Source organism: Ranitomeya variabilis, chromosome 3 (genome assembly GCF_051348905.1).
Source record: "Ranitomeya variabilis isolate aRanVar5 chromosome 3, aRanVar5.hap1, whole genome shotgun sequence".
NCBI lineage: Eukaryota > Metazoa > Chordata > Amphibia > Anura > Dendrobatidae > Ranitomeya > Ranitomeya variabilis.
In genome coordinates, this window is record NC_135234.1 from 744714670 (window position 1) to 744858848 (window position 144179).

Genomic DNA, 144179 nt, shown 5'->3' on the forward strand with positions numbered 1-144179 from the left:
ATCCCATAGTCCTACATAAAGTATGACGTGCCCCATACTCCTCGATATAGTATAATGCACATCCCATAGTCTTCAATATAGTATAATGAGTCCCATAGTCTCTCACATAGTATAATGTGCCCCATAGTCTTCCACATAGTATAATACACTTCCCATAGTCCTCAATATAGTATATTGCATACCCCATAGTCCTTCATATAGTGTAATGCACTTGCCATAGCCCTTCATATAGTGTAATGCACTCCCGATAGTACTACATATACTCAATATAGTATAATGCATCCCACAGTCATCCATACAGTATAATTCATTCCACATAGTCCTCCAGATAGTATAATGCACCCAATAGCCTTCCATACTTCCATATAGTATAGTGTCCACCCCATAGTCCTCCATATAGTGGAATGCACTACCCATAGTCCTCCATATAGTATAATACACTTCACATAGTCCTCCATATAGTGTAATACACTCCCCATAGTCCTCAATATAGTATAATGCATCTCATAGCCCTCCATATTGTGTAATGCACCCCCCATAGTCCTCCATATAGTTCAAGGCACTCCCCATTGGTTAATGCACCCAATAGTCCTTCATATGTTATAATTCATTCTCCATAGTCCTCCATACAGTATAATGCACCCAATAGCCTACCATATAGTATAATGCCCACACCATAGTCCTCCATATAGTGGAATTCACTACCCATAGTCCTCCATATAGTATAATATACTTCCTATAGTCCTCCATATTGTATAATACACCCCCATAGTCCTCCATATAGGATATTACACCCCATAGTCCTTCATATATAATTAATTCCTCATAGTCCTCCATACAGTATATTGCATTCTCTTAGTCCTCCATACAGTATAATGCATTGCTCATAGTCCTCCATACTGTATAATGCAAACCCCATAGAGCATAATGCAGCCCCATAAAGTATAACGCAGCCCCATAAAGTATAACGCAGCCCCATGGAGTATAATTCAGTCCCATAGAGCATAACGCAACCTCCATAGAGTATAACACCCCCCCATAGAGTATAACACACACCTTATAGAGTATTACATTGCCCCCTATAGAGTATAACGCAGCTCCCATAGAGTATAAAGTAGCATCATAGAGGATAATGCAGTCTCATATAGTATAATGCAGCCTTATATAGTGTAATGCAGCCCCCATAGAGTATAACGCAGCCCCTATAAGGTATAATGCAGCCTCATAGAGTATAATGCAGCCCCATATGGTATAATGCAGCCCCATAGAGTATAATGCAGCCCCCATAGTCCTCCAATAGTATGGCCACCACGTACTCACTACTCACTGATTTAAAAATACATACTCCCCTCTCATCGTTCCCCCACTGCTCCGGTCTCTGAAGTGCGTCTACTCAACAGCTCCACTGCTCAGCACAGTGTGGAGTGCAATGAAGTGACGTAATCATGCCCGCTGCATCAGAAGCAGAGGGGGAATGATGGGAGAGATAGCGTTACCTACAGTTGATTGAGCGATACCATGAAAAGGGCCGAAGCTGGCGCTAGGTCCCCCTGACTCACGGTCCCTAAAGCGGCCACTGGCTAGGGTGCCCAGAAGAAGTAGGGGCCCTAGGCAAATGCCTAGTTTTCCTACTCCTAACGCCAAACCTGCTCTTATGTATTGCACAAGCGATCAGACAATTTCATCCTCAAGTCTGACCAGTGTCAGTTTAAGAGGTAATAACTCTGGAATGCTTCAACGGATGCTAATGATTCTGAGATTCTGTTTTTTTTTCGTGACATATTGTAAGATTGTGGTAAAATTTCTTCGATATGACTTGTCTTTATTTGTGAAAAAAATGGAAATTTGGCAAAAATTTGGAAAATGTTGCAATTTTCAAACTTTTAATTTGTGTGCCCTTAAATCAGACAGTTATGTCACACAGAATAGTTAATAACAATAATTTTTTAAACATAATTTTTTTGTTAGGAAGTTATAAGGGTTGAAAGTTGACCAGCGATTTCTCATTTTTTCAACAAAATTTAAAAAAAACGTTTTTTTAGGGACCACCTCACATTTGAAGTGATTTTGAGGGGCCTATATGAGAGAAAATACCCAAATGTGACACCATTCTAAAAACTGCACCCCTCAAGGTGCTCAAAACCACTTTCAAGAAGTTTATTAACCCTTCATGTGCCTCACAGGAATTTTTAAAATGTGGAAGGAAAAAATTAACATTTTACTGTTTTTCACAAAAATTTTACTTTAGAATTTCATTTTAACCCCTTTCTGACCTCGGACGGGATGATACGTCCGAGGTCAGAACCCCCGCTTTGATGCAGGCTCCGGTGGTGAGCCCGCATCAAAGTCGGGACATGTCAGTTGTTTTGAACAGCTGACATGTGCCCGCAATAGCGACAGGTGAAATCGTGATTCACCCGCCGCTATTAACTAGTTAAATGCCGCTGTCAAACGCTGACAGCGGCATTTAACCTGCGCTTCCGGCCATCGGGCCGAAAATGAGTGCATCGCCGACCCCCGTCACATGATCGGGGGTCAGCGATGCATCTGCATAGTAACCATAGAGGTCCTTGAGACCTCTATGGTTGCTGATGCCAGATTGCTGTGAGCGCCCCCCTGTGGTCGGCCCTCATAGCAATGCAGGAATTCAGCTACATAGGAGCGATCTGATGATTGCTCCCATGTAGCTGAGCTGATCCAGTTGTGCCAACTTCTAGCCTCCCATGGAGGCTACTGAAGCATGGCAAAAGGAAAAAAAAAAAGTTTAAAAAAATGTGAAAAAATAAAAAAAATATAAAAGTTTAAATCACCCCCCTTTCGCCCCATTCAAAATAAAACAATTGAAAAAAAATCAAACCTACACATATTTGGTATAGCAGCGTTCAGAATCGCCCGATCTATCAATAAAAAAAAAGGATTAACCTGATCGCTAAACAGCGTAGCGAGAAAAAAAATTGAACCGCCAGAATTACGTTTTTTTAGTTGCCTCGACATTGCATTAAAATGCAATAACGGGCGATCAAAAGAACGTATCTGCACCAAAATGGTATTATTAAAAACGTCAGCTCGGCACACAAAAAATAAGCCATCACCCGAACCCAGATCACGAAAAATGGAGACACTACGGGTATCGGAAAATAGCACAATTTTTTTTTTTTTTACCAAAGTTTGGAATAGCTCAGAAATGAAGGAGTAATGTTTTGGAACCCAGACTTTGATAGAACTGTTATTAGTACTATTAGTCCATAGGGGAATAAATCGCCTGAAAAACACTCAACTGGGATTTATCAACTATATCCATACAGGTGCAATTGCCAAGGATAATGAGTGATATAGGCTAAAGAGTAATTTTTAAAAGAATTTTTATTACAAAAAGATCATGAATAAAAACCTAATTAATGAACAGGGCTGAAAAAACCTCCATAGGGAGGGACAATAGATACAGACACGGTAGTAAGTGTAAGGCCGGTTTCACACGTCAGTGGCTCCGGTACGTGAGGTGACAGTTTCCTCACATACCGGAGACACTGACACACGTAGACACATTAAAATCAATGCATCTGTGCAGATGTCATTGATTTTTTGCGGACCGTGTCTCCGTGTGCCAAACACGGAGACATGTCAGTGTTCGTGGGAGCGCACGTATTACACGGACCCATTAAAGTCAATGGGTCCGTGTAAAACACAGACCGCACACGGACGTTCTCCGTGTGCAGTCCGTGTGGCGTGCAGGAGACAGCGCTACGGTAAGCGCTGTCCCCCCACATGGTGCTGAAGCCGCGATTCATATCTTCTGTGCAGCAGCGTTTGCTGCATAGAAGATATGAATAATAGTGTTTAAAAGAAAGATCTATCTGTCCGCCGCCCTCCCACCCCCTGTGCGCCCCCCCGCTGTTCAGAAAATACTCACCTGCTTCCCTCGTTGGCCGCTCATTTACAGTCATGAATAGGCGGCTCCACCCCTATGGGAGGCGGAGCCGCCTATTCATGACTGTAAATGAGCGGCCCCACGTGACCGCATACAGTAGAAGGAGCGACAGCCAACGAGGGAAGCGGGTGAGTATTTTCTGAACAGCGAGGGGGGCGCACAAGGGGTGCGAGGGCGGCGGACAGATAGATCTTTCTTTTAAACACTATTATTCATATCTTCTATGCAGCAAACGCTGCTGCACAGAAGATATGAATCGCGGCTTCAGCACGATGCAGGGGACAGCGCTAAACTTTAGCGCTGTCTCCTGCACGCTCCGTGTGGTACCCACTCGGCACACGGGCGGCACACGTGTGCCGCACGTATGGCCTACGTGAGCTCACGGGCACACGGACACGGATAACTCCGGTACCGGAATTATCTAGACGTGTGAGACTGCCCTAAAGATGTATACACATGTTCTCATTCCTAATAATATATATAACCAAATAGTTACAAAAAATGGAAATATATAAATATACTAGCTGTACTACCCGGCTTCGCCCGGGTTAATGACTGCTGTTAGCAAAATAGAATGTGTTAACAAAAATTTATTCTGCACACAAAAACCACAAAACAAATAGATAGAAATGTAATTATTAAAAGGCAAAAACTAAGCAAATAGAAGCATTTCACAACATATATTAGCTTTGTTATACTGAGAATGTCTTTGTTGCCTATATTAACCAATCAGAGCTCAGGTTAATTAACTGTAGCAAAATAGAAGCTGAGCTGTGATTGGTTGCTATTGGCAGCCTGATAAATCCCCAGCCAACAGGAAGCCCTCCCCCCTGGCAGTATATATTAGCTCACACATACACATAATAGACAGGTCATGTGACTGACAGCTGCCGTATTTCCTATATGGTACATTTGTTGCTCTTGTAGTTTGCTTATTAATCAGATTTTTATTTTTGAAGGACAATACCAGACTTGTGTGTGTTTTAGTGCGAGTTTTATGTGTCAAGTTGTGTGTGTTGAGTTGCGTGTGGCGACATGCATGTAGCGACTTTTGTGAGATGAGTTTTGTGTGGCGACATGCGTGTAGCAACATTTTGTGTGTTGAGTTGCATGTGACAGGTTAGTGTAGCAAGTTGTGTGCAGCAAGATTTGTGCATGGCGAGTTTTGCGCGTGGCGAGTTTTATGTGTGGTGCATTTTGAGTATGTGCAAGTTTTGTGTGAGGCAACTTTTGCATGTGGTGCAACTTTTGTACATGTGGCAATTTTTCTGTGTGTGCAAGTTTTGCATGAGGTGAGTTTTCCATGAGGTGAGTTTTGCACGTGTGGCGAGTTTTGCGTGAGCCTAGTTTTGCATATGGCGAGTTTTGCATGTAGCGAGTTTTGAGTGGTGACTTTTGTGTTTCGACTTTTATGTGGCGAGGTTGGTGTGTGTGTGTGGTGAAATGTGTGCTGAGGGTGGTATATGTGTTCAAGCACGTGGTAGTGTGTGGCGCATTTTGTGTTTGTGTTCATATCCCCGTGTGTGGTGAGTATCCCATGTCGGGGCCCCACCTTAGCAACTGTACGGTATATACTCTTTGTCGCCATCGCTCTCATTCTTTAAGTCCTCATTGTTCACATCTGGCAGCTGTCAATTTTCCTCCAACACTTTTCCCTTCACTTTTTCCCCATTATGTAGATAGGAGCAAAATTGTTTGGTGAATTGGAACGCGCGGGGTTAAAATTTCACCTCACAACATAGCCTATGACGCTCTCGGGGTCCAGACGTGTGACTGTGCAAAATTTTGTGGCTGTAGCTGCGACGGTACAGATGCCAATCCCGGACATACACACATACATACATACACACATTCAGCTTTATATATTAGATATACCTGTATGTAATCTCCTGTATATAGTATATACCTGTGTGTCATCTCACCTATACAGTGCCTACAAGTAGTATTCAACCCCCTGCAGATTTAGCAGGTTTAATAAGATGCAAATAAGTTAGAGCCTTCAAACTTCAAACAAGAGCAGGATTTATTAACAGATGCATAAATCTTACAAACCAAAAAGTTTTGTTGCTCAGTTAAATTTTTATAAATTTTAAACATAAAAGTGTGGGTCAATTATTATTCAACCCCTAGGTTTAATATTTTGTGGAATAACCTTTGTTTGCAATTACAGCTAATAATCGTCTTTTCTAAGACCTGATCAGGCCGGCACAGGTCTCTGGAGTTATCTTGGCCCACTCCTCCATGCAGATCTTCTCCAAGTTATCTAGGTTCTTTGGGTGTCTCATGTGGACTTTAATCTTGAGCTCATTCCACAAGTTTTCAATTGGGTTAAGGTCAGGAGACTGACTAGGCCACTGCAACACCTTGATTTTTTGCCTCTTGAACCAGGCCTTGGTTTTCTTGGCTGTGTGCTTTGGGTCGTTGTCTTGTTGGAAGATTAAATGATGACCCATCTTAAGATCCTTGATGGAGGAGCGGAGGTTCTTGGCCAAAATCTCCAGGTAGGCCATGCTATCCATCTTCCCATGGATGCGGACCAGATGGCCAGGCCCCTTGGCTGAGAAACAGCCCCACAGCATGATGCTGCCACCACCATGCTTGACTGTAGGGATGGTATTCTTGGGGTCGTATGCAGTGCCATCCAGTCTCCAAACGTCACGTGTGTGGTTGGCACCAAAGATCTCGATCTTGGTCTCATCAGACCAGAGAACCTTGAACCAGTCAGTCTCAGAGTCCTCCAAGTGATCATGAGCAAACTGTAGACGAGCCTTGACATGACGCTTTGAAAGTAAAGGTACCTTACGGGCTCGTCTGGAACGGAGACCATTGCGGTGGAGTACGTTACTTATGGTATTGACTGAAACCAATGTCCCCACTGCCATGAGATCTTCCCGGAGCTCCTTCCTTGTTGTCCTTGGGTTAGCCTTGACTCTTCGGACAAGCCTGGCCTTGGCACGGGAGGAAACTTTCAAAGGCTGTCCAGGCCGTGGAAGGCTAACAGTAGTTCCATAAGCCTTCCACTTCCGGATTATGCTCCCAACAGTGGAGACAGGTAGGCCCAACTCCTTGGAAAGGGTTTTGTACCCCTTGCCAGCCTTGTGATCCTCCACGATCTTGTCTCTGATGGCCTTGGAATGCTCCTTTGTCTTTCCCATGTTGACCATGTTTGAGTGCTGTTCACAAGTTTGGGGAGGGTCTTAAATAGTCAGAAAAGGCTGGAAAAAGAGATAATTAATCCAAACATGTGAAGCTCATTGTTCTTTGTGCCTGAACTACTTCTTAATACTTTAGGGGAACCAAACAGAATTCTGGTGGGTTGAGGGGTTGAATAATAAATGAGCCTCTGAAAAGACTTTTCACAATTTAAAAAAAAAAATAAACAAAGAAATAACATTCTTTTTTTGCTGCAGTGCATTTCACACTTCCAGGCTGATCTACAGTCCAAATGTCACAATGCCAAGTTAATTCCAAATGTGTAAACCTGCTAAATCTGCAGGGGGTTGAATACTACTTGTAGGCACTGTATATAGTATATATCTGTGTGTCATCTCCTGTATATAGTATATACCTGTATGTCATCTCCTCCTATACATAGCATATACCTGTGTCATCTCCTCCTGTATATACTATATACCTGTAGGTAATCTGCTCCTGTATATAGTATATACCTGTGTGTCATCTCCTCCTGTATATAGTATATACCTGTATGTCATCTCCTCCTGTATGTAGTATGTACCTGTATGTCATCTCCTCCTCTATATAGTATATACCTGTGTGTCATCTCTCCTGTATATAGTATATATCTGTGTGTCATCTCCTCCTGTATATAGTATATACCTGTGTGTCATCTCCCCTGTAAATAGTATATACCTGTGTGTCATCTCCTGTATATAGTATATAGCTGTATGCCATCTCCTCCTGTATTAGCCCTCGTTCACACGTTATTTGGTCAGTATTTTTACCTCAGTATTTGTAAGCTAAAATGGCAGCCTGATAAATCCCCAGCCAACAGTAAGCCCACCCCCTGGCAGTATATATTAGCTCACACATACACATAATAGACTGGTCATGTGACTGACAGCTGCCGGATTCCTATATGGTACATTTGTTGCTCTTGTAGTTTGTCTGCTTATTAATCAGATTTTTATTTTTGAAGGATACCAGACTTGTGTGTGTTTTAGGGCGAGTTTCGTGTGTCAAGTTGTGTGTGTTGAGTTGCGTGTGGCGACATGCATGTAGGGACTTTTGTGAGATGAGTTTTGTGTGGCGACATGCGTGTAGCAACTTTTTGTGTGTCGAGTTGCATGTGACAGGTTAGTGTAGCAAGTTGTGTGCAGCAAGTTTTGCGCATGGCGAGTTTTGCGCGTGGCGAGTTTTATGTGTGGTGCCTTTTGAGTATGTGCAAGTTTTGTGTGAGGCAACTTTTGCATGTGTTGCAACTTTTGTGCATGTGGCAATTTTTCTGCGTGTGGCAATTTTTCTGCGTGTGCAAGTTTTGCGTGTGGCGAGTTTTGCACGTGTGGCGAGTTTTGCATGTGGAGAGTTTTGCGCGTGGCGAGTTTTGAGCGGCGACTTTTGTGTTTCTACTTTTATGTGGCGAGGTTGGTGTATGTGTGGTGAAATGTGCACTGAGGGTGGTATATGTGTTCGAGCACGTGGTAGTGTGTGGCGCATTTTGTGTGTGTGTTCATATCCCCGTGGTGGTGTGATTATCCCATGTTGGGGCCCCACCTTAGCAACTGTACAGTATATACTCTTTGGTGCCATCGCTGTCATTCTTTAAGTCCCCCTTGTTCACATCTGGCAGCTGTTAATTTGCCTCCAACACTTTTCCTTTCATTTTTTCCCCATTATGTAGATAGGGGCAAAATTGTTTGGTGACTTGGAAAGCGCGGGGTTAAAATTTCACCTCACAATATAGCTTTGACGCTCTCAGGGTCCAGACGTGTGACTGTGCAAAATTTTGTGCCTGTAGCTGCGACGCCTCCAACACTTTTCCTTTCACTTTTTCCCCATTATGTAGATAGGGGCAAAATTGTTTGGTGAATTGGAAAGCGCGGGGTTAAAATTTCACCTCACAACATAGCCTATGACGCTCTCGGGGTCCAGACGTGTGACTGTGCAAAATTTTGTGGCTGTAGCTGCTACGGTTCAGATGCCAATCCCGGACATACATACATACATACATACATACACACACACACACATTCAGCTTTATATATTAGATTGACAAGATCATTACCTCCCTGTGGATGCCCCCGGAAGAAGCGATCAGCGAAACGGTGCCCGTTGGGTGGGAGGGAGGACGTCAGACACAGTACACCTCTGTGGTAAGCTCTTACATCAATATAATATATTCCTATTTACTGGCACTAATAGTGTTATGATTCCTATCGCATAGCGAGCACCTTTTAATGGGAGACTGTTACTTTTTGCATTAGCCGACTTCGGTGGTATCTACATACCTAGTATTGTATTGGATTATAGCGGTCTTCTGTTATCAGCTTGTACAGCTACCCCGTTACCTATTAAGATAGGGCTTTTTAGTCTCTATATCTTCTTTGATATTATTACCTTGCTGTTATTAGTGCATTTTAGAGGTATTTTTACATCATCCTTGTGCCAGTTAATGATCTTGTCAATATACTTATATATTTCCATTATTTGTAACTATTTGGTTATATATATTATTAGGAATGAGCACATGTGTATACATCTTTACACTTACTACCGTGTCTGTATCTATTGTCCCTCCCTGTGGAGGTTTTTTCAGCCCTGTTCATTAATTAGGTTTTTATTCATGATCTTTTTGTAATAAAAATTCTTTTAAAAATTACTCTTTAGCCTATATCACTCATTATCCTTGGCAATTGCACCTGTATGGATATAGTTGATAAATTTGATAGAACTGTGCGCAGGTGTCGTGTCGAGTTTGCAGAGCCCCGGATGTGCCTAAACAGTTGAAAACACCCACAAGCGACCAGATTTTGGAAACTAGACCCCTCAATGAATTTATCTAGATTTGTGGTGAGCACCTTGAACCCCCAGGTGTTTCACAAAATTTTACAATGTTGCTCTGTGAAAATGAAAAAAAAAAATCCCACAAAACTGTTGTTTTAGCCCCAAATTTTTTCATTTTCACAAGGATAGCAGGAGAAAATGGACCCTAAAATTTATTGTATGACTTCTCTTGAGTACAACCATACCCCATATGTGGTTGAAAACTAATTTTGAAGCACAATGCAAAGTTCTAAAGGGTAGAAGCAACTGTCATGTTGCAGCACTGCAGGTAAATGCAAACTCCACTAGATGGCAGCAGAGTGGAAAGAGGGTTGAAAAACCTGCTCAGCGCAGACCAGCAGATCTGCAGCAGGGCTACCCACATGTCGAAGTAGAAAAGTCAGACAAGCCGAGTCGATGCCAGAGAGTAGCGTAGTATCAAGGGAAATCCCAAACACCGAGTCAGAGGAGCACCAAAAGGTCAGTAATGGTCTGTAGCAGAAGTACCAGAGGAAGGAGACAGAATCAGGTCAGAGCCAAAGCAGAGTCGAGTACCAGTGAATCTAAACACACAGGGACACAAAGAGTCGGGGTGGGAAGAGAGGAATGAACAAACATGGGCAAAGAAGCTAAACGCAGCTGGACAAATCAGGGTCTCACCACAGCCAGCTACACATGCCATAGGCAAGAAATACAACTGGCACTACCTGCAGGATGCAGCACAGAACGAGGCAGAAAAAGTTAACCCCTGACATGACAAGACTGGGAAAGGAGAGAAAAGACCCAAAACCCGGTCTGGATCATGACAGTAACATACTGGAGTTCAGATTTTGCTGGCATGGTTGGAGGGTGCTATGTCACATTGGCAGAGCCCCTGAGGTGCCAGAACAGAAGAACCCCTCCATATATGACTTAATTTTACAAACTACACTCGCCAATGAATTCATCTAAGTGTGCAGTGATCATATTGACACCACCTGTGTCTCACAGATTTTATACTATTTGGTGGTGAAGAAAGAATAATGACATTTTTACCACTAAAATGTTGTTTTAGCCCCAAGTTTTAATTTTTGTAAGGGCCAATTGGAAAAATGGACCTTTGTTGTAAAAATTTCACCTGAGTGCGCCAATACTCTATATGTAAATGGGAAATACTTTTCAGGCACAGTGCAAATCTCAGAAGGAAAGGAGCGCCATATTATAGTGACCCCATTTTACAAAATACACCTCTTGATGAATTAATCTAGCGGTGCAGTCATCGTATTGACATCAAAGGCGAGCATTGCAATGGATTATAACTGTCAGTACTGCACCGACACAAGCCCCAGAGATCGCGCTCTGCACATGGTCTGAGGGGCTTGCCGTAGCCTGATGATGGTCGGGTCTCCGATCCAAGGGCAAAGAAGCTTTCTTCCCTCCGCCTCCTCGCTACAGGGGGTTAACGTGCTAGGAGCGGTGACACCCAGTGGCAATCACCTCTGCCTCTGTGCGCGAAAAATCGCCTGGACGTACTCAGTACGTCTAAGGTCAATAAGTACCCACTGACCATGACGTACTGAGTACTTCCAAGGTCGGTAAGAGGTTAAATACAGTAAAAAGTAAAAAAAAAAATGTGAAAAAAACACAAACCAGCACACAGCCCTATACATTCAGACCTGCAAGCAGACCACAGCGTGTCATAATGTCAACATTCTGACAATACTATTTCCGTGAGCCAACTGAGGAAGTACATGGCACAGGGGAAACGCGTCGAGGTTGATTTTTAATTACAGAGGCTGCAGATAAGTGACTCTAATTCTGTTTGCCCTGCCATCTTTATGTCTTTTTGAGTTTATGCCTTTGTTTTGCATATGTATGGATAGCACATGTGATTATGTTTATCTTGTGATTCTGATAGTATCTACCTCCTGACCCCTTGTCCCACCTGACCTATTTATTGTCTGTGTCTTGAGGACTGGTACACATAGTATGGCTTGAACTATTATTATTGAAGGAAATAATGATTAAAAGTTACATTTTAACGGGTATTTTCACAGAGCCGTTTAACCACATCTAGTGTGCGTCGAGCCGTTTAGTCACATCTAGTGTGTACCAAGCCGTTTAGCCACATCTAGTGTGTACCGAGCCGTTTAGTCACATCTAGTGTGTACTGAGCTGTTTAGTCACATCTAGTGTGTACCGAGCCGTTTAGTCACATCTAGTGTGTACTGAGCCGTTTAGTCACATCTAGTGTGTACCAAGCCGTTTAGTCACATCTAGTGTGTACTGAGCCGTTTAGTTACATCTAGTGTGCACCGAGGCATTTAGCCACATCTAGTGTGCACAGAGCCATTTAGCCACATTTAGTGTGCACCGAGCCGTTTAGCCACATCTAGTGTGCACCGAGCTGTTTAACCAAATCTAGTGTGTACCAAGCCGTTTAGTCACATCTAGTGTGTACCGAGCCGTTTAGCCACATCTAGTGTGTACCGAGCCGTTTAGTCACATCTAGTGTGTACTGAGCTGTTTAGTCACATCTAGTGTGTACCGAGCCGTTTAGTCACATCTAGTGTGTACTGAGCCGTTTAGTCACATCTAGTGTGTACCAAGCCGTTTAGTCACATCTAGTGTGTACCGAGCCGTTTAGTCACATCTAGTGTGTACCGAGCCGTTTAGCCACATCTAGTGTCTACCGAGCCGTTTAGTCACATCTAGTGTGTACCGAGCTGTTTAGTCACATCTAGTGTGTACCGAGCCGTTTAGCCACATTTAGTGTGCACCGAGCCGTTTAGCCACATCTAGTGTGTACCGAGCCGTTTAGTCACATCTAGTGTGTACCGAGCCGTTTAGTCACATCTAGTGTGCACAGAGCCATTTAGCCACATTTAGTGTGCACCGAGCCGTTTAGTCACATCTAGTGTGTACTGAGCCGTTTAGTCACATCTAGTGTGCACAGAGCCATTTAGCCCCATCTAGTGTGCACAGAGCCATTTAGCCACATTTAGTGTGCACCGAGCTGTTTAGCCACATCTAGTGTGCACCGAGCTGTTTAACCAAATCTAGAAGGCTCTGAGCCGTTTAGCTGCATCTAGTGTGTACCGAGCCGTTTAGTCACATCTAGTGTGTACCAAGCCGTTTAGTCACATCTAGTGTGTACCGAGCCGTTTAGTCACATCTAGTGTGTACTGAGTCATTTAGTCACATCTAGTGTGTACTGAGCTGTTTAGTCACATCTAGTGTGCACCGAGGCATTTAGCCACATCTAGTGTGCACAGAGCCATTTAGCCACATTTAGTGCGCACCGAGCTGTTTAGCCACATCTAGTGTGCACCGAGCTGTTTAGCCACATCTAGTGTGCACCGAGCTGTTTAACCAAAACTAGAAGGCTCTGAGCCATTTAGCTGCATCTAGTGTGCACCGAGCCGTTCAGCCACATCTAGTGTGCACCGAGGCATTTAGCCACACCTAGTGTGCACAGAGCCATTTAGCCACATTTAGTGTGCACCGAGCTGTTTAGCCACATTTAGTGTGCACCGAGCTGTTTAGCCACATCTAGTGCGCGCCGAGCTGTTTAACCAAATCTAGAAGGCTCTGAGCCGTTTAGCTGCATCTAGTGTGCACCGATCTGTTTAGCCACATCTAGTGTGCACCGAGGCATTTAGCCACATCTAGTGTGCACAGAGCCATTTAGCCACATTTAGTGTGCACTGAGCTGTTTAGCCACATCTAGTGTGCACCGAGCTGTTTAGCCACATCTAGTGTGCACCGAGCCGTTTAGCCACATCTAGTGTGCACCGAGGCATTTAGCCACATCTAGTATGCACAGAGCCATTTAGCCACATTTAGTATGCACCGAGCTGTTTAGCCACATCTAGTGTGCACCGAGCTGTTTAGCCACATCTAGTGTGCACCGAGCTGTTTAACCAAATCTAGAAGGCTCAGCCGTTTAGCTGCATCTAGTGTGCACAGAGCCGTTTAGCAGCATCTAGTGTGCACGGAGCCGTGTAGCAACATCTAGTGTGCAACGAGCAACCCAATTAGCATATTTCATGAAAATTCAGTTTCCGCAGAACGGAGGCAATGATTACTCAGTTACGCTACTTTCACATTAGCGTCGTTATGTAGAAAAAACGCATCCTGCAAAGTTGCTCGCAGGATGCGTTTTTTCTCCATAGACTTTCATTAGCGGCGCATTGCGACGTATGGCCACACGTCGCCTCCGTCGTGCGACGGTTGCGTCGTGTTTTGGCGGACCGTCGGCACAAAAAAAGTTACATGTAACGTTTTTTTGCGCGTCGTGTCCGCCATTTTCTACCGCGCATGCGCGGCCGAAACTCCGCCCCCTCCTCCCCGGACCTTACAATGGGGCAGCGGAAGCGTTGTAAAACTGCTTCCGCTGCCCACATCGGACATTACTTTCACAACGCGCGTCGGCACGTCGGGCCGACGCAGAGCGACGGCCCCGTGCCAACGCTAGTGTGAAAGAAACCTAAGAGGCAATGTTTATAGGGCCGATATCCCCTACAAGGCTATTTACTTACTTTATACCGTCAGTTTGGGCTAACATGCCCATGGATGTAAAATACGATGTCATAAACGCTCCTGTGGTGCAATGTTTAGGTGTCCAAACACTCATGTCCATATTATGTACCGATATATTCAGAGTGCCAGCAAATATGTATAGACACTATGGGCGTCTACAGCGGACGTCACTACTCATCTATTTATTAAATCCTTGGTGAATCCACGCTCCACTAGTCACGCACTGTATTAGTGACTCGCACCCAGGACCTTATTTAGTCCCTGGAGTTATAACCATAGATGTCATCACCAGTTACATATTGCCGCTGAACAAGTCAGTTGACATTTTCTTACAAAGGATCAGAGGTAAATATGAAATATATTCACATACTGGGCCACTAATAGCCCTTAGGGGCCGCATAGGCACTGACGATAGGAGTATGGGTCGTGATACAACCCACAGTACACATATTATATTCCACGACATTGTGTCTATGAATGGTTGGACAAAATATGATGTCTGGGTAAGGATCGGCATGAGTCTCCATGAGATTGGCGAGTGGCCTCAATGTCTATGCAGGGGACAGCAAAAAACGCAACGTCTAAGGCCACGTTCCCACAATGAGCTTTAGTTGAGTTTTTGATGTTGCACAATTTCTGCACCTATTATTTAAATGATGTTTTTATTGCATTTTTTTGCAACATACGTTTTTATTGCATTTTTGACCCTGCGGTTGTTGTCTCTTGTTGGTGTGTCATGCTTTAAATAAAGCTGTTTTGTTTTTGAAAATTTTCAAAAATATAGGAGACAGGAATTTTGGCTATAATTTGTGATAATGTTGTATTGCAGTACATGGAACAAGCGATCAGACGCTTGTCGCCCCTATGGGGACTAGAAATTTTTTTTTTTTTTAAGAAGATAAAAAATAAAAAAAAATTTGAGTCACCCCTTAGATTCCCAATTTACAAATAAGAAATAAACAAAATAAAGATATTCGGCATCTCCCGCATCGGTTAGTGTCCCATCTATGACAAAATGAAATGAATTAACCTGAACAGTAAAAGCTTTAAGGAGAAAACAAAAATCTAAAAGTCAGAATTGCAGTTTTTTTATTGTCTCAAAAAGTCACAAAAAAGTGCAAAATAAAGCAATTAAATCGTTGTATTTGGTGATAAAAAAAAAGTCAGCTAGCTGTGCAAAAACCAGCCCCCCACAGCTCTGTCCACTGAAAAATGAATGCCCTACAGATCCCAAAAAAAGGGGGAGCACACTTATTTTATTTTTTTTACATTACATTTTTTTTTTCACCAATTAAATAATAAATAAAAAACTGTAGAAATTTGGAATCATCGTTATTATATTGATCTGTAAAATAAATAATGTTTCTAGGTCATTTTTAATATTTCCTTTTGGGGGGGGGGGTGTTTTTTTGGAGGCTGTTTTGTACATGGTGTGGCTTTTACCACTTCATTCAGTAGTCAAGTTTGGAGCATTTTTGTCCAAGCAGAAATCTTTAGACTTTGCTTTATTCTTCTTTAGATTTTCACAAATTAGTTTTCTGAAGTGGAAACTGCTCCAATTTGAGAGATTTCTTGGAGAAGTTTTTCTTTTCCTGAAGGGGTTTGTAAGAGTTTTTTTGCTGATGCAAAATTTGCACCTACACAGACCAATCAGAGGCCGGCAGCTCGGTGCTACACAGGCCAATCAGAGGATGGCAGCTTGGTGCTACACAGGCCAATCAGAGGCCGGCAGCAGACATCGGCTCGCCCATGAGGGGCAGTGTATGGTATTGACGTCGTACGCGCTTGTGGCGGGCACACCGGAGTCAGCTGCCAGCCTCTCTGTGCCAGCTATGGAAGAGGACACTACACGTTGTGGAAGTGGGTGAAGGTAGGAACCTTTTTTCTTTTAAATGTGTTGGTTAAAAGTGGAGGAAATTATTAGTGGAAGGGGCCCAAAATGGAGGATACTGTTATAGAATGGGGCAAAGGATTGGGGACATTACTAAATAAAGGGACCAGGGTGATGGACATTATTACTGGACGGGGTCCAGGATGGGGGGATGTTATACAAAGAAGGAGCTCAGAATGGAGGACATTGTTATAGGATGGAGAGATTAGTACTGGAAGGGGCCCAGGATGGGGGGACATTATACAGCACGGTGGCTCAGTGGATAGCACTGCAGCCTTGCAGCGCTGGAGTACTGGGTTCAAATCCCACCAAGGACAACATCTGCAAGGAGTTTGTATGTTCTCCCCACGTTTGCCTGGGTTTCCTCTGGGTTCTCCGGTTTCCTCCCACATTCCAAAGACATACTGATAGGGAATCTAGATTGTGAGCCCCATGGGGATAATGAGTGCAAACTGTAAAGCGCTGCGGAATATGTTAGCGCTATATAAAAATAAAGATTATTATTATTACAAGGAAGGGGCTCAGAATGGAGGACATTGTTATATGATGGGGAGATTATTACTGGAAGGGACCCAGGATGGGGGGACATTATACAAGGAAGGGGCTCAGAATGGAGGATATTGCTACAGGATGGGGAGATTATTAATTGAAGGGGCCCAGGATCGGGGACATTATAAAAGGAAGGGGCTCAGAATGGAAGACATGGTTAAAGGACGGGGCCCATGATATTGTAACAGAAAGGGGGGCATTATTATAGGAAGGAGCTCAGGATGGGGGACATTATTACACAAAGGGGGCAAGATGGGGAGATTATTACATGGAGGATGAACACACGTTTTTATAAGATCTAGAAGGCAACAAGGTCCCACACATCTGACCAGCATGCAGTTGGGGGCCCATCAGACTCTAGTTACGTCACTGGTCAGAGGTTTCCTTTAAGATCCGTTTTAAAGAAGTAGCATGCACTTTCTTTCTTCCCATCAGGCGTATTTCAACACCTTGTCAGGAAAAAAAGAAAGCTACAAAAAGTGATAAGGAAAGTAGGAGTTTTACAAAAATTTAGTTTTTTTTTTTAGGAGGATTTTGGATTTGCTGCACCCTGCTAGTGCATTTGTCATTTGACAAGGTTTTGGGGAGTCTGCTTTTTATGATGTGTTTTTTTGAGGATTTTGGATCTGCTCTAAAAAAAACCTCAAGTGAGAACAGAGCCTCGGAAAAAAAATGCACTATATGTATGCACTATAGCCATGTTTTCCAATTGAAAATGAATAAGAACCTTAAAGAATTTATGAAGTGTTTTTTAGCTCCTCGGGGGCGGGTTCAGGAGCTGAGCCCATCCCATTCCCAGTAGATGATGGTTGTATTATTCAGCCAGCATCTACCTCTAACAGATGCTCCGACCACTAGTCTATGGCTGTGATTTTTACTATATAGAGCAATACGGAAGTATGCAGTATATCACACATGCGATTGGATGATAGAACGTTCAAGTCCTCTAAAAGGGACGTAAAAATAATGTAAAAAGTTAAAAAAAGTTTTAAAGTGTTTTTTTTTTTATATATTTTTTTTATTTCTATAGAACCACTAATTCAATTAAAAAAAAATTGTATTAATCTGCTTTTTATCCCATTTAAAGGAAACCTGTCACCCCTTTTTTTTTCAATATGAGCTAAAAATAGCTTTAAATAGGGCCTGAGCTGTGCTTTATAACTGTGTCTTTATTGTCCCCTGATTCGCCACCTTTGCTGCCAAAATACCTTAGGAAAGTCGCCGTTTTCGCCTGTCAATCACGGCGTTCTGGTCAAATGGGCGTTGTGAATTCGCTGTTTCTCCCCCACCTCTTGCTTTTCACTAAGTAATTTCTTCCCGGCGTTTCCGTAGTGTTTCGCGCCTGCGCAGTTAAGTCTAATGTCGCGCCTGCGCATTATGCTTTGCCCAACTGTGGGCATAGCATACAGCTCATCTCTGCGCATGCGCGGCTCTTCTCTGAAACCCATGTGCCCCGGAAGTCTGGCTATGCAAATGGTGTTGTCTTGGATGCCGGTAAAATTTCCCCATCCAGAACTTCTTGCGTAAGTTTTGTAGATAAGCGATTTTCTTACAAAACTTACGCAAGAAGTTCTGGATGGGGAAATTTTACCGGCATCCAAGACAACAGGGCCGCTCCTTACTCCCCTGCCATCAGTGCCCGCTCCATACTCCCCTCCAGTCAGCGCTCACACAGCGTTAATGGCAGCATTAACGGACCGCATTATGCCGTGGTGTAACGCACTCCGTTAACGCTGCTATTAACCCTGTGTGACCAACTTTTTACTATTGATGCTGCCTATGCAGCATCAATAGTAAAAAGATCTAATGTTAAAAATAAAAAAAATAAAAAAAATCATTATATACTCACCTTCTGTCGGCCCTACGATCCAGCCCAGGCCTTTCCTGCTCCTCGCGACGGTCCGGTCCATGCATAGCGGTCTCGCGAGACTGCTACGTCATCATCTCGCGAGACCGCAATGCACTCTTGGGACCGGAGCGTCACAAGGAGCATGGGTAAACGCCTGGGCTGGATCCGGGGGCCGCCAGAAGGTGAGTATATAACTATTTTTTATTTTAATTCTTTTTTTAGCAGGGATATGGTGCCCACATTGCTATATACTACGAGGGCTGTGTTAGATACTGCGTGGGCTGTGTTATATACTACATCTCTGTGCTATATACTATGTGGGCTGTGCTATATACTACGTGGCTGTGGTATATATTACGTGGCTGGGCAATATACTACATAGCTGTGCTCTATACTATGTGGCCTGGGTTATATACTGCATCGGCTGTGTTATATACTACGTCTCTGTGCTATATACTATGTGGCTGTGCTATATACTACGTGGCTGTGCAATATATTACGTGGCTGTGCAATATACTACGTGGCTGTGCAATATATTACGTGGCTGGGCAATATACTATGTGTCTGTGCTCTATACTACGTGGCCTGGGTTATATACTGCATGGGCTGTGTTATACACTACGTCTCTGTGCTATATACTACGTGGCTGTGCTATATACTACGTGGCTGTGCAATATATTATGTGGCTGTGCAATATACTACGTGGCTGTGCAATATATTACGTGGCTGGGCAATATACTACATGTCTGTGCAATATATTACGTGGCTGGGCAATATACTACGTGTCTGTGCTATATACTACGTGGCTGGGCAATATACTACGTGGCTGGGCAATATACTACGTGGCTGGGCAATATACTACATGGCTGGGCAATATATTATGTGGCTGGGCAATATACTACGTGTCTGTGCTATATACTACGTGGCTGGGCAATATACTACATGGCTGGGCAATATATTATGTGGCTGGGCAATATACTACGTGTCTGTGCTATTTACTACGTGGGCTGTGCTATATACTACGTGGATGGGCAATATACTATGTGGCTGTTATATACTACGCGGGCTGTGTTATATAATATGTGGGCTGTGCTATATACTACGTGGCCTGTGTCATACGCTACGTGGGTTGTGCTATATTTCTCTGCTGTATCTGTGCATCCTGAATCGTGGAATGTGTTAAAGAGGGCGGCTCACTGAGACTCGCCCAGGGCCCTCAAAAACCTGGAGCAGGCCCTGGCTTCACTGATTGGTCACGCCTGGCCGCGAGCAATCAGCGATAGTGGCAGTCCACCTGCGAATTGGCGCGGAATTTGAACCACGCTTCGCTAATTGGTCGTGGCCGGCCGAATCCTTTGTATAAATTGCATTATTCCGAAATCTAAATAAAAAAACTACATACATATTCTAGAATACCTGATGCGTTAGAATCGGGCCATCATCTAGTCTACTATATAATTGTCTAAGGGTCACTTCCGTCTGTCTGTCTGTCACGGAAATCCCAAGTTGCTGATTGGTTGCGGCAAAACGGCCACGACCAATCAGCGACGGGCATAGTCCGTCGGCGAAATGGCCGCTCCCTACTCCCCTGCAGTCAGCGCTCACACATGGTTAATGGCAGCGTTAACTGACCGCGTTATGCCGCGGTGTAACGCACTCCGTTAATGCTGCTATTACCCCTGTGTGACCAACTTTTTACTATTCATGCTGCCTATGCAGCATCAATAATAAAAAGATCTAACGTTAAAAATAATAAAAAAAATTAAAAATCATTATATACTCACCCTCTGTCGGCCCCCGGATCCAGCCCAGGCCTTTCCCGCTCCTCGCAACGCTCCGGTGACCGGTCCATGCATTGCGGTCTCGTGAGACTGCTACGTCATCATCTCGAGAGACTGCAATGCATTCTTGGGACTGGAGCGTTGCGAGGAGCATCGTTAAACGCCTCGCCTGGATCTGGGGGCCGCCGGAAGGTGAGTATATAACTATTTTTTATTTTAATTCTTTTTTTTAACAGGGATATGGTGCCCACATTGCTATATACTACGTGGGCTGTGTTATATACTACGTGGCTGTGCAATATACTACGTGGGCTGTGTTATATACTACATCTCTGTGGTATATACTATGTGGGCTGTGCTATATACTACATCTCTGTGCTATATACTATGTGGGCTGTGCTATATACTATGTGGCTGTGGTATATATTAGGTGGCTGGGCAATATACTACATTGCTGTGCTTTATTTTACGTGGCCTGTGCTATATACTGCATGGGCTGTGTTATATTCTACGTCTCTGTGCTATATACTACGTGGCTGTGCTATATACTACGTGGCTGTGCAATTTATTATGTGGCTGTGCAATATACTACGTGGCTGTGCAATTTATTATCTGGCTGTGCAATATACTACGTGGCTGTGCAATATATTACGTGGCTGGGCAATATACTACATGTCTGTACTATATACTACATGTCTGTGCTATATACTACATGTCTGCTATATACTACGTGGCTGTGCAATATATTACGTGGCTGTGCAATATACTACGTGGCTGGGCAATATACTATGTGGCTGGGCAATATACTACGTGTCTGTGCTATATACTACGTGGCTGGGCAATATACTATGTGGCTGTGCTATATACTACATGTCTGTGCTATATACTACGTGGCTGGGCAATATACTACATGTCTGTGCTATATACTACATGTCTGTGCTATATACTATGTGGCTGGGCAATATACTACGTGTCTGTGCTATATACTACATGTCTGTGCTATATACTATGTGGCTGGGCAATATACTACGTGGCTGGGCAATATACTACGTGTCTGTGCTATATACTACGTGGCTGGGCAATATACTACGTTAAAAAATAAAAAAAATGCACATGAAACTCAGATCTCTCAAAATATAACAATTAACCTGATCGGTAAATCATAAAAAAAATGTTTGTTTTTTTCAGTCGCCACAAATTAGGAGCGACTGAAACACCGAAATCGCAGCAATAAAAAAAAAAAACAAGGCACAAGAAAAGCAACAGAAAAATAAAGGGAAGGGAAAAAAACAGAAGTGTAAAAAAAAAAAGGGAAAAATTGCTTGGACCTTAATATGTTAATGTGGATTTTGTAATAGAATCAACTTAAAAATCCACCAGAAAAAAAGTGTAGAAATAACTTGAAACCGCATGAAATCTCCTCTCCACTCCCCACATTGCCCCAGGCTGGTGATATCGCACGTGTGTGAACTGCCCCCGATCCGCGCACCGCCACCGTCACATCTGCAGGGATCTCTGTGCTGGGGGAGGTGGGCGTGGTCTCCGCCGCTCGTGCAGCCACGTCAGCCCTGACCGCTGCCTCCCCTAATAAAGTTTTTTCCGCTTTGAAGCCGTCGCTCAGTGCTGCCGGGAGTTGTAGTTTTGCGCTTCTCCGCTGTGGAGGTTCCTCTCCATGGGCTGCTTGTTGGGACCAGGCTGAGAGCAGGAGGTGAGAGCTCCGGGGCTGGGGGGCTTGGTGGGGTCGGCAGGGAGTTCCCGGCCGCGGGTTCTGCGTCAGTGCGGAGCCGGGGTCCGGACATTATTGCTGCAGAAGTTGTGCCGCTAGCGGATCGGGGCTGCAGAGCTTGCGATCTCTCTGATCGGACCTGGAGATCTCTGACGCATAGTTTTGGGGGAAAATAAAAAGTTTGTTTTTTATTTATTTTTTTTTAATTTATGTGCCCCACCCCTGTGACGTCACTGCCCTCTGACAACTCTGCTGACAACCAGATAAAGTTGGCTTTCTTTTAGGTCATGGATTAAATCTTATGATTATTGATAGATTTTTTTTTTATTTTTTTTTTAATTCTAAAAATTTCCAAAAGAGCAAATGGAGGGAGAAAACAAAAGAAGTAGTCGGCGACAACCAGTTTGTTCACCATTTCAGCTCCCGCAGCGGTTGTCAGCCGCAGGACTGATGAGTGACAACCAGTGTGGCCACGGCGGTTGTCACCCAGATTATATCAATCCAACCGCCCCTCGAAGATTTGCCACCAAGCATGACTGCCGAAAAACTCTCTGACAACCTCTCGTAGAAGGAAACGTGTCCATGCTGGTTGTCACAGCCATAAACTCCTCTAATACCACAATATGATCATTAATTAATTATTTATTATCGATATCCTGGACCCTAGGACAGATACAGCGTGGGACGCATGCCTCTAGTGAACTACAACTCCCAGCGTGTCCTGACAGTAAAACAACTTGTGTACTATTATTATTATTTAATATATATATATATATATATATATATATATATATATATATATATATATATATATATAGTAGTTATTATTATTATTATTTATTTTTGGCAACAAACTTATAAAAACCTAAAAACTATTTATCCAATAAGTTGAGGGGGATTTTAAATAAATGATGTATTTTACTTGCCGCAGTCCCCACTACCCCACAACATTTTTTTTTTTATTATTGCAAAAATTGCAAAATGTCTAATGTATATCAAAATGGTATCGATTAAAAACATAATCTCCCAACAACTCCATCAATGGAAGAATAAAAAAGTTAGGTCAACACAATTTAAAAAAAAAAAAAAAAAAATTATATATATATATATTTTTTTTATAATTTTACTGGAATTTTAGCAAAAAACGAAAAAAAAAAAAAGAAATTACAAGTTTGGTATCTCCCAAAGCGTACTGACCTAGAGAATCGTGTCGCTAAGTCACTTTTACCACCCAACTGACCCCCATAAAAAGAGAAACACCCCCAAAAAAAAAAATGGTATTTATTTATTTATTTATTTTTGTTTTATCCCACTTTTAATTTTTTTCCCCGTTTTTCAGCACATTACACGGTAAAGTGAATGGCGTCATATAAAACTACAGCTTGTCCTGAAAAAAACCCAAAACACACCAGCATAAAAAAGTGGGGGGAAAAAAACGCAAAAATAACTAAAAAAAAAATAAAAATAAGCCCAGTCGGTAAGAGGTTAAGGTGGAAGCATTCAGATGAGCTAAGGCTACTTTCACACTAGCGTCGGGCTCGGCCCGTCGCCGTGCGTCGGGCCGAGGTCCCCGACGCTAGCGTTGTCCCCGCCGCACAACGGGGGCAGCGGATGCATTTTTCCAGCGCATCCGCTGCCCCATTGTGAGGTGTGGGGAAGTGCGGGGAGGTGGGGGCGGAGTTCCGGCCGCGCATGCGCGGTCGGAAAAAGCGGACCGTCGGGAGCAAAAAACGTTACATGTAACGTTTTTTGCTCCCGATGGTCCGCCACAGCACGGCGCAACCGTCGCAGGACGGTTGCGACGTGTGTCATTGCGTCGCAAATGCGTCGCTAATGTTAGTCAATGCAGAAAAAACGCATCCTGCAAGCACTTTTGCAGGATGCGTTTTTTCGGCAAAACGACGCATTTTCGACGTAATGCAGTTAACGCTAGTGTGAAAGTAGCCTAAGGCTCGGTTTGTCTACGCAGCGGCATTCGTCACGTGACAAACGCAATGTGCACTGTGGTAAACTCATTAAATTATTGTGTTTTTTTTAAAATTTTATTTCTGTACTCTAAAATTCACTTTTATGCATTTGCGCTTTGCATGACCTTCTTTATTTTTTTTTTCTCTACAGCGACTTGTGGTTGTGCGGCCATTTTAGAGCTCTGATAAAAAATTTAAAAAATACAAACGAGTTGCACATTAAAAAAAAAATAAAAATTGGTTCCACATCTGCAAAAGAAATCCCAAAAAACCTTTGGGGTTTTTTTTTTTTTTTTGCACACTAAAAAAAAAAAAAAAAAATTAGAAATGTGTACAGGCCCACAGGCTATAATTGGTATGTGTAGCTGTTCTGTGGAAAACACGGTCGTCTACATAAGACCTAACTATGAGGGCTATGGTTGGCTAAGTCGTGCGACATTTGCCACCAGATTTGGTAGGTGTTTGTGGCATCTGACCAGAATCGCTGCTGAAGTCTACAGCTATTCAGGCCTCAAAGGCGCTATGCCCCATTTCTCTGCCTTAGTTGCCAATAGCAACCAATCAGAGCTCAGCTTTCGTGTGGTAAACCGCTGTGGTGAAATGAAAGCTGCGCTGTGATTGGTTGCTATGAGCAACAAAGACAGTGTTGATAAATTTTTCTCTAATGGTTTTTTCAAGCAAAATATGACATGGGTAGGATTACTTGGAAGCCATTTAGGAACTAATTTAGGGTCCCACATATGTCCTGTCCTAGAAAGGGCTTGTCGCTGTCGGTAGGGACAAATTTCATAACTGATGGTGGATGCAGAACTCGATACAATTCAATAATGGTGGCAAAATGTGGGTCTTGAAGTGGTTGCTGTGTGGTTATTATTAATATTTTTTTTATTAAATGCATTCATTTGGGTTAAATAAAAGCATTTTTACAATTGGGTTTTATTAAACATTGTGCACCGTTTGGCTTTTACAGGCTTTTTGAGATGAGCGAATAAATTTGAGTGGAAGTGAATTGTACTGAAATTTTACAAACATTTGCATGCTCTAAAATACGGGTTTTTGGTGGCAGCCATTTTTCCAAAATGTAAAGTGTTGGGTTAAAAAAAAACAAACAAAAAACCCTAGGGTATTGTGCAGCAGAGAAACCGCGTCGCCCGGCCTCACATGTACCTGTACCGTCACGTGGCGTACTAAGGCTTTGGTTCACAGTTTCTGAAGTAGGTTTGCTGAAAATGCAACTGTTCAGCAAAGCTGCGTTACAATCAAAACTTCAACTGCAGGGTGTGAACACAGCCGATTCCTACAAAGCCATTTCCTATAAACACAGCCTATAGGCCTGAATCATGAAGAGTTTTCACCAGTTTTCTGGCATAAAACTCCATGAATGGTTGCAAATTTTTTGCGCAACTCAAAGTTGTGTAAACATTTTGCAGCTCTTGTTGTTTTTACTCCAGTTCTGGCATGATTGTACAAATGGGTGGAGCTGGGATGGGGCGTGGTCAAACTGGCGCCAACAAAGTAAACGTAATTTACTCCAGAAAATGTGCAACCGAATCTGGCTGGTATAAGTGTCTAGTGGCGGCAGTGGAAAGATGCAGAAAATTAACTAAGGAGGCACATACCCCTTAATGAATTTAGTGCATCAAAATACTTACACTAAAACTGGTGCGAAATGCTCTTCTTAATGACTCAGCCCTGCCTAGAAAGCCACTCCCCTGGGGAACATGGCCCCTGGCTAGAAAGCCGCTCCCATGTGAACGCGGCCCCTGCCTATAAAGCCGCTCCCCTGTGAACCTGCCCCTGGCTAGAAAGCCACTCACCTGGGGAACATGGCCCCTGCCTAGGAAGCCACTCCCATGTGAACGCTGCCCCTGCCTAGAAAGCTGCACCTTTGAATGCGGCCCATGCCTAGAAAACCGCGCTCCTTCCTGTGAAGCCAACCTCTACCTAGAAAGCTGCGGCCCTTGCCTAGAAAGCTGCACTTCTTTGAATGTGGCCCCTGCCTAGAAAGCCACTCACCCTGGGAATGCGGCCCATGCCTAGAAAGCCGCGGCCCCTGCCTAGAAAGCCGCTCCCCCTGTAAATGTGGCCTCTGCCTAGAAAGCCACTCCCCCTGTAAATGTGGCCTCTGCCTAGAAAGCCGCTCCCCCTGTAAATGTGGCCTCCGGCTAGAAAGCTGCTCCCCTGTAAATGTGGCCTCTGCCTAGAAAGCCGCCCCCCTGTAAATGTGGCCTCTGCCTAGAAAGCCGCCCCCCTGTAAATGTGGCCTCTGCCTAGAAAGCCGCCCCCCTGTAAATGTGGCCCCTGCCTAGAAAGACGCCCCCTGTAAATGTGGCCCCTGCCTAGAAAGCCGCTCCCCCTGTAAATGTGGCCTCTGCCTAGAAAGCCGCCCCCCTGTAAATGTGGCCCCTGCCTAGAAAGACACCCCCTGTAAATGTGGCCCCTGCCTAGAAAGACGCCCCCCTGTAAATGTGGCCCCTGCCTAGAAAGACGCCCCCCTGTAAATGTGGCCCCTGCCTAGAAAGCCGCTCCCCCTGTAAATGTGGCCTCTGCCTAGAAAGCCGCCCCCCTGTAAATGTGGCCCCTGCCTAGAAAGACACCCCCTGTAAATGTGGCCCCTGCCTAGAAAGACGCCCCCCTGTAAATGTGGCCCCTGCCTAGAAAGACGCCCCCCTGTAAATGTGGCCCCTGCCTAGAAAGACGCCCCCCTGTAAATGTGGCCCCTGCCTAGAAAGCCGCTCCCCCTGTAAATGTGGCCCCTGCCTAGAAAGACACCCCCTGTAAATGTGGCCCCTGCCTAGAAAGACGCCCCCCTGTAAATGTGGCCCCTGCCTAGAAAGACGCCCCCCTGTAAATGTGGCCCCTGCCTAGAAAGACGCCCCCCTGTAAATGTGGCCTCTGCCTAGAAAGCCGCCCCCCTGCAAATGTGGCCCCTGCCTAGAAAGACACCCCCTGTAAATGTGGCCCCTGCCTAGAAAGCCGCCCCCTGTAAATGTGGCCCCTGCCTAGAAAGACACCCCCTGTAAATGTGGCCCCTGCCTAGAAAGCCGCTCCCTGTAAATGTGGCCCCTGCCTAGAAAGCCGCCCCCTGTAAATGTGGCCCCTGCCTAGAAAGCCGCTCCCCCTGTAAATGTGGCCTCTGCCTAGAAAGCCGCCCCCCTGTAAATGTGGCCTCTGCCTAGAAAGCCGCTCCCCTTTGAACACGGCCCCTGCCTAGGATGCTGCGCCCCTGCCTAGGAAGTCGCGCTCCTTTTGAAGGCGGCCTTTGTCTGCAAAGCCAATTCCTAGTTTTACCTGTTTTTGTTAAACTGTACAACAACTATCCAGCCATTATTATGGCTCCCACATGCCTTGTTGTTGTAACCTTCTAAAAACTATCTACCACTTTTGGTACACAACTCCTGTGCAGACCTATGTGTCTCCATGGTAATTAAAGCTAAACAAAAAAAAAAATCCCTGAATGGATCCAGTGCTGCAGTTGTGTTCCTCCTTCTGGCTATAGGAAGATAGATGGGTGCCTTAAGTTTTAAAGGGAACCTGTCACCCCCCCAGTCGTTTCAAACTAAAAGAGCCACCTTGTGCAGCAGTAATGCTGCATTCTGACAAGGTGGCTCTTTTAGTTCTGGGTGCTGTAACTTGAGAAACAATCAGTTTTATAATTTGTCAGAAATACCTGGTCTTCAGACCTGGAGACTGGCGTTTCCCCCCTGCTTCAGACAGCACACAGCCGTCACTCACATCTTCTTGGTGCTGGGCGCCTCCTCCTCACCGCTGTTTTCAAAAATAGCCGGCGCCTGCGCTCTTATCCCCTGCCTGGTGCAGGCGCAGTGAGCGCTGGCCGTCTTTCCTCATATGCAGTCCAGCTGACTGCGCCTGTGTGGCCGCCCTGCTTGTGATTCCCAGCCCCGCAGTGACTTATGATTTATTCTCACTGCGGGGCTGGGAATCACAAGCAGGGCGGCCGCGCAGGCGCAGTCAGCTAGACTGCATATGAGGACAGAGGACGGGCAGCGCTCACTGCACCTGCACCAGACGGGAAAAGAGCGCAGGCGCCGGCTACTTTTGAAAACAGCGGTGAGGAGGAGGCGGTGCCCGGCGCCAAGAAGATGTGAGTGACAGCTGTGTGCTGTCTGAAGCAGGGGGGAAACGCCGGCCTCCAGGACTGAAAACCAGGTATTTCTGACAAATTAAAAAACGGATTATTTCTCTAGTTACAGCACCCAGACCTAAAAGAGCCACCTTGTCAGAATGCAGCATTACTGCTGCACAAGGTGGCTCTTTTAGTTTGAAACGACTGGGGGGGTGACAGGTTCCCTTTAAGTCCTATTCTTTATTTCTAACCATGGAGATGCATAAACCAGCTTAAGAGCTGTAGACACAAAACGGTAGGAGGTTTTTAAACAGACTATTTGTAGTGTTGTTCCTTTTTTATATTAGATACATCATAGTAGCTCAAAATGTGAAAGTTTACACACCCTTTAAACTAAGCTGCTTGTTTAAGAAAATAAACCCGCCATCCATCTGCTGTCGCACGAAGCTTGTCTCCAGATTATAGGGATTCATTACCTATAATTGGTGAATTTACAGATTGAGATGATCGTTCCTGTTCTGGAGATAAATCACCGCTCTATTTTTATCTTTCTTGGACTCCTTTCTGAGTCAGCGGTGACGGCACATCAAGCTCCTCTACGGCTGGGTGGTGGGAAATGTCTTTTAAAGTGTAACATAGAGAGTTTTGTTCCACTGTGGTCGGGACTGGTTCCGCGGCTTTGTCCCTTTGTGGCCGGAAATGGTCCCGCGGCTTTTTCCCCTTGTGGCCGGGTCTGGTGCTGCAGCTTTGTCCCTTTGTGGCTGGGACTGGTGCCGCGGCTTTGTTCCATCATCGCAAGGAACTGGTGAAGTGGCTTTGTCCCTTTGTGGCCGGGACTGGTGCCGCGGTTTTGTCCCTTTGTGGCCAGGACTGGTGCTGCGGCTTTGTCCCATTGTGGCCGGTTATAGGGTCCCAATGAAGTGAATGGGGTGTAAACAGGAGCAGCACTTGTTGGTGTCAGACCAAGTCGATCCTAAGGATAAGGTCTTTGTTCTACCGATTGGATGTCCTAATCCCTAGGTCCTTGGAACTACACACATTACCAGACTTATTCATTCATCATCCCTTTATAGAAGAGGTGATAATGTTAAACCCCTTTAAGGCATTGGGGACAGTTAATTTCAAACTTTCTCCTCAATTTAAAGAACTCCTCCATAATTGTCCCAGATAAAATGTAAAAAACTTCTTTGTGTTAGCTATATCTGCGCTGTCTAACGTGACAACCACTGCAGCCAATCAGCGGCTGGGACAGACTGTGTGGTCACCGCCGGAAAGGCTGGAACAGCGATCGGGGTTTTTGTTTATCTAGACAATTAGTGGGCCACCCCTTTTACCTGGTGATCACACAACTTCGGAAGCTGCCTACAGCTTTTTCTCTTTGCACATACACATGCACTCTGATCATGCATGCGTTTGCAAAAAGGAAAGGGGAGTAAGCCGCTGTCGGATAACTCTCTTCTAACGGCTTATCTTCCCTGATGGCAAAGATTGTTGGAGTCAGAGGGTCAGCGCTGTCTCAGTAAGACCCAGCACGCCAGTTAATCAGCCGTTTTCAGCTGCAGTTGACTGTGCACTGTGTAGTTGCCGTTCTCAGTACTGCAGCTCCGCTTCTAATGAAGTCAATGTGAGCTGCAGTACCGAGGACGGCCACTATGCAGTGTATGGAGCTGTGTTTTCCATTGACTTCTATAATCAGATGGTATCTGCTGCTCCAGCAGTTACAGTATCTCCCATTTTAATGTAGTAAGTTAACCCCCGGCGCACACTTCACCGTCCCTTTCAGCACTTTGCCTGGGATCTGCAGTATCCGTCGTTGCATCTCTCCGGTTTGCTGAAGCAGGAAATGACTGTACAGTCTTTTCAATGTAATCTTGATATATTTTATTTTGTTTTCCTCCTTTTCTTTATTGTTTCTGGGCTGCAATCCCAGGGCTCGTAAAGCGATCTCTGCCTGCAAAAGTATCTCCCGTATCTACGGCTTATCACTTGAGCGCGAGCAGCAGCCATGCTGGACCATCAACTTCATTGAAACGCGCCAGAATTGAGCTATTGTATTTCACCGCGGCATCGGCCAGTTGGCATCAAATCTGCACATGTGGCCCAAAAACAAGAGGCTGGTGCTAGTTAATTATCAGAATGAATCATTACCAGCCGTGTCCTAATTGCTGGACGATGGCTGCATTTAGCCGGAACTGATTACTGATGAGGGGGAGAGGATATAGTGTTGAGGGGTAGCGTTGTGGTCACTGTACATTTTGAGCACATTGTTAAAGATGAAATACTCTTATGAAACAATTTAAAAAATATATTTATAAAGCAATTTTAAAAGTTGTGTGTTTTTTTTTTTTTTTTGTTTTGTTTTGTATGACACATTTTCCTTTATAATGTAACTTTACTGTATAGACTGGTGCAGAGTCATCTCATTATTATAAAATGGGAGTTTAGTGAACGCTCTGTGCTATAAGTAGAGATCAAAATAGTAATACTACACCCACACATAAGGCTCTGTACCAGGGCTGTTGAGTCGGTATAAAATAGACCGACTCTGACTCCTAAAATATATAATACTTTGGGTACAGTAGTACAAAGCAGGATGTGCTGAATATTTTCCTATCGCCACGACAGCACCCACAACGAGAGAGGGGATCCGCCCACCTTCCGGACAGGAACCTACAGGTTAAAAAAGGGCGGCCCCCCCTCGCCCTCCAGTTTGGGTTCCTGTCCGGACGGCGGGAGCCTACAGGTCAGCTTACCCAGGTCCGCCAAGCCTCTGTGCGGTGTCCGGGTGAGAACGGCAGAGTCGGGGGCCTGGAAGCAGCGTCGGGGGAGGTTCTGTGTTCAGCCTCCCCCCTCGTCTGGCAGGGACCGGCTCGGTGGAGAGAGCGGTCGTAGTGGCGTTCCCGGGGGAAGGCACGCCGCCCCGGGTCGACCACGCGCGCAGGACGCTGGAAAGATGTCGGCGCTTGTGACCCGGAAGTAGATGAACGACTTCCGGAGGAGGCCGGGAGGAAGAGCGCGGGACCTTTGAAAAGAAGGCAGCGCTTGGTGAGTAGTGTGCGGCAGCATGTCTTCTACAGGAGACGCCGAACACCGACCGTTAGGTGAGCAAAGGAGCAGCAGCAGATCTCACACAGGAGATGTGGCACGCGGGCAGCAGGACCCTGGCACGTCACGTCGCATCTCACCCCCTCAAAAACCGGTACTTTATTGTTTCATCAGCAGTGGTGAGTTTTTATATTGAACCATTGACTGATACAGATTGTCCCCTGTATTATGTTTTCTTATAGGGAAAAAAGACCTCAAAATCCAAACATAAGCAATGTGCGCTATGCACGGAGCCACTACCTGACACCTATCTAAAAAAGCTATGTCAGTTGTGTATATGCCGCACGTTAGAGGAAGAAGCTCCCCTCCGTGTATCAGATTTAAGGGAAGTAATTAGGGAGGAAATAAAATCATCCCTTAAAACCAAGCGGCATGAAAAAATTAGCATGGAGGTGATATCTGATTCCAGCCCTTCATTACAAGAGGGCGAGTGCTCGGACACCTCATCATCGGCCTCCTCGGACGAGGAAGGAAGACCTTGTTTCTCCACAGAAAATATGGACGCTTTAATTAAAGCAGTCCGTACAACGATGGGGGTGGCAGAGAGCAAAGAGCCAAGAACCACCCAGGAGATCATGTTTGCAGGACTAAACCAGAGGAATCGTAAAGCCTTCCCCGTGGTTGAGACCATTAAAGATTTAGTCAGACGGGAATGGGACAAACTGGATAAGGGGTTCTTACCTTCGGCTGCAAAAAGAAGGTATCCCTTTGAAGATGACACCTTGTCTCAGTGGGTAAAAATCCCGAAAGTGGATGCGGCAGTAGCCTCTACTTCAAAAACTGCCTCACTACCATTAGAAGATGTGGGACTCCTTAAGGATCCCTCAGATAGAAAGGCTGACATGCTTCTTAAAAAAGTGTGGGAAGCATCATCAGGAGCCTTTAAACCTGCAATCGCAGGCACCTGTACGGCAAGGTCAATCATGGTCTGGGTGACGCAGCTAGAAGAACAACTTAAATCAAAAACACCTAGGGATAAGTTGTTGAACTCCCTGTCTCAGGTCAGAGAAGGAGCGGCTTACCTTGCAGATGCCTCAATCGACTCCCTGAAATTAGCTGCGAGATCGGCGGGGCTCTCAAACGCAGCCCGAAGGGCGCTTTGGCTAAAGTCTTGGAAGGGTGATGCCCAGGCTAAAGCCAAGTTGTGCTCTATTCCGTGTAGGGGTGAGTACCTGTTCGGCTCGGTGCTGGATGACATACTTGCAAAGGCGGAAGATAGAAAGAAGGGATTTCCTAAAGCATTTAATCCCACTTTTAGGAACGCCTTCCGGAGACGCATGCCCTTCAGGAAGTTCCAGTCAGACCAGCAGGGATATAATCGTGACTGGGAGTCGTCGGATCAGAAAAAGAAAGGTGGATACTATAAAAACCCTTCATCTTTCTCAAGACGGAGACGCAGATAGAGCAGCCCTTCGTCAGGGAGAGTGGTCCCTAAACCACCACATATTCAATCAGATAGTCAATCTATGGGGATTACCGACAATAGATCTGTTTGCTACGAGGGAGAACAAGAAAACCAGGAGGTTCGCATCCTTACACAGGGCAGACCATCCTCTCATAGTAGACTCCCTTCGTGTCCGTTGGAACTTCCGACTAGCGTATGCATTCCCTCCTATGTGTCTAATTCCGATAGTTCTCAGGAAGATCCGGGAGGAAGGAGCCAGAGTAATCTTAATCGCCCCCTTCTGGCCCAGGAGGCCTTGGTTCTCTCTCCTCAAAACAATGTCTGTCACCGATCCCTGGGTATTACCAGTAGTTCCAGATCTCCTCTCTCAAGGTCCATTCCGTCATCCAGATTTGGAGACTCTTCACTTAACAGCGTGGAACTTGAGAGGGAGCTTCTGAGGGAGAGGGGGTTCTCCGAAGCTTTAGTAAATACCTTGTTAAAAAGCAGGAAGGAGGTTACAACAAAAATCTATTCAAAGATTTGGAAAAGATTCCTTATGTTCTACCAAAAACCATTGGGGAATAATGCTCCGATCTCAGCCATTTTAGAATTCCTTCAAAAGGGCTGGGAGTTGGGTCTAGCGGTCAACACTCTAAGAGTTCATGTATCGGCCCTAGGAGCTCTGTACAACAGTGACATAGCTGGTAATAGATGGGTGGCTAGATTTATTAAAGCATGTCAGCATTCTAACCCAATCCATATTGCCAGGGTACCTCCTTGGGACCTCAACTTGGTGCTTGAGGCATTGACTGAACCCCCCTTTGAGCCCTTAGAATCTATTTCGATTAAAAATCTAACTTTAAAAACAGCCCTGCTCTTAGCGTTAACATCTGCCAGAAGGGTCAGTGATATTCATGCCTTGTCAGTAGATCCTCCCTACTTGATAATTCTCCAAGATAAAATTGTCTTAAAACCTGATCCTGCGTACTTGCCAAAAGTGGCAACTAAATTCCATAGGAGTCAGGAAATTTATTTACCATCTTTCTATGAAAATCCGGGTTCAGATGAGGAGAAAAAATATCACACACTAGATGTTAAGAGGGTAATATTAGAATACCTGGATAGGACACAAAGCTGGAGGCAGAGTAGGGCTCTGTTTATTTCTTTCCAGAATCGGAAAAAAGGTTCTGGTGTCACGAAAAGCTCTATCGCCAGATGGATTAGAGAAGCAATATGTCTTGCCTACTCTGCCAAGGGAGTAACACCACCTGAAGGCATCAGGGCGCACTCCACTCGGGCCATGGCATCATCCTGGGCGGAGAAGGCAGATGTCCCCATTGAAATGATATGTAAGGCGGCAACTTGGTCATCACCTTCCACCTTTTATAAGCACTATCGCCTTGATCTATCTGCTAATTCCACCTTACAGTTTGGCCGCTCAGTGCTTAGTGCTGTGGTCCCTCCCAGTTAATAGTCTTTGAAAGTCTCTCGTTGTGGGTGCTGTCGTGGCGATAGGAAAACCGGTTTTTACGTACCGGTAATAGGATTTTACAGAGTCCACGACAGCACCCATACATTCCCCCCCCTGTAATTAGTTACTTATTCCTGCACTCTGTTGAGGGTGTGTTTTAGAGATCACTCTATAGAGGTGGTGGTATTTAGTAGTGTTTAAGATAATATTGTCATGTACTGATTCATTGGCGGTATCCCTTGTACTCTGGAACACAAACTGGAGGGCGAGGGGGGGCCGCCCTTTTTTAACCTGTAGGTTCCTGTCCGGAAGGTGGGCGGATCCCCTCTCTCGTTGTGGGTGCTGTCGTGGACTCTGTAAAATCCTATTACCGGTACGTAAAAACCGGTTTTTTCATAATAATTTGGGAAAGTTATGAATTGCCCTATAAACATCTGTTCTGCCCCTGATCTTAGGATATCGGCTTTTAGTGGAGATGAATCTGTGCTGCACTTCATGTACATGCTCAGTAGTGGGGCCGGGCTGTAGAGTCATAGATGAGATGAATCTGTGCTGCACTTTATGCACATGCTCAGTAGTGGGGGCAGGGCTGTGGAGTCGTAGTTGAGATTAATCTGTGCTGCACTTCATGTACATGCTCAGTAGTGGGGTCAGGGAAATTGAGGAGTCGGAGGTTTGGCTCACCGACTCCTCAGCCCTGCTCTGTACGCAGGTCTCTTGTAACTTCCATGACATTGACGACAAGGATCAAGAACTGGAAACGTCTTACTCCTGATGAAGTCCTCGAAACTCTTAGTCCGGATGAGTCGTTATGAAGCACTGGTAGATGACGTTGGTGCAGCAGAGCAATGCAGACGGAATAAAGGAAGTTGCGATGGCAGAATAGTAATGGGAAGAGCCAACTCAATCTGTTGAAGCAGAGTCGAGATTACAGCGTAACATAGTTGTAATCCGCAATGAGGAAGTAGTGGAGCAGAGCTGGGTTTGTCACAGAGTTCACAGCAGAGCTGTTAGTGGCAGAATTGACGCAGTGAGATAGCAGAGCTGAGTTTGTCGTAGAGTCCAAGGCTGAACTGACGCCAGTATCTGTAGCAGCTGGGTTTGTCTGGGACATCTAAGCAGGAAAGCAGTCCATGGTATCGGCGTCGTCTCCCAACTACCTACGTCTAATGGTACCGCCAGATGGTGCCATGGCAGCACGATTGAAGCCGTGCCCACGATGGCGGCTTTGTTCTCAGAAATGGCCATGGTAGTGGTGGGCAGAGTACAAGAAACGATCAGCACGTCGCACTCCATGGCCCTACCCTAAGGCTATGACATTTCTCTGGTAACCTCATTTATTGCAGCTGTCCCAAAGCACCCACGTCCCACTGCTCGGACTATCCAGGAAAAAAAAAAAGCGTCTACCTCCAATATGGCTGCCATCGGGGACGCCACAGACCTGGAATCTCGCAGTAGAAGAGAGGTGACGCTGATGATATCTTGTGTGTATTATGAGCATTGCGCTCTCCTTATAACGCCAGGTCTCGGCCCCGCAGTCACTCATACATCCCCATACACAGGCCCGGCTGCCCATCACCGCGCGGCGTGGGACCTGCGAGCTTCGGGGACATCGTAAGCCGTGAATGTTGGAACATCCTTGATCTCAAGCTGTAGTACGTTTTTTTTTTTTTTTTTAAATGCATACAATTATTAATACTTAAGCTATTGCAATGCCCAGCATATGGGGTAAGCGACATAGCTAATCAGAAGAACTATACTACATTTCTAATTGGACGTATTTGCTAATATTGTTATTTTTATTATTATTACACCTACTGCATATTGGGATAGGTTTTTGGAGAAGGGACTACCTCTTTAATCATAAACTTTTCCATTTCGATGACTTTTGACTTTTTTCCCTTTCTCTCTCCGCCACCCTCGTTTGGCCGTTCATTAAAGACGGATAATTACAGCAGGTCGTTTGCAGTTTGCTGATCCATGCATTTGTGACCATGTAAATTTTAATGGGATTTTCTCGTTATCATTTTATTAGAAATATATATGTCCTTTAATTAAAATGCTGCAGCGCGAGCGGCCGGACATGCGGAAAGTGTCCTGGCTGACGAGTTTCACGCTAATGGGAAGATCTCTGCCAAATTCTGGCTTGTACATGCTCCAATCTGAGATAAAGGGCTCTGCTATGTGACTTTAGCCTGGGACCCCCTAAATCACGCAGCGTAATTACCTGCACTCTAAATTACAATGTTTGCATCACTTGTTTAATATAAAGAAGCCAATCTGGTGGGCAAATTAATCTATTCGTTAGAGAGATCGCATGTGTGGTGCAGCCGAGCACAAGAACTTATTTGTATCAGTCGCAGTTGTAACTTGGACTAAATCTTGTATACAGTCGTGGCCGAAAGTGTTGGCAGCCATGAAATTGTTCCAGAAAATGAAGTATTTCTCCCTGAAAATTATTACAATTACACATGTTTTGTAATACACGTTTCTGTCCTATGTGTATATTGAACAACACAAAAAAAAAAAGAGCAAATCCGACATTTCACACAACACCCCCATAATGGGCCAGACAAAACTGTAGGTAAACAACTTTGTTTCAAGCATGTGATGATCGTTCAAACTCACCTGTGGCAAGTAACAGGTGTCTGCAATATGAAAATCGCACCTGAAACCATATAAAAAGGGGAGAAGTTGACTCAGTGGAGAACAGAAATAGGAGAAGAGAACTGTCTGAGGACTTGAGAATCAAAATTGCTAAAAAAAAAATATGAATAATCTCAAGATTACAAGGCCATCTCCAGAGATCTTGATGATCCTTTGTCAACGGTGCACAACATGATTAAGAAGCTGACAGCCCATGGCATATTTCTATGCTGCGGTCACGCTCGGGTCCGGAGATCTGCCGGCCAGTCTGTGGGCAGCGTTCTGATCGTGGTCTGATTTATACGGCCATCTGACCGCACCCTAACAGTGATTAATTTCCTCAATCTGCCGATCCAAGCGCTGGTACCGCCACTCCTTAGGAGGGTCACTTATTTAAACAGGAGAACCCCTTTAACTGATGGTAGAGGGATTTCTTTTGTAAGGCTTTTTTTTTTTATATATATTGCATATGCCATCTGTAGTTTTATGTTGTATACCAGTGTATATGAAAAATGTAACCACCATGATTTCCCACACAGCGAAAAAATAAAATATTCTTTCCATCCTTCGGGCCCCATATAGACTACATTTCACAGAGTTAAAGTCCCCAACGGAAACACTTGTGAAATGTTTGGAGAGTTCAGCTCTGAAGGATGATACTGGCTGTAATTCATAATCACTACCGGACCTTGTCATGTATTGTCCTCACCACCATGAGAATCCCTCAGAAATAACTTCAGATCCTCGGAGGTTCCTTCATGTGGACGCGACGTGATCCATTTGGTGATGGGCAATAACAACCCTATATATGGCTCCGATATTATCACAATATTGACTCTTCCAAGCCAGGAGTCGTATTAGAAGCAGTTTTGGGGTCCTGATGACCCCCCCCCAGTGTATGCGATGGAGAAGTTAGATTGTGGACCTCATTTCTCTCATGTGAAGTTATTAGGATAATTGCTAATTTTTGGTGTTGAGCTCGTTACTCGAGTTTGCTGAGGGTGGTCAGGTGTGCACCGAGTATCGTGGATGCTCGAGTGACATGTTCGAGCGCCCGTGTATGTGAGACAATACCCTCATATTTTGCGTCTAACAGCTGCGAAACATGCGGGTTCGGGGACTCCAACATGTCACTCGAGCACCCGTGATACTTGGCACGCACACGAGCAACCTAGGCAAACTGGAGTAACGAGCACTTGCGCTCATCACTACTAATCTTTGAAAAGTCAGCCATGCCGTCCCTCCTGGGATTATGTGGATAAAATGCAATTTCATCACAAACAAAAATGAAAAATTAGACCTCCATTTTCAAAAAGTATCTGTAATTAATATAAATCATGATGTTAGGCCAAATTCAGACGTTCGTGTCTGCCGATCTACGACTTTACCGTCTGTGCTCGAGACGCGTTTCACTCTACCATGACCGCTTCCTCAGGGGTGGTCCTCACCGCAGCTCCACCTACTTTATTTAAATGATGCATTCTAAAAAGTAGTGATTATCCCAGCCACACAACGTTTACCTGGTGACCAAAGTTGAGAGAATTTTAGAAGGAGCTGTCGAGATTGGATGACCCCTTTGATGAGCCAGATTGGTACTTATAATTAGGAAACGTGGGTCCTGCCTTATTGGGATTGGTAATGACTAACCTACTTTTCCTGAAAAAAAACTTGCATTTATTGGTGTTTTTCATGAAATTAAGAAGAATTTTCCTTTTTTTTTTTTCTCTAAACGTCCGTGCGACAAGACGCTCCACAACTGTAGGACCATGACCTCCATATGATGTAGACCCACCAAGTGACTGTCCGGACTTGCTTCTTTTACCCCCTTATTGTTGGAGGTTTTTTGGTTCATGTAGTACAGAATAGCTATGAGGGGTCCCTGCCCAGGGAAGGGAATAATGCCCGAATGCCTCATTACTGCAGAGCATATACATATATATATTGAGTGTCCTCTGACTGAATAATGAATCTGCTTCTGCTTTACAGGCTGCAATAAAGGTAATAGGGCCGTGCCCGGAGGATCAAGAAGTCGAAAACTTGAAGGTATGGTTACCATGATATTGGTAGAGAGGTAGTTTGTGCTTGTAAAGTAACTCTGCCCACTTCAACAGACCCGAACAACCTATCCACAGGATAGGGGATAACTTATTGATCTGTGGGGTCCTCACCCCTGGGACCCGCATCCGATCGGCAGAATGAAGCTTTTTTTTGTTTTTTTTATTCCCATTAGAATGCGATTAAAATCTGCCATTCTGCAGTGGTCGGACCTCTGCTAATCACCTCTCCGGTGGGTAGGTGATCACTTAGTTTTCACTGGACAAAACCGTGGGGAGATCAAAACCGTTGCCACTTGTGGCCTAGAAATGAAATTTGCTTTAAATTTTTAAAGATTTCTAAGAGTGAAAAAAAAACTAAGAGGAAAGGATAGGTTACTTCCAGAATGACAAAAAACTCTATTTAACCCCTCGTCAACCTAAGATAAGAGAGGTCTAAGTAAAAAAAAAAAAAAAAAATGTTATTATTTGGAAACCATCAACAAGCAGTCTAGCTGCTGTCAGACCGTTTTATGGCTTTTTATTTGCAATATGACTTGCACATGGTGGTTTTACTGTGTTGCAATGGTGGTAGAATTCTGACCTGTGACTTAAAGGGGTATTCTCATCTCCAAGATCCTACCCGGATGTGTAGGTACGTGTAATAATATTAGCAAATAACTTCAATTAGAAATGTGGTTCTTCTGATAAGCCATGTCACTTACCCCACGTGCAGGCCATTGCAGTAGCTTGGGTATCCATGGTTACGACCACTCATATAGTGACACTTATTTAGCTGTTACTGGTGGTAACTATGGATATCTAAGCTACTGCAATGCCCTGCATGCTTATCATGAGAACTATACTACATTTCTAATTGGAGGTATTTACTACTATTATTCTTATTACACCTACTACATGTTGAGATGGGAATACCCCTTTAAGGCCCATTTACACGCTTGCCCCCTACCACGGGCCATCTAAACATGCCACAATTGGCCGACAAGCAAGCAAAAGGCTGGTTTATTGGGTAATCTGATCGCTTCTACCTGGCATAAGTGATCATTGCCTGCGGCACATCGGCCTGTGTACACAGGGGCTGCGTTATTTCTGGTATGGTGGCTCCTTGCATCCCTTGTTCAGGATGAGCAGTTGCGATGCTTCACGGACAGTTGACATCGGCGGAGCTGGAAGATCCAGATGGAACATGGAAGCTGCCGAAGCAGAATGGAAAAAGAAAAAGCCGACGAGAAGCGCAGGATCTGAAGAAGCAGAGTTGAAAAATTGGCAAAGAGTGTGACCGGTCTGTAGAGCTGGTCAGAGGTCTAACAGAGTACCCAGCGATATAGCAGAGTTGGGTTTGTCCTTCTCAGAGGAGCCTCCCTGTCTTCAGCATTTCCTAAGAGTTGTGGTCGTGGGGGGGGGGGGGGGTCTCGCTGTCCTCCTCTAATCTGCTGGCTGCAAAAAACAAAATCAAGTAAAATCCATTCATTCAAGCAAAAGAGAATTTAACAAAGTGGAAACTGCTAAATATCAAACTTTCAATTGAAAGATTTTTTTTTTTTTTACCCCATGTTAACAATTTATTTTTTATTTACACCGCACATTTTTTCTTTATTTTGTAAGTGAAAATAATGATCTTTTTGCTTTTCTGTGCGGCTTGTAACCAGTGATTATCTGAGCTAATCAGGCCCGACTTTCACACCAGTCTGTTTCTAGTTGTGTGGGAATAGAAAGATTTAATGTGGATGAAAAGGAGAAAATAAGTGGTATGGTCGTGTGCGGAACAAAGCGTCGACACTTCCCATCTATTCTGCGCCGGTAACGTCTGATCCGTTCCATTTACTTGTTAATTGCCGGTACATAGCAGATGTTTATTCATGACGGAGCGGGGCGTCCTTCTACTTGGCTTTACTCCGGCATGTCTTACAGAAGTGCTCGACGGTATTTAACATGGAATGGTGTCAAATAATGATTTTTCTTTTTGTGGGTGTTTTTTTTTTTTTTTTTTTTTATTTATTTTTTATTAATGTATTCAATTTTTTTTTTTTTTTACATCAGTGGAAAAAGTAAAACAAAACCCCAAACTTTTCCCAATTGCCCATTTCCGGACTAGGTTCTGCAGCTTAGAAGAGTTTAAAAATAAATACACACTGAACAAAGCAAGAAGTAAATGTGAAAAACGGCATATTTGCCTCCTGGTGATGTTAAAAAAATCACGTGACCGCTGCAGACGATCAACCTTAGCCTTCTGTATTCCGTGAGAGCATAAGACCTTCCGCTGCAGCCTTCACTTTTTCGGCAGAAGCCTGTCCTACAGCTGACAAATGAGAGGTTATCGGCTTATAGTGACAGCTGTAGTGGTCAGTGTGAAAGCTGCGATATATAAGATTTATTTCACTTTTTTATGTGAATATAAAAAAAAAATAAAAAATAATAAAGTTGTCTTGGCCAACAGTATTCTCGGTATGATCCAGAAACACCATGGAGTAATCTCCTGCTATCCAATTCTATCTTGATCAGCTAAAGCTAAGGGATACTTTTATTTTGTTCTATTGCAGAAAGGGCAAAGGGGAGAGGCTCCTGCTGCAGCCAGTTGTCTTACAGCCACACACAGGACATTGAAGAGTGAGCTGTTTCTTCCTTGTAATAAAAAGCATTTTTGTTAGTTTTACTGTTTATTCCTTTACCATATAGATTTGGGCACATCACTTTTTAATTACTAATCATAATTACCGTAGCCTTTATGTTAATTACATTTTGTTCTTAAAGGGAGTATGGCAGCAGGCTTTTGCTATGTAATCTGAGGAAAGAATAAAGTAGAGGCCGAGACCCTGATTCCAACGATGTGTCACTTGCTGGGCTGCTTGCTGTCCTCTTGATACAATCACTTTTTTATCTGCTGCACCTCTGGCAGTGCTCTGAATGCTGAGCTCTGTATAACCCCACCCACACCACTGATTGGCAGCATGCTGTGAACACTATATCTGCCAATCAGTGGTGTGGGTGGGGTTTGCACAGAGCAGGAGGACTAGGAGGTGCGAGAGACTTAGTCTAGAAGTAATAATCTCCTGCTGATAAAACACTGATTTTATTGCAACAGCAGCATACAGCCTAATCAGTGACACATCGCTGGAATCAGGGTCTCTGTCCCTACATCATCCTGCTCTGATACATTTCAAAAACCTGCTGACAAATTCCCTTTAATATCTTTTTTTTTTTTTTTTTTAAGTTAATTTGAAAAGAAAGTGTAAGAGTTGTTTTTTTTCGTTTTCACCCTAGTTTGTATTCTAGCTGCGTTACGTTGATTCTTTGTTTAGAGAAAGTGAAGACGGCAGAAAAATAGAAAATTACCGGCAGAAAAATAGAAAATTACCGTGTGGCTTGCAGCATCTATGGGAAAGATCCCGGCCAGATAAACGCCGCTTGCTTGCAAATTGGAGGCTCTTACCGTCACATAAAAATCAATTGTTTCAGTGATAACTAAGCCATTTTCTGTCCGATCTCTGGTGTTCAGTGTTGTCACTCATCCACCGTGTGATGGCAGCTCTATCAGGCCGGAACGTCTCGGAAGCCCAGCGTATCGAGTGTGCACGACGCGAAAGACCCTGACGATGGTGATGTAACCTAGAGCGGTGTGGACGCTGCGCTTTGTGAGCCAAGGACAGGCAGGATGGAAATGTACAATGCTTCAAAATAACAGCGGCTGAAAAGTATTTTTTTTTTGCTTTGTTCTGTTTCGAGAGCAATGACTTATTCTAGTACTCTACTGGTGTTCACGTATCTGGACTGAACCGCCGTACAATAGCTCAAGGCCATTGTTGAAACCACAGACTGTTAATCCATAGCTGTGAAGATAATATGAGGCAGAAACAGGCGAGTCCCTGGTTGACAAAACAAGCGTCTGTGAAGTCTACAGTTTTGGGGGGGAAAACTGGACCTTCTTAAGGAGGCAAGTGGAGTATTTTGGCAATACTCTTTGAAAAAAAAAAAAAAAGTATGCTAAAGAATTCACTTCCGTAAAGAAGACTGTTTCGCTTGTCAAATATTGTGGAGCCGGCTACTGTCTCAGCGTATGCATCTTTAACGAGCCTTGGGATAGAAGACCAACTAAGCCAGATGCCCTCCTGTAGACCCTTTTGGAGAGCAGAAAGCTCTTTGACTACACTTCTAAAGGCCCTCATCAAATGGTCTCGTGTATTGGGTGGGGAGTAGATATGGATCCAACATCTCCTAGACTGGAGTGGTTGGTGGAGAGAGTGATCCTGTGTATGGGAGAGTCAGGCCGAATAGCTGCCGACTGGACCATCGTTTTCGCCGACAGCTATTTAAAGTGTATGGTGGGAGTTGAGCTTAAGCCTGTGTAGCTCAATAAGTCCAAAATTCCCTACTGATTTAATGTCTAAGTTCATCTTTATGGTGGTGTGGAGTTTTTTTTTTTCTGATGCAGATGATTTTGAGAATGTTGGAAGGAGTTGTCCCATCACAGACCAATCCTTTCACAATGTGGCCGTCGGGGTGGTCAGTTGATCGTTCTTGATCGCGCTCCCGGCACCACTGGTAAAGAATTGTTTTTCCCAGAGGAAGCTGTGTCTAGTTGGGCATTTACCCTTACCCCAGTGGTTAATGGCAGTCTTTGTAAGACCAGGATGTCCAAGTCTGCTGACATCGAATTCAGGATGGTAATCACTAGTAGTGACCACAGTGAGAGAGAATTTTATCATTTCGAGGGGTTGTTTAATGAGCACAATGCCTGTAATGAAATATGAAGGTCACAGAGGGGAGGTCACTGCACGGAATCCCCTTCCAGGAGCCAGAACGAAGAGCTGCTCTGTAAGACTTGAGACATCGATGAGATACATGGCTGACTTATCTGTAAATACATTTCCTCCTCACTCATGATCATTGTTGGGTGGGCTCCAAAGTGAAAAGCCCCTTTTTAACTATCTGACTATATAGGTGTCATAAACTGTGTACTTCGATACTCGTTACCCTAATGATGTGCCGCGGCAGCCCGAACTCCCACCGACCTGATACTGATGATCCCCACTAAGTACAAAGATGCGAGAATGCTGCGGTAAAAGTCATCTATTCCATCATGGGTTCGAAAAGTAAGGAGGCAATAGGTTGTGAATGTCCAATGCCGGTCATCAGTTACTTGTTGGCTGCGACACGTTGGCGTTGTGGATATCCTGTGTGGACACTACTCTACAGATCCATGATCTCCTTGGCTTTCCACCACTTCCTAGTCGATTGGATTGAGTCTGTACATAACTGGAAAGATATTCGACAGCTATTGTACGAGTCAACTTGTTGTGTTTCATGGTTTGCCGTCTGTACCAGGGATACTTTTTTTTGTTTTGTTGTTGCATAGATTCAACTCTACGTAAATGATTAGTTTAATCTCTCCATGCACAAACCAGGCCGCGTATACATTATTTATAGCCTAGATATGTAGGATTACAGCTCTGAATTTTTCATACAGCTCTGGGGAGATCTATTTGTGTGGATTTAGAGGAGGATTAAGGCCGCGGTTACAGGTAACTTTCATTCATTGTCAATAATAACATTTGACCCCTTGAATGCCGTCGCGGCAAGTCGAATATTGATGAGAAGTCTGAGCTACTTTACTCATGAAGCCAATCTAAAGGAATAGTAGAATTTGGTCCTTACACGGGTCCATGGCAGGACCCTGTAGCTTTCAATACAGCCAAGTGCATTGGTTGATGCTTTTGGTACAGGATGATTTCGACTAGGCCCTTGTGTAAAGAATACAAATATATAGGCTTTTATTGTAATGTATGTAAATTGTCTCTCCTCCGGAAGGAAGAAAAAATTGGATCTTTATTGCCACATAGATAATGTCTGACTTTTAGCAACATGACTGAAGATGTAACCCGTTCGGGGTTCCTTCCGCCGATTTTTAAGGCTTGTTAAAAGGTCGGAAGTTGACTTTAATAGTGTAGCTATCATCAGTAGGCTGACACTTGAGAAACCGTGCTCTTCCTTCTGAAGAGGAGCTAATTTTGTCTTGTTTTTAATTTCATCTCTGGTTCTCATTCACAAGCAATGCTAAATAGGGGAAAAAGTAAGCAAATCGGCTCTCCGCCAGAAGGAAGAAAGTGGCTGCCTGGTACCACTTTTACATGGTAACTCCATCTGTAGACCACTATTTTGGATTCCTTTCTCAGGTTTCAGAGGGTTTGAAATTGATTTTATAGATTAGTTACCATCAGCAGGTGGCACTTGTGAGTTTTGTGCCTTCTGGGGGAGAGCTAATCTGCATACTTTTTACCATTGTTTGTAAATCTGATTAATTAGAACTATATTCTAGTGCAAGATGACAATGTCTCCTGCATGGCTTGGATGTTTTTAGACAATGGAATAACGCTTATCAAAGCTCCCACATAGAGGGTTCTTTTCAGTTACAGCAGTATTATCTTAAAGGAAACTTTTTTTTCTTTTATGGGCAGTTCCTACAAAGCTAAGGTATGTACTAATGCTGAATTTGAGGTGCAAGTGTATTCATAAGTGGTTATAGAGGTTCACGTAGGTCTTTTTTAAAGAGGTATTCTCACACGTCTATCTCAATAACGGTCCCGTGCTTGAGATGGTGCAGTCATCACTTCCATCTCCAATCACCAGTGTGGACTGTGCTCTATCTAGGGAGTTGGAAAGAGAGGAGTATTTATTTTGGCAAAGCATGCCTAAAGAAATGAGATAGATATATATATATATATATATATATATTTTAAATGTCAGCCAAAATCTTTTAACTAATTCGACCTTCGTTAAAAACATGAAAGCCATCATTGGACGTTCCCAAGATCTTTGTGGGCCGTCATGTAGGCTTTTGTACCAATTGATTTTTCTTTTTCCTTGAGTACTAAACCAATTGGACAAAGAAATACGGTAAATACAGGCGGAACAGAGAGGATTGAGAAGGGTTGAGCGCACAGGAAATATTCCTTAAATCTCCAATGCCTTACACGTTCATTGACCGGGTGACCAAAGACAAGTTCCGGAAACCTCAAAAATGGCTTCATCTTCTCTCAATTTACACTAAAGCTTTTCTGGAGTCCGTTTTTTGGATTCATGTTTTACTTACGGCCTTATGTTAAGATACAATGAAAAGTTTTAAGTTGTACACTGCTCAGTAACATTGTAGCATATGGTAAGTCAGTACACCCATCTGCCTTCTGCTGCCTTTAGAAGTCATCATGTGGAAAAAAAAATTGTTAGATAGCATACAAAGCCTTGCATCATATGACAGTTTTTTCCTTTTGTGAAGCCCTCGGGCCCAGGATGACGCCGCCACCTTATTATCCGTGTTTATTTTACATGAACGGATTATTACATAGTTATTTGCAAATCTTATAAAAGACCCAGCAGGAGCAGCCGTGCGGTAGAGCCGGAGGAGACTCGCTCAGGATCATACATTATTCATGTGTCACACTGCCTTGTCTCCAAAAAAAAATAACCAACAACTTTTATGTAACATTTTTGTGACCCGTGCATTCCGTGGAGGAAAAATATACAACCGATCCCTTACCTTTTTTAAAAAACAGGTGCTACAGGGGAAATAATCCAATAATTTATTTCACCTCTATCCAAAAATGGAGACTGTTTCCTACAACCAAGGAGGTGAGGAAGTCTTTGTGCACAGACCTGGGTTTTATAATGTGCCGCACAACTTTATATATTTTTACTATCTTTTATATCTACATATCGTTACCAAAAAAGCACAAGACATGCAAAAAATGCTAGACATAGCGTCAATGGAAATAGCAACTTCCAACCGCATTGTCCCTCAGCAAGATGTACTTATGAAAAAAACAAAGGTTCTTGGCGCATAAATTGGCCAATTCATCTGTGCCCATCAACCACGGCAAGGTGACACTTTTCTGACGGGTCCTATCATAACCCTTCCCTATCCTACTGTACATGCCACTTTTGGGCTAAAAAGCCTACAATAATGGACAAACATGTCTATCCTGGGCTGCAAGCCTACAATTTGAATGGGCAAGTAGAATTGGTTGAGAACATCTACAGGTCAATGGAAAGAGTGCAGTGCCAGAGCAGAGAGAGCCATACCCTCCAAATTATCTATACAAAAAAAACCTGACCAAAACTTCAAGTGTGAATAGGTGTAAGCTATTATGATATGATCCATCGGAGAACTGTCACCTTGCTGTGGTTGATGGAGACACATGAATTGGCCAATTTATGCGCTAAGAACCTTCGCTTTTTTTTTTTTTAAGAACATCTTGCTGAGGGACAATGTGTTTGGAAGTTATTTCCATTGACACTGTATGTCTGGGCATTCACAGACTGCTGCTGTGCTTTTTTACACATATCTTTACAGACAAAATTATCATCACTGTCCCCATCAGGGCTCACAATCTAAATTCCCTATCACTATGTCTTTCGAGCGTGGTCATAAAGGGCAAATTAGACCATTCTTGAGGGATTAAAAGATAGGAAACTAAAATACAGTATAAGCTTTCATTACAATATGGTGTAGACCTGGCATCACCTTGGTCTATCTAGTGAGCCCCAAGAAGAAAAATGTTTCTGAAGCCACGTCCTAGAGAAACCCGGATGTCCACCCATGAGGGAGCAGTAATTGCGCCATTAATTATTGTTTTTTTTGTCACCTGGTTTCTCATAGAATAGATTTAACTTGACTGGGGAAGACCACTCAATGACCTACTTGTTCTTTGTTTGATTACTTGGGTTACTTTCTCACGGAAGAATTGATGATGTCCCACCACAATCCACCTGACGAGGTTGAGCCCATTTCTTTAGACAAGGTTGATTAGGTTTTCGCAATGATTGACTCTGAATATTGGGACAAGTGTTCATGTAGAACACCTTTTCTGTAAGACATCCTGGCAATGTGATGTTCCGTACCTTTCCTATCGTGAGGTCGAACGTGTCCTTGGTTCGGGTAGCTAATGGGAACGTTCTTATGCTCATCAGATGGTGAATACTTGACTTAATGACTACTCCATCCAAGATTTACATTGTACTTCTCACTTTCCAGATCACCAGCTCTTCTGCTGCGTTTTAAGACTCCTACACATCTAGTGCTGGTCTACTACGTGACATACTTGAGGACACCACCACCTCCACCTCCACCACAATGAGGCAACTAAAAGGAAAACCAAAGAAGGAGTCTAACAAAGATAAGAAGGAGCGGAAACAAGCCATGCAGGAGGCTCGTCAGCAGATCACCACCGTAGTGCTTCCCACAATCGCCATCGTGGTGGTACTCATCGTCGTGTTCGTCTACGTGGCCACACGTCCAAACACAATCGAGTAACACGTATTCCCTTGTGTATGGGTACAAGATGCTTTGTGCCAACAGAACCAAAAATTATTTTTTTTTTTACTCTACAGTGACAGTGTATACAGAGGATCCCCTCGATCAGCCTCAGTGTTTTTATCTGATTGATTTCGCCTCTGTCCTATTGAATGTAAAAAAATAAAAAAGTTGGGCAGGAACAAAAAAAAAAAAAAAGTGCCATAATTTATATGTAAAATAACAAACAAAACTTGTGCCTTTTATGGGGGAAAATAATTTTTTAAATATACCAGCTTAAAAAATAAAAATGTGGGATATTTAATGAATTGGGGGCATCACACTTCATTCAAATGTACAACACTGTTGCTATATTCTGTCTCGGTGGCCAAAGGACTCTACTTCGTGAAGACGTCAGTGTAATATATTGTACCCCACATCCCTGATATTTATTTTTGGAATAAAGGATGAAACATCTTTTACCTGGGTTTGTCTTCTTTAAATAAAAAATGTTCTTTACCAGCAACTTTTTTTTTTTTACATGTGCCAAGATGGCACCAGATGTCTTCTAGGTTTTTATTGCGATAAATACTTGGCAACAGATACGATTGCATTGTTATACACCAGACACTGGCAAATTACAGCCTCAATACGGCCCGTGCCATGGTCTGGGACCGACAAAGGCCTGGAAATCAAAAGTGCCCTAGATAGTAGTCCGGTGCTGGCAGCATCGACCACTGATCCTGACCGGTTGAGATCGGACCTGGTGATGCAGGTCATGTGCACACGCAACGTTGGAGAAAGGAAGGAAAGGCAGAGGCAACATGAGCGGGAAAGAAGAATGTGGGAACAAGGAGAAAGAAAGCAGGACTCAGGCAAGGCTTATTATATTTAGCTTGTTTTTTACAGAAGACCCCCTTCATCACCTATTCATAGGACAGATAACTTATTGATCAAGGAGGTCTAACCACCTGGAATAGAGATTTTATATTTTGCCAATGGAACACTTTAAGGGTATGTGTCCACGTTCAGGAAACGCTGCGTTTTTGACGCAGCGTTGAGCAGCATGCATAAAAAACGCAGCGTCCAGATGTTACAGCATAGTGGAGGGGATTTCATGAAATCCTGTCTTCCACTATGCAGTAAAAGACGCATGCGGCAGACCCGAGAAAAGTCACATGCGGCGCGTCTTTTAAGAACGCAGCATGTCCTTACATTGCAGAAAAAACTCAAGGACAACGCAGGTGACCTGCCAGTGACCTAAGGTGCAGATTTGGTCAGGATGTTACCTGCATAAAATCCTGACCAAATCCTGAAGCAATCCTGAACGTGGACACATACCCTTATACCCGTTACTAAGTGAAGTTGCTGATCGGATGGCCAACCACCGCTCCATCAGGCTAGGGTCACATTGCGTTATGTGACCGCGTTTAACGGACTACGTTACACCGCGGCATAACGCGGTGTTAACGTAGTCCGTTAACGCCGCCATAGCCTGTAATGGTGAGCGCATCGCTAGCGCACGCCCACATTGGGCGGGCGCTAGCGATGTCGCGTCATTTGCGTGACGGACCTCGGACGCTGCTTGCAGCGTCCGCGGCGCGCCCGAGGTCCGTTCCTCGCTAGTGCAGATCGGGGATCTGCGCTAGCGGGGACGCCGAACGCGGACCCTAGAGAAGCATTGCGTTAGCGCAATTCGCTAGAACTATGCGCTTAACGGATTGCCCTAACGCAATGTGAACCTAGCCTTAGTTTTCTATAGGGCTGCCGGAAAAAGCAGAGCACAGCCCATAGGGAATGAGGGGTGCGGCCCCTGAAAATGCAGTTTGCGATCCATTCTAAGGGTATGTGTCCACGTTCAGGATTGCATCAGGATTTGGTCAGGATTTTTCATCAGTATTTGTAAGCCAAAACCAGGAGTGGGTGATAAATGCAGAAGTGGTGCATATGTTTCTGTTATACTTTTCCTCTAATTGTTCCACTCCTGGTTTTGGCTTACAAATACTGATGAAAAATCCTGACCAAATCCTGATGCAATCCTGAACGTGGACACATACCCTAAGGGTACTGTCTCACAGTGGCATTTTGGTCGCTACGACGGCACGATCCGTGACGCTCCAGCGTCGCTCCAATATCGCTCCAGCGTCGTAGACTGCGGTCACACTTCGCAATGCACGGCGCTGGAGCGATAATTTCATGACGTATTTGCGATGTAGAAGCCGTTGGTTACTGTACGCACATCGTATACAACCTTTGTCACGATGCAATCATGCCGCCACAGCGGGACACTAGACGACGAAAGAAAGTTTCAAACGATCTGCTACGACGTACGATTCTCAGCGGGGTCCCTGATCGTAGTAGCGTGTCAGACACAGCGAGATCGTAAGTATATCGCTGGAACGTCACGGATCGTGCCGTTGTAGCGATCAAAATGCCACTGTGTGACGGTACCCTTAGAGTAGATAAAAGTCTCCTCATTGTGACAATCGGTGCAGGTCCCAGCAATTGGACACCCACCGAACATTAAGTCAACACCTGTCCTGTTCTGTGTGCCAAAAAACACCCCCAAAGCATAATGTTCCATGGAGGTAATAGTGTAATGAGACACTATGGGGGGGAACGAATTGTGAGGTGACATTAAGAAGGGAATAATGTGAGGGGACAGTAGGCCGGGAGAGAAAAGTGAGAGGAGGCACTATATAGAGACTGAGTAGTGGGAGGCACATTCTAGAGAGAAGGTAGGGGGACAATGTGAGGGCTCAAAAAGGAGATGACAGTATTCCAAGTGGGGGTTAGAAGAGGACAGTGTGAAGAAGGTTCATAGTATGGAAAGGGAGCAGAGCGGTGGGGGATATGGTGGTTGTAGCTAATCCGGGTCAATGGTGAGGGGGTTATAGCTAATAAACGCAGCCAGTGTGGCAGATATATCTGATAAGGGCAGAAAATGGTGGTTGTAGTTCATAAGGGCAGACAGTGTGGAGGAAATAAGTGTGCATGAAATGTACTATGAGATGGACAGTGTGAGGGTCATATTTTGTTTGAGAGCATAGCAAAGGGCATTATGTCGGGATGTGCTGTAGAAGACAGGAGAAGAAGCAAGTTTGCAGAGACGAGCTGTGGATGGGAAAAGTCATCATGGCATCTGTACAAGATGAAGAAGAGGGAAAAAAAAAAAAAAGAACTCCTCCTATAAGGTACCTGGATGTAAATATTTATTCGTGACACAAACTACATCTCATCAGTACTGTGGTTCCTGTACAGTCCACAGCTTGATGACTGGTAACAACAAAACCCAGTATCTCCTTACCATTGGTAAACACATACTGGGAGCTGCAGGTTCATGAGATACAATTGTACATAGGGCTGACCTGACACTGCAATTGTTCATTGTACTAAGCTTGGTGATGCATTCATGTACTGATGGGGGTTCTGGCAATGTATTCCTGCAGTGATGGGGGTGTTGGTGATGTTTTCCTGCACTGATGGGCGGTTCTGGGGTGGTATTTACAGTATATAGTGATGGGGGTTCTGGTGATGTATTCTTGCACTGATGGGAGGGGGGTTCTGGGAATGTATTCCTGTACTGTTATTGGTTCTGAACCTGTACACATGTAGCAATCCATAACTTGCGAGATAACGTGATACATACATTAGGAAAAGCAACTCGTCGGCACGGGACTGTAAGTGTGCAACTTGTATGTGAGCATTCCCATCGTGACTACATCCAGGCACATTGCGCAAAAATAAAGACGGCCTAAATTTGGCTGATCCTGCCTTCTTAGTCTCCCCAGATGTAGGAGGTTGGGGCAGATAAGGTTCAGGCAGTAGAAGTTGAACCATCTGATCCTATTTCTCTAAGTGACGTCTTTCTCTCCTTTCCACATTGAACACACGTTAACGCTCGGAAAAGCATTATTGGGGTTGCATCAGGGCAACTTCAGACTCTGTTCACACCTGTGCTATAACTTCTTTATTAACAGAAGCCTCAATGCTCTGCTGTATCTGTCACACGACTGATGAGGTCCGCTGTACTTTGTCGTACTGGACCCAATTCACACATAGTAGAAAAAAAAGACCGCGTGGAAATATGAGCATGCTCATTATGTTGTAGATGGTCACCAGTGGTGCAGAGAATGTGATCTGCTGCCATATTTGTACTAAAATCCAGCATTAAAGGTGATGTCCCAGGAACAAAAGTTAAATTTAATCAATAGCTCTTGGAATAAAAATAAGTTTCACAACTGGATGTGTTGAAAAAAAAATGTTCCTGTGCTGAGATAATGTCAGGAGTGTGTCACGTCCTCCAGGGAGAGCTGGGGTTAGAAGATCACTATGTATTGTGAATCACAGCCTGTGTGTTTGTGTCCCATATTAAATGGATTTGGTTTCCTTTAGTGCTGAAGAAGTTAACGACCCTTTCTATGCTGGTCAGAAACTTGCTATTCCATTTCAGCAGCTTCTTATCTGGTCATTACCTCTCCCTATAAAACCTGGCCAGACCTTCTCTGCCTTGAAAGTGAAAGTGCCGCTTCCTAGCTCCTTGGAGAGGCTGTGTTGAATTGGTGATCATTGTTGCTACTGTGGTTTGTTGCAGGATTTTTTGGGGTGTATGCTTTCCTCCCCATTTGGTTGGTACATTCCTATCCTCCCCCATATGCCTCTCTATCTTCGGTGAGCGTTTGCATGTTTGTTGATTTCTGTTATCCTTATTTTGTCTTTGTCTTGTTTACCTTATATTTCTGTCCCATGCTTCATGGGGTGGAGGAGGGGACAGATCAGGGTTTAACAGGAGCACATTAAGGTAGGAGACCCAGGCCTATCTACCTTCAAGAGTACCCCTGGGACAGGGATAGATAGGGACTCACTTCCACGGACAGTTTGAGGCCCCCCTTTCTTACCGAAGACCGCCATAGTGTGACAGAATCTTATAAATGTGCCCCTGCTGTGTACTGTAATGGCTGTGTCTGACGGCACAAGAACATGGTCCGATCATACCCCAGCTCCTGGGCAGGGGAGGAAGCAAAAGAGTATACAGACAGGACAGCTGGGGATCACAGCTGATTTTTTTCTGTGAGGTAAAACATATGTTGCTTGTTTTTAAACATGTGTTACCTCACAGACAGAATCAGCTGCGATCGCCTGCTGTCCTGTCTGTATACTCTCTTATGTTTCCTTCCCTGCCCAGGGGCCTGCCATGTACTGGAGCAGCCCTGCATGGTCAGACACAGCCATTACACAGTACACAGCAGGGACACATTTATAAGATTATCTCCGCACAGGAACACTTTTTTTTTTTTAAACACCTACAATTGTGGAAGTTATTATTATTCCTTGTGCGACAAACCCCTTTAATGCTCCATGTTTGGACTTAAATGCAGCTCTGTATGAGAATAGAGAATACGCGTTGTCTACACATGGCAAAAAAACAAAACACCATTATAAAATATGGAGAGGGTATACCTGTACATTGTATTTAATGTGGCATAGATTTACATTTTTTTTTAAAACACATATCCTAAAAAATATACGGATTATACAATGCTTACATAAAATTACCCCATGCCACCTACACATCGGTAGGAAATTAATGTCGCGTGCTGAACTTACAAGGCGGGAAACCCATAATGAAACGTTCTGGTGGTTCCAGTCATTGAGAAGCAGAAATCTTAATAATGGTGGGAAAAGTCAACATTTTTCTTTTACAGGCAAAGTTGAAAATGTTTTTTACAGGTGTAAAGTAACAGAAAATTGCAGATCATTTAGCAATTAATTCCTTACTTACATAAAATTAAAAAAACGTTATCACTGTGGGGCAGTAGATTGTTGTGTCCCTATACAGAATCATGTTTTCGGCAGCACATCTCCATGTGACATGTGTGGATGTGCTGCCGATTATGATAATTTTGATGCCGACATAAATTTTCCGATCACAGGCAAACTACTAGGGTTTATAACATCTCCGCTTGCTGTTATTCAATGGAAGCCTATAATCGTTTCCTTCCAGGGTATGCACAGATGGTGGCAGCGCCTTATCAGAGCCACGTCTTGTAACGAACGGTGCATCACATGATTCCTATCTCCAAGATCCTATCCCTATATGTAGTAGGTGGAATAATAGTATCAGCAAATACCTACAATCAGAAATGTAGTATAGTTCTTCTGATTAACTATGTCGCTTACCCCATGTGCAGGGTATTGCAGTAGCTTGGGTATCCATAGTTACGACCACTCATGTAGTAACAGTAAGTTGTTAGTGGTTGTAACATGGATACCTAAGCTACTCCAATGCCCTGCACATGAGGTAAGCGACATAGCTTATCAGAAGAACTATGCTACATTTCTAATTGAAGGTATTTGCTAATATTATTATTATAACCCCTACTAGATATTGGGCTGGGATCTTGGACCTTTTAAAATGGATTGGATTAAACGATGGTCTCTGTTTAATGACAAAAAGCAGAGATCTTTAATAAAAATACAACATGACTAATCGACCCAGAAGGTGCACAATATACAGAGACTAAGCGACACAAGGTTCTGCGTGAGTCCCGGACACAGGTGACCTCTGCAGATGTCTCCTCCGTCCCCGTCAGGACGATGCAGGGGGACAGTCGCCGTGGCCCCAAGATCTGCATCTCTTTACCGTGTGCTCAGAATGTCGCTGAAGTTCTTCAATCTGCGAGTTCAAGATGTCCTCAAAGTCCCGGGCTCGTCGGTTCTCCTCCTGTAGGAACCTCTCTGCGGCCGATACAAAGGATTGCTGAAATACAACAAGACGGAGCAGAACGGCTTATCATCGGGGTTTTATAGAATGAAACCTTGTAAAGGGAACTTCCAGGAATATACAGTCAGTATGGGACCGACCCTGTGACGCGGAGCTCCTGGGGCTTCTCTGTCCCATTTACACGTCTAGGTCCACCTTTGATCTGCTCATCATGGGCACCAAACAGCTCAGAAACAAGGAGAGGGTCAGGAAAAATGTGCTCTTGTTCAAAGAATGGGCAGAGCGCTCATGAATCGCTCAGTCTGATCATAGAGAGCACTGTGCAGCCATTCAGTTCATAGAGCGCTATTCCCTCTAAACTGAGCGGCCACGCAGCTCCGAAGCTACCCCCCCCTCCCAGGGAAAGAGAAGACTTCCTGATCTCTTGTTCAATGATTGGGCAGAGCGCTCATGAATCACTCAGACCAATCTTAGAGAGAACTGTGCAGCCATTCAGTTACATTCCTTCTAAACTGGCAAGTAATGGCACTGACCTCTGCAGTAGAGCCTCCTGACTGATCATAGACTGAGGGGGAGAAGTCGGTGAGATCCATCTCAGGAAAGTGCTGGTGATTCCTTAATTTCGGGAGGATGAAGTCCAGACATTCGTGGTCTGTCAGCAGACCGTCACCGGGGCGGTAGCTGCTGACATTATTATTTGTGTCATCATCAGCCATCTTTGGGGTCTCTTCATCTTCCTCACTTGATCTTAGATAAAAGGATAGAAAAGCTGGATGAGATCTATGGATTGGATGGGACTGAGAACATGAAGCTTAAGGGGGCGGTCCACCTGAGGGGAACATTCTTATGTAAATGCATGCATTTTGGGCGAAAATTAAATTTTACTATTGGGTTCTATATTCTCAGTGTCTGCTGCTGCAGGTTGCAGAATCAGTTAGCGGAGTCTCCATCAGAAAAGAGAGCTTGTATCCTTTATCATTTTTTTCTCAGCTCCTCTCAGCTTATTTGTGAATGTGCAGGGGAAGAAAAAAAAATCTAAAATGCCATTTTTTTTTTTTACTGAACCCCAAATGCATCAATGATTTTTAGCTCAAAGTTCATGCATTTAAGGGTAAAACAAAAAAGTTTTCTTTAAAAGGGTTGTTCCAAAAATGTAGGAGTCCAAAAGCCCCAGAGTAAATAGAGCGTTAGTTTGTATGTGGGACCACCACTCCTGCTCTATCCACAGGGGGCTTCTTATGACCAGTGACTGTGGGGGGGGGTGGAATAAGTAGGCAAACACACAGATATCAGACAATTACTTATCCTGTCTTTTTTAGTGGCCTGTCGAGTGTTGCGAATGGGACTGTGATGCCCATGGGGTCAACAGGCCCAAAAAACGTTCTAATGTCCCTTAGACGGCTGCCGGCCCTTCTTCTAAGGAGAGTAGTCTCCGATTTGTGGAAGTTTTTGCTGGAAAGCCGCGGTTAGAAGGCCACTGATGAGGAGTGTCACGGTTCTCCACTGACCATGAGCATAAGTGCAGACTTCAGAGCTTCGCTGACTATGAGCAGAAGTGCAGACTTCAGAGCTTCGCTGACTATGAGCAGAAGTGCAGACTTCAGAGCTTCGCTGACTATGAGCAGAAGCGCAGACTTCAGAGCTTCGCTGACTATGAGCAGAAGCGCTGACTTCAGAGCTTTGCTGACTATGAGCAGAAGCGCAGACTTCAGAGCTTCACTGACAATGAGCAAAAGTGCAGACTTCAGAGCTCTGCTGACTATGAGCAGAAGTGCAGACTTCAGAGCTCCAGTGACTACGAGCTGAAGTAGAGACTTCAGAGCTGCACATCATCCTGTACTTCTTTCCTTAGACTTACGGCAAAGCGGCAGAACAAAGCAAAAGTTCTATCAAACACAGTAAAAGGCAATTCACAGCGGGATCCTGCAGAGATCTGCATTATTCACCTCCTCAGTGCTCGGAATGAATAATGTGGAAGTAGGCGGCAGGGCTCGGACCACTCTGGGTGCAGCGGGAATTTCTCATTTTCCTAAAAGGCAGTTTCCCCCCTCCCCGCTCTTACTGCACATAATGTGATGTACTCGCATCCATATCTGTGTACGGACAGAACACGTCCCTGTGTAACCATGGTGAGAGCTCGCTGGAACCCCGCCGTCCAGCAGCGACCGGCCCCCTTTAATGCAGATGTTAGCAGGTAGTGCTGGAAGTGACATGATCGACCCTACAGTAAGACGTTTTACCCTATAGGGTACGCACTCATGGGTCATAAACGGAGCACAAAAAACAAACCTTGGTGCATAAGTTACACGTGAATGTTGCTGAAGATTTCACCCTGCGTGCTGCAGTACTAAGCACAATCTGCAGTGAACATCTGCAGTGAAAACGTGCACTGCAAATCTGCGGATTAATTAGACTCTGCGCTGAACCTACAAATTCGGCATCCATTTTTTTCTCATTACAGTGTCTGGATTTTGATAACTCCTGCTGCTTACTGTACACACTGGAATTTCCACCCCAAAATGTTTTTCACCGTGTCTGCCGCATATTTGAGGAATTTCCATCAGAGGTCAGTATATGGATATCCGTATAAGGCCTCATTCACACGTACAATTTTTCCACGTATGAGAAAAACAGTCCGATTATTGTGATCAAACTCAGAGTATGGGGTCGTCAATTTATCTTGTACCCCTAAGTGCGTCCTGCCTGTAGTAGGGGTCTCTCACTATTGGTTTCATAGGTTTTCCTGTTTTGGCTATATACTGTCATGATCCAGACTGGGTTTTGAGTCCTGTCTTCCCCTTTGTCTGGTCTGGTCATGCCAGGGGTTAACTTTCTCAGCCTCAGTCTGGTCTCAGGTTTGCTATTTATCTGAGCTGTGTCCTGCAGACCATGTCAGTTATAGTTTCTGCCTATGGCGTGTGTAGCTGACTCAGTTTGCCCTGATTTGTCCTGCTGCCTGCTTACTGATCCCATGTCTGTTTATCCCCTCTTCCCTTTCCAACTCTGTTTTCCCCTTTTGTGTATTGACTCACTGGTTTTGACTTGGCTTGGACACTGACCTGTTGTCTTTGGCATATCCGCTCCTGACTGGTACTGACCCATTTGGCTTGTTATTAACTCTGTTTGCGTATTCCTTTTGTACTGTGCTAGTGTCTTATATCAACCCGGCTTGTTTTGACTATTCTGCTGCCACCTGGTGGTGGCCTCGCTGCTGACTTGCAGGTCTGGTAATGCTGTGTGCAGTCCTCCCTCCTCTCTATTGCCACCTAGTGGAGCTGCATTGCAGCGCGTGACATATAGTATCTGGTATTCCTGGTATTCACACTAATGGCGGGGCACCATATCATTTGTACTAGGGTGCCAACCTCCGGGGACGAGAGTACGTCTAGGGGCAGATAGGCCCATGCCGCCTGTTTTGGATTGTCCATTTACAGGCAGTTTTTTCCTTCTTGGGCCCGGTCTCGGATCCTTATTTTATCATTACTGTCTCTTGAGTGTTTGTTTTAATACAGTCAATAAAATTCTATTGTTTTAGGAGTTTATTTTGCTTAGTTATTTTTTTTTCTAGAGTCTGATCCACAAAACAGAGGTGAATCGGACCTGCTCAGAGTCTCACGGACCCGTGTTGTGTGTATGGATAGATGAAACTCTAAGGGTCTGTGTGCAGCCCGAGAAAAAACATATCACATGGATCTGTCATTGTTGCCTCACCTGTAACCTATTGATTGAAATCCCTGTTCTTTCTGTGGCTAGGAGTCCAGTGGGCGGTCCTACTAATGGATTGGCGGTGTGTCCTGCAGGACTGTGCATACCAACAGTTACCAATCACTGAGCAGAACCGCCTACTGGACTTGTAACACCAGAGAGAGCAAAAGTTAGGAGTCCAGTAGGCGGTCTTACTGGCTGCCTTTCCTACATGACTGTGCATAAAACCAATCACTGAGTTTTTCTGAGGTTAAGAGTCCAATGGGCGGTCCTACTAGCTGATAGTCAGGCTTTCCTGCAGGACTATGAATACACAGATAACTGTCAATCACTGATTAGGACCGCCCATTGGACTCCTAACCCCAGAAAGAGTCCTGGACTCCTTTACTCTTTCTGATGTTAGGAGTGCAGTGGGCAGCGCTCTGCTTAGTGATTGGCAACTGCCTCAGCATGCACAGTCATGCAGAGAGGCTGTCAATCAGATCATAGGCCCGCCCACTTGACTCCATTAAGAGCAAGGATTTCAGTCAATCGGTAACAAGTTATCCCGTTTCCCACAAACCTATATATCGATCTGCTCAGCTCTTCATGCTCTGTAACATACTGACCTCTAATTGGGCGGCAAGTTCAAAGTGAAAGGTTCCTTTTAAGGTCTGTGCTATTTTATGATATTAATTTTTTAATTTTTGCTTTCAGAGTGACTGTTATTTTGCCTTTTATGCAATATGTATAGTCATATTTATATTGAAGGGCTTGTTTTTTCATTAGTACTATTTAAAGCCACATTTTGGGGTTCATATAATGTATTAGAAGCCTTTTTTTTTTGGGAAAAAGTTAATGGGAAATCACAGCAAGTCTGTCATTATTCTATTTCAGAAACTGATCCTCTTTACTGCAGCGCCCCCGCAGTGGAGGTTAAGCATTACACGTTCATCACGAAAAAGGGGTCACTCTTTTGTGCAGGGGGTCTGTCTAAAGTGTAAGTCTTGTGATACAGCGTTAAAATCGGGATGAACAGTTTTTAAGGGGGTTGTCCACTTTTCAGACAACCCCCTTCTTATATGATGTCAGCGACGGACCTCCCGCTGATCATGTGGCATTGCCTGTCGCCGACATAGCTGGTGTGGGACCAATGGGGGAGGCGAGTATCTGTTACTTTTATTTTAAATACAGTATTTAAAAAAAGGGGTTGTCTGAGTGGTGGACCACCCCTTCAAATTAAAGGGGTTGTCCATCCTCCCCAAAAAAAGTTTTTAAAAGACACACTGGCTCTAAACCTCTTGTCTTTCCAGCGTTGACCACTTTTGTGGTCTCCATTCGGACAGGAAGCCATGATGTCATGTCCGGTCTACAGTGGTCAGGTGGCTACAACAGGACGTCATCACCTCTTGTACCACTTTGTACCACTTTTAGCGGAGCTGTCTTGAGACCTCACAGGAGGATAGAGAGTTAAATGAAGAGAAGGCAGGTTCTTAAATGTCCTAAAAGTAAGAACTGTATGATGAGCTTGGATGGCCCGAGGACATTTTACCTCAGGTACAAGTCTTGATATTTAATTTCAAAGCTTGGTAAATATTAAATGTACCCGTCTTGTTGTCCTTGGCTCAGTTTCCCGGTAATCCCGCTCTGCCAGGAAAACGTTTTCATCATCTCCAGCTGAAGACCCTCCAGCTCTTGCCCATCGGAGCAGGACCCCAGAGGCGTCTCCATCTCCGGTTCTAGAGTCAGCTCATGTAAGTGACTGTGTCCATCCGATGAGATCAAGACCTTCAAGATTTCAGAAAATGGGACAAAAGTGAGAATGTCATAGTCAGGAATAAGAGATTTTAGGGACTTAAAAAAAAATAAAAATCAGTGATCCAAATCTAATATTGCACCCCTCTCCCATTAATGCTTTGTTTGGCCACATGGAGTTTGGGATTCCGTTTTGGGAAAGGAAATCGCAGACCTGGAGAGGGTTCAAAAGGGGGTGACAAGATTAAGTCTTGGGCTAATGTGAGGCGGGAAAAAAAACGCTTATAATGGCAGACCACACAGTCGCTGTGGAGACCCCCCTAGTTCTTGCATCTTCATTTCTATGATATTCGCTCCTCAGAATGCAGATATAGTTTAACATAATGGTGGCGGAGGAAGACATTCAGCTGGTGCTTCCAAGTGTCTACCCAATAGGCAAAATAATGTCAAAATGTCACGCTGGCTGTGTGGAGTCTCAGTGCACATACTGTACAGGGAGTAGCAGCGCATCGGGGAAAATGAGCAAGTCGTGTAGTTTTATTTTATCAGCCAGTACTTGGGGCCATCATACTATGTGGGGGGGCAGGACTGTGCAGTCTTGAGTCTGTATAAAATGGACTGACTGCTACAATATATAATACACTGTGGGGGACTGTGGGGTCATGACACTGTGCAGTGGCCATCATATGATATGTATGGGAAACTGGGAGCGCTGCATACTGTGGTTGGTGGGAGGACTGTGGGGACAACATACTGTATGTGGGGATGGGAGACCAAGGACAACATAATTTGTGGGGGAGGACTGTGGGGGTAACATAATATGTGTGGGGACAACATACCGTGTGGGGACAACGTACCGTGTGGGGACAACGTACCGTGTGGGGACAACGTACCGTGTGGGGACAACGTACCGTGTGGGGACAACGTACCGTGGTGTGAGGACAACATACCGTGCTGTGAGGACAACATACCGTGTGGGGAAAGAGCTGTGGAAACAACATAACGTGTATGGGGGACAAATACTGTGTTGGGAGAAGGTTGTGGAGACAATATATTGTGTGGGGAGAGGGCTGTGAGGACAACATACCGTGTGGGGACAACATACCTTGTGGGGACAACGTACCATGTGGGGACAACGTACCGTGTGGGGACAACGTACCGTGTGGGGACAACGTACCGTGTGAGGACAACATACCGTGTGAGGACAACATACCGTGCTGTGAGGACAACATACCGTGCTGTGAGGACAACATACCGTGTGGGGAAAGAGCTGTGGAAACAACATAACGTGTATGGGGGACAAATACTGTGTTGGGAGAAGGTTGTGGAGACAATATATTGTGTGGGGAGAGGGCTGTGAGGACAACATACTGTGTGGAGTGAGAGACTGTGGATACAACATACTGTGTGGTGAAACGGCTGAGGAGACAACCTACTGTGCAGGGAGAGGACAACATAATGTGTATGCGAGGACTGTGAGGACAACATACTCTGTGGGAAAAGGGCTGTGGGGACAACCTACTGTGAAAAGAGAGGACTGAGGGGACAACCTACTGTGAAGGGAGAGGAAGGTGGGGATAACATAAAGCATATGGGAGGAGGACTATGAGGACAACAATGTGTGGGGAAACTATGGGGACAACATACTGTGTGGGGAAAGGTCGACTGTGGGTACAACATACTGTATGTTAAGAGGACTGTGGGAACAACATACTGTCTGGGGAGAGGACTGTGGAAACAATATACTGTATGGGGGAGGACTGTGGGGACAACATACTGTTTGAGGGTACACAGCATAGTCTGTGTGGTAAGGGCTATGGGGACAATATATTGTATGGAGAGAGGACAACTGTGGGGACAACATACTGTTTGGGAAAAAAAACTGTGGGCACAGCATACTGCGTGGGGGCACTGTAAGGGTATCATACTGTGTTGGCGGCAGTCATGGCGTTACACTGGGTTGGGGGCACAGTGGGATAATCATACTGTCTCTAGAGGGGTGTTTTTGGGTCATCATACTCTATGATAAGACCATAAAAATGTTATTGTAGAGGCTGAGAACAGCAAGAGGCTCTAAAAGGGGCAAAATTACTTTATTTCTATTGCAATATATGTCCCTCTCTTTGTCTTAGTTCTGTGATTACGCCTATGCACTGAGATTCTGTCTACTCTACCAAATATATACCATGTATATTTTTTACAGTGGGAATGACTTTTGCTTTCACGTCCCTTAATTTCCATTTTAGAGGAGTTTGGGTCTCAGCGACTTATGTCCTCTATTCTCTTTTGGTTGAACGACCAAGACAAGGAGGAGTGAAATGGAGTGGCCACTCCATTCATCTTCATCTTCACCAATGACTGAGACTTTACATGGAGCGTCACCTGCTGCTTCTTTTATCTCCTCCTGGCTGTGGTCATCCGGCGAGCGGAGAACAAAGGACATAATTCCTCAGTTCTAGAGATTGGTAGAGGACTCCTACCAAGGGAATAGGCGACCATTCATAGACCGTTTAAGCGTAAGAACACGAGCATCTTCCTAACGAACTCTGCGGGCCAAACAAGTCTCACTTGTGTAGATGATCCTCGATGTAATAAGACGTATTCAAGACAAGTCAGCACTGTCCGTCCATTCTTCAGTGAAAATTTATTATCAGCAAAAAAATAGAAAATACTTTTGGAAACGCTTCACACAGAGATGAAAGTGTCCATCCCGGCACCTGCCAATGAGCGTCCTGAAGACGTCTCCATTCAGCCGAACAAGTGACACTCGGTCATTTATCACGGCTGTCGGTTTTTATGGCCTTATAGATAAAACTGGCACTTTGTAGGCTTTTCAGCAGTGCTGCGGATGGATGAATGTGGAATCACATTGGAGGCGAGAAAGCGCAGGGACGGCGAGGGGTGGTGGTGGGGAAACAAAGCTTCTCTGGATGTGGGATACGACTCTCCGGGCATCAAAGGTTTCCTCCTACGCACAAAGCACGATACACTATTGTTAGGCTTATGTTGGCGCGGCGGCTGCATGTAGCCCAATTACAGCCCTGTTTTCCCTCCGTAATTGACAGCTCTGTCTTCTTGCTCACGGCTTCAGAATGAGATCGGAGAAGCAGGACGGAGATGTAAACCTTTGACTGCAGAGTTTGTGTAAGACCGTATTCGATAAGTAAAGGGGGAATGGAGTGAAAACAAAAAAAATGTAAACTGTCAAGAAAAAGTAGAAAATATAAAAGTTCACTTTCTATCCCAAAACAGTATCTCTCTTTTCCATGGGCAGTGTCTGGTATTGCAACGGAGCCCGTTTGAATTGTAGTTAGACTGTTAAAGATTGGCGTGTTCCTAAAGTTCCAAATTGCACGTGATCCAGAAGTCCCCCTTTGCCACATGCTCTTCCCTTATTTAGGGAGAAATGTGACATTACGTAATCTCTGTTCCAAATTATGTAGCAGCCCTCACCACTGGTGGCAACCTTCACCACCGGCGCCTACTCTCACCACCGGCGGCTACCCTCACCACCGGTGGCAACCCTCACCACCGGTGGCAACCCTCACCACCGGTGGCAACCCTCACCACCGGCGGCAACCCTCACCACCGGCGCCAACCCTCACCACCGGCGCCAACCCTCACCACCGGTGCAACCCTCACCACCGGTGGCAACCCTCACCAACGGCGGCAACCCTCACCACCGGCGCCAACCCTCACCAACGGCGCCAACCCTCACCACCGGCGCCAACCCTCACCACCGGTGGCTACCCTCAACACTGGTGGCAACCCTCACCACCGGCGGCAACCCTCACCACCGGCGGCAACCCTCAACACTGGCAGCAACCCTCAACACCGGCAGCAACCCTCACCACCGGTGGCTACCCTCAACACTGGCGGCAACCCTCAACACCGGGGACAGCTCTCACCATCGGTGGCAACCCTCAACACCGGGGGCAGCCCTCACCACCGGTGGCAACCCTCAAAACCTTTCTAATGCACTATTTGTTTTAATCCCCCAACACTTAAGATCTCAGTTTGCTGTCAGAAAATAAAAACCATTATAAATCACAATGGGTCTTGCTCGGCACAGGTAAAATGCATAAAAAGCTGAGTCTGGCCTGTTTGGCTAACAGAGGATTGTCTAGACTGGAAGCAACAGCTGTTGCAAACTCCCAGCTGTGAGTAGTAGTGGACCCATACGGGTCTTCAGTGTCCGGATGTGCATAGATCTTCAAACTAGTGAGAAATTGAAATACAAAGTATATCAGAGTATATCAGAGAGCTGCAGAACTTGTCATTATATAATGACTAAAGGGGTTTTCTGGTACTTCAGTAATGATGACCCATTGTTGGAATCAATATCTAATTGGTGGGCGCTAGCAGGCCAGGGGGATACGATATGTCTATCAGGCTCTAGAGCTGAAATCATTTTCCCAGCTACAATCGGAACTTGGTATTAGGGCTTCTGGGGGATATCAATATGCACAGGTGAGACATGCGTTTAATGCCCAGAACAGGGGAGACTGTTTTAAAATTCAAGGCGATTTAGTGTTGGAGTATGTGTGTGGAGAGGGGGCAACGAGAGGGGTTATTTCCACCTTGTACAGAGACCTACTACATACTCCTTTACTAGGTTTCCCGATTGGCGCTAGAACTAAATAGGAAAGAGAATTGGGCCATTTAGAGGATGAAGCATGGATGTCTGTTAGAATGGATACCAAACCTGTCACTGAATGAACCATATAGACTGTCTCAGCTTTATATCCTACATAGAGTGTATAGATCTCCAGATGTTTTGTAGAAGGCCGGATTGCAGTCGGGAGTGTCCTAGATGTAGGAATGACAATGCTGGACTGCTTCACATGCTCTGGACGTGTCCGAGGTTGGCTGCTTTCTGGTTGGTGATTATCAGGCTGCTTATAGATGTGTGGTCCCAAGGGAACTGGTGGTGTGTTTGTTGGGATATGTAGATGAGAGAAGAGTAGATAACAATTTGAAGCTAGCAACTGCTAGACTATTGTACATGGCTCGGACGGTTATAGCAAGAAACTGGATAAAAGAGGATCCACCTTCGAGAGGAGAATACCTTCAATAGATGAAACATGTTATTACTCTAGAAAAGGGAGTTTACCAGAAAAGAGGGAAAGTGGAGTTTTATGATAAACTGTGGACGCCTTGGCTGGAATTGGGGTAGGGGAGGGATGAGGGAAGAACGTTCTGGGAAGTTTTTTCCTGCTGGAATGTTTGTTTATAAGGGGACAGTAGACATAAGGGGACATGAAATGTTTATTGTGATTTTATACTTAATAAAAATATATTTGAGTTAAAAAAAAAAATAATTGGTGGGTGCTGGACTCCCTGCACCACCCACCATTCAGTTGATCTTTCCCATTTTACAATGCAACATTCCTTCTGGACAATTTTTAAGAAAAGGAATGGAAAATCCCTTAAAGAGCAAAACTAGAATTGTTTATATGCATCCAGGAGGAATCTTCCCCCTCTAGTGATTGAGAACGTAAGACAAATGTGTTAAAAGGCCCAAAGCTTAAAGAAGACCTCGCACCGGGTCATAAGTGAGTAGTGCTTGCTTTTATTTTATTTATCCTCCCTGTCTCACAACCCTAAACAGCTTTTCAACACTTTCAATTTTCTACTCCGTCCCCCTGCACCTCCTCCCTCCCCTCTCATTTCTGCTGAAGACTTTGCCTCTTTCTTTAAACAGAAGATCGAAACGATCAGAGAAAGCTTTAAAGCTTTGGCCCACAGCGCCCAATGCCCCTCTTAGCTGCTCAATCCTGTTCCTCCAAAACCAGCTTCTCCATCATGACAGAAGATCATCTCTCCACCCTCCTGTCTAGATCACATCTCACCACTTGCACACATGACGCGCTCCGCTCCCACCTCATTCCTAACCTTGCCACGGTCTTCATCCCAACCCAAACACACCCCTTCAACCTCTCACTCACAACAGATGTCTTCCCCTCATCCTTCAAACATGCCAAGATCACACCCATCCTCAAAAGCCCTCCCTCAACCCATCCTCTATGTCTAGCTATCGCCCGATATCTCTTCTCCCTTATGCCTCAAAACTACTGGAACAACATGTCCATCTTGAAATGTCCTCGCACCTCTCCTCCTGCTCCCTCTTTGACCGGTTACAATCTGGCTTCCGACCCCATCACTCAACTGAAACTGCCCTAACTAAAGTCACCAATGACCTACTAACTGCCAAGAGCAAGCAACACTACTCTGTCCTCCTTCTCCTGGACCTGTCTTCTGCCTTTGACACTGTGGACCACTCCCTTCTGCTACAAATCCTCTCATCTCTTGGCATCACAGACTTGGTCCTATTCTGGATCTCGTCATATCTAACAGACCGAACTTTCAGTGTCTCCCTCCCCCACACCACCTCCTCACTTCGCCCCTTGTCTATCGGTGTTCCTTAAGGCTCTGTTCTAGGACCTCTACTCTTCTCAATCTACAGCTTCAGCCTGGGACAGCTCATAGAATCCCATGGTATGCAGTATCATCCCTACGCCGATGACACGCAGATCTACCTATCCGGACCTGACCTCACCTCCTTACTTACCAAAATCCCACACTGTCTGTCTGCTATCTCGGCCTTCTTTTCTGCTCGCTTTCTAAAACTGAACATGGACAAAACAGAATTCATCATCTTTCCCCCATCTCATTCTACCCCTCCACCAGACCTATCCATCAATGTCAATGGCTCCTCACGTTTCCCAGTCCCACACGCCCAGTGCCTCGGGGTTATCCTCGACTCTGCCCTCTCTTTCAAGCCACATATCCAAGCCCTTGCCTCCTCCTACCGTCTCAAAATATTTCCTGGATCCGCGCATTCCTTGACCACGACACCACAAAAACACTAGTGCACGCCCTTATCTCCCGCCTTGACTACTGCAACCTCCTACTCTCTGGCCTCCCCTCTAGCACTCTGGCACCACTCCAATCCATCCTACACTCTGCTGCCCGACTAAGCTACCTGTCTCCCCGCTATTCCCCAACCTCTCCCCTATGTCAAGCCCTTCACTGGCTTCCTATCGCCCAGAGACTCCAGTTCAAAACCCTCACAATGACATACAAAGCCATCCACAACCTTCACAATGACATACAAAGCCATCCACAACCTATCTCCTCCATACATCTGTAACATGGTCCCCCCTCTACCTACCTACACTCAACCTCCGATCCTCTCAAGATCTCCTTCTCTACTCCCCTCTCATATCTTCTTTCCACAACCGCATCCAAAACTTCTCCCGTGCTTCCCCCATACTCTGAAACTCTCTACCCCAGCACATCAGACTCTCGCCTACCATAGAAACCTTCAAAAAGAACCTGAAGACTCACCTATTCCGACAAGCCTACAGCCTGCAGTGATCCTCAACCTACTGAACCGCCGCACAACCAGCTCTACCCTCTCCCCGTGTATCCTCACCCATCCCCTGCAGACTGTAAGCACTCGTGGGCAGGGTCCTCACTCCTTCTGTACCTGTTAGTGCCTTGTTTTTTCTTTTGCTCATGTTTAATGTATTTGTCTATATTTGCCCCCTTTTTGCATGTAAAGCACCATGGAATAAATGGCGCTATAAAAATGTATAATAATAATAATAAATATTTCCACTCCTTCGCGAGTATTCAATTTTTTACTATTTCAAAATCCGACATACGGTTCCAGAGGTATGGAGCTTTTCAATTTATTGCTAATTTGCATGGTGTTACAAGGGGGCGTTACTCAAAGGATCCTCGGGGGCGTGTCCTTAGACCATAAAAATACGCACTAAACGAAAAAAAAAAAAATATTCAGTGGAGCAGTGGGAATGAAATAAAAGCTAAGTCTGGACACTTTTGACCTGGCTTGGTCTCAGGAAGGCCGGAAGCCTCCAGCAAAAACTCCAGTAAAAAAAAAAGCGCCCAAAATTGGCACAATTTTTGCGCAACTCCCAAGTTGCACAGAACGTTTGCAACATTTCAAACAGTGTTACACCAGATATCTGTCGCCAACTGGATGAATATTCACCTTTATGTCAGTATAATTAAATGCTTTCTTTGCACTCTGCTATTCCTCCTGGCAAAGCGCGAATACATTGACAACCATAAGTTACCATTCCCGCTGTTGACAGGATGAGTCTTCCTACCTGCCGCTGCACATTCCCATGCTCTTTCATGTCCAACTCTCGCTCCAGTCTGGAGACTTTTCGGCTTATGGTTGCTATGGTAACATCCTTCTGATGCAGGCGTTCAGTCAGGTCTGAGACGTCCGCCTGCAGCCGTTCAAGGCTGATGTCTCTGATCTCTTTTATGAAGAAATCTGTTTCAACCTTTAAAAAAAAAAAAAAAAAAAAGACAAAAAGTCATAAAAATCCCCAACAACTCAAAAAAGGAACCTGTCTGACCGGACAGGAGCATAAAGTACTGACGTTGATTCCATCCACAGGTCTCTCACTGGGTGGTGACACCGTATGAGTCATTGGACCAATTCATTATTGCACTCGGGACTCTTTTTTTTTTCTATTTTTTTGGTGTTTTTCTCCTTTTTTTGATTTGCACCTTATTCTTTTATTTATTTTTGTTTATTTTACGTGTTCACAGTTCAACTATTTTTTTCCCATCAGTTTGGAGTTTCCAATTGTTTCCTAATTCATCAACTGTGACTTTTTTTTAAAAATTGGCTAAATTTTTGCGCAAATGTGCTCCACTTCCCTGCAGTGATTATATGTACACTCACTGGCCACTTTATTAGGTACACCTGTCCAACTTCTTGTTAACACTTAATTTCTAATCAGCCAATCACATGGCGGCAACTCAGTGCATTTAGGCATGTAGACATGGTCAAGACAATCTCCTGCAGTTCAAACCGAGCATCAGTATGGGGAAGAAAGGTGATTTGAGTGCCTTTGAACGTGGAATGGTTGTTGGTGCCAGAAGGGCTGGTCTGAGTATTTCAGAAACTGCTGATCTACTGGGATTTTCACGCACAACCATCTCTAGGGTTTACAGAGAATGGTCCGAAAAAGAAAAAAAATCCAGTGAGCGGCAGTTCTGTGGGCGGAAATGCCTTGTTGATGCCAGAGGTCAGAGGAGAATGGGCAGACTGGTTCGAGCTGATAGAAAGGCAACAGTGACTCAAATCGCCACCCGTTACAACCAAGGTAGGCCTAAGAGCATCTCTGAACGCACAGTGCGTCGAACTTTGAGGCAGATGGGCTACAGCAGCAGAAGACCACACCGGGTACCACTCCTTTCAGCTAAGAACAGGAAACTGAGGCTACAATTTGCACAAGCTCATCGAAATTGGACAGTAGAAGATTGGAAAAACGTTGCTTGGTCTGATGAGTCTCGATTTCTGCTGCGACATTCGGATGGTAGGGTCAGAATTTGGCGTAAACAACATGAAAGCATGGATCCATCCTGCCTTGTATGGAGCATCTTTGGGATGTGCAGCCGACAAATCTGCGGCAACTGTGTGATGCCATCATGTCAACATGGACCAAAATCTCTGAGGAATGCTTCCAGCACCTTGTTGAATCTATGCCACGAAGAATTGAGGCAGTTCTGAAGGCAAAAGGGGGTCCAACCCGTTACTAGCATGGTGTACCTAATAAAGTGGCCGGTGAGTGCATACCATCTCTGCCTTCAGCGAGCAGGGGCAGACGAACTTGCATCTACATTTTTTTGTTTTTGTTTCTGGCTTTAGGCTTCATTAATCCGTGGTTGGCCAGACCCTCTTCTGATAAACTACTCTCACTTTTTTACCAATATATAACTTTTTGTGACTTTCTGCACAATTTGTGGATTTTTGGGTCCCTGACCACGAGTCAAAAAGGGAATCTGTCAGGAGGTATTTGCTATGTAATCTGAGAGCAGCATGATGTGGAGACAGAGACACGGATTCCAGTGATGTGTCACTTGCTGGTCTGCATGCTATAATTTTGAATCACAGTTTTCTCTGCTGCAGATCTGGCAGTGCTCAGAATGCAAAGCCCTGTATATTCCCGCCCACACTACTGCCAATCAGTGGTGGGGGCGTGGTTACACAGAGCAGTTGACTAGGAGGCACGAGACACTAGTCATTCAATGATAATCTCCTTCTGATAAAACACTGATTTTATTGAAACCTAGTAAGTGAATCGCTGGAATCAGATGCAGACAAGAAAGTGGACCCTCTGACAGGATGAAGAAATAAGCTGCTTCCTGCATAAATAGACTTTGAAAAGTCTCAAGAAGTACTGCTAAGGTTCACTAGTTAAAGGGCTTGTCCACAACTTAGAAATAGATGCCCTATTATAAGAAAAGGTAATTCAGGTCTACCTCATACCCAGCTCCCTGACCGATCAGCTGTTTATACATCCCACGCAGCCAGAAATAAATTACAGAAATGGGACCTTGCCTCTCCATATACTGTGAAGTGGACTTTTTTGGGCACTTCAGCACAGCTCCCATTGAAGTGGCTGCAGTATGCAAAAATGATTAGGCAATATACAGAATATGCAGAGGTGGTGTCCCAGGTCCTTACACTGTTTACTTATGGCCATGTAGGACCTACAAACAGCTGATCGATGGAGGTGCTGGACCTACAAACAGCTGATCGATGGAGGTGCTGGACCTACAAACAGCTGATCGATGGAGGTGCTGGACCTACAAACAGCTGATCGATGGAGGTGCTGGACCTACAAACAGCTGATCGATGGAGGTGCTGGACCTACAAACAGCTGACCGATGGAGGTTCTGGACCTACAAACAGCTGATCGATGGAGGTGCTGGACCTACAAACAGCTGATCAATGGAGGTGCTGGACCTACAAACAGCTGATCAATGGAGGTGCTGGACCTACAAGCAGCTGATCGATGGAGGTGCTGGACCTACAAGCAGCTGATCGATAGAGGTGCTGGACCTACAAACAGCTGATCGATAGAGGTGCTGGACCTACAAGCAGCTGATCGATAGAGGTGCTGGACCTACAAGCAGCTGATCGATGGAAGTGCTGGACCTACAAACAGCTGATCGATGGAGGTGCTGGATCTACAAACAGCTGATCGATGGAGGAGCTGGACCTACAAACAGCTCATTGATGGAGGTGCTGGACATACAAACAGCTCATTGATGGAGGTGCTGGACATACAAACAGCTGATTGATGGAGGTGCTTGTTGTCAGGTCTCCAGCCATCTGATATTGATGACCTATTGTAGAGGAGAGCTAGTCAATATCCAAGTTCTCGAAAACCTCTTTAATACTTAAAGGAACCAGGATTAATACTATGGACATCCTTTGATACAATGTGCATACTTCTCCAAGTAGTCATACTCAAAGATTCAGCTCACACTTTTCAGGAGCAAGACAATTTTCAGCCTTATTACGTAACGTGTTTGTTTCAGCGGGGATGTAAGATTTACTTTGATTGATTACAAAATGCACCTTTGACAAGTAGAAGGAAGCAGACGTATCAGCGGGGAATGCTAATGCTGCCAATGACATCAACATCCTAATGATTTATGACCATATAGAAGACCCTCGCCCCCTCTAAATTATGCCACGGATGAAACTCCCAGTATATCCAGAGCTGCTACACTTATTGCATTGAGCACCATTCTGCCCAGAGTAAATCTTTATTCACTGGACATCCAAATATATGATGCATGAGTCCATAAGACGGGACACTTGAAGAATGCAGATTATTATAACAGTATTTTGAGTTACAAACAGAGATTTGGACAGTTTGGAGAATATGTGGTCCCTGACGTTACACTCTAGGGTGAGCGTTCTCGCTCTGCGGATATTTCCATGTACTCAATTGGCCGTATATGACCTCTTTGGCAGTCGTTGATTAGATGCAGTTATCGGTGGATTTTCGGGAGGGCTGTCAAGAAGAAGACAGCGTGCAATCTACTGCTATCAGTCATTTCGTGCTTGGGCAGGCAGACTATAGGATGACCAATGGAAAACAAAAATGTGTGCTTCCATAACTCCAGTTCTCAGAAACCACCATGATGGACCCGATTCACCGAGACTGATGTCTTGTACTACGCGTTGAGGACTAAGATGCGCCACATTCAATGTGGTGTCCACCACTGTAAGAAACGTTCACCAGGCAGAGACTGGAGAACATGTCTGTCCCAATTCATTCCACGTATGTAGCGTAAATGGTGATGAATATGTCAGCCGTGCTCCTTACTAGATAAGTTCTGCCAACTTTTCAAAAAGTTCTTGACTGGCCGGGACTTAAAATGATATATTTCAGTGATACTTTGGAATTCTGACAAAAACGGATTGGTGAATCGGGTCTCCTTCCTATATGCAAATCTTATAGATACCAATCATGACTTAGTACAGGCAGAGTGTTTTTTTTTTGTTTGTTTGTTTTTTTTAGTTTCCAGAGGCAATTTCCCCTTGAAAAACGAGCCTTTGGAGAATTTTTGAGGACAATTTTTTTTTTTGCCTGAAACAGTTCTGAACAATCTTTTCAGAAGCATTTCTTCCCCTAAACCAGCCCTTTGACTTAATGTGTGTAATTTGGAGAAGGTTCCAGGAGGAATCTGCCTCCATTATGTGACATGAGACTTCTGTTTTTCTACCAGGCATTTTCAAAAACTTAAGAGACAAAAAAGTTCAGAAGTTTGAAAGTATGAACATGAAAGCAGATTAATATTGAAATGAGTCGGGTGAGTCTTGTGTTTTGTTGATTATTTGGTTGTGATTTTTGAAGCAGATCCGACAAAAAGATGTGAATATAGCCTTAAGACAATCTGCTTTGGACAATTCCTTGAAAAACAGGTGATCATATAGTGTGGTCTCCCATAAAGATCTGCAATATGTGGGCAGCTCAGGTGCTGAATATCCCTGCAGCAACCCCAGAGGAGAAATGAAGAACTGCAGGGGCTTACTAATGTAATGTGTACTCAGATAGCGAGCAGTCGATGTTACATGACGGAGGGCAGCACAATCTGCACGTCCATCTGTCACTAGATACCAATCACTTAGGAGCTTGTAAAAAATAAGCTCATGGTGAATTAAACGAGATAATAGACACTTATTTGTCTACCGGTACAAATCGGTAGTCGCAGGAAAATACACAGACAGCACAACCCAGGTCAGGGGGGACACAGATGAGATCCAGGTTATAGCCGCTTGCAATATTTGGCTATTTTGGCCCATGGAGAATGATATATTTGCAGATTTTCCAACGCAAACTGAATTAAAGGGAATATATCACTTACATATTTTTTTTTAATAATTACAACCACCCAGCGATACACATTTTTTTTCTAGACTGTTTTTAGTTTGCTGGATGCTTTTGAAGCAACAGCAGTTAACACTACTTCTGCATGTCACACATACTGGGATACATTTTTATTACTTAGAATTGTTGTGTTTGCAGAGGCTGGGGTGGGTGTTGGTTGGAGAGAAGGTGATTGTGCGCTGTCTTTATGTGGGTTTTGTATTGTTGTATACCTTTGAAAAACCTAATAAAAATTATCTGATTCAAAATATGGGGTTTTTTTTTGTTTGTGACAACTAATTGCATTGGGGCCACCATTTTTCCTGTTAGCAGCATTCTATGATATGCTTCACAGTAGCTACATGTGTTAGTTGTATATACAGCAGTCTCCATTGTAATGTACAGTACAGACCAAACGTTTGGACACACCTTCTCATATAAAGATTTTTCTGTATTTTCATGACTATGAAAATTGTACATTCACACTGAAGGCATCAAAACTATGAATTAACACATGTGGAATTATATACTTAACAAAAAAGTGTGAAACAACTGAAAATATGTCTTATAATTCTAGGTTCTTCAAAGTAGCCACCTTTTGCTTTGATGACTGCTTTGCACACTCTTGGCATTCTCTTGATGAGCTTCAAGAGTTAGCTGGAATCAAGGGTGGCGGAAAGTAGCGTTTGGAGACCCCCTGATGTACGCAAACAATAGAACCCCCCAATTGTAACTCCAACCCTAACCCCAACACACCCCTAACCCTAATCCCAACCCTAACCACAACCCTAACCCCAACACACCCCTAACCCTAATCCTAATCCTAACCCCAACACACCCCTAACCCTAATCCCAACCCTAACCCCAACACACTCCTAACCCTAATCCCAACCCTAACCCCAACACACCCCTAACCCTAATCAAAACCCTAACCTAACTGTAATCCCAACCCTAACTTTAACCCTAACCCTATCTTTAGCCCCAACCCAAATGGAAATAAATACATTTATTTTATTTTACCTAACAAAGGGGGTGATAAAGGGGGGTTTGATTTACAATTTTTTTTTATTTTGATCACTGTGATAGGGTCTATCACAGTGATCAAAATGAACCAATAGGAAAAATGTCCAGCCGGCAGATCTCGGTGGGCGCACTGCGCATGCGCCCGTCGTTTTCTTCCCGGAAGGCGCCAGCATCAAGGGCACTTCATGCCGGGATGCAGGGACACCGGAAGTACCAGGGGGGATCGGGGGAACCCATTTCTCTCTCTTCTGATTTGCGATCACATCGGAGGAGAGAGAAATTAAATGGGAATTTATTTTTCTTGCAGTCGCCGTTATTCCGTTAATAACGGAGATCACAACACTGTGGTTGGTAAACACCGACCCGAATCATGTTCTCTGGGGTCTCAGCTACCCCGAGTTGCCGAGACCCCGGAGAAATTTCGAAGCTGGGGGGCACTATACACTTAATTCTCAGCGCCATTATAAAGCGACACTGAGGCATAAGTACCCTTAATTGCAGCTGTTAATAGGTGTATCAGCGGTCGTTAAGGGGTTAAAAAGGTAAAATAAAATTAATTCAAACTGTTTAAGAATAAACATCACCTCATTAAAGCATTATTTTCCGGAACCGTCACATTCTAGAGTTTCTGATACTGTGCAAATATCAACCTTCTGCGGTTACGTTACCTGATCTTTTTTGCAGGGAGACCGTTTTAATCTCTTTTGAAGCTTCTCTCGGGTTGACGCCTGCTCCTTCATGAACACGTGTGATTCTTGAGAGCTAGAAAAAAAAACAGGATATCCAACAAAATGTAATAAACATACAAAAGATGACACTTAATTTATTCACACTTCAGCCTACACATCAGGGTATATGTACACCAGAGTAGGAAGCAGTGTGTCAAAAATAACTGCCGGGGTGGTCACGCAGATCCCACCACCGTTACCACTTCGTCACAGATGACACCTGACAGATCACACAGATCCATTGGTTGGCACCAGTTTGTCCTGGAAATACAACTCCACTGGCTTCAGGGGTGCGGTTTACAGAGCAAGAGGAACAGATCTATTAAAAGTTATATATTTAAATCAGACAAGTAAGCAACATTTATAAAAACTATACAAAGATGTTATAAAAGGGGAACAAAACAATCCGATATATAAAATTACATAAAATAAAAAGGAATAAAGAAAAAAGAATTACTAAACCTGATGTCATGGAAATAGCTCAGAGCTTAGCAGAGGGAAGCACTCTGATTGGGCAAATACAAAGCTTTCACAGCTAATTAGGTCTTCTAGAATGACCAATGTCCCAAACCCAAATTCAGCTTTTTATTAGATCAAGATACACACCTCTCCTTGGTGAGCTCATATGGTGGCTAGTTGTGGAGTATGCCCGGTCTGTTAGAATTTTTTTGAGATCCCCAACTTACAGGATATCTTCACCCCTGGAGTTTCCAAGAGGTAGACAATGTCGTCATATTTCTTTACCTTTACATACAGATCAAACATGACCTGGATATCATCATCTATCGGCCCATTTTCAAGTTGGAGGGGTTAGAATGGCCTTACAATGATGTGAGTGAATGTGTTCTGTTCGTCCCTTTGTAACAGCGCCGGAAATATATATCCCATAAATATCGGATGGATGCAAACCCCAATATGCAACACTGAACGCCGGAATATCTATGAAAAATTCTTAGCTTATTCCTAGAAAGGCAGTTCTCCTCCTCTGCGTAAACGACACTCACACTGGTTGTCTCTTTCCCCAGCAAATCTCCCTGCTTTAATTACCTGGCCACTGAAGGGGGCTGCTACTTCAAATGAGATGGGGATGTTAGCTCTCTTCCCTCATACCCTGTTGGAATTAGTTTTTTCTCACTTTCCCATATGTTCAATGTGAGGGTGATATGTCCTCTTCGCTGGAGATGTCTTATCGATTTTTAATATTTCTCTGTGACACAGTGTGTTTGTGACTACACTCTATGAGCTAAAATAGACGTGGCTTGTCCATGGTTAGTACACCCAACAGAGAAAGAAAAAGGATAATCCTGTCATTGCCTCCATGACCCTTAAGGGAAAACCTATCAGGACAATGTTTACAGATCAATCTGGTATATATATGTATACATCACAGAACAAGAATGAAATATTATACCTTTCTTGTAGTACTGTTGCGGAGAAATTGAGATTTAAAGCCACATGCAAATTAGCCTGGAAGTGCACTGGTGGGAGTGTTCATGTCCTCTGTGTATACCGACACGCCCCAAATGCACTTCATGGCTAATTTGCATGTGGCTTCAAAGCTCGATTTCTCTACGCTGACACATCGGATTAATATAAGACAGGTATCATTTTATTTATTATTGTTCCACGACCTATACCTCAAGTATTAGTAGTAACATTGTCCTGATAGATTCCCTTTAACTCCTTTTAGCAATCTGAGACTAGTTCCCTATCCCCTGACCTTTCTCTGTGGGGGTCCCAAAAATAGTCGATGTCAGCGATCATACCTGAGCTTATTCTCTTCATCCTTCTCCGAAATTAATGAGTGCAGCTGCCTCTGATCCAGCTCGGCCGCCCTGCAGAGGTCCTGACGTGCCCGCAGTTTATTCTCCGTCCTCTAGGGGTCGAGTGATAAAGAGGAAATTGATTTTCTATCTAATTTGGGAGGTTGTTACACCATTATACTGGAGACAACTGATCAATCATGGGCTTTATCCGAGAGAAAACTAGAAAAGCTCGAGCGGATGAGAGCCTATTACTATGCATCTGTAGGAGAAGCACAAATCTCATGTCAGCAGCACGCCACAGGCTTTACATTGATAAATCCGTCTAGGATCGTTCTGACATAGGGTCAATGCCGTCTGCACAGAATCGCATATACACGGTAATGGGCCACAGATTTAATACCAGGCAGGATCCATGCTGAGATTACAAATCCTCTCAATGTGGATTTATGGAGATCTTCACTAGTGTGCGGCATCCTAAGCCTGGCCCTCCACACCCCTCTCATCCCACCTTAGACCTTTCCATAAGAGCCAGACAGTATGAACATGCCATATATAATCCTGCACTTTGAACTTATTTGATAGATCATATGATAAATAACCAATCTGCAAATCACTATTTATAAATTGTCGTCTTACCCCCCAGAAAAAAAATCACTACTAAGTGATGTCTCTTCTATCTAACTTACTGCCTGTTGTAAAGTGTAATCCATCTATTGCAACAGGGACACTGAAATGGATTATGGGAAGAGAGGGCGGGTCCTTGTCCCTCCGTTCCAGGAAGCGGGGGAGGGTCCTTGTCCCTCCGCTCCAGGAAGTGGGGGAGGGTCCTTGTCCCTCCACTTCAGGAAGCGGGGGAGGGTCCTTGTCCCTCCGCTCCAGGAAGCGGGGGAGGGTCCTTGTCCCTCCGCTCCAGGAAGTGGGGGAGGGTCCTTGTCCCTCCACTTCAGGAAGCGGGGGAGGGTCCTTGTCCCTCCGCTCCAGGAAGCGGGGGAGGGTCCTTGTCCCTCCGCTCCAGGAAGCGGGGGAGGGTCCTTGTCCCTCCGCTCCAGGAAGCAGGGGAGGGTCCTTGTCCTTATGCTCCAGGAAGCGGGGGCGGGTCCTTGTCCCTCTGCTCCATGAAGTGGGGGCATGTCCTTGTCCCTACGCTCCAGGAAGAGGGGGGGTGGGTCCTTGTCCCTTCGCTCCAGGAAGCGGGGGCGGGTCCTTGTCCCTCCGCTCCAGGAAGCGGGGGCGGGTCCTGTTCCCTCCACTCCAGGAAGCAGGGGTGAGTCCTCGTCCCTCTGCTCCAAGAAGCAGGGGAGGGTCCTTGTCCCTCTGCTCCAAGAAGCAGGGGCAGGTCCTTGTCCCTCCACTCCAGGAAACAGGAGCAGGTCCTTGTCCCTCTGATCCAGGAAGCAGGGGTGGGTCCTTGTCCCTCCGCTCCAGGAAGCAGGGGAGGGTCCTTGTCCCTCCGCTCCAGGAAGCACGGGAGGGTCCTTGTCCCTCCGCTTCAGGAAGCGGAGGTGGGTCCTCGTCCCTCTGCTCCAGGAAGCGGGGGAGGATTCTTGTCTCTCCGCTCCAGAAAGTGGGGGAGGGTCCTTGTCCTTATGCTCCAGGAAGCGGGGCCGGATCATGTGCTTGTGCCAATGGTGGACATGTGCTGCCTTCCATCATGTCATTACCTGGCATCGCTTCTGACAATCCCTCAGCTCCTGTAAGAGTTGCAGATTCTCAGCTTTCAGCGAGTTCCTACTTAATGTGATTTCCTTTACAGTAGTCTTGAGGTTTTCGATGATGACCCTGCCGCTCCGGATTGTCTCCTGGGAAGCGTCAAGCTGGCACCTCAATCTTCTGATGTCGCTTTGGCTATTGGTAATTGCCTCGTCCTGCAGCCGCGTCCTGCATGAGCGCTGCTCCGGGTGGCTGAGCGACTGCTTCTAGGTAATAAGAACACACATCATATATTACAATTACACATTGTATCCTTCATTATGGGCAAGAAATAACGAGACCCTGAGCACCAATTAGATAAACCAGCAAAAACATGCTCTTCTCCGCTCACCAGGCTGCAATAATTACTGAAAGGGAAGAGTCCATGGAAGAGCTGTAAAGCCTACGTCTCCCATACAGCCATTACAGACACATGGAAATGTTACCGCTAGGTCCACAAATCTCACTTCATACTGGCCGCCGTCCAAGCGGAACAATCAGGAAAGCCGGTATAAAAGGAAGAAAACGCCACAAAGAATGAAAAGGTGTCAATCCCTAATTAACACAGTGGCGGAAAAGCTCCCACTCCTTATTACAGTCTCCTTGTGCCTGCCCAATCTCACCAAATAAACGATATGTACTCACAGTACTGCCTCCCTGTATATGAGGAATGCACAGATAGTACTACTTCCCTGTCTCTCCCAATAATTGACCGAGACACAGATAGTACTGCCTCCCTGTCTCCCTATAATTGACCAAGACACCTATAGTACTGCCTCCCTGTCTCTTCCTATAATTGACCCAGATATATAGTACAGCCTTCCTGTCTCACTCTAATTGTTCGAAACACCTATAGTACTGCCTCCCTGTCTCTCCCTATAATTGACCAAGACACCTATAGTACTGCTTCCTTGTCTCTCCCTACAATTGACCCAGAAATACAGTACTGCCTTCATGTCTCTCCCTATTATTGACTGCCTCTGGGTCTCTTCCTATAACTGACCTAGAAACAGATAGTACTGTCTCCCTGTCTCTCCCCATAACTGAAATAGGCTCAGATAGTACCATCTCCCTGTCTCTTCCTAAAATTGACCCAAGAACACAGTGCAGATTCCCTCTGTGTGCCTATAATTGACCTAGCCAAATAGTGCTTGTCATCCTTGACAAATTCACAGCCCGGGATGGCCACACAGATCCCACCGCTGCCACCATTTTGTCAAGGATGACAGCGCTGCCTCCCTATAACTGACCAAGACACATAGTACTGCATCCCTGTCTCTTTCTAGAATTGACCTAGGCACAGATAGTACTGCTTCCCTATCTCTCCCCATGATTGATCAAGGTGCCGATAGTATTTGCACCCTTATTTCTGCCTATCGGCACCTTGGTGAATAATAGAGGAGTAAAAAGGCAGAACTATTACAGTATTAACCAAGGCACAGATAGTACTGTCTCCCTGTCTCATCCTATAATTATCCTAGGTACACATAGTACTGCCACCCTATAAATGATGTAGACCCAAATAGCCCTGCATCACCTGGGCTTTCCTGATGATGATAGTGACCTAAGACCTAACCCTAGCAGTACAATTAAGGTCTGAAACCTTGGTCAAAGTTCTCTGAGCACACAAATCTCCAAAGGCGCCCAAACTTTTACATCTGGCCATGTTCCTTATTGTAATTTTTAAAATGGGAAAAATGATAATATTTTTTTAATGCCTAAAACACAAAGGCAATGTGTCTAACTTTACACCGTTTAGAGATCATTACATCTTCAACTTGTTTAACTGTTGACAATGACAGTAATTTTGACCAGGGGTGCCCAAACTTTTACATGCCACTGTATTTCCCTGTGAAAGATGCCAACATCGATAATACTGCTTCCCTGTGTGTTCCTGTATCTGACCTAGGAACACACAGTACTGGCTCCCTGTAAATGATACAGGCTCAGATAGTACTACCTCCCTGTATATGATACAGGCTCAGATAGTACTGCCTCCCTGTAAATTATACAGGCTCAGATAATACTGTCTCCCTCTAAAAGGATACAGGCTCAGATAATACGGTCTGCCTCTAAAAGGATACAGGCTCAGATAGTACTGTCTCCCTCCAAAAGGATACAGGCTCAGATAGTACTGTCTCCCTCTAAAAGGATACAGGCTCAGATAGTTCTGTCTCCTTCTAAAGGATATAGGCTCAGATAATACTGTCTCCCTCTAAAAGGATACAGGCTCAGATAGTTCTGTCTCCCTCTAAAAGGATACAGGCTCAGATAGTACTGTCTCCCTCTAAAAGGATACAGGCTCAGATAGTTCTGTCTCCCTCTAAAAGGATACAGGCTCAGATAGTACTGTCTCCCTCTAAAAGGATACAGGCTCAGATAGTTCTGTCTCCCTCTAAAAGGATACAGGCTCAGATAGTTCTGTCTCCTTCTAAAGGATACAGGCTCAGATAGTTCTGTCTCCCTCTAAAAGCATACAGGCTCAGATAGTTCTGTCTCCCTCTAAAAGGATACAGGCTCAGGTAGTACTGTCTCCCTCTAAAAGGATACAGGCTCAGATAGTTCTGTCTCCCTCTAAAAGGATACAGGCTCAGATAGTTCTGTCTCCCTCTAAAAGGATGAAGGCTCAGATAGTACTGTCTCCCTCTAAAAGGATACAGGCTCAGATAGTTCTGTCTCCCTCTAAAAGGATACAGGCTCAGGTAGTACTGTCTCCCTCTAAAAGGATACAGGCTCAGGTAGTACTGTCTCCCTCTAAAAGGATACAGGCTCAGATAGTTCTGTCTCCCTCTAAAAGGATACAGGCTCAGATAGTTCTGTCTCCCTCTAAAAGGATACAGGCTCAGATAGTTCTGTCTCCCTCTAAAAGGATGAAGGCTCAGATAGTTCTGTCTCCCTCTAAAAGGATACAGGCTCAGATAGTTCTGTCTCTCTCTAAAAGGATACAGGCTCAGATAGTTCTGTCTCCTTCTAAAAGGATACAGGCTCAGATAGTTCTGTCTCCCTCTAAAAGGATACAGGCTCAGGTAGTACTGTCTCCCTCTAAAAGGATACAGGCTCAGATAGTTCTGTCTCCCTCTAAAAGGATACAGGCTCAGATAGTTCTGTCTCCCTCTAAAAGGATACAGGCTCAGATAGTTCTGTCTCCCTCTAAAAGGATGAAGGCTCAGATAGTTCTGTCTCCCTCTAAAAGGATACAGGCTCAGATAGTTCTGTCTCTCTCTAAAAGGATACAGGCTCAGATAGTTCTGTCTCCTTCTAAAAGGATACAGGCTCAGATAGTTCTGTCTCCCTCTAAAAGGATACAGGCTCAGATAGTTCTGTCTCCCTCTAAAAGGATACAGGCTCAGGTAGTACTGTCTCCCTCTAAAAGGATACAGGCTCAGGTAGTACTGTCTCCCTCTAAAAGGATGAAGGCTCAGATAGTTCTGTCTCCCTCTAAAAGGATACAGGCTCAGATAGTTCTGTCTCTCTCTAAAAGGATACAGGCTCAGATAGTTCTGTCTCCTTCTAAAAGGATACAGGCTCAGATAGTTCTGTCTCCCTCTAAAAGGATACAGGCTCAGATAGTTCTGTCTCCCTCTAAAAGGATACAGGCTCAGGTAGTACTGTCTCCCTCTAAAAGGATACAGGCTCAGATAGTTCTGTCTCCCTCTAAAAGGATACAGGCTCAGATAGTTCTGTCTCCCTCTAAAAGGATACAGGCTCAGATAGTTCTGTCTCCCTCTAAAAGGATGAAGGCTCAGATAGTTCTGTCTCCCTCTAAAAGGATACAGGCTCAGATAGTTCTGTCTCTCTCTAAAAGGATACAGGCTCAGATAGTTCTGTCTCCTTCTAAAAGGATACAGGCTCAGATAGTTCTGTCTCCCTCTAAAAGGATACAGGCTCAGATAGTTCTGTCTCCCTCTAAAAGGATGAAGGCTCAGATAGTTCTGTCTCCCTCTAAAAGGATACAGGCTCAGGTAGTACTGTCTCCCTCTAAAAGGATACAGGCTCAGATAGTACTGTCTCCCTCTAAAAGGATACAGGCTCAGATAGTACTGTCTCCCTCTAAAAGGATACAGGCTCAGGTAGTTCTGTCTCCTTCTAAAGGATACAGGCTCAGATAGTTCTGTCTCCCTCTAAAAGGATACAGGCTCAGGTAGTACTGTCTCCCTCTAAAAGGATACAGGCTCAGGTAGTACTGTCTCCCTCTAAAAGGATACAGGTTCAGAAAGTTCTGTCTCCTTCTAAAGGATACAGGCTCAGATAGTTCTGTCTCCCTCTAAAAGGATACAGGCTCAGGTAGTACTGTCTCCCTCTAAAAGGATACAGGCTCAGATAGTTCTGTCTCCCTCTAAAAGGATACAGGCTCAGGTAGTACTGTCTCCCTCTAAAAGGATACAGGCTCAGATAGTACTGTCTCCCTCTAAAAGGATACAGGCTCAGATAGTTCTGTCTCCCTCTAAAAGGATACAGGCTCAGATAGTACTGTCTTCCTCTAAAAGGATACAGGCTCAGATAGTACTGTCTCCCTCTAAAAGGATACAGGCTCAGATAGTACTGTCTTCCTCTAAAAGGATACAGGCTCAGGTAGTACTGTCTCCCTCTAAAAGGATACAGGCTCAGGTAGTACTGTCTCCCTCTAAAAGGATACAGGCTCAGATAGTTCTGTCTCCCTCTAAAAGGATACAGGCTCAGGTAGTACTGTCTCCCTCTAAAAGGATACAGGCTCAGATAGTACTGTCTCCCTCTAAAAGGATACAGGCTCAGATAGTTCTGTCTCCCTCTAAAAGGATACAGGCTCAGATAGTACTGTCTTCCTCTAAAAGGATACAGGCTCAGATAGTACTGTCTCCCTCTAAAAGGATACAGGCTCAGGTAGTACTGTCTCCTTCTAAAGGATACAGGCTCAGATAGTTCTGTCTCCGTCTAAAAGGATACAGGCTCAGGTAGTACTGTCTCCCTCTAAAAGGATACAGGCTCAGATAGTACTGTCTCCCTCTAAAGGATACAGGCTCAGGTAGTACTGTCTCCCTCTAAAAGGATACAGGCTCAGATAGTACTGTCTTCCTCTAAAAGGACACAGGCTCAGGTAGTACTGTCTCCCTCTAAAAGGATACAGGCTCAGATAGTACTGTTTTCCTCTAAAAGGATACAGGCTCAGGTAGTACTGTCTCCCTCTAAAAGGATACAGGCTCAGGTAGTACTGTCTCCCTCTAAAAGGATACAGGCTCAGATAGTACTGTCTCCCTCTAAAAGGATACAGGCTCAGATAGTACTGTCTCCTTCTAAAAGGATACAGGCTCAGATAGTTCTGTCTCCCTCTAAAAGGATACAGGCTCAGATAATACTGTCTCCATTCCTTCCTTGTAAATGACATTAAAAATGCTTGAAGCTTCCGAGCAGAAATCTCACAGCATTATCTGCAGTCTCAGTGGTGCTTTAATATGATGGTGAGAAATAAAAAGAAATGTCCCCCTCTCACCCCCACTAAGAATGTATTTCACACGCTTCTTGAATGGTTTCCAACGACAACCAGCGGAATTATTACTTTCAAGATAAAACAGTTCGAGTATAATAAATCACTTCAATATAAGTAATGCAATGTATTTAGAAGGTGAAATTATCTTTAAAAAGGCAAATGCATTGTTTAACCCCTCCCTGCACACCATTATATTTCCTGTGCTGGCAGAGCGTGCATTGAATGTATGGCAGACGGATGGTGCATGACCCATTACATAGTTAATGTCAATGGTTTCTCCCTGGAACGGCGTCTATGACAAAATGTATGGCTGACACAGCGCTTTATCAGTGCCAGGAATTAGATCTGCTGCATTAGGGAAGCATTTATGAGAATCTACAATAAAGCAGAATACGGCCAGGGAGCAGCGCTGGAGAGATCTGACTAGGGACCAGAGTCAAAAAGCAGACTAGTCCAGCTCTGTCCCTGGCCGGCTCCTCCCAGCGCTGCTCCAGGTGACTGACAGGTCTCTCATTATGAAAGAGAGAAACAAAAACAAAAAAACAACAAATGCAATTTTGATGCTGATTTTTTTGACTAGTCACATGCTATGCAAAAAAAAAAATAAAAAAAATTACCCTTATCCCGTGGGTGACCTTGGCAGATTATGGTAAATATATGTCATGAGGCCGTGGCGGGTGCAGAGAGAGGCCTCAGGAAATTGAAAATACCCAACATCTGCCAGTAACAGCAGCAATCGGAGTGAGCTCAGATCGCTGCGGATTAACTATATCAATGATGCTGTGAATCTCAGCATCAGCAATATTTAAATTGTGAGATCGCCAGTGCACGAAACGTTTCGACATAGCAGCTGGAGGCCCGATGAAGGCCCCCCCAATGGTAGCCATATGTGTCCTCCTGTGAACACCAGCCTGTGGCTGCGCTTCATAGGAGATCATCATATAACGCGATCAAATCAGCGATCAGATGATCAAAGGTTCAAGCCCCCTAAGGTGACTAAGCGAATTGAGTGAAAAAAAAATTAAAATAAGAAAAAATAAATAAATATTTGAGTCACCCTTCTTTACCCCCCCTTAAAAATAAGGGAAAACAAAAAGTGAGCGGAAGCTGCCTGAAGAAAGGACCGGTCACTTCTTTTAACCACTTCACGTCTTTACAAAGGACAAAAGACTGAGCGTATGCAGCAACAACCAACCTGAAAAAAAAGGCTCCGTGTGAACATACCCAAAAAAGGGAACCACAATCTTATAGGTTTATCAGTGGAAGATTTCTATACAGTCGTGGCCAATACGTTTCTGGGAGAAATACTTAATTTTCTGGAACAATTGCACAGGTGTCAACACTTTCGGCCATGACTGTAGGTAGATATAGATGACGTATAAGCGGAGTATTTTACTGAGGTTACCTGGAGATATTCACATTTTTCTATCAGATTCTTCCTCTGCTCATGTAATTCCTGGATATTTTCCTGATACAGTCGCCTCTGATTCTCCCACTGGTCGGCTCGCTCTTTATATTCCTGAAAGGACACAAATCTCACAAGTTAGGAGTTCACCACCTCTATCTGCCTCCAGCTACACAGCTACAGGCCAACAACTGTGGCAGTACATGATGCTCAGCTGTCAGGCCACACAGCTAGCACTGCAAACTACAAAAAAAACAAAATAATCAAGGTATAATGCCCACCCTCAATATATTTCACAGACGACGAGTATTTTTTCCCATTCACGTCTCGCAACTGGATAGCTTAACCCCTTCCCGACCTTTGACGCAGCGTATGCGTCATGAAAACCAGTGCCAATCCGACCTGTGATGCAGCATATGCGTCATGGCCGGATCGCGTCCTGTTGTGAACTCTATTTTCAGGCTCCCTCTTGTGGTCACTGGTGGTATGGTGTGACTTTTGCTTTGGGCTCCCCCTGGTGGCTTTGTTTGTTATCATGCTGGTCTCTGGCTATCAGCTGGTTCGTTATCCTCTGGGAGGTTCCTATATAGCTCTGTTTCACTTCCACTTGTTGCCGGCTGTCGATGTAATCAGTGCTACTCAGATTCCTTCTGACTACCTTGCTCCCAGTCCATCCAGAACAAGCTAAGTTTTGTTTGCTCATTTTTTGATCAGTAATGTTTATCATGTTTTCTTGTCCAGCTTGCTAAAATGTGATTCCCTCGCTTGCTGGTTGCTCTAGTGGACTGAGTTTCTCCCCACACACCGTTAGTTGGTGTGTGGGTTCTTGAAATCTCAGGATGGATATTTTGTAGGGTTTTTTATTGATCGCATAGACCCCTGCTCTATTTTCTGCTTTCTAGTACTAGTGGGCCTCTTTTGCTGAATCTGATTTCATCCCTATGTATGTGCCTTCTTCTTACTTCACCGTTAATATTTGTTGGGGGCTTCTATATCTTTGGGGATTATTTCTCTGGAGGCAAGCGAGGTCTTTCTTTCTCTTTAGGGGTAGCTAGTTCCTCAGGCTGGCTCGAGACGTCTAGGAATTTTTTTAGGCACGTTCACCGGCTACCTCTAGTTGTGTTGGATAGGTTCAGATTTGCGATAAGTCCAGTTACCATCTCCCTAGAGCTTGTCCTACGTTTATTCACTTGCTGGTCTATTTGTGATCCTCAGCCACTAAGGATCATAACAGCGTTCCTGCAGGCTGGTGAAAGGGTTAACTCCAATTTCACCCGATATGCAGGGACAGGGGGAGTGGTGCTACAGCCCAGGGGGGGTGGCTTCGCCCCCCCGTGGCTACGATCGCTCTGATTGGCTGTTGAAAGTGAAACAGCCAATCAGAGCAATCTGTAATATTTCACCTATGAAAATTGGTGAAATATTACAATCCAGCCATGGCCGATGCTGCAATCGCATCGGCCATGGCTGGAGACCCTGATCTGGCCCCCCCACCGACTGACGGCGGCGATCTGCAGCCGCCGTTAGTGTTCCCTACCCCTCCATCCTGTCCTAAGCCCCTTCCTCTCCCCTCCGCCCCTCCCCCGTCCTTCCCTCCGACCCCCCCGCTGTCCGATCGCACCCCATACTTACCTAGTCCCGGTGTCCCTCCCGGTGTCCTCGGTCTTCTCGCATGGGCGCCGCCATCTTGGAACATGGCGGGAGCTTGCGCAGTGCGCCCACCGAATCTGCCGGCCGGCAGATTCGTTCCCTGTACATTTTGATCACTGTCATAACTTCTAACACAGCGATCAAAATAAAAAAAATAGGAAATAACCCCCCCCCTTATCACCCCCATAGGTAGGGACAATAATAAAGTACAGAAAATATATTTATTTTTGTTTTTCCATTAGGGTTGGGGGAAGGGTTAGGGTTGCACTTAGGGATAGAGTTGCACTTAGGGATAGGGTTGCACTTAGGGATAGGGTTGCACTTAGGGATGCACTTAGGGCTAGGGTTGCACTTAGGGCTAGGGTTGCACTTAGGGCTAGGGTTGCACTTAGGGCTAGGGTTGCACTTAGGGCTAGGGTTGCACTTAGGGCTAGGGTTGCACTTAGGGCTAGGGTTGCACTTAGGGCTAGGGTTGCACTTAGGGCTAGGGTTGCACTTAGGGCTAGGGTTGCACTTAGGGCTAGGGTTGCACTTAGGGCTAGGGTTGCACTTAGGGCTAGGGTTGCACTTAGGGCTAGGGTTGCACTTAGGGCTAGGGTTGCACCTAGGGCTAGGGTTGCACCAAGGGCTAGGGTTGCACCTAGGGCTAGGGTTAGAATTAGGGCTAGGGTTAGAATTAAGGTTAGGGTTAGAATTAGGGTTAGAATTAGAATTAGGGTTAGAATTAGGGTTAGGGTTAGAATTAGGGCTAGGGTTGGAATTAGGGTTAGAATTAGGCTATGTGCACACGGTGCGGATTTGGTTGCAGATCCGCAGCGGATTGGTCGCTGAGGATTCGTAGCAGTTTTCCATCACGTTTATAGTACCACGTAAACCTATGGAAAAGCAAATCCGTTGTGCCCATGGTGCGGAAAATACAGCGCGGATACGCTGCGTTGTATTTTCCGCAGCATGTCAATTCTTTGTGCGGATTCTGCAGCGTTTTACAACTGCTCCATAATAGGAATCCGCAGGTGAAATCCACACAAAAAACACTGGAAATCCGCGGTAAATCCGTAGGTAAAGCGCAGTGCATTTTACCTGCAGATTTTTCAAAAACGGTGCTGAAAAATCCGCACACAAATCCGCAACGTGGGCACATAGCCTTAGGGTTGGAATTAGAGTTAGGGTTGGAATTAGGGTTAAGACTAGGGTTAGGGTTAGTGTTAGTGTGTTGGGGTTAGGGTTGTGGTTAGGGTTGGGATTAGGAATGTGTTGGGGTTAGTGTTTGAGTTAGAATTGAGGGGTTTCCACTGTTTAGGCACATCAGGGGGTCTCCAAACGCGACATGGCGCCACCATTGATTCCAGCCAATCTTGCGTTGAAAAAGTCAAATGGTGCTCTCTCCCTTCCGAGCCCGGACGTGTGCCCAAACAGTGGTTTACCCCCGCATATGGGGTACCAGCATACTCAGGAGAAACTGGACAACAACTTTTGGGGTCCAATGTCTCATGTAACTCTTGGGAAAATAAAAAATTGCGGGCTAAAAAATTACTTTTGAGGAAAGAAAAATGATTTTTTATTTTCACGGCTCTGCGTTATAAACTTCTGTGAAGCACTTGGGGGATCAAAGTGCTCACCACACATCTAGATAAGTTCCTTTGGGGGTCTAGTTTCCAAAATGGGGTCACTTGTGGGGGGGTTTCTACTATTTAGGCACATCAGGGGCTCTGCAAATGCAACGTGACGCCCTCAGAGCATTCCATCAAAGTCTGCATTTCAAAACGTCACTACTTCCCTTCCGAACCCCGGAATGTGCCCAAACAGTGGTTTACCCCCACATATGGGGTATCAGCGTACTCAGAAGAAACTGGACAACCACATTTGGGGTAAAATTTCTCCTGTTACGCTTTGGAAAATAAAAAATTGTGGGCTAAAAAATCATTTTTGAGAAAAGAAAAATTATTTTTTATTTTCATGGCTCTGCGTTATAAACTTCTGTGAAGCACTTGGGGGTTCAAAGTGCTGACCACACATCTAGATTAGTTCCTTGGGAGGTCTAGTTTCCAAAATGGGGTCACTTGTGGGGGAGCTCCAATGTTTAGGCACACAGGGGCTCTCCAAACGCGACATGGTGTCCGATAATGATTGAAGCTAATTTTCCATTCAAAAAGCCAAATGGCATGCCTTCCCTTCCGAGTCCTGCCGTGCGCCCAAACAGTGGTTTACCCCCACATACGGGGTATCAGCGTACTCAGCACAAACTGGACAACAACATTTGGGGTCCAATTTCTCCTGTTACCCTTGGGAAAATAAAAAATTCCGGGCTAAAAAATAATTTTTGAGGAAAGAAGAATTATTTTTTATTTTCACGGCTCTGCGTTATAAACTTCTGTGAAGCACCTGGGGGTTTAAAGTGCTCACTATGCATCTAGATAAGTTCCTTGGGGGGTCTAGTTTCCAAAATGGGGTCACTTGTTTAGGCACACGGGGGCTCTCCAAACGCGACATGGTGTCCGCTAATGATAGAGATAATTTTTCATTCAAAAAGTCAAATGGCACGCCTCCCCTTCCGAGCCTTGCCGTGCACCCAAACAGTGGTTTATCCCCACATGTGAGGTATTGGTGTACTCATGAGAAATTGCCCAACAAATTTTAGGATCCATTTTATCCTGTTGCCCATGTGAAAATTAAAAAATTGAGGCTAAAAGAATTTTTTTGTGAAAAAAATGTACTTTTTCATTATTACGGATCAATTTGTGAAGCACCTGGGGGTTTAAAGTGCTCACAATGCATCTAGATAAGTTCCTTGGGGCGTCTAATTTCCAAAATGGGGTCACTTGTGGGGGAGCTCCAATGTTTAGGCACACGGGGGCTCTCCAAACGCGACATGGTGTCCGCTAAAGATTGGAGCCAATTTTTCATTTAAAAAGTCAAATGGCGCTCCTTCCCTTCCAAGCCCTGCCGTGCGCCCAAACAGTGGTTTACCCCCACATATGAGGTATCAGCGTACTCAGGACAAATTGGACAACAACTTTCGTGGTCCAGTTTCTCCTTTTACCCTTGGGAAAATAACAAAATTGTTGCTAAAAGATCATTTTTGTGAATAAAAAGTTAAATGTTCATTTTTTCCTTCCATGTTGCTTCTGCTGCTGTGAAACACCTGAAGGGTTAATAAACTTCTTGAATGTGGTTTTGAGCACCTTGAGGGGTGCAGTTTTTAGAGTGGTGTCACTTTTGGGTATTTTCAGCCATATAGAACCCTCAAAGTGACTTCAAATGTGAGGTGGTCCCTAAAAAAAATGGTTTTGTAAATTTTGTTGTAAAAATGAGAAATCACTGGTCAAATTTTAACCCTTATAACTTCCTAGCAAAAAAAAATTTTGTTTCCAAAATTGTGCTGATGTAAAGTAGACATGTGGGAAACGTTATTTATTAACTATTTTGTGTCACATAACTCTCTGGTTTAACAGAATAAAAATTCAAAATGTGAAAATTGCGAAATTTTTCAAAATTTTCGCCAAATTTCCATTTTTTTCACAAATAATCGCAGAAACTAATCGACCTAAATTTACCACTAACATGAAGCCCAATATGTCACGAAAAAACAGTCTCAGAACCGCTAGGATCCGTTGAAGCGTTGCTAAGTTATTACCTCATAAAGGGACACTGGTCAGAATTGCAAAAAACGGCCAGGTCATTAAGGTCAAAATAGGCTGGGTCATGAAGGGGTTAAAAATTGTGAAGAATCGCTAAGAAAGGACATTAGTTTTTCACTGGGCGGGCCTAAAACAAGTCTGTGTTACATCTGAAGGCATTGCAGCCAGTTTCAAGTTTCAGATTTTTCTCTTGTAGGAGTGCCCCTTTCAGTAATACAGGCTGGATGTGAGCTCTGAGTATATCCAGACTGCTGTCTCATTCACTCTATAATCTCCATTCTTTCTCAGACCCCCTGATATGCAGTTTGCAGCCTGTTCCAAGTTTCAGATTTTTCTCTTCGAGTGCCCCTTTCATTAATACAGGCTGGATGTGAGCTCTGAGTATTTCCAGGCTGTTCTCATTCGCTCTATAATCTTCATTCTTTCTCAGACCCCCTGATATGCAGTTCGCAGCCTGTTTGAAGTTTCAGATTTTACTCCTATAGGAGTGTCCCTCTCAGTAATATAGGCTGGATGTGAAGCTCTTAGTATATCTAGGCTGCTGTCTCATTCATTCATGCTCAGACCCCCTGATATGCAGTTTGCAGCCAGTTCCAAGTTTCAGATTTTTCTCTTGTAGGAGTGCCCCTTTCAGTAATACAGGCTGGATGTGAGCTCTGAGTATTTCCAGGCTGTTCTCATTCACTCTATAATCTTCATTCTTTCTCAGACCCCCTGATATGCAGTTTGCAGCCAGTTCCAAGTTTCAGATTTTTCTCTTGTAGGAGTGTCCCTCTCAGTAATATAGGCTGGATGTGAGCTCAGCATTTCCAGGCTGCTGTGTTCATTAGCTCATAACTACACAGATTTTATCCTTCACTTACTTCTTCACCATTTACTTTTCTCATCGTCATGTCAAGAACAGATTATATTACATGAACTTCATTCTGCAGGTGAATACGATATCATTGATACCAAAATTATGTAGGGTTTTTCTTTATGTTTTACCACTTTTCAACAAAAAAAAATTTTCAAAAGTTTTTTTTAATATTTTAATGGTGGCAAAAAAAATTCTGAACTCTGTAAAATAATAATTAAAAAAAATTGGTCTATGTTGACATTTTTTTCAAGACCCGTAGCTCTTATTTTTCCTACAACGGACCTGCATTGGTTTTTTTATGGCTTTTATTGGTTCTATTTTGGGGTACATACGACATTTTGATGCCTTTATTGCAGGGTTGTTGTTTGTTTTTTTTGGGGTGGAGGTGCCAAGACTAAAATCACAACTCTAGTGTTTAATGTTTTTTTTTTCTTAATTATATTTATCATACGGGATAAAATAGTTGTATGTTGTGATAGATCTGACTTTTCCAGATATGGAGACAATAAATGTTTTTTTTTACATTATCTATATCTCTTGAGACCTCTCCATATATCTGACCTGTGATTTTCTAATACGTCCTAGTGCTGGAAGGGATTCGTTAAAGTGATTTTCAGCAATTTTAACACCGATTGATCATCCGGTATCAGATCTGTGGGGTTTCGACTCTCAGAACCTCCAAGATCATTTGATTGAAGGGTCTGCGGTATACGGTAAGTGGTACAGCGCCATACATAGTAGTGGCCGCGAGCGGTACTGCAAGGACCCTGCTGTACAAGTGAATGGGAGAAAGCTTGCAGTACCGCTGACGGCCACTACACAGTGAACGGAGCAGAGACCCCTTAGATCAGCCGATCGGTAAGGGCGCCAAGAGTCAGACCACCACCACCAATCTGATATGGAGGGCCTATTGTAAGGCGAGATCATCAATATCATTTAAGACTATTTGCAAAGTTGCTTCATTTCCCATTTGACACGGATTCTGAAGCTGGATCTTCTCTTTAACAACCACAAGAAAAAATAAATCTAATAAAAAAATAAATCTAATAGAAAAAAAATAAAAATAAATAAATGCTGCTATTTTTATTGTAAAAGCCAAGTTATCATTATAAATAAAATAATAATAAATATAAATATATTTATAAATTTATAAATATAAATAATCTGGAAGCGCCGCTGCGTTCGCACATAATGGAGATGATTTATGTGTCTCCCTGCCAGTAATTACTTTCTGATTTAGTCGGCAACGAACTCTCTGTAAATTGCCGTCCTTAAAAAATAAATCACTATTTACTCAATGAATCAAAGCTATTAGCGCCAATAAACAGTAAACTGGCCGGAAAGAGGCTCCGTAGCACGATTTATGGCTTTCCGCAGCATCCAGCTGGTCGCCACAAGATACTTCTTCATTACGGCACAGACGCCGGGATGCTACAGCCCCATAGAGGTCATCATTTCAGCGCTCGGCCAGAGACATGGAACCAAAAAGGTGGCGGTGACCGATGAGCCTCTGCGGACAAGTCGCCATTACTCTGACGCTGTGTGATGGAAGACGTGACTCAATAAGACGGCTGAAGAAACCAGATTATGTCTGACCTCCGGGTGACAGTCTTATAGGAAGGGGCAGAGGAAAATGCAGCGAAGTCTGCGCTCCCAGGACCTCCAATGTGAGATGTTTATATACAGTGAGTCACATGGGAAAGGTGTGTAGACTTTTGCAAGCCATTCTTACTGCTTCAGTGCATTTATTCTTAAAAAAAAAAAAAAAAGCAAATTTGAAAATCAGTCATGCTACATAAGGTTTATCACTGTGTGGATGAGGAAAAAAAAGCAGGACTCACAGGCTTTCCGTCACTGTGGGGGATGGGGCAAAAGCAGGACTCACTGGCTTTCCGTCACTGTGGGGGATGGGGCAAAAGCAGGACTCACTGGCTTTCCGTCACTGTGGGGGATGGGGCAAAAGCAGGACTCACAGGCTTTCAGTCACTGTGGGGGATGGGGCAAAAGCAGGACTCACAGGCTTTCCGTCACTGTGGGGGATGGGGCAAAAGCAGGACTCACAGGCTTTCCGTCACTGTGGGGGATGGGGCAAAAGCAGGACTCACAGGCTTTCCTTCACTCTGGGGGATGGGGCAAAAGCAGGACTCACATGCTTTCCTTCACTGCGGGGATAGGGCAAAAGCAAGACTCACAGGCTTTCCGTCACTGTGGGGGATGGGGTAAAAGTAGGATGCACAGGCTTTAACGCACTGGGGAGAAAGGCCAAGAACTGGTCTCTCAGGCTTTCCTTCACTGTGTGGGTGGGGCAAAAGAAAGACTCACAGGCATTCTGTCACTGTGTGGGCGGGGCAAAACCAGGACTCACTAACTTACCTTCCTTGAGGGGGCGTGGCAAGAGCAGGACTCGCAGGCTTTGCTTCACGGTGTGTGAGGAGCAAAAACGGGATTTCCAGGCTTTCTATGCTGGATGGGAGGGGAAAAAGCAGGACTCACAAGCTTTCCCTCTCTGTGTGTTTGAGGCATGAACAAGACTCACAGGCTTTAAATGTGGGAGAGCAGGAGAAAAAACAGGACTCACAGGCTTTCAATGTAGGAGGGCAGGAAAAAAACAGGACTCACAGGCTTTCAAGGTGGGAGGGCAGGAAAAAAACAGGACTCACAGGCTTTCAATGTGGATGGGCAGGAAAAAAACAGGACTCACAGGCTTTCCTTCACTGTGTGGGTGGGGGAAAAGCAGGACTCACAGGCTTTCAGTCACTGTGGGGGATGGGGCAAAAGCAGGACTCACAGGCTTTCCTTCACTGTGGGGGATGGGGCAAAAGCAGGACTCACAGGCTTTAACTCACTGGGGAGAAAGGGCAAGAACAGGTCTCTCAGGCTTTCCTTCACTGTGTGGGTGGGGCAAAAGCATGACTCACAGGCATTCTGTCACTGTGTGGGCGGGGCAAGACCAGGACTCACTAACTTTCCTTCCTTGAGGGGGCGTGGCAAGAGCAGGACTCACAGGCTTTGCTTCACTGTGTGGGAGTGGCAAAAGCAAGACTCACAGACTTTCCTTCACGGTGTGTGAGGAGCAAAAACGGGATTCCCAGGCTTTCTATGCTGGATGGTAGGGGAAAAAGCAGGACTCACAAGCTTTCAATGTGGGAGGGCAGGAAAAAAACACGACTCACAGGCTTTCAATGTGGGAGGGCAGGAAAAAAACAAGACTCACAGGTTTTAAATGTGGGAGGGCAGGAAAAAAACAGGACTCACAGGCTTTCCGTCACTGTGGGTGGGATGGGGCAAAAGCAGTACTCAGGCTTTCCGTCACTGTGGGTGGGATGGGGCAAAAGCAGGACTCAGGCTTTCCGTCACAGTGTGGTTGGGGCAAAAGCAGGACTCACAGGCTTTCCGACACTGTGGAGGATGGGGCAAAAGCAGGACTCACAGGCTTTCCTTCACTCTGGGGGATGGGGCAAAAGCAGGACTCACAGGTTTTCCTTCACTGTGGGGGATGGGGCAAAAGCAGGACTCACAGGCTTTCCTTCACTCTGGGGGATGGGGCAAAAGCAGGACTCACAGGTTTTCCTTCACTGTGGGGGATGGGGCAAAAGCAGGACTCACAGGCTTTCCTTCACTGTGGGGGATGGGGCAAAAGCAGGACTCACAGGCATTCTGTCACTGTGTGGGCAGGTTATAAACAAGACTCACAGGCATTCTGTCACTGTGTGGGAGTGGCAAAAGCAAGACTCACAGACTTTCCTTCACGGTGTGTGAGGAGCAAAAACGGGATTCCCAGGCTTTCTATGCTGGATGGGAGGGGAAAAAGCAGGACTCACAAGCTTTCCCTCTCTGTGTGTTTGTGGCATGAACAAGACTCACAGGCTTTCAATGTGCGAGGGCAGGAAAAAAAACAGGACTCACAGGCTTTCAATGTGGGAGGGCAGGAAAAAAACAGGACTTGAGGGCAGGAAAAAAACAGGACTCACAGGCTTTCAATGTGTGAGGGCAAAAAAAAAAACAGGACTCACAGGCTTTCAATGTGGGAGGGCAGGAAAAAAAACAGGACTTGAGGGCAGGAAAAAAACAGGACTCACAGGCTTTCATTGTGTGAGGGCAGAAAAAAAACAGGACTCACAGGCTTTTTTTCTAGGAATTTGGGCAATTAAAAACAGGGATATCCCAAAGCAAAAGAAGGAAGGAAACAGAGAACCGTAAAGAAATCGATGGAAGCAAAAGGAAAACATGCAGATGCTGGACTCCAACCCAGGACCCCAGACCCGAAGCCCCACAGTGCTCATTCCTGAGTGATTGCACAATCTCACCTCCAGCCTCTGACACAACCGCTGGGGGTCCGTCTGGCTTCTCTCGTGCTCCGGAGAGGCGTCTGCGCTGTCGCTCTTACGGTTTTTCACGTGGTAATAATGGAGTTTATCATAACTCTTCTTCAATTTACTAAGCTGAGGAAAGAAACAGACATCTGATCACTTCTGTTAGCAATGACTCCCACATCCATGTTACAGGGGACGTCCGGACCAACTAAAAAACTAGAGAGGGAGTCCAATAAGCAGAGTTCTGAGAGTGTGCAACGTGCTCACAGTCAGGACTCCGCTCTGCTTCACATTCTCGTCACGTGACCTGCACATATGCAAACTTAAGGCCATGTGCTGACCGCCTGCTCTTCCAATTCTCAAAATGGTCTCAATTGAGACAATATATGACATCACTGGGAGGAATTTGGCCTTGTAATGGTCGCACCTTACGTCGCTTTGTCGGTCAATAAACGCCTGGAGTGTAATACTTCATTTTGCCAACAGAGGGCATAATGGGGAATCATTTCTGTGCAGACTGGATCGCTAGAGGTCTGCAAATCCCTACTGGCGGGGATCAGGTGATCACTAGGGTTGAGCGAAACGGATCGTTCATTTTCATAAGTCGCCGACTTTTGGCAAAGTCGGCGTCTCATGAAACCGAGCCGATCCCAGCGTTGCATCGGCCATGCGGTACGCGACTTTCGCGCCAAAGTCGCGTTTCAATGACGCTAAAAGCGCCATTTCTCAGCCAATGAAGGTGAACGCGGAGTGTGGGCAGCGTGATGACATAGTTCTCAGTCCCCACCATCTTAGAGAAGGGCATTGCAGTGATTGGCTTGCTTTCTGCGGCGTCACAGGGGCTATAAAGGGGCGTTCCCGCTGACCGCCATCTTACTGCTGCTGATGTGAGCGTAGGGAGAGGTTGCTGCCACTTCTTCAGAAGCAGGGAGAGCGTTAGGCAGGGTCCACTAACCACCAAACCGCTTGTGCTGTAGCGATTTCCACTGTCCAACACCACCTTTTGATTGCAGGGACAGTGGAAGCTACATTTTTTTTTCCTCAGCGCTGTCGCTCATTGGGCTGCCTTAGAAGGCTCCCTGACCCTGATAGCTGCGTTGCTGTGCCTGTGTGTGTACGCCGCTGTGCAAACCAACTGCTTTTTTCAAAGCACAAATCCTGTTGTTCCTTCCTTTCTGCACAGCTATCTTGTGTGTTTGTCCACACTTTTGTGTGCAGCAGTCCTTTTTCTAGCTGCCTGCCATACTTTTCTGAGATAACTGCAGGGAGATAAATCTTGGCAAGTCTGCCTCCGTGCCATTGCTGTGTGTGGCATCTCACTCTCATTGTGTGGCACCGAAAAAACCACTGTGTGATACTTGGCCATTTTTTTTTTTTGTCTAAATTCTCCCTTTTCAAAAAAAAAAAGTTAGTGGGAGATAAATATGGGCAAGTCTGCTTGAGTGCTGGTCCTGTGTGTGGCATCTGTCTCTCATTGTGTCCCACCGAAAAGCAGTGTGTAATACTTGGCCTTTTAGTTTTTGGGGGGTAAATTCTCCCTTTTAAAAAAAAAAAAAAAATTAGTGGGAGATAAATATGGGCAAGTCTGCTTGAGTGCTGGTCCTGTGTGTGCCATCTGTCTCAAATTATTGGGGCACAGAAAACCTAGTGTGTAACATTGGGCCTGATTTTCCTTTCAGTGTCAGGCACCTATAAAGGTATATATAAATCCTACAGAAGTTTGAGTTCACCTTATAAGTTGTTTTACAGTAACAAATACCGTTACTTTGGTTACGTTTTGCAAACAATGAGGAAGTCTAGTGGAAGAGGTCGTGGCCGTGGGTGGTCATTGTCAGCTGGTAATGATGCTAGTGGTGGTGGAGCATCAGGTGGTCGTGGTAAAAGCAGTACAGCACCTAAGTCTCGAGTTGTTGAGCCAAAAACGTCGTCTGCCTACACAAGGCCTCGAACGCTCTCTTTTCTGGGAGTAGGAAAACCACTTTTGAAGCCGGAGCAGGAGGAACAAGTATTGGCTTTCATTGCTCACTCTGCCTCTAGCTCTTTCGCCTCCTCCTCGGAAAGTGCCAAATGTCAGAGCAGTGCATCGTCAGTGGATGCTCCCGGTCAGGAACAAGTCGCTTCCTTGTGTCCTTCACCCAGAACAACAGTGAAGGATGCGTCAGTCGACACAACAGGTTACTCCATGGAGCTCTTTACACATACCGTTCCTGGGTTACACAGTGAAACAGTTAACAGGCCATGCCCATTAGAAGTTGAATCGGACATGGAGTGCACAGATGCACAGCCACAGCCAGATTACTATGCTGTTCCTTTGACTCAGACCAGAACATTGCCCTCGCAGTGTACTAAGGCAGAATCAAACCCAGCGGAGACTATGGTGCCCCGTCACGAACGCTATACCACCGGCTTACACGGTGACACAGACGAAGTTGCACATGACATAGAAGAGGAGGTCATAGATGCCCCAGTTGTTGACCCCGATTGGCAGCCATTGGGGGAACAGGGTGCAGGCGGCAGTAGTTCAGAAGCGGAGGAGGAGGAGCCACAGCAGGCATCAACATCACAACAGGTTCCATCTACCGGGCCCGTATCTGGCCAAAAACGCGTGGCAAAACCAAAACCTGTTGGAGGACAGCGTGGCCATCCGGTTAAAGAAGCTCAGTCTGCAATGCCTGAAAAGTTATCCGATAGTAGAAAGAGTGCAGTCTGGCATTTTTTTAAACAACATCCAAATGATCAGCGCAAAGTCATCTGTCAAAAATGTTCAACTACCTTAAGCAGAGGTCAGAATCTTAAAAGTCTAAATACAAGTTGCATGCATAGACATTTATCCACCATGCATTTTCAAGCCTGGAATAACTACCAAATGTCCCTAAAGGTTGCAGCATCCTCGGCCAATGAAGCTAGTCAGCAACGCTACATCCCTTCCCTCACTGTAAACCCACCATTTCCCGCACCACCTGCAGTATCTGTGCAGCTTTCGTCGCCAGGCCAAAAAAGTCAGGGAATCGCCAGGTTTGCAGTAGGAAACACTGCATGTAGGGCACCGGCAAGAATACCATCTCCAACCCTCTCTCAGTCTGCCATGTCCACCGGCACCACCGCTACTTCCACGATCTCCAGCTCTCCAGTCCAGCTCACCCTACATGAGACTCTTGTTAGGAAAAGGAAGTACTCATCCTCACATCCGCGTACACAGGGTTTGAACGCCCACATTGCTAGACTAATCTCATTAGAGATGATGCCCTACCGGTTAGTTGAAAGTGAAGCTTTCAAAGCGCTGATGGACTACGCTGTACCATGCTACGAGCTACCCAGTCGGCACTTCTTTTCTAGAAAAGCCATCCCAGCACTCCAACAGCATGTTAAAGACCGCATCGTCCATGCACTCAGGCAGTCTGTGACTGCAAAGGTGCACCTGACAACAGATGCATGGACCAGTAGGCATGGCCAGGGACGTTACGTGTCCATCACGGCACACTGGGTGAATGTGGTGGATGCAGGGTCCACAGGGGACAGCAATATTGGGACAGTTCTGCCTAGCCCACGGTCAAGGAAAGAGTTGGCTGTAGGCGTTCTCCCCCCTCCTCCTCTTCCTCCTGCAGAAGCGAGAGCTCGTCCACAGACCGCAGTCGCACATCCACTCCATCCGCAGCTGCCACTGTTGCACACCAGGTGTGCCATTATGGGACAGCTAGTGGCAAGCGTCAGCAGGCTGTATTGGCAATGAAGTGTTTGGGCGACAACAGACACACCGCGGAAGTTCTGTCCGAGTTCTTGCAGAAAGAAACTCAGTCATGGCTGGGCACTGTACATCTTGAGGCAGGCAAGGTAGTGAGTGATAACGGAAGGAATTTCATGGCTGCCATAGCCCTTTCCCAACTGAAACACATTCCTTGCCTGGCTCACACCTTAAACCTGGTGGTGCAGTGCTTCCTGAAAAGTTATCCGGGGTTACCCGACCTGCTCCTCAAAGTGCGTGGACTTTGCTCACATATCCGCCGTTCGCCCGTACACTGCAGCCGTATGCAGAACTATCAGCGGTCTTTGAACCTTCCTCAGCATCGTCTAATCATCGACATTTCAACAAGGTGGAACTCCACACTGCACATGCTTCAGAGACTGTGCGAACAGAGGCGTGCTGTTATGTTTTTGTGGGAGGATACACATACACGGGCAGGCAGTTGGATGGCAGACATGGAGTTGTCAGGTGTGCAGTGGTCCAAGATACAAGACCTGTGTCAAGTCCTTCAGTGTTTTGAGGAATGCACACGGCTGGTTAGTGCAGACAACGCCATAATAAGCATGAGCATCCCCCTAATGCGTCTGCTGATGCAAAGTTTGACACACATAAAGGAGCAGGCGTCTGCAGCCGAGGAAGAGGAAAGCCTTGATGACAGTCAGCCATTGTCTGGTCAGGGCCGTATAAAGGACGCGGTAGCGGGCGAAGAGGAGGAGGAGGACGAGGAGGATGATGGGGATGAGTACTTTTTGAATGAGGAAGCTTCTCCTGGGCCAACAGAAATTAGTGGCGTTGCAAGGCCGGGTTCTGTTTTTTTAAGGGAGACAAGTGACGTAGATTTGCCTGTAACTGCCCCTCAAACCAGCACAACCGCAGATTTGACAACTGGAACTTTGGCCCACATGGCGGATTATGCCTTACGTACCCTCAAAAGGGACACACGCATTATTAAAATGATGAGCGATGACGATTACTGGTTGGCCTGCATCCTTGACCCTCGCTATAAAGGCAAATTGCAAAATATTATGCCACATGAGAACCTCGAACAAATATTAGTAACCAAACAAGCTACTCTTGTAGACCGTTTGATTCAGGCATTCCCAGCACACAGCGCCGGTGATGGTTCTCACACGAGCTGCAGGGGGCTACAGGGCAGAGGTGTTAAGGTACCTTCACACGAAACGACTTTGTAACGATATCGCTAGCGATCCGTGACGTTGCAGCGTCCTGGCTAGCGATATGGTTTAGTTTGACACGCAGCAGCGATCAGGATCCTGCTGTGATGTCGCTGGTCGCTGAATAAAGTTCAGAACTTTATTTGGTCGTCCGATCGCCGTGTATCGTTGTGTTTGACAGCAAAAGCAACGATACCAGCGATATTTTACACTGGTAACCAGGGTAAACATCGGGTTACTAAGCGCAGGGCCGCGCTTAGTAACCCGATGTTTACCCTGGTTACCAGCGTAAAATGTAAAAAAACCAAACACTACATACTTACATGCGTCCCCCGGCGTCCGCTTCCCACACTGACTGAGCGCCGCAAAGTGAAAGTGAAAGCACAGCGGTGACGTCACCGCTGTGCCCTGCTACTGCCGGCGCTCACACAGTGCAGGAAGCGGACGCCGGGGGACGCATGTAAGTATGTAGTGTTTGTTTTTTTTACATTTTACGCTGGTAACCAGGGTAAACATCGGGTTACTAAGCGCTGCCCTGCGCTTAGCAACCCGATGTTTACCCTGGTTACCTGGGGACCTCGGCATCGTTGGTCGCTGGAGAGCGGTCTGTGTGACAGCTCTCCAGCGACCAAACAGCGACGCTGCAGCGATCGGCATCGTTGTCACTATCGCTGCAGCGTCGCTTCGTGTGAAGGTACCTTTAGAGGTGCACAGATCAGAAGTGGCGTTGGACAGAGGGGTTTTCTGACCAGGTTGTGGAGTGATTTCGCAATGACCGCAGACAGGACAGGTACTGCAGCATCCATTCAAAGTGACAGGAGACAACATTTGTCCAGTATGGTTACTAACTATTTTTCAGCCCTTATTGATGTTCTCCCTCAACCGTCATTCCCATTTGGGCATCCAAATTAGACACCTGGCCTGAATTGGCAGAATATGCGTTGCAGGAGCTCGCTTGCCCGGCAGCAAGTGTCCTATCAGAAAGAGTATTCAGTGCTGCTGGTTCAATATTAACCGAAAAAAGGACTCGTCTGGCTACCCAAAATGTGGATGATCTCACCTTTATTAAAATGAACCACTCCTGGATTTCAAATTATTTTGCCCCACCTTTCCCGGCTGACACCTAGCTTTCCTATAAAAAGGTCTTGCATGTGGACTGGTCTTACTGAGTGTTCCAATCTGTTAATTTGCAGCAGCTGTTTGTCCAGCATACGACATGTTTACACCTCCCCCAATGGGAAAAATCCACCCACGGGGCCGTTGTCTCGCCACTTGGCGCAAGCACCCGTTACAGTGCCGTTTGTCTGAAGAGGTGGGTGTGCTTGCTTTTGGTCGACGGCACTGCCACTGGGTCCCTCATAGTACAATGTAGTGTCTCTGGCGGTGGTGGTGCGCACCCAACGTCAGACACGCCGTTGTAACATAAGGGGCCCTTGGACGGTACCGCCGGCCACAAGAGAGTCCCCCCCCCCCCAGCTCAAACTGTGCTCTACCACGTGCAAAATTATCTCGCACAGCTCCACCAATGTTTAGTCTATGCGCTGACATCATTCAATGCCTGGCACTGACAAACAATACCAATTTGTTGACATCTATGATGCTAGTTAAAGTAGTCTGGGTCAGTGTCCTATATTGACACCAGTAAATACTAATTTACTGCCAAATTACTTTGTCATAAACTCTGCAGATGAGCCCACCCCTGTACCTAAGCATGCCACCCTTTTTTTACTTATAGTTGTTTTGCGAGACATTAAATTTTTTTTTTTTTTTGGAGTACTAACTGTGTCAGACACTCCTTGCAATACTCCTCCACTGACCACAATGCTGCCTGCCTGTGTATCCATGTAACCGATGTAAAACTGCCATGCCTGCCTATTGTTTGTTATTTTAGGCCTTTGATAGCCTGTCTGCGGCCCCTACTTGCAATACTCCTCCACTGACCACAATGCTGCCTGCCTGTGTATCCATGTAACCGATTTTAAACTGCCATGCCTGCCTATTGTTTTTTATTTTAGGCCTTTGATAGCCTGTGTGCGGCCCCTACTTGCAATACTCCTCCACTGACCACACCAATGCTGCCCGCGTACCCCTGGAACCTATTTAAAAGTTCATAGAGCCTAGTTATATATTTTATTTACTATTAATAAGGCCATGATGGACTACGCTGTACCACGCTACAAGCTAACCAGTCGACACTTCTTTTGCGAGAAAAGCCATCCCACCCCTCCACCAGCATGTAAAAGACCGCATTGTCCATGCACTCTGGCAATCTGTGAGTACAAAGGTGCACCTGACAACAGACGCATGGACCTGTAGGCATGGCCACGGAAGATTACGTGTCCATTACGGCGCAATGGGTTAATGTGGTGGATGCATGGTCCACAGGGGACAGCCTACTAAGTCTGTCTGCAGTCCCTAATTCAAATTGTCCTCCACTGTCTAAATCGGAGCTTACACCTTCTGGCTTTCGGCCTATAGTATCAGAAATTAAACTGCATTTGGCATTCAACTTTGGTTACGGCCTACTAACGGTGTCTGCCCCTCCCTGGTGTTTGCCCTCAACTGAATAAAGCTGAGCTTCAACCTTCTGGCTCTCATTAAGTGCTGTGTTTAAATTAAAAAATGGTGTTTAGGGCCTACTAACGGTGTCTGCCCCTGCCTGGTGTTTGTCCTCAACTGAATACAGCTGTGCTTCAACCTTCTGGCTCTCATTAAGTGCTGTGTTTTTAAAAATTGGTGGTTCCGGCCTACTAACGGTGTCTGCCCCTCCCTGGTGTTGCCCTCAACTGAATACAGCTGACCTTCTACCTTCTGGCTTTCGCCCTATACTATCAGATATTAAACTGCATTTGGCCTATTAGTGTGTTTGGGCCCTTAAAACAGTGTCTGCTGCTCCTGGGTTTGCTACTCCACTGAACAAAGCAATGCCGCCTGTTTAGTCCTGTTACCAATTTTGAACTGCATTTAGCCTACTTTATTCTTTGGCCCTATATCTGTTTCCTCCTCATCCTGCCCATTGCCCAGCCACTGCTAGATGAGTCTGCTGGTACATTGACCTAGACCACTACATTCCCCTTGTACTCTACACAGCCAGAATCTGACCCTGCTGAAAGTCAGGTTCCCCTTCCCGCATGTTATACCACCTTACACAGGGACAAAGAGGAAGGTGCAGATGAAAGTGCAGGTTCCTTCATCAGGTGGGGGGGGCATACTTGTTGGCGACGTCACTGGCACAGGGCCCCTCAGAGTATGCAAAAGTGTCGCTGCTGGTGGGAGGCGCCCCCGCCGTGCAAACACACCGCTGTACTTTGAGGGGCCCTGTGCCAGTGCCAATGTGAACGAGTGGGCCCCCCCCTGCTTGCTCAGGATCACAGCACTTGCAACGTTGAAATACTTACCTCTCCCTGCTCCACCGCCGTGACGTAGTCCACATTTCCTAGGCCCACTAAAGCCTTGAACCAGCCCTACCCCCCACAACTTTTGCCAAATGACCCCCAAGTTCCAATGCCCAACTATTATTATAAAGTTAATTAAGATTGACAAGCTTCAGAAACAAGAATGGATGTTTTTGGCATTAAAATGGGCACTGTAGGTGTTTTCCTGGCCTCCACTCAATGCCGACTATGGTTCCCCATTGACTTGCATTGGGTTTCGTGTTTCGGTCGATCCCCGACTTTTCGCGATAATCGGCCGACTGCACTCGACTCGACTCTGGACAAAGTCGGGTTTCACAAAACCCGACTCGACCTTAAAAAAATGAAAGTCGCTCAACCCTAGTGATCACTACCAGCGCGTCCTGCACCTTGTTAATGAGGTTTTCCACTATAATAAAAGGGGACCCCAGAACTTTTTTAAAAATATAAACACCCAAATAGAGCAGGTAATTAACCCTTTCCTAAATCCAGCACTGCCTCCCTGCCAATGCTCCGGTCTCTGTGTTTTGGTTGCAGTCACGAATACTGGTCACTTCACCACTGCAGCCAATCAGCATATCAGGGTTGAGCTCAGTGATTGTCTGCAGCGGTGATGCGAGCTGTAGTTGAGACTTTATTAATGATCAGTGGCAGAGAGCCAGCGCTGTGTCCAGGGAGGGGGAGAACCTGTATAAAAGAGGGACCGCTATCATAAAAAAAGAATATTAGGGAAGACAGAGCAGTAAATTATCCTCCTGTCCGTCAGCAGTTATTGGGGGGAGATTTTGCAACCTTTCGGTCCAGCGGTTCTGAATGAATCTCCTCATCGCTCGCCCCGTCTAGTGACTATGGAGAAATCGCAAGTTCAAGAAAAGGTAAAAAGTTTTTACAAAGTTTCTCAGCTCTTAGGAAGTTTTTCTATTAAGTAGTAATGGAGTAATATCATTTCACAAAGTTTTTACAAACTTTATAAACTTAAACGCAATACCTTCAATACAGGAAAAAGATTTTACAACGTTTTTCAACTTCGGTAAAGTTGAAAAACTTTGTAAAAACTTTTTCCTTTATTGAACTTGAGTTGTTTTTATCATGTGTGCCCACATCTGTCCCATCCACAGGACACCTTCTCCTAATGTGGGAACTACTGACATTTTCTGACCGGTGATTTTGAAATCTAGCGCGCTGCCTATAAAATCCACGAGGGAAAAAGAGTGACACAGGCACACAGGGGTTTTCTGGAGGGGCCGGACACCAGTGCTAGACGCACATATGTTATATGGAAAACGTGATTTTCTTTTTTTCTTACCACGAAAATTGATTTTCCTTTAGCTCAGCGCCATCTAGTGACCGATGATGGAAATTTATTTTAATTTTATGATTTTCACAATTGGGACGCACCTACAGAGACTGGGAAAGTTACAGCTAAACTATCTACATAGGGGAAAGAGGAACCACTAAAGTGAATGTGACATAACGGGCCCAGGGAATCAACCTACATGAAGAAGAAAAACTTTTCATTGAGGCAAAAATAAAGTTCACATACAGGTTTAATCTACCCTATAAAGAAACACTTTATATATAAATTATTATTTTAATAATAATTACTTTATTTGCAGTCACTGTGTACATACATTACATTAATGATCCTGAGTTACACCCTGTATTATACCCCAGAGCTGCACTCACTATTCTGCTGGTGCAGTCACTGTGTACATACATTACATTACTGATCCTGAGTTACATCCTGTATTATACTCCAGAGCTGCACTCACTATTCTGCTGGTGCAGTCTCTGTGTACATACATTACATTACTGATCCTGAGTTACATCCTGTATTATACTCCAGAGCTGCACTCACTATTCTGCTGGTGCAGTCACTGTGTACATACATTACATTACTGATCCTGAGTTACATCCTGCATTATACCCCAGAGCTGTACTCACTATTCTGCTGGTGCAGTCACTGTGTACATACATTACATTACTGATCCTGAGTTACATCCTGCATTATACCCCAGAGCTGTACTCACTATTCTGCTGGTGCAGTCACTGTGTACATACATTACTGATCCTGAGTTACATCCTGTATTATACCCCAGAGCTGCACTCACTATTCTGCTGGTGCAGTCTCTGTGTACATACATTACATTACTGATCCTGAGTTACATCCTGTATTATACCCCAGAGCTGCACTCACTATTCTGCTGGTGCAGTCACTGTGTACATACATTACTGATCCTGAGTTACATCCTGTATTATACCCCAGAGCTGCACTCACTATTCTGCTGGTGCAGTCTCTGTGTACATACATTACATTACTGATCCTGAGTTACATCCTGTATTATACTCCAGAGCTGCACTCACTATTGTCCTGGTGCAGTCACTGTGTACATACATTACTGATCATGAGTTACATCCTGTATTATACCCGAGCTGCACTCACTATTCTGCTGGTGCAGTCATTGTGTACATACATTACATTACTGATCCTGAGTTACCATCCTGTATTATACCCCAGAGCTGCACTCACTATTCTGCTGGTGCAGTCACTGTGTACATACATTACATTACTGATCCTGAGTTACATCCTGTATTATACCCCAGAGCTGCACTCATTATTCTGCTGGTGCAGTCTCTGTGTACATACATTACATTACTGATCCTGAGTTACATCCTGTATTATACCCCAGAGCTGCACTCACTATTCTGCTGGTGCAGTCACTGTGTACATACATTACATTACTGATCCTGAGTTACATCCTGTATTATACCCCAGAGCTGCACTCACTATTCTGCTGGTGCAGTCTCTGTGTACATACATTACATTACTGATCCTGAGTTACATTCTGTATTATACTCCAGAGCTGCACTCTCTATTCTGCTGGTGCAGTCACTGTGTACATACATTACATTACTGATCCTGAGTTACATCCTGTATTATACTCCAGAGCTGGACTCACTATTCTCCTGGTGCAGTCACTGTGTACATACATTACTGATCATGAGTTACATCCTGTATTATACCCGAGCTGCACTCACTATTCTGCTGGTGCAGTCATTGTGTACATACATTACATTACTGATCCTGAGTTACCATCCTGTATTATACCCCAGAGCTGCACTCACTATTCTGCTGGTGCAGTCACTGTGTACATACATTACATTACTGATCCTGAGTTACATCCTGTATTATACCCCAGAGCTGCACTCTCTATTCTGCTGGTGCAGTCACTGTGTACATACATTACATTACTGATCCTGAGTTACATCCTGTATTATACTCCAGAGCTGCACTCACTATTCTGCTGGTGCAGTCACTGTGTACATACATTACATTACTGATCCTGAGTTACATCCGGTATTTTACCCCAGAGCTGCGCTCACTATTCTGCCGGTGCAGTCACTGTGTACATACATTACATTACTGATCCTGAGTTACACCCTGTATTATATCCCAGAGCTGCACTCACTATTCTGCTGGTGCAGTCACTGTGTACATACATTACTGATCCTGAGTTACATCCTGTATTATACTCCAGAGCTGCACTCACTATTCTGCTGGTGCAGTCACTGTGTACATACATTACATTACTGATCCTGAGTTACATCCTGTATTCTACCCCAGAGCTGCACTCACTATTCTGCTGGTGCAGTCACTGTGTACATACATTACTGATCCTGAGTTCCATCCTGTATTATACCCCAGAGCTGCACTCACTATTCTGCTTTATCACGGGGTGCTGTGTCCCTCATCTGTGACCTGCAGTTGATAAGGGCGGCTGTTTTCTGTGCTTTTTCCCCTCTCCTACCTGATTTTTCAGTGCTTCCAGCTGCGTCTCGTAGTTTTGGACGACTTCATGCCGTCTCTTCTCTGCTTCTTCCAACTTTTTCGAGAGGACCCCGATCTAAGGTTAAAAAAAAAAAACAAACAAAAAAAAACAGTAGAAGGATATAAGTTGTCTTTTATAATTAGCCAATATGTAAGGAGGCTCCTGGGTCGTATGTGATGAGGCATTCGGATGGATGGAAACCTTTGTCCTGGGGATCACTGATCTGATGTCGCCTCATCCCAGGTCGTAGCAGCGTCACTTCTCCTCCTATGTTCTACGGGATACAGCATGTGACCGGAGCAGTGTGTGGAGGGGGCTGGCTGGGGACTCATCTCAATACCTATGCCAAATACATTTTCTGCCATGGCTGATGCACGAATAAAGAAAGGGGTGGGTTTGGCGGCTATTGAAACAGGCAGCGAGCCAGCCCCCTTCACGTGACGACATAGGAAACGTTGTTGTGTGTTCTGCACAGGACCAGAAGTGAAGCTGCATCTAACGAGATTCATGGGACCTTGGTCCAGAGGGCAAGTCAGTAGCCTGTGTTCACCGGACCAGAGCCCTGCGAACCCTCCCCTACCTGCCGGCGTCCCCAGCGCCTCTTCTGACCAGTAGCCCCAAAGCAATGTCATCACCAAGTGTATTCAATCAAGTGTTGGGAGTCTCACATGCAATGCTCCCTGGGAAAAAGTATGCAAATTACTTCTCCTCCAGAAGGAACAATATTGTCTCCTATTATAGGAAGAGGTAGAATTCAGGATAACTCATGATTACCTTCAAATTTTGTTAAACAAAGAGCATCAGAAATTCTTACTTTGCTGCCGTCACCACCCCACAATAAGAATAAACTGGGTGCACCCCCAACTCACTGTAAAATGTCAAAGAAAGACATGTCCCCACTTCTGGTAGAAAGTCAAACACCAGCCGCAGATCCCTGCAGAAAGTCAAAGACCCAACCTCACGTCCTGAAAAATGTCAAAGAGCAGCTCCCTCTAGAAAGTAAAAAACTCGCTCCTGTTCCAGTAGAAAGTCAAAGACCTACCCCATGAAGAAAGGCAAAGAAAGACCAGCTCCCTCTTCCCCTAGAAAGTACAAAAACCTTCTCCCCGATTCATCTAGGAAAGACAAAAACCAGCTTCCTGTACAAAGACAAAGACCAGCCCCGCTTCCTGTATATAAAGACCAGCTCCTGCTTCCTGTAGATAAAGACCAGCCCCCGATTCCTGTAGAAAGACAAAGACCAGCCCCCGCTTCCTGTAGAAACAGAGACCAGCCCCCGCTTCCTGTAGAAAGACAAAGACCAGCCCCCGCTTTCTGCAAATAAAGACCAGCCTCCGCTTCCTGTAGATAACGTCCAGCCCCTGCTTCCTGTATATAAAGACCAGCTCCTGCTTCCTGTATATAAAGACCAGCTCCTGCTTCCTGTAGACAAAGACCAGCCCCCGCTTGCTGTAGATAAGGACCCGCCCCCACTTCCTGTAGATAAAAACCAGCCCCCGCTTGCTGTAGATAAAGACCTGTCCCCGCTTCCTGTAGATAAAGTCAAAGACCAGCCCCCGCTTCCTGTAGATAAAGACCAGCCCTCACTTGCTGTAGATAAGGACCCGCCCCCGCTTCCTGTAGATAAGGACCTGCCCCCGCTTCCTGTAGATAAAGACCAGCCCCCGCTTGCTGTAGATAAAGACCTGTCCCTGCTTCCTGTAGATAAAGACCAGCCCCCGCTTCCTGTAGATAAAGACCAGCCCTCACTTGCTGTAGATAAGGACCCGCCCCCGCTTCCTGTAGATAAGGACCTGCCCCCGCTTCCTGTAGATAAAGACCATCCCCCGCTTCCTGTAGATAAAGACCAGCCCCCGCTTCCTGTAGATAAAGACCTGTCCCCGCTTCCTGTAGATAAAGACCAGCCCTCACTTGCTGTAGATAAGGACCCGCCCCCGCTTCCTGTAGATAAGGACCTGCCCCCGCTTCCTGTAGATAAGGACCTGCCCCGCTTCCTGTAGATAAAGACCAGCCCCCGCTTGCTGTAGATAAAGACCTGTCCCCGCTTCTTGTAGATAAAGACCAGCCCCCGCTTGCTGTAGATAAAGACCTGTCCCTGCTTCCTGTAGATAAAGTCAAAGACCAGCCCCCGCTTCCTGTAGACAAAAACCAGCCCCCGCTTTCTGCAAATAAAGACCAGCCTCCTCTTCCTGTAGATAGACAACCACCAGCCCCCGCTTCCTGTAGATAAAGACCAGCCCCCGCTTCCTGTAGATAACGTCCAGCCCCTGCTTCCTGTTTATAAAGACCAGCTCCTGCTTCCTGTAGACAAAGACCAGCCCCCGCTTGCTGTAGATAAAGACCAGCCTCCGCTTCCTGTAGATAAAGTCAAAGACCAGCCCCCGCTTCCTGTAGATAAAGACCAGCCCTCGCTTGCTGTAGATAAGGACCCGACCCCGCTTCCTGTAGATAAGGACCTGCCCCCGCTTCCTGTAGATAAGGACCTGCCCCCGCTTCCTGTAGATAAAGACCAGCCCCCGCTTGCTGTAGATAAAGACCTGTCCCCGCTTCCTGTAGATAAAGTCAAAGACCAGCCCCCGCTTCCTGTAGATAAAGACCAGCCCTCACTTGCTGTAGATAAGGACAAGCCCCCGCTTCCTGTAGATAAAGACCAGCCCCCGCTTCCTGTAGATAAAGACCAGCCCCCGCTTCCTGTAGATAAAGACCAGCCCTCGCTTGCTGTAGATAAGGACAAGCCCCCGCTTACTGTAGATAAAGACCAGCCCCCGCTTCCTGTAGATAAAGACCAGCCCCCGCTTCCTGTAGATAAAGACCAGCCCTCGCTTGCTGTAGATAAGGACCAGCCCCCGCTTACTGTAGATAAAGACCAGCCCCCGCTTCCTGTAGATAAAGACCAGCCCCCGCTTGCTGTAGATAAGGACCCGCCCCCGCTTCCTGTAGATAAAGACCAGCCCCCGCTTGCTGTAGATAAAGACCAGCCCCCGCTTGCTGTAGATAAGGACCCGCCCCCGCTTCCTGTAGATAAAGACCAGCCCCCGCTAGCTGTAGATGAAGGCCAGCCCCCGCTAGCTGTAGATGTACACTTGACTACCAGCGGTGGACAGTAAGTGACACAGAAGGGAGACGCCTCGTTGTTGATACCCTATGATTTTATTATTCATTAATGATTCATACAAAACGTGATTTACAGATTTGTACATTAATCACATTATCAAAAGATATCAAGTTGTCTAGAAGTATGTGCACTGGGACAGACATACAGGGCACCTACGTGTAGGTGTCATTTCAGGTAGTTTTCTCCTTCTGGAGAAGAGCTAGTTTGCATACGATAATATTACAATGCGTGACCCAATACTCCATTACCTCACAGTCCTTCTGATCCAAGGCACATCGGGTTGTGGTCAGCTCCAGCTCCTGAGCCTGCAGCCTCTGCTCCAGCACCAGGACCTGCTTCTCCCACTCCTCCTTCTTACTATTCACCATGATGTCGATCTGGTGCATCAGCTCCTCCAGCTCGTTCTCACAGGAGGAGTCACTGCGATACAAAGGAAACTGTTCAAATTCTATGCAAAAAAGGGTTTCATCACAATCCTAGCTGAAGTCGGAAAGAAATCCTGATCCACCATGCTTTACACTGCAGCGCTTCATATTCACCTCTAGAAAGTATTTGACCCATTCATACATTACTGTTGTTTCCCAGCTTCAGAGTGAGAAGGTTTCCATTCACTGACAACAAGCAGCCATATTGAAAAAAACTGAGGGATTCAGACACATAGGGCCCAGTTAATTTAATTTGCACTTTTTTTCTCTACTTGATTTTCGCCTGTTTTTCATTGGCGCCTTTTGAAAGTCCATTTTACGTGTTCCTTTGTTGTTTTTTTTCTTTTTGTTCAAGATTGTGGGCAGTGGGTGTCGTTTGGGGGTCTCCAGATTTCCAGATGTTTTCGGCTGATTCATATAATAGCAGTTTTGCAAAGAAAAAGTCGCAAAATTTTGGCGCAAATATATTCCGGTCATTTTATGAACATGGGAAAATTTTGGGTCTAGTTCTCAGACATTGTGGCGCGATATGTGACCTTTTGTACTAAAAAGTCGCAGAAAAAAAAAAAGGTTAAAAGGCAAAAATACAAGAATTTGTCATAAAAAAAAGAACGTGTTTCATTTATTCAGACATTGCCACAGTTGGCGGGTACATGGAGCCCAAGAAATTTTGAGGAATTTGGCGTTAATAAAAAAAACACAAATGATGAAACGGGCCATAATACGTTATTATAAAATAACTATAAGCCGGGAGCACTTATGAGGGGGCAGCGCTGCCTCCAGGAAAATGCCCAATTTATAGAGGAGCCACAAGGGTCCATTGCTCGCAGGGGCTTCATGGGATCCGAAAATTGGGAGCGTGATACTTATTTTACGTGTCATAAAAATCCAAATGGATATTTTCCGATGCAGCTGACCGGTTGTGTAAAGCCGCACACAGTCGTGGGGTGCGGGTTGTGCTCCGTGCCAAATCTGACAGGTGTGAGCGGAGACTTAAAGGGGTTTTCTGCTCTTTAGTAAAAGCTACCATGATAAATAAAAGAAGCCGTTGTTAAAGTCCGCCCTCTGCTCCACTGCCGTCACTGCAGGTGCCACTGATGGGAACGTAAACTCATATGCCGGCGCCTGTGCTCACAGATGAAAAAAAATAATAATAATAATTGCATACATATTCAAATAAAAATACCTAACACCAAATCCCCGAAGCCCTTGTCTCCTAGAAATAATGTAAAATAAACCACATTAACTCACCTGTCCGCCGTAGTCCACGTAATCCCGAGTGGCCCACAGCAATCTCACGTGTAGAGCAGTCACATCGGGATATGTGACCGCTCTACCCGGCCGCCGGCGGTACACTGCCAGGAGGTAATCGCTCCCGCAGTGGATCACTGAGATGCTGTGAAAGTTCACCAGAGTTCATCAGCTCCGATGCTGTCACTTATGGCACCGCTGCGTGAGAACTTTCTCACGGCAGCTCAGTGATACACTGCGGGAGTGATTACCTCCTGTGTCAGTGTATATCCAGCTGTCTTTGAGAGCAGTCATATCAGTGACTGCTCACAAAGTGATCAGTATCGTCGTGGGACATTATGGATTATCTTCTCTGATAGGTGATGAATATTGTGGTTTATTATTTTATTTTTGTTACAGGAGACGTTGGCTTCGGTGGATTAGGCGTTCAGAGAGTATGGTTTAATTAAGATTCATTAAAGGAGTCTGTGTCATTATTTCAAATAAAGGACTTTATTCTGGTGTCTGTGTTTTTATACAATATCACTATGGGGTTACTAATGGATAGGTGTCTTATTCACGCCTCTCCATTACTAACCTGTGGGATTGATGTCACCTGACAATACAAAGGTGAACATCAACCCCACAAATATGAACCCCACTTGCCACCGCTACAGGGCAAGTAAGAAGAGCGAAGCTAAGCGCCAGATTTGGCGCTTCTTATAGATGAGCCTTTTCTGGGACGGCTGAGAGCTGATGTTTTTAGTCTGGGAGGGGGCCGATATCCATGGCCCCTTCCTAGGCTATCAATAGCAGCCCGCAGCTGTCTGCCTAGCCTTTGCTGGTCAGATTTTATAGGGGGACCCTATGTCTATGTTTGCCGTAGCATTTTTCCTGCCAAGAGATGCAGAAACCTTGCAGAAATTTCTGCAAGGAAATACTCAACGTGCACACATACCCTAACACCGGAGATGATTGTGATGTGTGATGTCAGCAGGACCCGGCACTCACCCCATTGTCTGGTACTTCTGGAAGACCACCCGCTGCTGGGTCACGTCCATTGCTAGAAGGAAACACAATGAACACATCAAGGCCACAAGACAGCGACTGGCCATTAGCTTGTTTGGCAGTTAGGGGCAAGTCGGGATCCCCCATACCCATCAGATGGTGGCTCAGTCCCGCAGATTCCTCCCACAAACATCTAATTTGTAGATCTGCTCTTGTATTTCGGTGATCAATCGATCGTCATACACACGGCTGCGAATTACAGCACAAGCGCAGCTACGGAACAAAGTACATTACTTCTTCTAACCTCAGCTTCTGCAGAACCTCTTCATAGAACGGAAGCTTACAGTCCACCATCGATTTACAGTCATCCTTTCCATAAAGGTCTGCAGCAGCTGGCAGTGCGTCCTTACGCCCCCAGCTTGACCCGCACCCTTACGCCCCCAGCTTGACACGCACCCCCCAGCTTGCCACGCTCCCTTACGCCCCCAGCTTGACCCGCACCCTTACGCCCCCCCAGCTTGACCCGCACCCTTACGCCCCCGGCTTGCCACGCACCCTTAAGCCCTCGACTTGCCCCACGCCCTTACGCCCCCAGCTTGACCCGCACCCTTATGCCCCCAGCTTGCCCCACGACCTTACGCCCCCAGCTTGCCACGCACCCTTACGCCCCCAGCTTGCCCCACGACCTTACGCCCCCAGCTTGCCACGCACCCTTATGCCCCCAGCTTGCCCCACGACTTCTTGCCTCCAGCTTGCGGCGCAACCTTCCTCCCCAAGAATGACCAGCGACCTTCCGCCCAATAATTTAACCATGTGACCCAGGGAAGCCTAACCCTCAGACATTGGGTCTAGGAGTAGGGTGTCCAAAATTCCTCAAGAAAAGCACAACGCAACTCAGGGGAAGCCAACTACGGGGCTCAGTGATTCGGTAGAGTGGGACCCGGGGAGTAACTACAAGACTCTTTGTCTCATGGAGGGGGGAGGTTATTTGAGAACCAAAACCCAACTATGGGACCCCAAACTTGGGGAAAGAATCTCAACGAAGAGACTCAGATGTGGGGGGACTCAAGGTGGGAACTGCGCCCGCGCACCCTCAAGTCTGGGAATCTTGTGAGAGGAACACCCTAGTGGAACCCACTAACATTACAAGCTGTCAGATTGAGTCCAAGAGACTTAAAGGGATTGTACACCTTTGGGGACAATAGTTTTCTTTTTTCCTCTTAATTTCATGCATTTGAGGCTAAAAATCATCATGGTTATAGGGATTCATGACACATTCTGCACCGATTACTTTCCGTCGCGTCCGGCTGCAGAATGAGTTATCAGAGGATCTGTCAGTGAGCTTTTGTTCATCTGATGCTCCGACAGGAGAGGGTGCAACTAGAACCTCTCTTATTCTTACCTGTTGTCAGACTACAAACAATGGAAAAGCCAAAAATTGTGCAAAATTTTGTAATGAACCTCAACTGTAAATATATGATTGTTAGCCCCAAATACATGGATTTAAGGAAACTATAACAATAATTGTCCCCAAATGACGACATCCCCTTTAAAATCACAACTTGCCCCAAAAAAACAAAGCGTCACCTGCCTCCTGCCATGCAGCAAGGACATCATGTGCAGATAGCAGCATCGTGGTGACCGGGTCAGTGATAGAGAACGTACTGCAAGAACTACAATTCCCAGAATACCCTGCAGACCCCGTACCTTCGTATCAGGCGCTCTCCCCCGGGAATGACCGACCCCGCTCTGCCCCGCACTCACACTACAGCGTATCCGCGCCAGAGCTGCCGCCGGGGCGTAACCACGCCTACCTGTCAGCTTAACCACGCCCCCTTAGCGTAAACTGTACCTCTATGATGCCACCCACCGAACTCCCCATCCTATCAACGCACCTGTACGGCAGTTAACCACGCCCCGTTCCTAAACTGGCTGTTATAAACCCCATGTGGACGACGCCATCTGTTGCCTTAGCGACGACGGACAGCGACGGTAAGTGATGAGAGACAAAATACATCGCTTTGCGAAACGACATACCTTCCTGTGTGTTGTATTTTTATATATTTTTTTATTACTATCATTTTATACACATCTATAATTATATATGCAAATCTGCAGCTACTTATTCTGTGAAGGGGGAAGTAGCATCACTCTGCTCTCACTATGAGGGGTCCGTCAACGCAAGCGCAAACTCCAGCTGACCCGCCAGGTCTGTGCGCTGCATTACATGCTGCCAGCCAATCAGAGGCCCATAACCTATGCTGGCGGCACGTGACTGACGGTGCGTGGCAGTGATGTCATGCGCTCCTGGAGCGCCCCCAGACGCAGGGCCGCGGGGTACTCGGTACTGGGCCTCTCTGTCTCGGTCCTGGGGTTGTCACGGTGGCTAGACCCGGTCCGTGACCCTGCTAAGGGGCGTCCAATGAAAGGTGATGGTGTGTGGTGCGAGGCGCGATGAATAATGAGGACACAGGGTTGCAGTCTCTTTACCTCTTTACTGAAGGCTTCAGGATCCTTAATCCAGAGCACTGCTAACAGGGCTGTCTGAGTTCGGCCGGTCCGATGGCACATCCAGAGTTCCCTTTGCAGGTGGAAATCAGTAGCCTACCTTCTAGCGCCTGTGTGTTGTAGTACTTCCCTGCTCAGCACCACGGGATAGTCCTCACAACTGTTGTGTCTGTTTCTGATGTTCCCTCACAACTGATTCTGATGTTCTTCTTCGTCTCCCAGATGATATGGATAGGACGCACCTGTATGACGGGTAGGCCTGGAGTTCTTCCGGGACCCTAGTGACGCCCCTCTCCCACAATTGCCCCCTATGTCTGCTTAGGTGATTTAGGTGAGACAGCCAACCTATAATCAACTGTCCTGCCGCTGTTTGAAGTATTGCTTGGAGCCCAATACTTCCTCGGTGTTCCGGCTACGCGCCTCAGTAGGATGTTGCCGATCTCGGGGCATGACTCCTACTGGCTTTATCTCCTTTTTGCTGCGATCTCATTTCTCACTTCTCTACAATGTATCTCGCTTCGTATCCTCTCTTAAGATGCCACCACAACGGGTGTAGGCGCGGCTCCGTAACGTTCTGTCCTTTTCGCTAGGCCTCTGTCAGGATCCCACCACTGACAGGGACCCCCCTGAATCTTTCCCTGCAACACCCTCTGCCACAGGATGTTGCCTGGATCCAACCCAGTCAGCTTCTGTCTAACTTCCTATCCAGCCCCCAGTTTTACCAGATTGTGAGGAGTGGCCTAATACATTGAACCCTTTGCTCCCCCTGGTGGCTGAAGTGTGAAATGTAGTGTGTGACTGTGATACCTGGTCAGGTGAACTCCTTTTGTGCAATCAGACATAACATCACTCCCCTTAGTGGCAGAGCAACATTACTGCAATGACCAGATCTATGGGGCGCTGCACTCCCCCCCGGCTAAATCCAGTACTCCTGGACTGGGAAGAAGAACAACAATACATGTTAGCAAAAGACATGCAAAATTTTGAAATGCAATAAACAAGTAAATATAACAGTGCTTCCCTTTATGGGAGGTGAGGACTCTTGAACGTTACAAACGAAAACATGTTTAAATATTTTAAATAACATACTAATTTTCTGACTATAAATAACTTCTATTACCCAACCGGGTATTCTACTAAGTGCAAATTCTGAACAATAATTTAACTTTTTCCTTTAAGGGCGTATAGGCTGAACCCACTAAAGGCTTACTATAAAACTCTGAAATATAAATTAACTTTTTCTTTACTTCTCTTTTCTAAGTGCAACATTTTTCTTTTTACTCTCTGATTTTTCATATGCAGGACCGCCTGTCTATCTGCCCAGGCCTACTGCCTCTTTTCTTAGTACAGGATCAATGAACCATCTCCCTATGGCTCTCAGGAGGACTCACTAACCAACCCCCACGGGTTCACTTTATTGAAATTCGACCCGTCCTCAACCTCTAGTAACATCATTAAATGCAGCGCCCCCACCGCCGCAGGGCCGAGGGGTACCCGGTACCGGGCCTCTAGAGTCTCTGCTCTGGGGTTGTCACGGTGGCTAGGTCCGGTCCGTGACCCTGCCGAGGGGCGCACAGTCAGTGATGATTGATATGGATAGATGATGGTAGTGGTGAGGCTGTAGTGGTGCGGTGCAGTAAATAACGAGGACACCAGGTTGCAGTCTCTTTACCTTTTTACTGAAGATCTCTGGGTCCTCAGTCTGGAATCCGGTTAGCCAGGCTACGCAAGTCCGGCCGGTCCAATGGCACCTCCAGAGTTCTCTTAGCAGGTGGAAATCTGTGCCTTCCTTCTAGCGCTATGTGTTGCGGTCCTTCCCTGCTGTGCTTACGGAAAGTCCCCACAACTGTTGTGTCTGTTTCTTAAGTTCCCTCACAACTCGATTAGATGATGTTCTGCTAATCTTCCGTCCCTCCCTGATGTTACGGTTATGACGGCACCCGTTTGACAGGAAGGCTCGGAGCTCTTCCGGGACCCTAGAGTCGCCCCTCTCCACAAGTTGCCCCCCAAGACTGCATAGGTGATTTAGGTGAGACAGCCCGCCTGAGACTGACTGTCCTGCCGTAGGTTCGAAGTATTGCCTGAAGCTGTATGTAGAAATACTTCCTTCGGTGTTCCGGCCACCGGTTGTTTGCGCCTCAGTAGGATGTTGCCTCGGTCTTACAGCACGACCCCTACTGGTATTCTCCTTCTTGCTTTGATCTCGTTTCTCACTCAGCACAATCTATCTCGCTTCCAATCCCTTCTTGGGCACCGCCGCTATGCTGAGCAGGCACGGTCCCGTTACGTTCGCTCAAGTTGCCAAGCCCCTGTCAGGATCCCACCCCCGACAGGGACCCTACCGAATCTTCTCCCGCAACACCCTCTGCCACAAGGTGTTGCCTGGTTCCAACCCAGTCAGCTTTCTGTCTAACTTCCTGCCTGACCCCCAGTTTTACCAGTGTGTGGAGAGTGGCCTAGTAAATAGAACCCTTAGCTCCCCCTGGAGGCCCGGCGGTGAAATGTATTGGTGTCTGTGATACCTGCTCAGATGAACTCCTTCAGTGCCATCAGACGTACCATAGCTCCCCTTAGTGGCGGAGCCACAGTACTGCAACGACCAGGACTCTGGGGCGCTGCATAAACATTCTCTATAACTATCTAGCTAACTACATACTACTTCTATGTAAAACATTATTACCATTCAACGTTCTTTAAGGCAACATTATACTTTAAGTGCAACAAGTGAACGTTCCCTTTAAGAGGGAGCCAAGTCTCTTTGAGGTAATGCAGACTCTTTCTATCTGCAAGTCCGTTTAAGGCAGGAGCTTCTGTGCTGTATTCAGGAACAGTCTCTTCAAAAATCTCTCCTTCTTGTAAAACCAGTAAAGGGCACCTTTAAGAAGGTGCGAACTATTTACAATACAGTTTGTGAACCATTCACCGTCCATGATTCGGCAGTCTTTAAAACAGAGATGAACAAAAGCAAAATAAAAAACGAGCAAAAATAAAAAGCAATAGGGATCCCGGGTAAACAAACCTTTAAGAATAACCCTAGTCGGGTTGTTGCAGCGAAACAGGACAAACAAACAAACAATTCCAGAAATCTATTTATATACTCATGGTTCCGAGGTTTTTCCTTACAGGAGGTTACACTGCATCAGCTGGTGGTGAACACTCCCTGACCGGTAAGGCTGCGGTCCTCTGTTCTCGGCTGATGCGGGATCGGTATCAATGGTTGGCCTCCCAGGTGCGGTCAGGTCACCCGGCGTCTGGATTCGAATGTCAAATGTCAGCTGTGGTTGCAAGTTCAGTAGCGGCGATAATACACACCGTGGCGACAGTAGTAGCGTTTGTCAAGTCAGGGTTAGCCGTGGTCAGGACAGTAGGTGGCGCCACCGCCGATTCGCATCGTTGAATATCCCGAGCGCACCACCCTTGCGCACTCCGATAGCGGGTGTAGGTCACCTGGTCCCCTTTACATAGTTGATTGTCACATCTGTTGCGGAACGGGGTCTTCACATTGTAGCTGGTAAAGAAGACTTCAGTTGGCAGTCCCGATTCCTGTATGGAGCCCCAACCCCGCTTCAGGTGAAAGGCTAGTACAGTCCCCTGCCTTACCGAGCTCCTCTTATTGTGTTCAGTCTTTGGTCTTTGTACTTTTGGTGGGTCATTTGGTTCTGTCTCTTTTTGGTTTTGCCATTGTAGAATTAAGCATTGTTTATATTGTTCCCAGGTGAGCGCAGCAATGCTGAGGCCTTCCTGCCTGGCCCCTTCCGGCCCAATCCGTGGAGTGTCCCATTGGAAGATCACCCCCTCTGGGCTCACATCTTGCGGTTTCCCCATAGTTGTTGGTAACGGAGGCACCAGCTTCTCCATGGTGCCTGGGGTTATCACTACCAGCTCAGCGGTGAGGACTCGGTCATTGTCGGGCTGGGGAGCGGTCACGGGAGCAGGATCAGTTGGGAGAGCAGGGACGCTTTCCATACCTGTGTCTGATGTGGTTCCACCGATGCCGGTCTGTTCCGCTGACGAGGACACTGGAATCGGCTGCAGCCCGGACCGCGGTTCCTCCAGTGCGACCCTCTCGCATGGCTCCGACTTCCGTGGCTTCACAGCGGCTGGCTCCGCGTTCGGGATAGGCCGGCTCGGCTCCGCCGCCTGTAGCTCCGAGAAGTCCGGATCCTCCAGCTGCGGTGGGTTCGGGTCCGTCTCCGGTTGGCGAGGACAGGCCGGGATCACTTCGCAGTCGCTCTGGGACTCTCTGGTCGCCATCCCTGCTCCGGGATCTTCGGCGGCACATGCACGTTGCTCCTCCATTTTCTGAGGGCGTAGCTTCTTCTTCCTCTCGTTCCCGCCGTTGCAAATCAGGGGGCGGTTCTCCTCTGCTTCTGGGCAGGTTGTCGTCTCGCAGCAGTAGTCGGAGGGGGCGGTCGCTGCTTCTGGCGCCATTTTGATAGTCTCCTCCCATAGCACGCCCTTCTTCTTCTGCGCTCCCCGTGGCGCTGCAATGGCGGCGGTTTTGGCGGGAACTTTTGGCGGCAAGTGGCAATCCACAGTCTTTGCAATAAATCACAGTTCAAGCACAATCCAACACAGTTCCAAGGCACACATGACCTGATCTTCAGGCTTAAGTAGATCCTGTTCGTGACGCCAAGTTGGAGCGCCCCCAGATGCAGGGCTGCGGGGTACTCGGTACCGGGCCTCTCAGTCTGGGTCCTGGGGTTGTCACGGTGGCTAGACCCGGTCCATGACCCTGCTAAGGGGCGTCCAATGAAAGGTGATGGTGTGTGGTGCGAGGCGCGATGAATAACGAGGACTCAGGGTTGCAGTCTCTTTACCTCTTTACTGTAGGCTTCGGGATCCGCAATCCAGAGTACTGCTAACAGGGCTGGCTGAGACTGGCCGGTCCGAAGGCACATCCAGAGTTCCCTTTGCAGGTGGAAATCAGTGCCTACCTTCTAGCGCCTGTGTGCTATAGTACCTCCCTGCTGAGCACCACGGGATAGTCCTCACAACTGTTGTGTTTGTTTCTGATGTTCTTCCTCACAACTCGTATCTGTTCTGATGTTCTTCTCCGTCCCCCAGATGATATGGCTAGGACGCACCCGTATGACGGGTAGGCCTGGAGTTCTTCCGGGACCCTAGCGTCGCCCCTCTCCCACAATTGCCCCCTATGTCTGCTTAGGTGTTTTAGGTGAGACAGCCAACTTATAATCAACTGTCCTGCCGCTGTTTGAAGTATTGCTTGGAGCTCAATACTTCCTCGGTGTTCCGGCCACCGGCTACGCGCCTCAGTAGGATGTTGCCGATCTCGGGGCACGACTCCTACTGGCTTTATCTCCTTTTTGCTGCGATCTCGTTTCTCACTTCTCCACAATATCTCGCTTCGTATCTGGAGCGCCCCCACTGCCGCAGGGCCGAGGGGTACCCGGTACTGGGCCTCTGAGTCTCTGTCCTGGAGTTGTCACGGTGGCTAGACTCGGTCCGTGACCCTGCTGAGGGGCGTCCAGTGAAAGGTGGTGGTAAATGGTGGTGCGGTTGTGGTGCGGTGCAGGTCGCAGTAAATAACGACACCAGGTTGCAGTCTCTTTACCTCTTTACTGAAGGTTTTAGAATCCTCAGTCCAGAGCGCTGTCAACAGGGCTGTCTGAGACCGGCCGGTCCAAAGGCACATCAGGAGTTCCCTTTACAGGTGGGAATCAGTGTCTACCTTCTAGTGCTGTATGTTGTAGTCCTTCTCTGCTGAGCTCCCGGGATAGTCCTCACAACTGATTCTGTCTGTCTCTGATGTTCGTTCTCTCCGTCCCCCAGGTGATATGGTAGGACGCACCCGTGTGACGGGGTAGGCCTGGAGTTCTTCCGGGACTCTAGAGTCGCCCCTCTCCCACAGCTGCCTCCGTTGTCTGCTTAGGTGATTTGTGTGAGACAGCCAACCTATAATTGGCTGTCCGGCCGTGGTTTGCAGTATTACTTAGAGTCTCTTACTTGCTTGGCGTTCCGGCCACCGACTGTTTGCGCCTCAGAAGGATGTTGCCTCGGTCTAACAGCACGACTCCTTCTGGTCCTAATGCCTCTTTACTGTATTCCCGTTGCTCACTGGTTAGTTCTGCTCTTAGGAGTCTGCCAGGATCCCATCCCTGACAGGTCCTCTCACTAGCTCTTCCCAGTTACTTCTCACTGTCTTCCTGTCCAACCCCCAGTTTTACCAGAGTGTGAGGAGTGGCCTACTAGATAGAACCACCCCCCCTGGTGGCCGGAGTGTGAAGTGTAGTGCGAGTGTTACCTGGTCAGAGAAACTCCTTTAGTGCAATCAGACGTAACATCACTCCCCTTAGTGGCAGAGCGACATTACTGCAACGACCAGGACTCTGGGGCGCTGCACTCCCCCCCGGTTAAATCCAGTACTCCCGGACTGGGAAAACAAGAACAACATTACATGTTAACAGAAACACACAAAATTTTAAAATATCATAACCAATTAAACATAACAGTGCTTCCCTTTATGGGAGGTGAGGACTCCTGAACGTTGCGAAAGTTAGGTCATGCACAGTTTATGACTCTCAGTTCAGTGGTTGAAACAGCGGGGGCCCCGGGTAAACAAAGGGGTCCCCCTTTTGAAAGTTTTTGAGCAATTCACCGTCCATTACTCTATTGTCCATTTTAAAACCTGTAACAAAAGATATGCACACAAACATTTTCAACTAAATAGCAGCCCTTATTAATACCTCCAAGTTTTGTAGCGGAGGGGAGTTTGGTTCTGAGTGCTGCGTGTGGACCTTCGCAGCGCAGGGGTTGCTACTGGCCTAACAGGGCCCGCTATGCTTGCTACCGCTGGTGTAGTGCACTGTCTTCTAGCTACACTTCTAGTGAGTCTGGGTAGCACTGGCAGGCTGGAGCTCTCAGGGCCGCTGCTATCAACAGTGGGTACGGCAGATTCACCGATAGCAGAGGGAGGATTTGCCGGTTCAACGATTGGCATGACATCTTCAGGTAGGGCTGGTTGAGGTTGCGGGGCTGTATGATCTGATACCACCATTGTTTTTGGTGGGTCCGGCTGAGGGAACGTTAGAACAGGTACCACGATGGCCTGATTTATCTGAGTCCAGGACTGGGGAAAGTCACCAAGGACGGTGTGGATCATCTTCTCCTTTTCCAGAGGCGGGGAGATTCCTGGGACCGTGTCCCTCTCTCTCAACTTATCAGGGCAGACCTTAAGGTGATCCCTGGATACCGCTGTCGAGGTCTCCCCTCTGTCTTTGCTGATGAGACAGACCTTCGTGTTGTCGAAATCGGATGGCAGGATGGTATACGGTTCCGCTTCCCATTGGTCATCGAGCTTGTGTAGTCTCCACTTTCGTTTGAGTACTTGCTCACCAGGTGACAGAGGAATCGCAGGAGCGTGCTGGTTGTAGTCCCTTTCTTGTTTTTGCCTAGCCTGGGCGAGACTTCTTTCCACGCACTCCTGTACTTTGCGGTACCTTCGCTGCCTTTCTGCATCCCAATCTGCATCCGGTGAGGTATCTTTGGGGACTAGGACCCCCATGTCCAGATCAACGGGTAACTGGCTAGACCTTCCTCGCATCAGGTACGCTGGCATGCAGTTGGTGGAATTTACTGGGATGTGATTGTATATATCCACCAAGTCAGGCAACTTTGTCGGCCACAGGTTCCGTTCCTCTACGGGCAAGGTCTTTGATAAGTCGATCACCACTTGGTTCATCTTTTCGCACATCCCATTGGTTTGAGGATGGTACGGTGTGGTTCTGATCTTCTTACACCCATACAGTTGGCAGAACTCTTGGAACACTTCTGCTTCGAATGCTGGTCCCTGATCGGTCAGTACCTTCTCCGGGTAGCCATGGGGCCTACAAAAGTACTGCTGGAAGGCCTTGGCGGCAGTCCTGGCCGTTAGATCCTTGACAGGTACAACCACCAAAAATCTGGAATAGTGATCTACGATGGTAAGAGCGTAGATATAGCCTGACCGGCTAGGTGTCAACTTCACATGATCCAGCGCGACCAGTTCGAGCGGCCGTTTGGTGATGATAGGCTGCAGGGGAGCCCGTTGGCTGCCACGGTCCTTCCTGCGTAGGCTACATGGACCGCACTCCCGACACCACTTCTCAATGGCTCTCTTCATGCCAATCCAATAGAACCTCCCTCGGAGTAGCCTCTCTAGCTCCCTCCATCTGAAGTGTCCGGCTCCATCGTGGTAGGCTCCCAGAACCATGGGTGCATCTCGCCTTGGCACCACTATCTGCCACACCAATTCATGAGTACGTGGGTCGATGCTCCTCCTGCACAGCTTGCCATCATGGATAAACAGTTTGCTTCTCCCCTTCCACAGCTGTTGGGTTTCCTGTGGATCATCTGGGAAGGGTGCAACCCTGCCTGCGTCAAGAGCTCTTTCACCCGACGGACCGCGGGGTGACCATCCTGGGTCTCCGCCCACCCGTGATGGGGCAGGGGATTCAGCGTGGCATCCAGTTGGTTCCTGTGCCTGTTCTTCACATGATGAGAGTTCTGAGTGGCTTTGGGGCGATGGAATGCAGGCAGCTCCACCTCTTCAAGTGCCTCCGGGTCTTCTCCCGTTTCTGGCAAATTGGGCATTCAGGACAAGGCATCGGCATTGGCATTCTTGTGTCCTGCCCGGTACTTGATGGTGAAATCGTAGTTGGACACCCGGGCCATCCACCGCTGTTCCAAGGCCCCGAGTTTGGCAGTATCCAGATGCGTTAGCGGATTGTTATCCGTGAAGACGGTGAATTTCGCGGAGGCCAGGTAGTGTTTGAAACTCTCTGTCACTGCCCAGACGATGGCAAGGAATTCCAGCTTAAAGGAACTGTAGTTGTCAGGGTTCCTTTCCGTGGGACGGAGTTTCCTGCTGGCGTAAGCGATCACCCTTTCTTTGCCTTTCTGGACCTGGGACAGCACGGCTCCTAATCCCACATTGCTGGCATCTGTGTACAGCACAAACGGTTGGTCGTATTCGGGGTAAGCCAGTACCTCTTCTCCCGTCAGTGCCGACTTCAAACAAGTGAAGGATCCCTCCAGCTCTTCGTTCCAATCAAAGGGGGTGTTCTTCCCCTTGGTCTTCTTTGGTTGGCCCACCAACAGGTTTTGCAAGGGTGCGGCCTTCTTGGTGAAGTCCTTAATGAACCTCCGGTAATAGCCTACCAGCCCGAGGAACTGCCGGACTTCGTGGAGGTCACTGGGCTTTGGCCAGTCCTTGATCACCGTGACCTTGTCGGGGTCTGGGGCCACTCCTTCAGCGCTCACCACATGGCCCAGGTACTGCACTTTAGGTTTCAGCAGATGACACTTGGACGGTTTCACCTTTAAGCCAAAGTTGGACAGGGCTTCAAACACCTCGGCCAGGTGCTTCAGATGGTCTTCGTAGGTCTTAGAGAAGACAATGACATCATCCAAATACAGCAGCACGGTTTTGAAGTTCATGTGTCCCAGGCAGCACTCCATCATCCTCTGGAACGTCCCGGGAGCATTGCACAATCCGAAGGGCATGTAACTGAATTCGCAGAGACCCATTGGCGTCGTGAAGGCCATCTTCTCTTTGTCCGCCTCCGCTACAGGAACCTGCCAGTACCCACTGGTGAGATCTAAGGTAGAGAAGTAGTTAGCAGATTTTAAGGCAGCCAGAGACTCCTCTATCCTGGGCAGTGGGTATGCGTCCTTATGTGTAATGCGATTCAACTGCCTGTAATCAACACACATCCTCATTGTACCATCTTTCTTTTTAACAAGGACTAACGGAGCTGCCCAGGGGCTACAGCTGTCTCTCACCACCCCAGCCTCCTTCATTTCCCGCAACATGTCCTTGGCACACTGGTAATGAGCTGGGGGTACAGGGCGATATCTCTCTTTTATGGGTCGGTGATCTCCCGTGGGGATATGATGTTGGATCCCTTTCACCTGCCCAAAATCTAAGGGGTGTTTGCTGAATACCTGCTCGTATTCGTGTACCACCCTGTAGGCCCCCTGTTTTTGATGGGATGGGGTAGAGTCAGTGCCCACATGCAATTCCCGACACCAGTCTTTCGAGTGCTCTGCAGAACCGTTGCCCTCCGCCACGTCTGACGGGACCAAGGATTCAGGTGTCTGTATCACACTATTATTAACAGTGAACAATTTGGCGAGCGTGGCATACTTGGTGAGGTGAACCTCTTCCTCCTCACAATTGAGGACACGTACGGGCACTCTCCCCTGGCGAACGTCGACCACCCCCCGGGCTGTCAGAATAGTAGGCCTATTGTCTGAATATACGGGTTCTACCAAGGCCTGGTAGTCCTTTCCCCTGAGGCCTATGGCTGCCCGACACCATATTAACATTTCACTCCTGGGGGGTATCGCGATGGGGTTTGAATCACTCACAGTGACACGACCAATCTCACCACCAGTCAGCTCTACCTGCTGTCTCTGCATCAGAGCTCTGATTTCCTTCTGCAGGGCACGTTGCTCACTGTGGCCAGCGGTTTCTGCCACCTGTTGCAACAAAACAATAACTTCTGCAAGACAATTTTCTATAACATTAGTACCAAGAGTCATCATGGGATTACATTCTCGACGATCAATATCAACAATCACAATCCCTTGGGCTTTCAATTCCACCCGCCCCACCTTGATGGTGACCTCCTTATACCCCACTTGTGGCAACGGCTGACCATTACTGGCTATTATGGTGAAATCATCGTCAGGGCCACGAGTAATATCGGTGTTCTCCCAATACCGTTTATAAAGCACGTAAGGTATAGTCGTCACCTGAGAACCGGTGTCCAGCAAAGCGTTCAAGGGGATTCCATCAACCACTACAGGGAGAACTGGTCGTCCTCCAATGTGCTTGGTTCTCCAATGCTGCGGGCCTGACCGTCCTTCTCCTGGGGGTTGGCCCTTTGCCCCAGGGGTTGCTCGTTTAAAGGACAGTACCTTGCAAGGTGGCCCACCTGGTGACAGCGGCGGCAGATGGGTCGTCCGTCCTGGTGGAAGCGATCGTCGTTCCGGCCTCTGGTCGGCGGAGTCCTCCTCTGTCGCATCCAAGGGACATCCTCTGGTCTGGAGGCCAACTGGATCTTCTCCTTGGGGGCCTCCTGTAGGGACTGCACCGTCCGGGCCAGGGCAGCAACGCTCTTGGTTAGCTCCTGCATCTGGAGGCGAAGTCCTGCAGGGGAGTCGTCCTCTAGGCTCTGGGGATCGGCTTCGGCGGCGACTGGGGCATCCGACGCCACCTCCTGGTGGTATGTGAGAGCGGGACGCCGGAGAGGTGCTGCACGGCTGGGCTGTCGCTCCTGCAATGCCTGGATAGCTTTATCTTTGAATTGCGCAAAAGTCAAGTCTGGATTTTGCATGGCCAGGAAGTGCAATTGGCCCCGCTGGTGACTGCACAGGAGCCCCTCAATGAACCGCTCCTTCAGGAGTTTATCTTCATCCTGCATGCTGCCGGGGTCACTCTGCTTAATGGCCCGCATCGCCTCCTGGAGATTAAGGGCATAGTCCCATAAGCTATCCTGCGGTCTCTGTTTGCATCCATAGAAAGTCAGTTTAATTTCTGTAGCAGTGCGAGTATCGAAGGTGGCTTTAAGCTTTGCAAAAATCTGCTGTGCAGTTCCCTTATCCTCGGCGGGCCAGGACTTCAATTCTCTCAGAGCCGCCCCAAAGAGTTGGCCGGTTATCATATGAACCTTCTGAGGCTCTGTCGGGATAGAACTCGAGCAGGCTGCAGAGCCCTTCCTTAAAGTCAGTGAATGTATGCGACTCCCCAGAGTATCGTGGGAGCCAGGCCGCTCCGGGCAGGTACGGCATAGAGAAGGGCATTATGGCTTTTGTGTTAGCGGCAGCGTCCGACTGGCTGAGGGGAACAGCGGGTTCTGCGGCAACCAGTGGTTGTATTAGGGCCGCGGCTTCGCCCGCTGCGGGGCCCGGGGGTGCCCCTGCGTCCCCGGCTGCGGCCTTTTCCTCCGCTCCTCCCGACTCGGACATGGCTGGCCCTTCCTCCACTAACCTGGAGATCGGAGTTCCTCTTCCGGGATCGGCACATTACCGCGCTTTTTCGTTCCGCGCTTCTTTTTGGCCGGTCCCGCCCACGAAGCTGAGGCTCCTCCCTCCGCACACTGCGATGGCGAATCGTGGCGGGAACTCCTGGCGGCAATTGTCAACGCACAGTCTTTGCAATAAGTTACAGTCCAAGCACAATAAATCACAGTTCCAAGGCACACATGACCTGATTCTTCAGGCTTAAGTAAATCCTGTTCGTGACACCAAAAATGGAGCGCCCCCACTGCCGCAGGGCCGAGGGGTACCCGATACCGGGCCTCTGAGTCTCTGTCCTGGGGTTGTCACGGTGGCTAGACTCGGTCCGTGACCCTGCTGAGGGGCGTCCAGTGAAAGGTGGTGGTAAATGGTGGTGCGGTTGTGGTGCGGTGCAGGTCGCAGTAAATAACGAGGACACCAGGTTGCAGTCTCTTTACCTCTTTACTGAAGGTTTTAGAATCCTCAGTCCACAGCGCTGTCAACAGGGCTGTCTGAGACCGGCCGGTCCAAAGGCACATCAGGAGTTCCCTTTACAGGTGGGAATCAGTGTCTACCTTCTAGCGCTGGGTGTTGTAGTCCTTCCCTGCTGAGCTCCCGGGATAGTCCTCACAACTGATTCTGTCTGTCTCTGATGTTCGTTCTCTCCGTCCCCCAGGTGATATGGTAGGACGCACCCGTGTGACGGGGTAGGCCTGGAGTTCTTCCGGGACTCTAGAGTCGCCCCTCTCCCACAGCTGCCTCCATTGTCTGCTTAGGTGATTTGTGTGAGACAGCCAACCTATAATTGGCTGTCCGGCCGTGGTTTGCAGTATTACTTAGAGTCTCTTACTTGCTCGGCGTTCCGGCCACCGACTATTTGCGCCTCAGAAGGATGTTGCCTCGGTCTAACAGCACGACTCCTTCTGGTCCTAATGCCTCTTTACTGTATTCCCGTTGCTCACTGGTTAGTTCTGCTCTTAGGAGTCTGCCAGGATCCCATCCCTGACAGGTCCTCTCACTAGCTCTTCCCAGTTACTTCTCACTGTCTTCCTGTCCAACCCCCAGTTTTACCAGAGTGTGAGGAGTGGCCTACTAGATAGAACCACCCCCCCTGGTGGCCGAAGTGTGAAGTGTAGTGCGAGTGTTACCTGGTCAGAGAAACTCCTTTAGTGCAATCAGACGTAACATCACTCCCCTTAGTGGCAGAGCGACATTACTGCAACGACCAGGACTCTGGGGCGCTGCATATCCTCTCTTAAGATGCCACCGCAATGGGTGCAGGTGCGGCTCCGTAACGTTCTGTCCTTTTCGCTAGGCCTCTGTCAGGATCCCACCCCTAACAGGGACCCCCCTGAATCTTCCCCTGCAACACCCTCTGCCACAGGATGTTGCCTGGATCCAACCCAGTCAGCTTCTGTCTAACTTCCTATCCAGCCCCCAGTTTTACCAGATTGTGAGGAGTGGCCTAATACATAGAACCCTTTGCTCCCCCTGGTGGCTGAAGTGTGAAATGTAGTGTGTGACTGTGATACCTGGTCAGGTGAACTCCTTTTGTGCAATCAGACATAACATCACTCCCCTTAGTGGCAGAGCAACATTACTGCAACGACCAGATCTCTGGGGTGCTGCACTCCCATCACCTGCACGGTGTAGTCATATGAGGATGATGCGCTGCGGGAGAGTGCGGGGAAGGTGAGTAGAATTTTTTTTTTCTCTATGCATTAAAGGGGTTGTCCACTACTAAGAGAACCCCTTCTGAACAAAATATTTGCCCCCCATAAAATAATAAAGCCTATACTCGTCTCCCGTGTTGGCGGCGTTCCCGCAGTGTTGGCCCTCGTTCTCACTGGGGCCCTTGTGGGGTTGTGATGAAATGTGACATCGGCTCCCAATCAGTGCTGGCGTCACTGTCACCGCCTTAGGACAAACTGAACATGAACTGAACTCAATTTGACAGGAGGCTGGGACAGGAGCTGAGTATAAGCTTTATTATGTTATGGGGGCCAGGCGAGGGGTGTGAGAAGAAGTAGTCCAAGTAGAATGAGGAATATATTTATCAGGATAGGGGATGTATACACCAGGATTTGGTCATTGCGATCAAAGAGATCCTGAGATCAGACCTCTGGAACCCCAATCCTGAACGTAGGGGAGGTGCACATGCTCGACCTATTCCCCTTCTTTTGTCTTTGAGACTGCTGGTGCCTAATACTCAACAGTCCCATAACCAATATTAGAAGCAGAGGTTGAGCATATACCGTGTGGGCAGTGCTGTATACTACGGTGTGGGCAGTGCTGTATACTACGGTGTGGGCAGTGCTGTATACTACCGTGTGGGCAGTGCTGTATACTACCGTGTGGGCAGTGCTGTATACTACCGTGTGGGCTGTGCTGTATACTACCGTGTGGGCTGTGCTGTATACTACCGTGTGGGCAGTGCTGTATACTACCGTGTGGGCAGTGCTGTATACTACCGTGTGGGCAGTGCTGTATACTACCGTGTGGGCAGTGCTGTATACTACCGTGTGGGCTTTTCTGTATACTACCGTGTGGGCTGTGCTGTATACTACTGTGTGGGCTGTTCTATATACTACTGTGTGGGCTGTGCAATATACTACTATGTGGGCTGTGCTGTATACTATGGGGGTATAATATATTCTATTGGGGAGGCTGTGTTATATATTATGTGGCTGTGTTATATATTTGGGGGGTACATTATATTCTATGGAGGAGGCTGTGTTATATACTATGGGGGCTGCATTATATTCTGTGGGGGGCTTTATTAGATTTTATGAGGGATGATTGCATCATACTCTTTGATGGGGCTACATTATATTCTATGGGGGGGTGGGCTGTATTACATCCTGTTCGGGGCTACATTATATTCTATGGGGGGGCTGTATTATATTTATATTCTATGAGGGGTAATTGCATCATACTCTATGAGGGGGCTACATTATACTATATGGGGGGGCTGCATTATATTCTATGGGGAGGTTACATTATACTCTGTGGGGTGGCTGCATTATACTCTGGGGTGGTGGCTGCATTATACTATATGTGGGCTGCATTATACTGTATCAAGGACTATGGAGAATACATTCTACTATATGAAGAACTCTGGGCTGCATTATACTATGGGAAGTGAATTGTACTACATGGATGACTATGACGGTGCATTATACTATATGGAGCACTGTGAGGAGTGTATTATGCTATATGGAGGACTGAGGAGTATATTTTAATGTATGGAGGACTATGAGGAGTGTATTATACTATATGGAGGACTATGGGAAGTGTATAATACTATATGGAGGACTATGGGGCACATTATATTATATGGAGGACTATGGGGTGCGCATTTTACAATATGGAGGACTGTTGTGCGCATTATAATATATGGAGGACTATGGGGTGTATTATACTAAACAAGCAAAATGCTGCATATTCATTGGGCGATTGGATTGTTTATGCCGGAATAAAAATCATTGTTCTCAGCAGGACGTCGCCGGTCTAAACTGTAGATGTGCTGCTGATAACATGATACTGTATGGGGACAGATTGATCTAATAGTGGTTGTTCTGTCCCCTTCATTCTTTCTCAGTTGGTGGAAAGAGGCCGGGAAACAAGCATTGAACGACTTCAGTATTGTCGATCACACTCGTTTAGCGGCCTGAGATCAGCGCTTGTAAATACAACCGAAATGCTTCTGTGTGATGTGCAATATGTTAGCATTTGGGGCCCCATTTTAAACTTTGCCTAGGGCCCCACTTTGCCTAAAACTGGCCCTGAGCGACATGGAATAAATGGCGCTATAAAAATGTATAATAATAATAATAAGAGTGATAGGAACTCTTGTCCAGCTGGCAAGGCAACTTTGCAACACTTTAAAACACTCTTGCAGAACAGTACAAGACCACCTGGGGGCACTGTAATGTTGCCTCTCAACTGGACTATCTATTGTGTCCACTCGCCTTCTCTTGAAAGTTTTGGCAGAAGAAATAGATGACTGTTCACTTTAAGAAAAGGGACCCTAAAACCTTCTCTGCCCAAGACGCAGGGTTGGACTAGCCCAACGGAGAATCGGAGAATCCTCTGGTGGGCCCTGGCTTCTCTTTCAGGAGAGTTTATAGTGCAGATGCATTGGTTTTGTATACATGAAAGGTGGGCCCTCAGAATCAAGCCCCCTGGTGGTCCCAATGTTCTTCAGTTGGTTCTGGTGCTTCTGCGTTTTTGATGAAAAGGTACAGCATAAAAATGGATCAGAAAGTTTCACCTGTCAGGAGACTTTGACACGAGCAGAGACAGCGCAGCTCGCCTTCATCTTCATGTTTTATTCATTGACTTGATGCTGATTTTTACTGAAGAGGCCTAGATTTTTAAGAAAGATTGCTCGTGAAGATGGATGTCATGTCAGTTCTTATGAATGGTACATGGCTTCATTGAGGGGAAAAAAAAAAAATAGATCCCAGATACGGGGGGGGTGTATCTTTGCATTTCTACAGGACAGGCACAGCAAAATACTGTGGGCCAGCGATAGGCAGTCACAGGTTTTTATAGAACTTCATTAAAAAAAAAATTATATGGCATCCCTGTTAGTGTTCTCTACAGTATTCACATTTTGCATTTGTATGACATGAAAATAACCCAAAGTTATGAACTGGGATATAAACTGATGTGCATGTAAGTGTAACACCCAGGGTAACCAGTTGTTACAGTGGCATTGCTTTCCTCACGGGGAGAGTGATGTCATGCTTGGAAGCGAGGAAGGATTCCTTTAACAGGTATTCACACACATGTAACATGTTCTGACTCCAGGCCAGAAGGGGGAGCTCCGAACCCAGTTTCGGGGGAGCTTCCCTAGATAATATATATTCTGGTCTGGAGGAGGAGTTGGTCAGTTGCTGAGAGGAGAGTCAATGAGAGGAAGCAGACCGAGAGGGTCTGAGAGGAAAGAAAGGAACGGAACAGTTGTAGAGACTGTGAAGGAGGAAGAGAAGCAAAGGAGAGTTAAGAGCTGGAGAGAGAAGCTGCGATTGAGCTTCCTCCACGCTGAAGCGCAGATACCAGTAGCCAGAAGACCGAGGTTGTGGGGGTAATTTCATTCCCCACAGCAGAAACCGTCAGACAGCTAGATTTCAAGTCACCTGTCCACCATTAACATCTGAGAACACAGTAGCAGATAGAGCCCGGAGTCATCCGAGAGACCCTGACCCTGAAGCTTGAGTTACCGGTCGTGCGGGTAGTGTCCTACCAACAAGGGGAACAGAGAAAGAAAGTGGAGACCTTGTGTGAGGCCTAAGGCAGCAAGAGACTACAACTCAATGCGTAGTGGAATGCTTCCAACCCCACCTGGTTAAGGGCATTACTGGCTCACTTCCAAGCCGGCCGGACCACACCAGAACATGTGATCCGGTACCCTGGAGTATGGCTGCCTGAATTCTACAGTAAAAAGGTAAAGAGACTGCAATTTGTGTCCTCTGCTTCTTACTACACCATCTTCATCTACTACACCGGAAGCCCTGGGGACCCAGCTTCACCTGTGGAAAGCTATACCATCCCAGCTGCCATAACGTCACCCCAGTGGACCCCTTTAAGCAGCGTCGGTCATCCCTGACCGAATACCACAGGTGGCATCATGAACATTTCTTATTTCACAAACCCCTTTAAAGCCCTTGCCTTTAACATGGGCACCCAGCGCCATGGACCGGGTCACCGCTGCTGTGACACATCTTTTTAAGTACCGGACCCGGTACCGAGTACCCCACTGCCCTGGCGGGCGTTCCATAAGCGCGTGTTCACACTGGCCACTGAACAGAAAAAAGAAACATAATGATTACCGTAAATCCCCTGCAGTCAATAAATAGTATAGTGCATGAAAATAAAAACATGTTAACTAAGTACCGTATATTATCACAAAAATGCAGAAGCCATCCCGCCTCGTCACCGTGACCATAATTGGGACAGTCCTAACTTTAATGTTAAAAACCTTACCGTTTGTCAAGTGACATGCATTATTGATGTGGCCCCCTTGGCTGAGTGTCCATTAGTTGGGCCCAGTCCTTCTCAGCCCTTATCCACATGCATGGCACTTGACAAACGGAAGGTTTTCAATATTAGGGTTAGGACTGTCCCAATTATGGTCACCGTGACGAGGCGGCATGGCTTTTGCATTTTTGTGATAAAAACATGTTAACTAAGTACCGTATATTATTTTCATGCACTATGCTATTTATTTATTTATTTATTTACTGATGTCTGTGTATTTAATTTTTTTTATAGCATATTTTAAGTTCTTACTGCTAAATTTTACTTATTTTTTCCGCTCCATGCACTATTTATTAATTTTTCTCAGTGATTTTTTGCTTTTGATTTAATCCGCATTTCAAATATGGTACATATGCAAGAGGAGGTTTTTTTTTCGCTGTACAGTGTTTTGGTTTTCAACAGGAGAAGAATATTTTCTTGAACTACTTCTGCAAGGGACGCAGGACTCACAGGCTCTCTATTAGTGAGGGAGGGACGCAGGACTCACAGGCTCTCTATTAGTGAGGGAGGGACGCAGGACTCACAGGCTCCCTATTAGTGAGGGAGGGACGCCGGACTCGCAGGCTCTCTATTAGTGAGGGTGGGACGCAGGACTCACAGGCTCTCTATTAGTGAGGGAGGGACGCAGGACTCACAGGCTCTCTATTAGTGAGGGAGGGACGCAGGACTCACAAGCTCTTTATTAGTGAGGGAGGGACGCAGGACTCACAGGCTCTCTATTAGTGAGGGAGGGACGCAGGACTCACAAGCTCTTTATTAGTGAGGGAGGGACGCACAACTCACAGGCTCTCTATTAGTGAGGGAGGGACGCAGGACTCACAGGCTCTCTATTAGTGAGGGAGGGACGCAGGACTCACAGGCTCTCTATTAGTGAGGGAGGGACGCAGGACTCACAGGCTCTCTATTAGTGAGGGAGGGACGCAGGACTCACAGGCTCTCTATTAGTGAGGGAGAGACGCAGGACTCACAGGCTCTCTATTAGTGAGGGAGGGACGCAGGACTCACAGGCTCTCTATTTGTGAGGGAGGGACGCAGGACTCACAGGCTCTCTATTAGTGAGGGTGGGATGCAGGACTCACAGGCTCTCTATTAGTGAGGGAGGGACGCAGGACTCACAGGCTCTCTATTAGTGAGGGAGGGACGCAGGACTCACAGGCTCTCTATTGGTGAGGGAGGGATGCAGGACTCACAGGCTCTCTATTAGTGAGGGAGGGACGCAGGACTCACAGGCTCTCTATTAGTGAGGGAGGGACGCAGGACTCACAGGCTCTCTATTAGTGAGGGAGGGACGCAGGACTCACAGGCTCTCTATTTGTGAGGGAGGGACACAGGACTCACAGGCTCTCTATTGGTGAAAAGAAACAAGAAGTACTTGAAAAGTATAAATTAAACCACAAAATTAGTTATAATCAATAAGGCTATTTTATTAGAGACACCAAATTAAACAAACATGATTAAAAAGCACAAAACTATAGGACATGATATAAAATGTAAACTTATAATTGAAAAGAGGTGGCAGAGCAGTATACACAGCACTATTAGTTTTATAATAAGTTTGAGAATATTATATATGTATAAAGTGCAAATGCACGTCATAATTTTGAAATCCATAACAAAGATATTAGAAGATACAGCTCTGGCAAAAATAAAGAGACCACTGCAAAATGTTCAGTTTGTCTGATTTTTCTCTTTCTAGGTATATTTTTGAGTAAAATGTAAATTGTTCTTTTATTCTATAAACTTCTGACAACATGTCTCCGAAGTTCCAAGCAATAAATTTTGTATTTTTTTCTGACAAAAATCAATATTTTGTGGAATAACCATGATTTTTAATCACAGCTTTCATGCGTCTTGGCATGCTTTCCACCAGTCTTTCACACTGCTTCTGGCGCAAAAATGTTAGCAGTTCTTCTTTGTTTGATGGCTTGTGACTATCCATCATCCTCTTGATTACATTCCAGAGGTTTTCTGCTGTGCAGAAATAGAATACATCAGTTAAGTATAATACAAAGTGCTGTGCACATGCAAGTAAATTCACCTTCGTATTCAAAGTAGATCATGATAGATAAAAAATAACCTCAAGTGAAACAAGTATGGTTGATAGAAACAAGCATATTATGGTATGGAATTCCAAAGTCAAGATTACATTACCAACCTGAATTCATGCTGTGGATACCACTGCAAGGGATACAGGACTCACAGGCTTTCTCTATAAGTGAGCGAGGGATACAGGACTCACAGGCTTTTTCTATAAGTAAGCGAGGGATACAGGACTCACAGGCTTTTTCTATAAGTAAGCGAGGGATACAGGACTCACAGGCTTTTTCTATAAGTAAGCGAGGGATACAGGACTCACAGGCTTTTTCTATAAGTAAGCGAGGGATACAGGACTCACAGGCTTTTTCTATAAGTAAGCGAGGGATACAGGACTCACAGGCTTTTTCTATAAGTAAGCGAGGGATACAGGACTCACAGGCTTTTTCTATAAGTAAGCGAGGGATACAGGACTCACAGGCTTTTTCTATAAGTAAGCGAGGGATACAGGACTCACAGGCTTTTTCTATAAGTAAGCGAGGGATACAGGACTCACAGGCTTTTTCTATAAGTAAGCGAGGGATACAGGACTCACAGGCTTTTTCTATAAGTAAGCGAGGGATACAGGACTCACAGGCTTTTTCTATAAGTAAGCGAGGGATACAGGACTCACAGGCTTTCTCTATATGTGAGCGAGAGATACAGGACTCCTAGAGTTCGTCTATAAGTGAGAGAAGGACACAGGACTCACAGTTTTTCTATATAAGTGAGCGAGGGATATGTGACCCCAAGGCTTTCTCTATAAGTGAGAGAAGGAGATAGGACTCACAGGCCTTCTCTATAAGTGAAAGAGAGATACAGGACTCACAGGCTTTCTCTATAAGTGAATGAGAGATACAGGACTCACAGGCTTTCTCTATAAGTGGGCAAGACATACACGAACCCCAGGCCTTCTCTATAAGTGAGCGAGGGACACCGGATTCACAAGCTTTCTCTATAAGTGAGCGAAGGTCATAAGACTCACAGGCTTTCTCTATAAGTGAGCGAGGGATGCAGGACTCACAGGCTTTCCTTAGTTGTTTAAGAAGGATTCAAAGACTTTCTTTAAGTGGGCAAAAAAGTAGGATTCACAGACTTTTTTCTAAGAATGGGTGTCGGAATTAGGGCTCACAGGCTCTCTTTAGTTGTTAGCAGATGAATCAGGACTCACAGGCTCTCTCTATAAGTGTGCGAGGATTGCAGGACTCACATGTTATAAGTGCAAGGGGGGAAGTGGGACTCACAGATTTTCTCAGGCTACTTTCACACTAGCGTTGTTTAGAATACATCGCAATGCGCCGCTGTGGCAAAAAAACGCATCCTGCAAACGTGCCCGCAGGATGCGTTTTTTTGCCCATATACTTACATTAGCGGCGCATTGTGACATATGTCCATACGTCTCAAGCGTCGCACACTGGAAGCGTCGGCCCAAAAAAACATTCCATGTAACGTTTTTTCGTGCGTCGGGACCGCAATTTTTGACCGCGCATGCGTGGCCGGAACTCCGCCCCCTCCTCCCCGGACTTCACAATGGGCAGCGGAAGCGTTGTAAAACTGCTTCCGCTGCCCACGTCGGGCATTATTTTCACAACGGGCGTCGGGCCGACACATAGCGACGGCGCCGTGCCGACGCTAGTGTGAAAGTAGCCTTAGCGAGTAGATGAGGGAAGCAGAATTTATCTGCAGGGGAAAGTAATCGAATGAAGGCTATATTCCCTTGGCTCGGCATCTCCCCATTTCTCTTATACGACTCTCAGATAGGAGAACTGCTCAGTTCAGCCACTAAAGAAGCAAAGTGTGAATCCCTGGAGTCTGCGACTTATGGGGTGACTCCTGGTCAGCAGATGGTAGACTCGTGGGCCCCTATACTGCCTAGCCCTGTCCGGCAGAGCAGTCCGCCACTGCTGTACTCTCACCTTCATCCCGTCCTCCCTTCTATTTTATACATACTGTAACTTGTTACACCTGTTTCTGAAAATTACACTAAATTAATCATTTCAAAAATAATAAATAGCTCAATAATAAATTAAATCCTTTCGCTGATACACAAATTGCAGAATGAATGAAATTCTAGGCGAAACCTAATTATGTCTGCGGTTTGCTAATTTTGTAATCATGTAGTTGTAATAAAGAATATGTGCAGCAATAAAGAAGCAGTAAAATGTAATCTGCAGGCGTCTCTATCACAATCGTTTCCAAGTAATTTGCATTCAGAGGAGGTATTAAAGGGAATCTCGCACCAGGTTTCTGCTATCCCATCTGAGAGCAACATGATGTAGGGGCAGAGACCCTGATTCTTTCTGGGCTGCTTGCTGTAGTTTTTATAAACTCACTGTTTTATCATAAGGAGACTATAATTAGAAGACCACTTGGATTTCTGCCTATGCACAGTGTACACAGAGAGCTATGTTATGACCCCAATGGCAGAGGGTCTCAGGAATAACTGCTAAGTCTGCAAACACAGAAAACCAGCTCATAGGGCAGTGGTAACTGGGCTGACCATATATCTAATCCTAGCACCACAAATACCAGCAGCCGGGGAACGTTCCTACGTTGATCCTAGACGTCTCGCGCCAGCCGGAGAACTACCTAACCCTAGAAGGGAAAAGAAAGACCTTTCTTGCCTCCAGAGAAAATACCCCAAAAGTTGGATAGAAGCCCCCAACAAATAATAACGGTGAGGTAAGAGGAAAAGACAAACGTAAGAATGAGCTAGGTATTTAGCAAAGAGAGGCCCAATAGCTAATAGCAGAATATAGAAAGATAACTTATATGGTCAGCAAAAAATCCTATCAAAAATATCCACACTGGAAATTCAAGAACCCCCGAACCGTCTAACGGCCCGGGGGGAGAACACCAGTCCCCTAGAGCTTCCAGCAAGGACAGGAATCACATTTAGTACAAGCAGGACAAAAAATGAGAGCAAGCAAATAACCCAAAAAACAAAGAAGCAGGACTTAGCTAAATTTTGCACGAACCAGGACCAGCAGATAGGAGCAAACAGAATGTGTCTGATAACACCGATGCCAGGCACTGGACTAAGGTTCCAGGAGGTTTATATAGCAACGCCCCTGAAGTAACGACCCAGCTGGGTGCAAACTGAGGGAAAGAAATCCCAGAGTCATATCACTAGTAACCACAAGAGGGAGCCAAAAAGTCTAATTCACAACAGTACCCCCCCCCTTAAGGAGGGGTCACCGAACCCTCACCAAGACCACCAGGGCGATCAGGATGAGCAGCGTGAAAGGCACGAACTAAATCGGCCGCATGCACATCAGAGGCAACCACCCAGGAATTATCCTCCTGACCATAGCCCTTCCACTTGAGCAAATACTGAAGCCTCCGCCTGGAGAGACGAGAATCCAAGATCTTCTCCACCACGTACTCCAACTCGCCCTCAACCAACACCGGAGCAGGAGGCTCAGCAGAAGGAACCACAGGCACAACGTAGCGTCGTAACAAAGACCTATGGAACACGTTGTGAATGGCAAACGAAACCGGAAGATCCAAGCGAAAGGACACTGGATTAAGGATTTCCAATACCTTGTAAGGACCGATGAAGCGAGGCTTAAATTTAGGAGAGGAGACCTTCATAGGAACAAATCGAGAAGACAGCCACACCAAATCCCCAACACGAAGTCGGGGACCCACACCGCGGCGGCGGTTGGCAAAACGCTGAGCCTTCTCCTGTGACAATTTCAAGTTATCCACCACATGATTCCAGATAAGCTGCAACCTATCCACCACAGAATCCACCCCAGGGCAGTCAGAAGGCTCCACATGTCCCGAGGAAAAACGAGGATGGAAACCAGAGTTGCAGAAAAATGGCGAAACCAAAGTAGCGGAACTAGCCCGATTATTGAGGGCAAACTCAGCCAACGGCAAGAAGGTCACCCAATCATCCTGATCTGCCGAAACAAAACACCTCAAGTAAGCCTCCAGAGTCTGATTAGTTCGCTCAGTTTGTCCATTAGTCTGAGGATGAAAGGCAGACGAGAACGACAAATCAATGCCCATCCTAGCACAAAAGGATCGCCAGAACCTGGAAACAAACTGGGATCCTCTGTCAGACACAATATTCTCAGGAATGCCGTGTAAACAAACCACATTCTGAAGGAACACAGGAACCAGATCGGAAGAGGAAGGCAGCTTAGGCAAAGGCACCAAATGGACCATTTTTGAAAAGCGATCACATACCACCCAGATGACAGACATACCCCGAGATACCGGGAGATCAGAAATGAAATCCATGGAAATATGTGTCCAAGGCCTCTTCGGGACAGGCAAGGGCAAGAGCAACCCGCTGGCACGAGAACAGCAAGGTTTAGCTCGAGCACAAGTCCCACAGGACTGCACAAATGACCGTACATCCCGTGACAAGGAAGGCCACCAAAATGACCTAGCCACCAGATCTCTGGTGCCAAAAATTCCCGGATGACCTGCCAACACCAAGGAATGAACCTCGGAAATGACTCTGCTGGTCCACTTATCAGGAACAAACAGTCTGTCAGGTGGACAAGAGTCAGGTCTACCAGCCTGAAATCTCTGCAACACACGTCGCAAATCAGGAGAAATGGCTGACAAGATAACTCCCTCTTTAAGAATACCAACAGGTTCTGTGACTCCAGGAGAGTCAGGCACAAAGCTCCTTGAAAGAGCATCAGCCTTCACATTCTTTGAACCTGGTAAATACGAGACCACAAAGTCAAAATGGGAGAAAAACAATGAACAGCGGGCCTGTCTAGGATTCAGGCGCTTAGCAGACTCGAGATACATCAAATTTTTGTGATCAGTCAAGACCACCACACGATGCTTAGCACCCTCGAGCCAATGACGCCACTCCTCAAATGCCCACTTCATGGCCAGTAACTCCCGATTGCCAACATCATAATTCCGCTCAGCAGGCGAAAACTTCCTAGAGAAGAAAGCACATGGTCTCATTACCGAGCAACCAGGGCCTCTCTGTGACAAAACGGCCCCTGCCCCAATCTCAGAAGCATCCACCTCGACCTGAAAGGGAAGTGAGACATCAGGCTGGCACAAAACAGGCGCCGAAGTAAACCGGCGCTTCAACTCCTGGAACGCCTCCACGGCTGCAGGAGCCCAGTTAGCAACATCAGAACCTTTCTTGGTCATATCCGTCAAAGGTTTAACAACGCTAGAAAAATTAGCGATAAAACGACGGTAGAAGTTAGCAAAACCCAAGAACTTCTGAAGACTCTTAACTGACGTGGGTTGAGTCCACTCATGAATAGCTCGGACCTTGACTGGGTCCATCTCCACAGCAGAAGGGGAAAAAATAAACCCCAAAAAGGGAACCTTCTGTACTCCAAAGAGACACTTTGAGCCTTTAACAAACAAGGCATTCTCACGCAAAACCTGAAACACCATCCTGACCTGCTCCACATGTGAGTCCCAATCTTCAGAGAAAACCAGAATATCATCCAGATAAACAATCATAAATTTATCCAGATACTTCCGGAAAATATCATGCATAAAGGACTGAAATACTGAGGGAGCATTAGAAAGCCCAAAAGGCATCACCAAGTACTCAAAATGACCTTCGGGCGTATTAAATGCAGTCTTCCATTCATCACCTTGCTTAATGCGCACAAGGTTGTACGCACCACGAAGATCTATCTTGGTGAACCACTTGGCACCTTTAATCCGGGCAAACAAGTCCGACAACAGAGGCAAAGGATACTGAAATTTTACAGTGATTTTATTCAGAAGCCGATAGTCAATACAAGGTCTCAAAGATCCGTCCTTCTTGGCCACAAAGAAAAATCCCGCACCAAGAGGGGAAGAGGATGGACGGATATGCCCCTTCTCCAGAGACTCCTTGATATACGAACGCATTGCGGCATGCTCAGGTACAGACAGATTAAATAATCTTCCCTTAGGAAATTTACTACCTGGAATCAAATCTATGGCGCAGTCACAGTCCCTATGAGGAGGCAGAGCACTGGATCTGGACTCGCTGAATACATCCTGAAAATCAGACAAATACTCAGGAACTTCCGAAGGAGTAGAGGAAGCAATAGACACCGGCGGGGAATCAGCATGAATTCCCTGACAGTCCCAACTTGACACAGACATTGCCTTCCAATCCAAAACTGGATTGTGGGTCTGTAACCAAGGCAGACCCAAAACGACCAAATCATGCATTTTATGCAGAACAAGAAAACGAATCACCTCCCGATGTTCAGGAGTCATGCACATGGTCACCTGCGTCCAAAACTGCGGTTTATTTTCCGCCAATGGCGTAGCATCAATACCTCTAAGAGGAATAGGATTTACTAACGGTTCAAGAACAAAACCACAGCGCTTGGCAAATGACAGATCCATAAGACTCAGGGCGGCACCTGAATCCACAAACGCCATAACAGGGTAAGAAGACAAAGAGCAAATTAAAGTCACAGACAAAATAAATTTAGGTTGCAAATTACCAATGGTGACAGGACTAACAACCCTTGTTAGGCGTTTAGAGCATGCTGATATAACATGTGTAGAATCACCACAGTAAAAACACAACCCATTCTGACGTCTATGATTTTTCCGTTCATTTCTAGTCTGAATTCTATCACATTGCATTAAATCAGGTGTTTGTTCAGACAACACCACCAGAGGATTAGCGGTCTTGCGCTCCCGCAAACGCCGGTCAATTTGAATAGCAAGCGCCATAGAATCATTCAGACTTGTAGGAATGGGGAAACCCACCATCACATTCTTAATGGCTTCAGAAAGGCCATTTCTGAAATTTGCGGCCAGAGCACACTCATTCCACTGAGTAAGCACGGACCATTTCCGAAATTTTTGGCAATACACTTCAGCTTCATCCTGACCCTGAGAAATAGCCAGCAAGGCTTTTTCTGCCTGAATTTCAAGATTGGGTTCCTCGTAAAGCAATCCAAGTGCCAGAAAAAACGCATCAATATTTGCCAATGCCGGATCTCCTGGCGCTAGCGAGAAAGCCCAATCCTGAGGGTCGCCCCGCAAAAAAGAAATAACAATTTTAACTTGCTGAGCTGAATCTCCAGATGAACGGGGTCTCAGAGATAGAAACAATTTACAATTATTCTGAAAATTCCTAAACCTAAATCGGTCTCCAGAAAACAATTCCGGAATAGGTATTTTAGGTTCAGACATAGGACTACTGGTAACAAAATCTTGTATACCCTGCACATGAGCTGCCAGCTGGTTTACACTTGTAATCAAGGTCTGGACATTCATGTCTGCAGCAAGCACAAGCTACTCAAAGGTAAAGGGGAGGAAGAGAGGAAAGAAAAAAAAAAAAAAACTCAGAATTTCCTTTCTTATTATCCCACTTCAGCAATGCATTAAACATTCAATGTTGGCCTGGCATACTGTTATGACCCCAATGGCAGAGGGTCTCAGGAATAACTGCTAAGTCTGCAAACACAGAAAACCAGCTCATAGGGCAGTGGTAAC

The 144179-nt window shown here is 46.1% G+C and overlaps 1 protein-coding gene and 1 long non-coding RNA gene across 6 annotated transcripts; one reads left to right on the forward strand and one right to left on the reverse strand.

Annotated features, from left to right (window-relative positions):
* The first annotated feature begins 22073 nt into the window (after positions 1-22073).
* LOC143817272 (uncharacterized) lies at positions 22074-48727 on the forward strand. The gene is made up of 3 exons (XR_013224097.1): positions 22074-22227; positions 38895-38951; positions 47988-48727. It is a non-coding gene; the product is annotated as an uncharacterized LOC143817272 (long non-coding RNA).
* Positions 48728-53685: 4958 nt separating this feature from the next.
* Positions 53686-116044, reverse strand: LOC143817273 (deuterosome assembly protein 1-like). Of its 5 annotated transcripts, XR_013224098.1 has the most exons (14): positions 115806-115929; positions 114102-114153; positions 111684-111855; positions 108300-108395; positions 96155-96289; positions 85701-85814; positions 78804-79058; positions 77143-77252; positions 75317-75410; positions 68547-68729; positions 60260-60441; positions 55503-55716; positions 54298-55005; positions 53686-53842 (listed from the first exon to the last, which is right to left on the reverse strand). XR_013224098.1 is itself a non-coding variant. In XM_077298532.1 (13 exons), exons 2-13 carry the CDS (start codon positions 114149-114151, stop codon positions 54835-54837), a joined length of 1776 nt encoding a protein of 591 aa, XP_077154647.1. In that variant the 5' UTR covers positions 114152-114153; positions 115994-116044; the 3' UTR covers positions 53687-54834. The 5 variants fall into 5 exon arrangements, 3 of the variants coding, with proteins under 3 accessions (XP_077154647.1, XP_077154646.1, XP_077154648.1); XM_077298532.1 differs by lacking the exon at positions 115806-115929 and adding an exon at positions 115994-116044 and having other exon boundaries at positions 53687-55005; XM_077298531.1 differs by having other exon boundaries at positions 53687-55005.
* Positions 116045-144179: the final 28135 nt, after the last annotated feature.

Bases quoted from the DNA above. Each gene is read 5' to 3' on its own strand.
- LOC143817273 (XM_077298532.1), bottom strand. From the start codon at position 114,151: ATGGACGTGACCCAGCAGCGGGTGGTCTTCCAGAAGTACCAGACAATG. The intron at 79,059-85,700 runs GTAACCTCAGTA...CTTATTACCTAG, and splicing joins AAAAATGTGAATATCTCCAG to AAGCAGTCGCTCAGCCACCC. The intron at 75,411-77,142 runs GTATGATCGCTG...TTTTTTTTCTAG, and splicing joins GATGAAGAGAATAAGCTCAG to CTCTCAAGAATCACACGTGT.